Raw genomic sequence first — 144,179 nt, 5'->3', positions numbered from 1 at the left:
ACATTTCCTGCATAATATAAATATATATTACTATATATGTATATATATTTATATGTATATGAAAATTGAATATAATTATATATTATATAATTATCCCAAAAGGTTGTCGTACAAACCATACACTCACATGCATTAGAAATAAACAAGAACTAAAGTTAACATAGATTTACTCTACCGCATACTTTATGTCAAGAGTACGAAAATGCGTGTGAGGTTGCACTCTGATGGGGGTTTGCAATGATAGATGTGGCAGAGCAAGTCATGACAAAAGGGTGGTAATGGATCCAATGGAACAACACACACATAAAGCGAAGGTGGTGTAGTTCTCGAGATAATGCACATGTCTCGAGATGATGCACAAATTATAAGATAGTGTTCGTTCCTGAAAAAGTAGGGCATATATATTTAGACAACATGGCCTACCCGTTTTGGTGGCAGCGGTTCACGCATAAACAAGAATGGGTATATTGCCTGTGAAGAATGCTCAAATTTTAACAGGCAATATATGCTTAAACAAGAATCAACATTCTTAAAGACTCATTCTACATGCTCTGGTCTTTTAAACCAAATCAAGCATCTTGCCTATGAAAGCGATCATTTCCATTTATGTGATTTTTTTTAATCATGATGCATTATCGCACAACGAGGTTACCATAAACCTCCAATCCAATCATCGTAGTACTAATAGGCCATGCATGTCTGATAGTACCACTACGAAGAGAAATATATTAGTTTCTCAAAAAGAAACCAAACATTACTTAGAAATTTCAATGTCCCATGCTTTAGGCTGGGGAATATCCGAGTCATTTTGGATACCAAAAAGAAAGACCAAGCGTACATACCACCTAGGGCTATGTAATCAAATCCTTTTTGGCATATTGGTTCGAAAATAAAACTCAATTGTGAATATGCAAACACAAAACACTTATTTTGCTTTTTGAGATAGCAAACAATGCGAACTTGAAATTTTGCATATGAAATGTAACACATGCAATTTTGTTTTAGTTTTAACTTTTAAATTTAGGTTAAAACCAGTTTTATATTCAAGCAAAATTTGAGAGTCTAAGTTGATCGAGCTATGTTTTGGACTTAAGTTAGGTTCCATGAGAGGCTAAGAGGGGTCATGCCTAGCTCAGTGGGATGCTAGGTACGGTTAGTGTGGCCCACAAGGGTTCAGGGGTGACTCACGATTTTGTATCTTGGATGAGTTAGGTTCAAATCTAAACCTGAGTTTGGATCTAATGTGGATTTGGATATAATCTCAATGGATTGGACCCATAGGGTCAGATGCTCTGAATAATGTCATTATTGTTTTGACAAAAATTTTAGCCGATCGGTGGCTCACTTGTTAGATCAAAGTCAACCTCAATATTTTTATTTCGAGGGTATCGAAATCGACTATCTATACGCCCAAATTGGTGTTGATTTGAACATTTTATCATCGACTAAAGTTCATGCCTAATTGTAGGTCAAAAATTAATGTTTTTCAACACCGCTCAATTTTCTTGCCAATCTGTGTGTGTATGATTAAATCTAAGATTATCACGACGATCTATGTTTTGAGGGATATCAAATCGACTATTTAAACATCAAATTCTGATGAGTCTTTGGGTCTGTAGGCCTCGCGAAAGTTTACCATGTCACTGAAACACATGCCAGGGTAAGAAGTCCCCACCTTTATACTATAGCTTAATTAATTTTAAAATTTAATGAATTAGAGACCATAATTTATTTTCTTATTTTATTAATAAAAAAGATTAATAGATATTAACATCTTATATTAGAGGAGATTTTTGCCTAAGCCCATCTACAAATAGAGACCCTCTTAAAGAGCATTAACAAGGTTAGTTTTTCCTCCCTCTCTCATTCTCATAAGAGTTATTCTTCTTCTTCCTTAGAGTTTTTCCAGCAGCCATTGAAGTTGTGCCAAGATGATAAGATAAGAGACAAAGGTGTTGGTTCTAAAAATGCATTTCAAGTAGAAATCAACCTACACGTAGCATAGATCGATTGAAAACGCATAAACTGCGCATCTTGCCAATTCTACTAGCTGATCCATGGTGGATCAGATCTGAAATAAGTTTGAAAAAGGTTTTGAAAGTATTTTTAATTTATAATCATGCTTTAAGATAGATTTACAAAATCATTTTTGGTAAATCTATGCCCGAACGGCTAAACCGAAAAATTGGGTAACCCGAAACGAATAGTTTCGTGTTCCTACGTAATTTTAAATGGTTGAATCTTTGTTTTTAACATGAATGAAAGTATATTTGCTTTCTTGCATGTGTTTACAACATGAATCATGTCTCTGCAAATTTATTTTATGTGTTTTATGGTGTTTTCGTATGCTAGTATCTTAAACTAGTTATTTTGTGTAAAAATCATGATTTATTTTGATAGTTTAGATTTTAAAGCATGTATTATGATCATATGACATATCTTTATGATTGTAGATGATGTTAATACTGTCAATGAGTTGATGCATGATTAAAATTTGATACTCCATGTTTATGCTTGAGTTTTCTTGCTTTTCTCATTATTTATATCTTATTTTTCATGTTGTCTTGTTTTTCTTTATTAATCCATCATGGTAAAATACATCTAACTCTCAAATCAGATTATCAATGGCCAAACCCTTTTGTAAAGACCATTCAGATATCTGAGAGGTTTCCTAGAAAAATATTGGGCCTTATTGGTGTACGAAAGTGAGGGTTATGACTGCTGCAACCCAAGACAGAAATTTTGTCTTGCGTGCAGAGCAATTTTTTACAGTCGCTTTTGCAAAAAATCTAATAAATCAAAGATTTTGAGTTAATAGCTGATTTTTGTATATGTTATTCAATCATATGAATAGATCTAAAAAACATAAAATAAAAATAGTTTCAATTTTTGTAAATCTTGAAGGCTTACACAAATTATGAAAATTTCAAGATTTTACCAAAAACCTGGATCTCGAACTATCTCAGAAAGGTCTGTTCCAAAAAATCTAGAAAATTCATATGATAGAGTTTTTTGACAAACTCAGATGATTCTGAAAGCTAACAAGCATACCTTTCACTAAAAATTTTGAGAGGACAAAATCCCTCTCGGATTGGGACAAGTGACTTCTTCTTTGGAAAGCAAGATTCTGGTAGGTTCTATTAAGAACAAAAAAATTGTTTCGGGTCCGTGAATTTTCATGGGAAAACGAAATCATTTTTCTGAGATCTACTACATGGATTTGGAAGTTAATATCCTTTGATATAACTATCAATTTTTATAGTGTTATATCTATTTTTTTTATGGTTTGTCATACTCGTGAAGAACATGCAAAATTTGATATTATACAGTTCTTGATTTTAGATAATATCCTAACTTGTGAAATTATTTTTCTAAAATCATATGCTTGATTATGATATGAGATGTTAATCATGTATATGTTAATATGAAATTTGCCATGAATATGGTGTATGTATGCATGTGAATTAATTGAGCATGGTGGCATATGAGGCTGCATATTAAACATGAGAATTAAGCATGATAATTAGACCAAATGGTATGCATGATCATGCATGTATTATTCTATAAAATTTATGATTCATGCTAAATTGAAATTGAGTCTCATACATCATGGAGTGTGGTATATGTCATGTGATATTTTGTAAGTCATGTGAGGCATGTATACATGTGGCTCGAAGGCGAGTCAGGTTCGGTGGAACCAATGAGGTGCTTGTGAGTACCAGGTTTGGCTATGTTAAACATGCTCATATACATACACGCTTTAATTGAACTCTTGGTTGCTCCTTATTAGAGAGCACATGCCATGAGTTGGGTTCAAATGAACTATGTTAGGATACCTCAGTGACTATAGGGAGTGTTGGCTCTTGCCTTGTGAGGTCGTAGTTTGAGTTGCCTATAGTGGAGCTTGTGGTTGTTGAGTGTAAGACCTGCAATTTTTCAGCATAATTTCTGAATAAAATTCACGAGGCATTTACCGGTAAAAATAACATTTTCACTCAGATTGCGAAATGAGTCGAATTCTACGAACCAGTTATACTTAGGATATTCATCATTTTGCGAATATATGCTCAAACACTCTGGAAGTCATAACTTCTTACCTGGACGAAATCAAGAGATTTTCTTGAGTCAACTTTCTTAGTTACGACAATATGAAGGGAATGACATACTCAGATTTTCTCGGAAAAAATCATTGAAAAGCCAATTTTTTTGAGGGACCCACAGAAATATTCCTCAAAAAATATCTGGTGGGACCCACAAAAATATCCTATGGAATTTTTATGTGGGCCCCACACCAAGGAACCTCCTGAAATTAAAATAAAGCTAAGGGCATAAAAGGAAATGAATTTTTCTAGCTTTTTCTAGAAAAATTCATGGAGGAGGTGGGCTTGGGCTATAAATAGCCCTCCCCACTCTCTCTTCTCATAAAAATCGACCCCCCCTCTCTTGCCTTCTCTCTCTCTCTCCTAAACCTCCCCTACCTAGCCTAGCCCACCTGACTTGGCCTGAGCCTGCCTGACCTGGTCTGAGCCTACCTGATCTGGCCCTAGCTCACCTGACCTAGTCCAAACTCAGTTGACTTGACTTGAACCTGGTTTGGTTTGAAGTCAAAGTCAAGGTCCTTTTTGGTCCAGATTCTGGTTTGGTTTTGTGAACCCAAACTTAGCCTACTTATGCTGAGTTCGAACCTACTGAACCCACTTGACTTAGACCGAACCTAGTTTGGTTCAAACCCCTTGGGTTGAGCAGCTTGACCTGCTTTACCTCTTTCTCAACTAGGTCGACCTCATCTGACCAAGTTTGACCTCTCAAAGGAAGGTTCGAAGCAGAAGACGCAATTCAGAGTCGTTCTTCGCAAATAAACAAGTAAGTTCACTTCGTTGATCCATCTCTTTCAAGTATTTGCTTATTTGTATATAGCATATACTTTCTGAAGTAGTATCTGACCCTAGTTCTTGATTGAGCCCTTTGGGACACTTCGGTGTTCAATCGCTCGCCTCGTAACTATCGTCATATATATATGTTGAATACGCAGTATATGCGTTCTTAAAAATGTTATCTTACCCTATTTCTTGGTTGAGCCCTTCGGGACACTTCGGTGTTCACCTGCTCGCCTCGTAACTCTCGTTGGATGCCGAACTTTGTGTATATCATCTGGTGACTGTCGTCGCATCTTATATCGCCAAGGCTTGATAATCTACCTTTGCCGTCGCGTCGTACGATGTCAAGGCTCCCTGCTTTCTGTAATTTTTAATTACGCACTTCCGATTACGCATTTTACATTACGCCATCGCGTTGTATGATGCCAAGGCTCCCTGCTTTCTGCAATTTCCGATTATGCACTTTCGATTATGCATTTACTTAAGCCATCACGTTGAATGATGCCAAGGCTCTTGCTTTATACAATTATATATGTAAAGTATTTTGTTTGGTTAAACACTCGAAACAATAGTATATGCATTTCTTTTACGCCGCCGCCATATAAAGTACAAGATTCTGCTTATATTACATATATGGCGTGTAAATGAGCGTTCAAATGGAGATTAACTCCAAATCGCCAATGCGATTCTCTTAGCTCGTTCAAGATTCTGCTTGATGAATGAAGCCCCTATTGGAAAGGTTTCACTTTTTGGCAAAACTACTATTTATGTAAAAACTAAGTCATTTACGTATGGCCTGACTGTGGCCCAAGGTTCCAAACAACCTTAATGGATGCAAGGTATGCACAACGGTGCACATCTATTTCCCGAGTTAAGCGTAGCGATTTTCTGTTAAAGAGGAAAGATGTCACTGAAATGGATAAAAGAAACGCACACTTTCTTCGTCAAATAGAGGAAGTGCTGCTAAAATTTTTGAAGAAGCTAAGAATAGCTTAGAAAGAACGTAGCAGGATACTCTGTCATATAGCATAGTGCTATTCAGTTCTTGGAATGCTTTCTATAACGTAAAAAGGATCATCACGCCACTGTCGATAGAGCAGTAAAGGTTCTGACGAAATGGTTGGCAGAAGAGCTGTCGGGACTGGTTAAAACGGCATGATGATGTCCATTGTTGGAACAATGCCAGAATGACTCATCTCTCAAATACTTGTAAGGGCACCTTGCTCGTAAGGACCGTTGTGCCAGAGTAGTGGTTATGCCTTGACTAGGTTGTAAGCTCGTTGCGTAAAAATACGCCGAGCAACCGATCCATTGTGATCATGTCATATGCATGCTCATTGAGAGTCTGATATACAACTAGACTAGTAAGGGCCGCAGAGCCAGAGTACATTGTCCACCCGAAGGAGGTGAGATGCTCGTGATGGCCGCAATGCCGAGAGCAAAGTCAAGCATGCATATGAATAAAATGAAAAGACCCCACGGTTGATGACCATGTTAGGGGCATACTGAACGGGGTCGGGTACATACTCCTCAACGACTTTCCTATAGGCATGCATTAAGTAGCTTGTCAGACCGGCAGACCCCTTCAGAATTTCTCACCGAGGAAGACGGTGATGGTGCAACCTTGAGTGACTTATATTACCTTCGAACCTGATAGAGTTCATGATGGCCTCCGTCACTCAGAGTTATGGAGGTCGTGGTTATCCTTAAATTCTAAGGATTGAATCCAACTACTGCAGTAGCAGAATGCATTCGAATACCTAGTAAGGACTTCTTCCGGTATGATTGTACCATCCTATTAGGGGGATGGGGTCAACAGACCTCTGGGGTATCTAAAAATACATAGAATAACCAACCCCCAGATCGTCGCGTTGGTGCTCAGATATACCTCCCTTAAGCCCACAGGGAGGGGTTAATTATCAAAACAAAGCATTAGCTTAGGTTCAGCGATGCTTGAATGTATGAGTGGATAAACGTTGTTGAGTCAGTCCTGTATAACCCTTGTGAAGGTATCATGGTCGGTATACGACTGGACCAACTGAGCAAAGACCCATGTTGTATCTGCACGACTAAGCGAAGCTCGAGGAACTGTCCTTAGATGTGTGGGGTACAAATGTTCCAAGTATAAAGACTTGAGCTAGACATCCCGTTTAGACCCAGAAAAGGTCAAAGCTAAGTCGTGGAGACTTAAGCGGTTATTTAAATCACAGTCGTGAAAAGGCTTGCGCTAAGTCATGAAGACTTGAGCGGATGTTCAACTTATAGCCTTGAGGAGGCTCTTGTGATATACGCTAAGCCGTGGGGGCTTGAGTGTCATTATTACGAGCTGCGACCCTAAGTGGTCAAACATATTTGCTTGAGTTGAATGGATATGTGATTGCTTGCTCACTAGACCATCAGTGGTTCTGACCCCGTTTAATGAGGATTTTAGGTGTTGGACCTGCGTTGCGATATGCGGAGCAAGGCGGCATCGAGTTCCAGGGTTTCTTTAGGCAGAGTTGTATTGCTTCTTTTTATTGAACCTATACTACTTTTTTGAGCAGTAGTTTTCTAATAAACATGTGGTTTTCGATAAAATGGAACACTTTGGTGGTCAATGTGTTGCTTGGCCACATACCTGTAATGTGCTCGGAGTTTTTTAAAACATACAACTCATTATCGTCTGATTTCGCTACTAAAAGCTTTCTAAAGTTTCGCTGCAAAGAAAAAAAAATTCATGAAAATTTTAACTTAGCTTTGTTTTGGAAATCCGGGGCATTATAGAATTGGTATCAGAGCGATGTGTCTGAGAAACCTGGTTCAAGATCTGTCAAGTTCATGATATCACACTTTAAGTATACCTTCTTTTAAAATTACTAATTTGAGTGAATCTTTGTATAGATGGCAACTCACGACTCGCGCGGTTATTGCTATCGTTGCAAGTTCATGCACGATGAGTGGATATGCCCGTATGAGGTCCAGGACTACCAGTTTTGTGGTGAGGATGGGTATTCTGCCAATGAAATCCAAAGAAAATATACTGCCGATATGGGTGGGCGGGGATCAAAAGGTCTTAAAGATGAGACCTCACGTGTCAGTGGACTGCATCATTTAAGTATTGTGAGTAACAATACCCCAACGACTTCTAATGGATTGCCAAGACTAAGAGACTTCGATTTGAACTTCCTTGTGAAAGTCAATCACTCGCCAAACTACCACCCGACATCACATATGCCGAGCTTGCATGATCCGAATGAAAGAGGGGATTCCTTTTATTCGTCGATCATAATTTCAGACTCCCCGAGTCTTGATATTGTTGTTTGGGAGAGTGGACCGACATCCCTCATCTATCCCCAGGATTCACTTAAGAGTAAGGAAGTGCCACCCAAGCCAACTCTTGTTATGCCTAAACCAAGGCAATATGGCAACAGATGGACTTTTATGAGTTCATCTTCATTAAGAAAATCCAGATCTTAAGCGACTGGTGATGTTTTGGAGTCAATAGACTCATGTATATAGTTTCTCGTCGCCTATGTCTGCCAGTGTGACATGACACTTGTATATAAGGCGATGTTTGTGTAATAGAATATATATAAATAAATAAAGTTTTACTTCCCTATATACATCAAGAAACTAAAAACAAGTGCTTGTGTGTGAATAGATAAATGGCTTCTACGACAAGGAGAACCATGCCGAGCGAGGAGTCTCATACGCAAGGATTCCTGCTGAAGACGCTCAACAACCTGGTTACGGCCATCCGTGAGACAAGGCCAGAACAAGTCGCACCTCGTAACGAGAACTTGAGAGGAATAACCTATGAGAAGTTTCTCAAACTTGACCTGTCAGTTTTCGTCTGAAGAGCCGATCCAGAGCTTGTGGAAAGCTGGATCGAGGAGACAGAACGTGCCTTCCTGATATTGGGTGTACCAAAAGAGAAAAAGACCAACTTTGGCACGTATCGATTAAAGGATCATGCATGAAAGTGGTGGGATACCACTAAGTTGATCTAGTTCTCACAACTCAAAGTCGTCCCTTGGGAAGACTTTCGAAGAATTTTTATGGATAACTACTTTTCAGTACATTCCAGAAACAAGAAAAAGATGGAGTTTCTTGAGTTAGAACATGGCGGTATGAGTCTAATCGACTATACCACCAAATTCCAAAATCTAGAGCGCTACTACTCCCGGTTGTTCGAGACAGACCAGGAGAGAGCCGACAAGTATATCAACGGTTTGCGGGAGGGGCTGCGGTCTTGAGTTATAACAAGCATGCCCTCAACCTTTCAAGCTGCAGTAATGGCAACTTCAAAAATCCACATGGATTGGGAGCGATCTAAAGGGGTCATAGCAAAAAGGCCTGTAATCAATAGTGGGAACCATAAGAGAACGTTCCCAAGTGGCCAGGGTTCACGACAACCCTTTCAAAAGAGGATGTTCCAAGGTGGGAACGTTGCTCAGCAGGTCGTGAAACCCAGACAGAATGTGGCTCCCAACAGTCAACCGTCCAACTCCAGCTGCCCAAAGTGCCATGTGAACCACCCGGAGAGACCATGTCCTCGTGACACAGGTGATTGCTTCTATTGTGACAAAGTAGGCCACATTGCAAGGCAGTATAGAAAGAAGCTTACGGATGAGCAAATGAGGAATCCCGGATCTGCCGGACCCCCTCGACAAGTGCCATAATGCCCTCAGTTCCAACGACCCCACCTAGAGTAGAACAAGGGTATGTTGCAGGTCATGTATACGCTGTAACGACTAAATAAGTCAAAAATAGTGACGTGATTGAAGGCACCATACCTATTAATGGACATACATCTTACGTCTTGTTTGATTGTGGTGCTACTCATAGCTTTATCTCCGATGATTTCACCGAACAACTCCATGCTTCGGTGCAACCAGTTGATAAAATGATCAAAGTATACAACCCGTTGGGTTCACACACCAAATATATCCGGTATGTAAAGAACCTAAATATAGAGATAGTTGGGCAACACTTTCCTATTGATGCCATCCTAATCGATATGGTACAGTACGATATCATTCTGAGAATGAATTGGTTGGCCCAGAACAATGCCAGGATTTTGTGCCGCTAGGGCAGAGTAATTCTATCTCGACCGGGATTGCCTAAGGTGGAATACCGGTTATCAAAACCTGTCCCGCAAAAATGACTCATATTAACTCTTAAGGCACAAAAATACCTTAGGAAGGGTTGTGTAGCCTTCTTATTAAGCCTCTCAGTGGAAAATTCAAACATCCAGTCCCTTGAGAGTTTGGAAGTGGTACAGAAGTTTTTCGATGTGTTTTCTGAGGAATTGTCAGGACTTCCACCACTTCGTGAGGTTGAATTTGGAATTCAATCCTTACCTGGAACAACGCCGATATCCAAAGCCCTGTATCGAATGGTGCCAACAGAACTCAGTGAGTTGAAATGTCAGTTGGAAGAACTGATGGAACAAGGGTTCATCCGTCCGAGTGTATCACCGTGGGGAGCCCCGATGCTATTTGTAAAGAAAAATGATGAATCCCTTCAGTTATGCATCGATTACCGGATGCTTAACCAGGCAACCGTTAAGAACAAGTACCCATTGCCTTAGATTGAAGATTTATTCGATCAGCGCAGAACAACGAGAGTGTTCTCCAAGATCGACCTCAGGTATGGGTATCATCAACTCAGAGTTAAAGAGGAAGATATACCTAATACTGCCTTCAGAATGAGATATTGCCATTATGAGTTCGTAGTAATGCCTTTCGGACTCACTAATGCGCCGACTGCCTTCATGGATCTGATGAATTGAATATTCAGACCATACTTGGATAACTTTGTCATCGTCTTTATTGATGACATTCTCGTATATTCAGAGAACAAGGAGCATCACAGTGAGCACTTGAGGATCGTCTTGAAGACCCTTCAGGATAATCAACTCTATGCCAAGTTTTTGAAATGTGAATTCTAGCTAGACAAAGTGATGTTCCTTGGCCATGTAATCTCTAAGGATGGGATCACAGTAGATCCTGCGAAGGTGGAAGCTGTGATAGACTGGAAGCAGCCAGAAAATATAACTGAGGTCCGCAACTTCTTGGGGCTTGCTAGATATTACCGGAAGTTCATACAAGACTTCTCCCGAATCACCGTACCCATGACAAAATTGTTAAAAAAGGGAGTCAAGTTTGAGTGAAATGATATGTGTAAGGAGTGCTTTGAGACTCTCAAATAGAGGCTTACTACTGCCGTTGTCCTTACTCTACCTTCTGGTCAAGGAGAATTCATCGCTTACACGGATGCCTCAAGAATGAGTCTAGGTTGCGTGTTGATGCAACACGGTAAGGTGATCGCCTATGTGTCCTGACAGTTGAGAATACGTGAGAAAAACTATCCAACCCATGACCTAGAGCTTGCCGCGGTGGTGTTCACACTTAAAATCTGGCGACACTACTTGTATGGAGAGAAATTCGAGGTCATGTCGAACCATAAAAGATTAAAATACATCTTCTCTCAAAAAGAGCTCAATATGCGACAATGACTGAAATTCCTCAAAGACTATGAATTCACGCTTTTCTATCACCATAAAAAGGTGAATGTCGTAGCAGATGCCCTTAATCGCAAGACTATTGGCACTCTGACCAGTCTCGTAGGACAATGAAAGTTGATGGAGGATTTCGTCAACTAGAAGCCATTTTTTGCTGATTCTGGCAGAATCTGATTATCCTATTTGACAATCCACATTGAGATCCTTGATTGAATTATAGCCGAACAGTTCAAGGACCCCAATACTTGGAATTAAAAGCTCGTGCTGAGAAGGATGACACTTTCTTCCATTTGAAAGAAGATGGAGGAATATGGATGGAAGAAAGGGTATGGGTTCCAAATAACCCTGAGCTAATAGAACAAGTACTTTGGGAAGCTCATAGTAGCAAGTACACTATCCACTCTAGAGGTACAAAAATGTTCTGAGACTTGCAGAGAAAGTACTGGTGGAAGGGTATGAAAAGAGATGTGGCTACGTTTGTCTTGAAGTGTTTGATATGCCAGCAAGTCAAGATCGAACATTAACGACCAGGCAGAAAAATGCAATGGATCAAAATTCCAGAATGGAAATAGGAAGGCATTATGAGGGATTTCATCGTAAGACTACCTCGATTCAAGAGACAACATGACTCGATATGGGTGATCGTGGACAGACTCACCAAGTTTGCTCACTTCCTGCCAATCAACACTCGATACTCAACTGAACGATTGGCAGAAATCTACGTTCAGGAAATCGTCAGACTTCATGGAGTGCCGACATCGATCATATATGATTGTGACCCGAATTTCACCTTCCACTTCTGGGAGCAGCTATAGAGAGCTCTGGGGATGAAACTCAAGTTCAGTACCATATTTCATCTCCAAACTGATAGGCAATCAGAACGAACCATACAGACTCTTGAAGATATGTTGAGAGCTTATATGTTGGAATAAAAGGGTGATTGGGATTCTCATCTAGCATTGGCTGAATTCGCTTATAATAATAGCCACCATGCTAGCATTGGGATGGCACCGTATGAAGCCTTATACAGATGACCCTGTCGATCACCAATCCATTGGGATGAAGTGGGTGAGTGAACCTTGGACTCTCCCATTGTGTTGCAACATTATACTGAGTAGGTCCATATGATCAGAAAGAAGCTATTGACTGCTCAAAGTCGACAGAAGAGCTACACAGATCAACGGCGTAGAGAACTCACATTCATGATTTGAGACAAGGTTTTCATCAAGGTCTCCCCAACCAAGAGTGTGTTTCATTTTGAAAAGAAGGAAAAGCTCAACCCCAGTTTCGTTGGTCCCTTCGAGGTTTTGAGCCAAATCGTAGAGACTGCCTACCGAGTAGCATTGTCACCACAGTATACACAGATACACAGATACACAACGTATTCCATATGTCAATGCTTAGGAAATACGTTCATGATCCTTCTCACGTCATCCAAAATGAAGATATTGACATTCGAGAAGATATGATGGTGGAAGAGAGGCCAGTAGAGATCATGAACCGACGGGAGCAAGTGCTAAGAACGAAGGTCATCCCACTTGTTAAAGTGAGATGACAACATCATGGAATTGATGATTGCACTTGGGAACCCGAATCTGATATGCAGGATAAGTATCTTCAGCTATTCACTGTGCACTGTTAACTGAATTTTGCGGACGAAATTCCTTTAAGGGGGTAATGGTGTAAGACCTGCAATTTTTCAGCATAATTTCTGAATGAAATTCATGAGGCATTTACCAGTAAAAATAATATTTTTACTCAGAATGCGAAACGAATCGAATTCTACGAACCCGTTATACTTAAGATATTCATTATTTTGCGAATATATGCTCAAACACTCTGGAAGTCATAACTTCTTACCTGGACGAAATCAAGAGATTTTCTCGAGCCAACTTTCTTAGTTACGTCAATACGAAGGGAATGGCGTACTCAGAATTTTTCGAAAAAAAATCACCGAAAAGCCAATTTTTTTGCGGGACCCAGGGAAATATTGCTGGGACCCACAAAAATATTCCTAAAAAAATATATGGTGGGACCCACAAAAATATTCTATGAAATTTCCATGTGGGCCCCACACCAAGGAACCATCTGAAATAAAAATAAAGCTAAGGGCATAAAAGGAAATGGATTTTTCTAGCTTTTTCTAGAAAAATCCATGGAGGAGGTGGGCTTGGGCTATAAATAGCCCTCCCCACTCTCTCTCTCTTCTCATAAAAATTGACCCCCCCTCTCTCTTGCCTTATCTCTCTCTCCTAAACCTCCCCTACCTAGCCTAGCCCACCTAAGTTGGCCTGAGCCTGCCTGACCTGGTTTGAGCCTACCTGACCTGAACCTAGCTCACCTGACCTAGTCCAAACCCAGTTGACTTGACTTGAACCAGGTTTGGTTTGAAGTCAAATTCAAGGTCCTTTTTGGTCCAAATTCTGGTTTGGTTTTCTGAACCCAGACTTAGCCTACTTAGGCAGAGTTCAAACCTGCTGAACCCAGTTGACTTGATCCGAACCCAGTTTGGTTCAAACCCCTTGGGTTCAACAGCTTGACCTGCTTTACCTCTTTCTCAACTAGGTCGACCTCATCTGACCTAGTCTGACCTCTCAAAGGAAGGTTTGAAGCAGAAGACGCATTTCAGAGCCGTTCTTCGCAAATCAACAAGTAAGTTCGCTTCATTGATCAATCTCTTTCAAGTATTTGCTTGTTTGTATATAGCATATACTTTCTAAAGTAGTATTTGACCCTAGTTCTTGATTGAGCCCTTTCAGACACTTCGGTGTTCAACCGCTCGCCTCGTAACTATCGTCGGATATATATGTTGAATACACAATATATGCGTTCTTAAAAATAGTATCTTACTCTAGTTTTTTATTGAGCCCTTCAGGACACTTCGGTGTTCACCCGCTTGCATCGTAACTCTTGTTAGATGCCAAACTTCGTGTATATCATCTGGTGACTACCGTCACGTCTTATATCATCAAGGCTTTGTAATTTATCTTTGTCATCGCGTTGTACGATGCCAAGGCTCCCTGCTTTTTATAATTTCCAATTACGCACTTTTGATTACGCATTTTACATTACGCTGTCGCGTCGTATGATGCCAAGGCTCTTTGCTTTCTGTAATTTCTTATTATGCACTTTCGATTATGCATTTACTTACGTCGTTGCGTTGAATGACGCCAAGGCTCCTGCTTTCTGCAATTATATATGTAGAATATTTCGTTCGGTTAAACACCCGGAACAATAATATATGCATTTCTTTTATGCCGCCGCCATATAAAGTACAAGATTCTGCTTATATTACATATATGGCGTGTAAATGAGCGTTCAAATGAAGATTAACTCCAAATCACCAATGCGATTCTCTTACCGCTCCTCGTTCAAGATTCTGCTTGATGAATGAAGCCCCTATTGGAAAGGCTTCGTTTTTTGGCAAAACTGCTCTTTACGTAAAAACTAAGTCATTTACGTATAACCTGGTTGTGACCCAAGGTTCCAAACAACCTTAATGGATGCAAGGTATGCACAACGGTGCATATCTATTTTTCGAGTTAAGCGTAGCGATTTTCCGCCAAATAGAGAAGATGCCACTGAAATGGATAAAAGAAACACACGCTTTTTTCGTCAAAGAGATGAAGTGCTGCTAAAATTTCTGAAGAAGCTAAGAATAACTTAGAAAGAACGTAGCAGGATACTATGTCATATAGCGGAGTGCTACTCAGTTCATGAAATGCTTTCTATAACGTAAAAAGGATCGTCGCACCACTGCCGATAGAGCAGTGAAGGTGCTGACGAAATGGTTGGCAGAAGAGTTGTTGAGACTGGTTAAAACGACATGATGATGTCCATTGTTGGAACGATGTCAGAATGACTTGTCTCCCAAATACCTGTAAGGGCACCTTGCTCGTAAGGGCCGTTGTGCCAGAGTAGTGGTTGCGCCTTGACTAGGTTGTAAGCTTGTTGCGTAAAAATACGCTGAGCAACTGATCTATTGTGATCATGTCATATGCATGCTCATTGAGAAACTAATATACAACTAGACTCGTAAGGGCCGTAGAGCTAGAGTACGTTATCCACTCGAAGGAGGTAAGATGTTCGTGATGGCCGCAGTGCCGAGAGCAAAGTCAAGCATGCATATGAATAAAATGAAAAGACCCTGAGGTTGATGACTGTGTTAGGGGTATACTGAAGGGGGTCGGGTACATACTCCTCAACGACTTTCCTATAGACATGCATTAAGTAGCTTGTCAGACCGGCAGACCCCTTCAGAATTTCTCACCGAGGAAGACGGTGATGGTGCAACCTTGAGTGACTTATATTACCTTCGAACCTGATAGAGTTCATGATGGCCTCCGTCACTCAGAGTTATGGAGGTCGTGGTTATCCTTAAATTCTAAGGATTGAATCCAACTACTACAGTAGCAGAATGCATTCGAATACCTAGTAGGGACTTCTTCCGGTATGATTGTACCATCCTATTAGGGGGATGGGGTCAACAGACCTCTGGGGTATCTAAAAATACATAGAATAACCAACCCCCAGATCGTCGCGTTGGTGCTCAGATATACCTCCCTTAAGCCCACAGGGAGGGGTTAATTATCAAAATAAAGCATTAGCTTAGGTTCAGCGATGCTTGAATGTATGAGTGGATAAACGTTGTTGAGTCAGTCCTGCATAACCCTTGTGAAGGTATCATGGTCGGTATACGACTGGACCAACTGAGCAAAGACCCATGTTGTATCTGCACGACTAAGCGAAGCTCGAGGAACTGTCCTTAGATGTGTGGGGTACAAATGTTCCAAGTATAAAGACTTGAGCTAGACATCCCGTTTAGACCCAGAAAAGGTCAAAGCTAAGTCGTGGAGACTTAAGCGGTTATTTAAATCACAGTCGTGAAAAGGCTTGCGCTAAGTCATGAAGACTTGAGCGGATGTTCAACTTATAGCCTTGAGGAGGCTCTTGCGATATACACTAAGCCGTGGAGGCTTGAGTGTCGTTATTACGAACTGCGACCCTAAGTGGTCAAACATATTTGCTTGAGTTGAATGGATATGCGATTGCTTGCTTACCAGACCATCAGTGGTTCTGACCCCGTTTAATGGGGATTTTAGGTGTTGGACCTGCGTTGCGATATGCGGAGCAAGGCGACATCGAGTTCCAAGGTTTCTCTAGACAGAGTTGTATTGCTTCTTTTTATTGAACCTATACTATTTTTTTGAGCAGTAGTGTTGTAATAAACATGTGGTTTTCGATAAAATGGAACACTTTGGTGGTCAATGTGTTGCTTGGCCACATACCTGTAATGTGCTCGGAGTTTTCTAAAACATACGACTCATTATCGTCTGATTTCTCTACTAAAAGCTTTCTAAAGTTTCGCTGCAAAGAAAAAAAAAATCATGAAAATTTTAACTTAGCTTTGTTTTGGAAATCCGGGGCGTTACATTAATCCTAGTGCAAAGTGCACATAATGTATAGTTGAACCTATTGTAAATAACACCTAATAGCTCATTTTTCTATTGACCGACCTTGAAAAGGGTAGGAGGTACACTCATTGACTGACATGTTTTGAGGATATTGATACCTCTTATGCCCTCAGTCATCGGTGTAGGGGGCTGGGGATGTCAATTTATCCTAGGTAGACAGTAGGCTCTACAGAGTAAGAATCAATTCTGTAGACTACTATAAGTTTTTCTCTCGGTTAAAGACCACTTCGGTGGATATTTGGCCTGACTCTTCAAATCAATGGGTTAATTAAAATACATAGCATAATAAACTCCCACCCGATTGTTGAGTCTGGATTAGATCCTAAGTGTGTACCCTTCAGGAAAGAAAACAAAAATTATGCATTAGAATAGGTTCACAAGTGATTAAATGATTCATTGAATATTGGCATAAATTTTTATACATATCATGTAAAATTTTTAGTTCCTGCATATGTTGGCATACATGAATCCTTTTAATTATTGTTTTGACTGCTAATGATATGGCATAGGTACATTAATTGATGGTAAGATTGAATTATTGTGAAATCTTGCATTAAATTATTATTGTTATGATCTTTAAATAGGCTGAGTTTATATGCTATGACTTGCTATGATCTAATTGCATTGGGAAAGATGTATGTTTTATGAATTTGTGTTCTTTTCATGCCTGTGTGTAGGGTGTTTTCCTACTGAGCTGTAGCTAATGCTCCTACATTTTAATATTTAAGGTACCAAATAAGTTAAAAGGAGATGACAAGAGGCTCGAGGTGGCATCAAGAGAGTCATATTTCTTTAGGCTTGTTGGATGGACTAAATGTTTTTAGTTACTTTATTATTTTTCTTTAGTCCTATAAACTCTGATATTGAAAGACTAGTATTTGATTTACTATAATTTAATTAATGATTTGATTCAATTATTCTAGTCTTTTAAGTGTGTGTTGGTAACTACAACCCGCCCAAGGTTTGAACTGAATTTAAAAAGAGTTTTCGCTATGTTCTTAAAAATCATGTAAAGGGATTTAAAAGAAAAAATAAATTTCCCTAAAATTTTTAATTTAAAAAATTGGGGCATTATATACAAACTTTTAAAATTTGAGATTCGACAAGGATGTGCTAATCTAAAGTAGGCAGTAGTATGCAAAACTACATTTATTATATATGTATATAGAATACATATAGAGTAAAGCATAAGCTTGTGCACATTACAGCGCGGCAGCAAAGTAAATTGCATAAAGAAAGAGTCGATGTGTTAAACCACACATCGAGCTAAATAAATTGTGTAAGCGATGCTCGGTGTACAAAATCGTACATTAAGTTAAATAAATTACGTAAGCAGAAGCCTGTGCAGGTTATAAAGTGGCAGCAAAGTAAATGATATAAAGCAGGTCTCGATGTGTGAAACCACACATCGAGATAAATAAATTACAAAAAAAGAGGGGCATGGGCATTGGCCCCTGCCGAAAATAAAAAGAGGAACATGGGCATCTACCCTTGTCAAAAATAAAAGAGGGGCAGGGGCCGATGGCCCCTGCCGGACCAAGAAGAAAAAAAAGGGGGGGGGGGAGGGGAAAGGTCAAACCCCTTTCTCCAGCTCGTTGGGTGACAAAGGGCAGAGAGAGAGAGAGAGAGAGAGAGAGAGAGAGAGAGAGAGAGAGAGAGATGAGGGGAAAGAAGAAGGGAAAGGAGGAGACGTACCTGGGGGAGGAGGTCACCGGTGTCGGCGTCGATAGACGAGCAAGAGGGAAGGAGAGAGGAGAAAGGTGGTGCCGGCAAAGCTGCCAGAGAGGGAGGCGGTCACTGGAAAGGGGAGAAGGGAGGGCGAGAAACAGGGCGAGAGAAAGGGCGGGGGTGTGCGATGAATGAAACAGAAAGGGCGGGGGTGTGCTTGCATTAGGGTTTTACGAGAAATTTAGCAACGGATTAATGGCAGTAAAATTCCATCGCAAATGCCGTCGCAAATTTGCGACGGAGTAGCGACAAAAAAATGGTGTCGTTCATCCATTGTGAAGTTATGACAGAATGTGAGATGGAATTTTTTTGTTGCTAATCCATCGCAAATTTGCGACGGCGTTTGCGACATAATTTTTTCGTCTTTAATTCCGTAACTAATTTCAATTTTAGGGATGGATAGTTTTCTCTCGCTAATCCGTCTTAACTTTACGATGGATTATTTCCGTCGTAAATTTTTATCGCTAAATAATGTAGTGTATTATACAATTTAAGTTTGCAAATTAAACACATCAAATGCCCTTGCTCATAAGGGTAAAGTGTAAGCTTTTTATGGAAGAGGTGTGTAGTTTGAATCACACTGTTTTTAATGCAGTTTAATTTTTTTAAATAAAAAATGCTCGGCTCGAGCTGAGCCAGCCTAAGCTCGGCTCAATACACTACGAAACTTACAACACTAGTTTGGATTCCTAAGGGTGCATTTGAATACCTCAGTGATTCGAGAACCGAGAATCTCTGGCCCACTACACCCTCCCTCGCCAAATGAGAGGCCAAAGATCTGTGTTCCTCTTCAGAAATGAAACATGAATCCTCAAAAGGTGAGGATCTGAGATATTCAATTACCTCGGATCTGGGTGTGGACCCTAGACACATCAGATCCTCAGTTCCATGATCCGAGGTAATCAAATGCACCCTAAATTATAGACGTGGTGATTATGCTTCTATTCATAACCTAGTTTATGTAATAGCTTTTTAGTTTTCAAATTTAAGGCTTTGGAAGCAGCTAATTGTTCTTGTAAATGTAGCCTAACCTGTTGCGGTTCCGAGTTCAGATTAGTTATTAGTCCCGTCCTATGCTACTTGTAATCTTGTAACAGATTTTGATATAATAACAAAGGGAATGAATTGGTGGTTTGATTTCATTTATACTCAACCAATAGCTAGAACATCATTTCAACCCACAATCAGTCTTTTGATATACTAGAGCTAGTTGAAGCAACCTTCTAAGAATTAGGGGACAAATTTTACAAGTATTGAAGTTTTGGAGTAGAATTTGTACAATTTTCATGAGTTGAATATTTAGGCCATAAAATGGCGTCTAAAGTTTGGTGACAGAAGTTAGATGCTTTGGGTACTACACCTTTCTTACGCACATATTGGATGCTTTGTTATAATCATTTGCTTTGATTTTATAAAAACTGACAATTTTCTAAATTAATGGTACCGAACGCAGCACGGGTCTTGAATATCTTGTAGCAGTGTCTCTGAAGTTGGTTATGAGCTTGCGGACCAGTCTGGCTTGTTGAATTATGGTGTCCGGTGACCCTCTCTCCCTCTCTCTCCAACACCATGCTTGCTTGTAAATTGCAACACCAATGTAACAACACTCCATTTTGTTTGTGTAGCATTAGCAGCTGATTTTGATTTTGATAAATTTGTTGCTTAAGAAGTCTTGAGATTTTTTGCTCATTATGTTGGAGGGTGTTGAGCTTGTTTCCTACCTAGATATAAATCTTTAATTTTCGTAAATCCAACTTCGTGGTAAGTTTGAGGGAGGTTGCAAGAGGGGTTGCACTACAACAGAGCAGTAGATTAGCGACGACCACCTTTCGTCGCTAATCCGTCGCTAATCCGTCGCTAACCATGTTAGCGACGGATTAGCGACAACGCGGCGACAGTATGCTTACGTCGCGAATATTTCGACGCTAACTGGCGACGGAATTATTCCGTCGCCAAGTCCGTCGCTAATTGCGACGGAATAACGAGCGCTATATTCCGTCGCCAATCCGCCGGTACTAAACGGCGACCACGGCGTGGCGACGGATTTAATTCCGTCGCTAAGCCGTCGCTAGATTAATATGAATAGCGACGGAATCATCCGTCGCTAATCCGTCGCAAAAACGAAAAAAAATCAAAAAAAATTTATTTAAAAATTAATTACGGAGAACTGTACAATTTATATTTCCTGTACAATTTATATTTCCTGTAAATAAAAAACAAACCACACAAAAAAATTCATATAACAAGTATCTATAATAATTAATCGTTCCACCTTAAAACTAAGAAGTTTAATTATTTACAATTCAACAATTACAATTAGGAAAAATAAAAAAAATAGAACTTCTTCAACACAGTCCTCTAATCATCGCCAAGATTTTGTGCGTCTTCTTGTTCATTGTCTTTATCTGTCCCTTCAGCTCCACTACCCTGATTATCGCTAGCAGCCTACACAAGAAAAGAACAGTCAGTATTGATAAACAAAATATAATGAAATAAATTACACACTATATGTGATTCTATCATGTGCTCATGTGTGATCTAAGGCAATAAAAAAACTCTATATGTGATTCTATCATGCTCATATGTGTGCTAAGGCAGTCAAAAAATTGAATATGTGATTATAGCATGTTCATATGTGTTCTAAGGCATATAAAAAAACTCTATATGTGATTCTACCATGCTCAGATGTGCTTTAAGGCAAGCAAAAAACTATATATGTGATTCGATCATGCTCGTATGTGTGCTAAGGCAGTAAAAAAATTGAATATGTGAATATAGCATGCTCATATGTGCTCTAAGGCAGGCAAAGCCAAAAATTTTATATGTGATTCTATCATAAATGATATATAACATGTTCATATGTGTTCTAAGGCAGTTAAAAAACTCTATATGTTATTATAGCATGTTCATATGTGTGCTAAGGCAGTCAAAAAACAGAATATGTGATTATAATATGCTCATATGTGTTCTTAGGCAGTAAAAAAACTGAATATGTGATTATAGCATGCTTATGTGTTCTAATGCAATCAAAAAAACTTTATATGTGATTCTATCATGCTCATATGTGCTCTAAGACAGACAAAAAGTTAAATATATATATATATGTGATTCTATCATGCTCATATGTGTGCTAAGGCAGTAAAAAAATTGAATATGTGATTATAGCATGTTCATATGTGTTCTAAGGCATCTAGAAAAACTCTATATGTGATTCTACCATGCTCAGATGTGCTTTAAGATAGTCAAAAAAACTATATATGTGATTATACCTGAGAGGGACCTGGAATCGAAGATCCCCTATCCTGAACAGCGGCCTTGATCTCATTTCGGAGAAAGGGGGCGACGGTGTATTGGAAGTAGTTATTCAGTGATTCATTAATGATCTCGCGTACATCATCACCGGAAAGAATAGTCGGCTGCTTGGAGCTTATGTCGGCGCAAGAAGTTGGTGAGCCGTAACTGGAAGAACCAATAACTGGTGAAGTGTTCATATTACTCCCAAACCCGAACACGCGACCTTTTTTGGGTTCACCTGCTGCAGTCACCCATGCTGTAGGATCAAATGATGGATGCTGAGTAGCGTCTTCACCATATCGCTCTACCATTTGTTGCTCATATGCCTCCTACAAAATAATGTTTAAAGTATTCATTAATAATTAATGATAACATTATGATGACTTGCATATATATTGCAATGATTATTAATAGAATTAATACATACCGTTGTCGTTCTCGCCTTCTCTGATACGAAGACTCCCGTGGTCTTCCGTTTATGTGTTTCTACAAACACATCCTTATATGGTACACTGCCTCCTTTTTCTGCTTCCTGCGAAGTTAAATGACAAAAGATTTAGTACACAAATTTGCAACTATACTTATAAAATTAATATTATATATTGATGAGTTACCATTTTCTTTAGGTGGCTCCCAAATGTCTTAGATCCACCTGTGTGTAGATGGGCTTCGGGCATCTTCGATCGATTTTGTGAAGCCTTCGCAGAGCGATTTTTAAATGCATCTCCCGCCCACATATCGCACATTTCATCCCAGTAATCTCTCCTGATAGTAATAGGACCATGGCCCTTCCACAGTAATGGATCATCTACTACGCCAGATGCTTTTTTTGCTGCAGTCTTCATAGTGTGCAGCATGTCTGCAAATCGATTGGCAGCCACCTTCTGCCACACCTTCCTTGCATCATTTTCTTCCACCGTAGTTGCAAAGCGATTCGAAGCCTACAAATATTTTCAGAAAGTTAGTAGACATTGCTTAAATAAATTAAATATGAAACACATTAACTATGAGGAACAACTGTATACCATGAATGAGGACCACAATCTGTCTAATACCTCCTTTGGGTACTCTTTCCATTGAGCAACTGGTCCTGGTAGATGTTGAAGAAGTGAATTCCTAATCTCCCGTACTACTTCTTGTGGCTCAAACCTCGTGCTGCACATGAATTGTTACACAGTAAATATCAATATAAAATATTTAAAAGATATGCAATAATTGAAAACAAAATACTTACGGTCGATTATCGATATACACTATTCGAATGAGTCTTCTTGTGCCAGCCTGTGAAGACCCTGTTTCCTGTGTTGGCTGTTGACTTGTGCGATCAACTGGTGTAGGTGGGTCGTATACAGGCGCAACATCATCTGTAAAAAAATACACACCAAGTTCTCAGAATGTGCATTTGAACTAATCAAGCATCTAATTAGTTATATGATATACCTATCACAGGAGCCCGTGAAGATGAAGGTTGAGCCTGGCTACTACTGGATGAGCGACCACTATAACCTCCACGAACCATATTCTAACAAATAACATATGTCATACAATACATTCAAATAATTCACATCAAGTATTACAATGCATTCAAGTCATTCACATCAAGCATTGCAATGCATTCAAATAATTCAAATCATTGACATCAAGTATTGCACTAATTCAAATCATTCGTTAATTGCATAAATTATAATACATTCAGATAAATTACAATGCATTCGAATCATTCGTATCAAGTATTACAATACATTGAAATAAAATTTTTAATCATTCACACCAAGTATTGCAATACAACTCACATCAAGTATTACAATGCATTTAAATAGAGGTTTGTAGTATAAGATTTTTTTCACTAGCTTGAGAATTCTTCCTCGTCACTAGTTTGACTTTCTTCTTCTTCTTCTTCTTCTTCTTCTTCTTCTTCTTCATTGTTTGCCCATCCACTTGGTACATCATTTGGATCACATTCCTCTATGAATGTTTCATCAGCCAATGGAGATATGACATGCATATCATGCGCAACATCGTGACCATAAGCGAAGTCACAGACATCATCTGATTGATAGTAATCACTGTCTTCAGCTAACTCATCTTCTTGTAACTGATCATACTCGGGGTATAGTTTGGATTTCACCTTGCAAACTGCCCACCATTCATTTCTATCTGACTTTTTTATACTCGGATATGAAGTATAATAAACTTGTTGAGCTTGCGAGGCTAATATGAATGGTTCATATGTTCCAAACCTGGATTTATGATTCACCTCCACAATGCCTAAAGCTTTGTCGAGTCTTGTTGCAGTTGGATCAAACCAATGACACTTGAATACCGTAACCCTGTTATTCATGCCTAAGTAAGTCAACTCCATTATTTCCTCTATAACACCGTAGTAATCATGTTCATTTTCACCGTAGCTGCTACCCTTGACACACACGCCACTATTTATCGTTGATTTGTTTATACCGTAGTCTTTTGTATGGAATCGATAACCATTTACGATATACCCGTTGTAGCATTGCACAACTTTGGTCGGACCATTTTCTAAATCACATATTCCTTGATCTTTAACATCACCATGGCGAACCTACGCACAGACATAAACAATTATTGTGATCACGATCAATTAAGTAACTTAGTGTTGTTTATAAGTACAAAATTTATGTTAGCTTCTTTACCAACTGTTTCAACCACTCCACAAACTTAGTTTCACGTTCTTTTTGTACTTCTGCATTAGTGAGATGTGAAACTTTGCTTTGCAACTCCAGATCAAATCGTCTGCAAACCACAAATACTTATATTACCGAGCCATGTATCCACATATAGAACATAAAAGGATTTATAATTGAGTTGCATATACATATACTTACTCGATGTATGGGTCGATCGCTGAACAATTAAAAAGAATATAGATGTGTGCTGCATCTTGCTCTCGATCTGTCAATAGCCTTGATCGGCAACTACCAAATGCATGCCCAAGTCGTTGAAATATCGACAGCTTGTCAGCTACAGTTACTTGTTCTCCATCATCGTTACGGGGCGGGCATGTGTAACGTGTTGAAATATGAGGTTCGAAGTACATAGATGAGAAATTTGAAATCTCTTCTAAAGTGTACGCCTCACAAATAGAGCCTTCTACTCTTGCTTTATTACGAACCTTTTTTTTTAGGTCGAACATGAATCTGACAAGAATATACATTTCAAATTTTAAATATCTGTCATTAAAGAGACAAATATAAAAAAACATATACCTTTCAAATGGGTACATCCATCGATATTGCACAGGGCCACCAACCCTTAGTTCATATGGCAAATGTATGATCAAATGTTCCATAACATCGAAAAATGCTGGCGTAAATATCTTTTCTAACAGACAAACAGTGGTGATGACAGAGTCCTCGAGATTCTTTACATCTGATACAATGACCTCCGATGCGCACAATGTTCTGAAAAATCCGCTCAACTCAGACAATACCCCCCATATAGGTTTGTCTAACATATCATGGAATGCTAGGGGTATCAATCGTTGCATAAAGATATGACAATCATGGCTCTTCAACCCATATAACTGTCCATCGTCAATCTTCACAGCCCGAGCAATGTTAGAGACATATCCATCTGGAAATCTCAGTTGTCTCAACCATTGACATACATGTTTTATTTGATCAGGTCCGAGCACGTACTTCGCCTTTGGTTTCAGTACTTTGCCATTATACTCTTTGAGTTCCAATTCTGGTCTTTTACATATTAATTTTAAATCCATACGGGCCTTCGGATTATCCTTCGTTTTTCCTTTAATATTCATTACTGTATTGAACACATTATCAAACACATTTTTCTCTACATGCATCACATCCAAATTATGTCGTATCAATAGGGTCGGCCAATACGGTAGTTCCCAAAAAATAGATTTTTTCGTCCAATTGTGTTCCTTCCCAAATCCACGGAAGGGTGTAGGACTGCGGGCATCTGTTAATACATTTGGAAAGTATCGCAATCTTCTTAAAATCTCTATGCCAGACAATCTTGAGGATGGACCTTCCATTTCAGTTGTGCCTGCTGTAAATGCATTCTTTTGACGTCGGAACGGATGATCGCTGGGTAGAAATCGACGATGGCAATCAAACCAGCAAGGCTTCCTTCCATGCCTCAATCTAAAAGCTTTGGAATCCTCCATGCAGTACGGACAAGCCAACCTCCCATGTGTGCTCCAACCAGATAACATACCATATGCAGAGAAGTCACTGATTGTCCATAGAACAGCGGCCTTCATGTTGAAATTTTATTTTTTGTGGGCATCATACGTGGTAACACCGTCATCCCACAGTACTTTTAATTCATCAATCAATGGCCTTAGATATACATCAAGATTTTGGCCAGGTGAGGTCGGACCAGGGATCAACAGAGACAAGAAAAGATTTGGACGTTTCATATACAAGCTTGGTGGAAGGTTGTATGGAGTTACAAATACTGGCCAGCATGAGTATGGAGTTGATCTACCCCCAAATGGATTAAATCCATCTGTACATAGACCGAGTCTAACATTTCGCACTTCCATTGCGAAGTTCTGATGAGTACGATCAAAGTGCTTCCAAGCTTCAGCGTCAACAGGATGCGTGATCTTGTTTTCATCGTGTCGAACTTTATTTGCATGCCATCTCATGTGTTTAGCTGTCTTTGAAGACATATACAATCGCTGCAATCTAGGAGTGATAGGAAAGTAGCGGAGCGACTTGTATGAAACTTCCTTTGATCTCGTGCTACCATTGCCTCTTGTCTTTGGCTTGAACCGAGGATGTCCACATGACGGGCATGATATGTCGTTTTCCTGCTCCTTGAAATACAACATGCAGTGATTTGGACAAGCATCAATCTTTTTGTAACCCATACCTAGAGCGTTGACCATAACTTTCGCACGATAGAAATTTTGTGGCAATTTCTCATCTTTAGGCAACATACTCTTCACAATCATGCACAAACGGTCAAAACATGATTGACTCAAATTATACTCGGACTTCAAATTCATTAGTTGAAGAACTGCAGACAAGATAGTGTGACTCTCACAACCGTTCCAAAGTGGCTCATCAGCATCTTTAAGTAAATCATAAAATCTACTAGCTGCATCGTTTGGTGATTCTTCATCTACGACAGTTCTTACATCACTAGAACTCATAGCAGAACCCAGTTCTGTTCCTGCAGCATCAAATATCAAATTCGTATATGGATTATCGTGCACCACATTCACCCGTGCATCAAAATCGTTTCTAAATTCTTCTCCATGAAACGCCCAGTTCTGATAATCACTCACAAAACCCTTCCTGTATAGGTGATGTCTAACGCCATGAGGTTCTACAAATCGATTATTCTTACAAATCTTGCAGGGACACCTAATCCGACCTGTGGGATCTACCGTACTGACACTCGCCGTTGCAAATTCAATAAAACTATCGACACCATCCATATATTCATGCGATAACTCATTGTCCACTATCCTACGGTACATTCATTCACGGTTTGCAGTCATTCTGTCGTATGATGTTACGAATAGTATCCTAACAAATTAAGAAAAAAACAATCAGAATGCGACGATGAAGAAAATATCAAATTTATCATGCAATATACTATGTCAAACAATAACAAGAATTTTGATGCATGCATTGATAACTTAATATTTTCATGTGCAAACTATTAATGACATGATACAATCATTTGAAGCATGCTTTTATTATAAAATTTCACATGGAAGTCAAAATCAAATTGAAAGTAACTACATGCAAGCATGGATACAATTACATCAAACATTGCAATACATCATAATCATTCATATCAAATAAATGGCAAACATGTACCTGCAGCAAACACACTTCAATATCTCACTAACTACTACCATGCTTAGCATGGACTCCGTACTCCAAAAATAAGAACACTTCCATATTTCTACATTAAAATCATGCTCAGCATGATCTCCGAACTCCAACAAAGCAGTCCTAGATATCAACAACTAAGTGAGTGTGTGAACAATAAAGTGCTGCATTCAATAAATTAAATAACATGTGATACGTTTGCATCACTTACTCACCACGGGTATTTACCCGATTTGCATTGTTTTTGTCATTTACTTACCACAGGTGGCCGAGCACGAGTTGGTTCCGTTGAAAAATCTGCACAAAAACAAAACAAATTAAGTAACAAACTAACTAATCATGAAACAAGATGAAACACTAACTAAAAAAATCGGGTATTTCTCTCAAGGTACGGGCATTTTCTTATGTGAAACGTTTGAGAAATCGGGTAGAGGTAGGATTTCCATGCATGTTTTGATGGAAATCCATGGCGAATCAGTGGATCTACGAATCCACTATGTTATATTGATATTTTTCCTTGTTTTTCATTTTTTTTTTCAAAAAGAAATCCATGGCACGATCGATGTGGTATGGGTGTCGGCTGACAGACCAGCCGAAGTCAAGCCGTGAACCCTCGTTGTTGGCCCAGCCGAGTGATCGGCTGGGTATGATCCCTTTATTTCAAAAAAAAAAATCTTTTTATTCACGTTGGTGGCTGTTGGCTGGCTGGCAGCCAGCCGAGTAGCACTCGGCTGACTGCCAGCATGCTGGCAGGTGCGCCAGGCCCAGTACCCAGTCGGCTGGGTGCTAGGCGAGCCTATGACAGGGCCATAGCCGGCCCAGCCGACAAAAATTCTTTTCAAAACAGGGAAGGGGGTTAAACCCCCTGCCGGAAAGGCAGTTCCGGCATGGGGGGTTGACCCCCTGCCGTGCCTTTACGGCAGGGGGGTCGACCCCCCATGCGTTTCCGGCAGGGGGTCGACCCCCCATGCGTTTCCGGCAGGGGGTCGACCCCCCATGCCTTTCCGACAGGGGGTCGACCCCCCTTGCCGGAAACGCAGGGGGTCGACCCCCCCTGCCGGAAAGCACGGCAGGGGGTTAAACCCCCTCCGTTTCCGGCAGGGAAGGGGCGTACCCCCTGCGTTTAGAAGAAGAAGAAGAAGAAGAAGAAGAAGAAGAAGAAGAAGAAGAAGAACCTGCGCTTCGCCGGACGGTGGCGGGAGGTTGACGGGGAGCGGCAGCTGGCGAGCGCCGGCTGGCGAGCGGTGGACGGGGAGCGGCGGCTGGCGAGCGGCGGTGGCCGGACGGTGGCGAGGGCCGACGGGCGGCGGGAGGGTGCAGTACAGCGAAACAGGGAAAAGAGAAAGAGGGATGGGATTAGGGATTTACGCGACATTTAGCGACGGCTTAGCGACGGAAAAATTCCGTCGCGAAGCCGTCGCGAAACCCAAATACCAAAAAAGCGACAGAATATATTCTGTCGCTACTCCATCGCTAATTAGCGACGGAGTAGCGACGACAGAGTTCCCTCTCTAAATCCGTCGCTAAAATGGTGTTCTTGTAATCAAAAGTAGCGACAAAAACATGCAGTCGCTAATCCGTCGCTAAGTAGCGACAGATTAGCGATAAAAGTCGTTTCCTCGCTAATCCGTCGCAAATTAGCGACAGATTCTATCTCTAGCTAATCTGTCGCTAAGTAGCGACGGGAAAAATCCGTCGCTAATTTCCGTCGCTAATTAACAATTTTCTTGTAGTGAATTGGCTTCATGCCTGACTGTAAGGTGGGGGTTCGGGGGCGTTAGCCTGCGAGGCAATTTTTTTTAAGGATATTTTTATAATTTTATCCTAGACTTCTTGTTATTTTCAACAACACAAGTAGACTTCTTGTAAAACTCATAGACCCCTATTTAAAAAAGACTATCCTGTTCTTGTATTGAATATCAATCAATAAATTAAGAAAAGAAAGCTCCGGTCTTGTACCTAAGCAATTTTTGTCGAACCACGTAAAATCCTTGTTTTCGTGTGTGACTTTTTTTTTTCCTTTTTCGTGCTTGTTTCTTCGATCCATCCATCGGTCGGTCGAAGCATTGTTTACTTACACACGGATGTGGCAGTTCATTAGCTTCATCAATGAAAACACATGTAGCCTTGCTCAGTGCTCAGCCACCCAAAATCTGCTCAAAGAAGACTTGCCTTATTAACTCAACATGTCCAGTGTCATGAGCATATACAGAACCACTGCTTGAGTGAGCTAAACATTCTGTTATTGTTGATGAGAGCATGAGGTGCCTACGCATGCCGGCGTGTGCCTATTGATGAATGTAGCAAATCTGCCACCCTTCCTAAGCTCAACTGCTAACCGTAGGTCAGGGCTTTTGTGCCTTTAATTTGGGCTTTGCTTAATATCGTTGTTACTTGCTTTGCGGTTGTTAGCTCTAGTAGATGGTCATCGTTATATCATTTCAAAGTTTTTGGTTGGTCTGTTCTGATCTGGGGACCTGACCAATGAGTCAGGTTTTGGGTGGCTTTAGGTCCACGCCTGACCTTCAGGAAACTAGACTGAGATTTAATTGTTTGAGTCTCCACTCTCCATCTTTCAAAATTCAGATGTAATATGGGTTGCACCATGGTTCTCAGTATCCTGATGGATGATTTTAAGCTGGTACCGAGCCATGGCTGGAAGAGAGTAACAGAACAAACCTCCAATTTCTTCAAAGAATATCGTCTCTTTTAAACCCTTAGTTACAAGGCTTGTGGTCATGGATTTTTTTAGTTTTTGAACATTTTTGATATTTTAATATGTAAAATATTTTCTATTGGAATATTATTAAAAGTTATTAGGATGGTCTTGATCTAAAGCACGAATAGGTGCTTCAAACATTGCCTAGAAGGAAACATATTGTGAATTGGTCTTAGTGTGACAAATATAGCTAATATCTTAAAAATATGGTGAAATTGCCACAATGTCACGATATTATTGTTCAGATGAACGTATCATGGGATTTACTTCAATATTTATGTTTAAATCTGCACAATTCCATTAAAACATCACGCATTATATTTTTACATATTATTTAATGTTTTGTTTCTTTTTCTTATTTTTTTCATTTTTGTTATTTTATTTATTTGCCTGAGATTTTGCCATTAAAAACACAAGAAAAAAAAAGAATAATGATGCTTCCATGGTTAATAAATTGTCATTTAAGATGTGTCACTATAGTTGGTCTGTCTCATATGGAATTAAAGCAGAATTCTAGTGAATGTTCCATTTCCTTCATACATGCAAATTGTGCTGAAAAAAGAAAAAAAAAACATGCTTTGCACTTTTCGTTAATACATACCCTTGGAGTCTTGGACTTGTAAGAACCAATGTTGTCAGTATCGGTGCTTATCAACCTGTATCGGCCGATAGACCTATCTTATCGGCAGAAAAATCGATACACTTAATTCATCTCAGCTATTTTTTAATAACTATAAAAATTACTTAAATTTATTTTTTAATATCAGTTTTAATGGCTTTAACATGTGTCACATTCTGATTGACATGTAATATTTTTAAATTGTTTTTTTGGCCGATTCAGAACAATTCACTTGTTTATCGGTATTCACCTGAATCGTTGGCAAAACGATACAGGGCCTATACCGATACTGACAACATTGGTAAGAAGAACAATGAATGACCTTGTGATTGTTTGTCTGAGAAATATAAAAGCATTTTCTCATTGACACCAAAACCAGCCTTAGAAAAGAGATATTGTTGCTATATCATCATGCAACAACGAAACAAATGTGGAATTTCAAGCTGTGCAGTCTGGTTTTCCTTCTTAATTAAGATGACATTGTCCCCTCAAGTTTCCCTAGGAAGCTGGTATGCAAGAAACTGCCAATATCTGAGCTTTCTCCTGCTGCTCATTAATCTCCTCCTTCCTCTTGATGACGATTAACTTCTAACTGAACATTGTAGAACATGGACAGCAACAACATCGCAGGAACACCCATTTTAAGCTGCACAAAGTTACAAATCACGCCGCACACTAAGATCTTATTGCAATCAATTCAAGAAAAATTAACTGGTATTTTCAGACCATTAGGGGGCGTTTGAATTGCGGTCCACGCGCGTCCGCGGTATGTCCAGTGTGTGCATCTGCGCAACCAAACAAGTGCGGGACGCGCTGACACCAGCTGGGTGCATCCCGCAGACGCGAAATCGCTGTCCGCCACTGTTCCGTGCGCCCCCTCCCCCCCCCCACACACACACACACACAAAAAAAAATGGAACAGCAGAGGACGGGACACACCCAAACACTATTTTTTTTTTCAGGGCACATGAACAGAGGGCGGGACAGCATGTCCTGTCCTATCTACAGACAGTAACAGGATGCACTATCCTGTTTGCGTGCGTCCGTGAATCAAACACTCCCTTAGATTACGGACAGAAAGGCTTGAAACGACTATGGGGAACTGCCCAGCTTGAAGCAGCTGTCTGTGCATCACTCTCTCATGATTCCCTTTATAGTTATGTAGCTTTTCATTGGGCTGATGTTCCCACCTGATCATCTGATGAAATCTCCATGCAAGAGAATCCTGTTATCACTCTCTAATATTGGAATTTCATGGCACTTAGCACCAATTTAAAAATTTATTAGATGGCAATCAAGATGGCCCCTGGAAAATGGTTGGGGGGTTCCCCTTTAAGCACGGTTTGTTTTCAATGCAAATTAGGCTCAATCACTTACCCTTGGCCTAAGTTGAAAGCTCTTTTCAAGTAGTTAAACTTAGGCTAGAGTGCCCATGATTTGGCCTAATAACACTGACTCAAACACATGCAGATTCAACATAAGCCTGATATCTTTAATGAGTTAATATATGGTCGCCATGACGTCCGACTGATTTTTTTTTATTATTTATTTATTTTTTTGTTTTCCATAAACTAACCTTACAGATGTGATCTACATTGTTGGAATTAGCTTCTAGATTTATCTGTTTATGACATAGGCACTATTTGTGAGCCTTGAAAAATCAACGGCGCCCTTGAATGTGAAATTTTTCGGCTCATAAAATGTTTTTAAGTCAAAAAACACTATACCATGCTGCATCCATCTATGAGGATCAATTGGGTTGACATGACCCGCACCAATGATTTCTAGCTCATTTGATGTTCAGGCCGACATGACCAAATATTAACTCTTCTATAATATGCCCAAGGACCATCAGTTTTTTTTTTTTTTAGGATATATAACCCGAATTAGCCGCACCCAGCATTAAGACCTGGTTGATCGTCTTGCCGGCAGCATAAAACTCCAAGACTAGGACTCCCGTCTCCGGAGCTTACACTGGGTGTTGGCTTGCACAGAGAGGGGATGCCCATGAGAATGAAACCTTAATCACTTGTCCATTGGCCAGGGCCCCACCTCACTACGCCAGCCCCCCTTGGGAGCCAAGGACCATCAGCTTGCAGAAGGAACGTGGAAGGTAGATTCACACTACTACTACAACAACAACAACGCCTTCATCCCAAACAATTGGGGTCGGCGATATGAACCAAAAAGAAAATCATTTTGGGTCCTCCACATGAATCCTTCTCCTCCAATCATTTCTATCCAATGTCATGTCCTCCGTGAGGTTCAAAACATTCATATCCTTTCTTATCATCTCCATCAAAGTCTCCTTAGACCTGCCCTGACCTCTTTTAGCTAATATATTTTCCCATTTCTCCATTCTTCTAACCGGAGCATCATTAGGCCTTCACCGAATATGCCCAAACCATCGTAAACGATTCTCACTCATCTTATTTTCAATGGATGCAACGCCTACCTTCTTACGTATTTCCTCGTTCTGAATCTTATCTTTTAGTGTCTTTCCACACATCCATCGAAGCATACACATCTCAGTTACACTCATTTTTTGAAAATGATGTCTCTTGGCAGCCCAACATTCCGTACCATATAGTAAAGTGGGTCTAATTGTCGTCCTATAAAACTTTTCCTTCAACCGCAAAGGCATTCTATGATCGCACAACACTCCAGTTGCAACTTTTATACTTGGCAACTTTTGTTAAACTTGGAAGCCAGATTTTCTTTTTTGAGATTTTTTTGTAAAATGCACCTAAAATTTTGCCGATGACAGAAACACACCTAATTTTTAGATATTAAAAATGACAATGTAATTCCTTCTGTCAAGGTTTCCCTTAAATGTGATAAAATACCCTTTCACCTTCAGCAAAATGTTTTAAAGAACAGATAGCTTTTTTAATAATATTCATGAATGCAACTACCTTTTCCATTTTGTATAACACCTTATGATGGTACTGAATCTACTGATGGGATGGGGAGGAGGAGTCCTTGATGGAGGTAACTTCGACAATAGATCGAGGTTGGGCAGGTGGAAAACAAATGGTGGGTGGGAAAAAATGAATTCAATTTTAACAGGTGAAGTACTTATTTTGCTAAAGAGAAACATTTCATATAATGACTTAAAATGTGTTTGTCCTTCAGAGATCCACAACTGAAGTACACAAACATCACAATTACAAGCAGAGTGGGGTGGCCATAAGTTGTTCAACCAAGGGGAATGTTGTGGATATGAATTCCCCTTGCCCCCTTGCAAGAACATGAAGGGTAGTCCTACAGGGTAGAAAACATTTTGGTGGAATTGGTATGCCATCATCAATTGTTGGCAGGAACTTGAATTTGGCTAAGTGACAAGGAATTTGAAATTTTCCAACATTTCATTACAGACCAGCTCTGTAATTCAGAATTTCCTGCTATTAGTAGAACACCAGAAATCCAGGATACCATGGATTTTTAGCAGTATTTATTTCCTAATTTTTGCAGGTCAGACTAAAAAACACTATCAGATCTCAGTGTAATATACTTGCTTACCAATCATTGAAGAAGGACCTCTCTGCTGACAACTTGTCAACTACTCTGTCTAGCGAAAAAGTCACCATCCCGACAGGCAATGAATTGCTATGAAGGAGAGGAGTGTGCTCTGGCAGATCTGCGGAGAAGAGTAACGAATGTTGTGGCGATGAACGGCTAGAGGGAGGCGAAAAAGGTGGCGACGGAGATGGGGAAGGTGAAAAGGAGTACCTCTGGTAGCCAGGGCCAGTGCTGATGGGGAGAGGGGAAGGAGGGGTTGGGGGTGATGAACATGGAGAAGCACAGTCCGCTTTCATTGGGGAGGCGGAGGAGAACTCCATTTAGATCTAAAATCAGGGAAACTCCCTTGTTCAGGTTTTCAAAAGTACCCGGGAACTCACTTTCTTTCTTCTCCTTTCTTCCCCAAGTTTTCCCAACTAACGGTCATCTCCAACGGTCAAATGTATACACATTCTCATGGGCTATGGGCCGAGAGAGACCTACCCTCTACCTAACCAAATAACTTTTAATTCTTTACTAAGATATTGGAGATGCGAGTCTCACTTTGAGAGCTGAGAGTGGCGCCCATGCACATATCCATCAAGTGAGATGTACGGTGGGGATTGAATAGAACAGATCAAGTGATATGTAAGGTGGGGATTGAATAGAACAGGTGAATCGATTATATGCAAGATGCCCTCATCTGCGCTCTCTGTTATGAGAGGATTAGCTTGTTGTTCGTCTTGGGATAGGCTCGGTGACATGAGACATGAGCTGCTTGTGAAGGGTTGTGTCGCTGAGCTCAAACAAAGGTTGTCCCGCCTCAGCTTGGCTTGTGTGGGCTCCTTTTATATATATACACACACCATACTGGTACAAACTCTTTCTTTTGAAAGGCAAGCTAGGGTTAGGCAGACCCCCTACCAGATATCTCTTAAGCCCCATGTGGCAGAGGGATTCGAACCTGGGCCTTCAGCTTGACACAGGACCCAGCTTACCACGTGGGATACTACCTCGGTGATACAAACTTTTGTTTGCATAGATCTTGCCACTAAATCTAAGTCTAACTGTACAGGTGTGTTTAGCATGATTTATTTAATATTCTAGGTTTTATCATGTTTAATACATTATAATATTTCGTTTTTTAGATGGTGAAAATCAATGGCTCACAATTCATGAAAATAAGGGTGGTTAAAAATAGTATAAAACATTACATTTGAATCGATTTTAACACATGAAAGTAATAAATTCATATGCTAAACATGATCCAACAGTTAGATTTTATATTTCGAGCTTGGATCTATGTAAATCAAGTGTGTATCAATGATGGTACAATACAACCATAAAAGCGCCATATATATAGTCACTAGAATATGTTTACCAGAGTATGAACCGAAATTTTTGTATTGTTTTTTTTCTTAAATCTCACCATACGGATGCGATCCACATGTTCAATTTTATGGAGATTAGCTCTCTGATTGGCCAATAATGATCATAAGCAAGATCTTTTGAGGCTTGAAAATCGATGGCTCAAATTTTTTTGAAATATTTGAGCATCTAGAAATTGTATTTTTCATAAAAAATGCATGACCTGACAGTCAATTCCTAACAAATAGACCATGCCAAACACATTTGCAGGGTTAGATTCGCGAAAAAAGGCATAAAAAATATTTAATTCACACTCCAATAAACATATTTCAAGTAAAATATTCTAGTGACTCTCTCTTTCTATATATACACAAAAGTAATGTGTATCTTCTAGACTATTTGCCTGTGAAGCCATCCTAAACCCTTTTAAATAAATATTTGCATGTGTTAATTTTTTGCTTAATGGAAACCCATGGATGTGGTATCTATGTTTCATAGAGTAGAAAACATGCATTAGTTTAAATAATTTTCAAGTTTAGATGTGTTTTTAACTCAACAAAAAATCAATGGTTTTTATTGCACAAAAAATTTGATTAACTAAAAATCAAGAATTCTTGTTAAATTGATTTAATCCAAAGCATGATTTATAGTAAATAAACAATGATAAACACATATACAAGTTTGGATTGGGAAGAACACAAGCAAGTATATTTTTCAAAGAGGTTTGTGCAGACAAAAGGTCTGAAATATATATATATATATGCTAGACATAGTAGTAAATACAATTGACTTAACAAAGTGGTGGCCTCCCATCTTTTTTTTCTCACATTTAACACTATAGACGTGATCTACATATTTTATTTAATGAAAACTGGCTTTTGGATCACCAGAATCCTATCTGTATACAGGTTTTTTCAATGATTCAAAAATCAATGACTATAAATATATAGATTTCTCTATTCATGAAAACATGTTTTTTTGACACATGACCCAAGAATGGATCCCTACTAAATTGAGCATGCTGAACACATCTATGAGGCTAGATTGTGTCAAAACAACTCACATGAGATTCCAACTCGATTGTGGGTACAATCCATAGTAACACACACACACACACACACACATATATATATATATATATATATATATATATATATATATATATATATATATATATATATATATATATATATATATATGGTGCATCTAAGGTGATTCAGTCTTTATTTACATAAATCTAAGCTTCATATGCAAAAACTAACCTTGTGACCATGCTTAACATGTTCTATTTACTATTTTCATGTGTTAAAATTAACTGAAATATTATGTTTAAACCATCTTTTTTTTTATGAATTGTGAGCCATTGATTTTTATTATCTCAAAAATAGGATCTTAAGATATATTAGACATGATAAAACTTTCTTAGGAAGCAAATAAACTATGATAAATGCATCTGTATGGTTGGATCAACCATTTGGTGGCTAGATCCACACAAATAAAAGTGTGCACTGCGGTATCATGATACATTTGAATGTTATTGAACATTTGGTTGGATTGACTTGAAGATTAGTAATCTGGTGCTTGATTCCTCCCGTTATCAACTTCTAAAAAATAATATTTTCCTTTAAATGGGAGTCAATTGAGATAGCTGGACTGTTAGGTTGCGCTATCATCACCAAGTGTCTCCGGTTCGAATCCCAAATGAGTTACCTGTCAACTTATTAAAAAAGAAAAACATCATTTTCGACGCTGCCAGCATGACGACCGTAGGTATGGCAGGCTAAGCCAGTGCGACCAGGTCTTCGTGCTGAAAAAAAAAAAAGACTCATCTGTCTCATCATGCAACGTGTTTGGTCTCAGCTCCTTTCACCAGGTTGGGATGGGGTTCAACCTAAATAGGCCAAGCACCAATTGTTGGGCTTTTAAGGGATGTCATTTGGATCTGGGTTGGATATCCCACAAAATCCAAATCCATTAGCTGGATTTGGTAACGAAGATAACATACTGGTGAATAAACAAACTAGGATTCGGTCTAGAGTTCCACTTTTTTTTTTCCCTTCGTTCTTGGGAAATAGAGTTTTACACATGAATCCAAATCTGAATCCCACTAAATTTCAACTGCTTAATCATGTTCAGGTTCGGTCGTCGCTTTTCTCATCTGAACTGGGATCCGATTCAGAATCCAAACCCGTTTACATTAGGCATTTCTGTGTTTGGACGATTTGCAAGGCGCATTGTAGCCATTTAACAGTCAACGGGGTTAATTTTTTGTCCAAAACCTTCAACTATTCCACCGAACGTTCACTCTGTGCAAGTCGTACTTGGAGAAGCCTCCCGGTCTCACCCACTTGGTAGGTCAGGAAAAAAGAAAATCATAATTACAAAAATAGCCCTCAACAATGCCAAATTACCGGGCAGATTCCTGAGTCCTGACCCATCTAGGGCTCTTGTAGCTTTTAGACTTGACCAGTTGGAATTCCTCCTCTACTTGTCATGGATCCAGGCTGTTCAACCCAAGTTTGGTGTACACGACCAGATTTGGACTCGCTTGCAGGTAGGGCGCTCAATGGGTCAGATACCCAATCCATTAGGGTGCACCTGATTCTACCCATATAAATATGGTTCGGTACGGGTTGTGTTGGGTCAAGAGAATGGGGTCCTTAACCAGACTCATTAAGTTAATAGAGTTTAAAATATGCATTTACGTTTAAAATTACATATAAAATGTTCGGATAGGGTCAGATCAAGTAAGACATCCAACAAAAATCATATCTCATACCCGACTCAAATATTATTTGGGTTAACTTGAATAATATTCAAGTCTGTATTTGTATGCCCATATCCAGAAAATTGGATTTAGATTGGGTCATCTACCAAATGCAGATCTGACCCTCTGCCCACGTCTCCACTCACTCAGCCAAGCCAAAGATGTGTCCACTAATACTAATTTAAGTCTAGTAGAAATTACTTGAATCCTAAGTTCGCATGGTTCTCATAAGTAGTCAATGCCTATATTATGGTTTTTAAGACTTTGAATTTGCACATAAAGCTCGTGTTATCATATGATATCATTTGGCTCAAAATTATACCTTTTATTGAAACAAGCAAAATAACCCTCCTTGCCTACATTTTTTTAGACTGCATCTTGGAGTAAAAAAACAGACTTTATGAAAAGTGTTTAGTCTGGTTTAAAATGCATCTTGAAAGGAAAAACACTTTGAGTTTAAAATGTGGAGAGTTGGCTTAGAGGGCAAGACTTTGGACTTCAACTCGATCTAGTTTGGTCTTGGTCTTGGTTTGACTTTAACCAAAAAAAAATTTATTACTTTTTTGAACAAATTTGTACATCATAAAATCACTTAATAAGCTTTTATTTTTCTTCACATTTTTTGGTGGTTGACCAACCTAATGAAAGGTCATTTGTAACCTTACTGAAGGGCGATACTGTTTTTATTTTTATTAATGTTTTGGTGGCTCATGACCAAGGTAGTCATAGGTTATTTGTGATCTTACTAGGGGATGATACCTAGCCTTAACGGCTAGCTTTAACGTGCCCAAAGACATTGGGATGTTAGTACGTAGGGGTGTCAATCGGATGGGTTGGAGGGTCAGCATACCTCAACACGAACCTGACCTGTTTATTAAAGGGGTCGGCTGTGGCAAACACGAACCCGACCCATTTATTAAACGGGTAACCCGACATGACATGGTTAACCCGTTTAATAAACGGGTCGAGTCGGGTAAACGGGTTTGGCGGGTTAGCAGGTTGGGATCGCGTAAACGGGTTGGCGGGTCGGGTTCGGGTAAACGGGTTGACCCGCCCTCCTAACCCGTTTATTAAACGGGTCAGCCGGGTTGGCATACCCCTAACACGAACCTGACCCGTTTAATAAATGGGTTAGGTGGGTCAACCCGTTTACGACACGAACCCGTTCAAGCCAAACCCGAACCCGCCTAAGAAGCGGGTTGGCGGATCGTGTCAGATTTTGCTACCCCTAGATGTTAGGAGTAGGCAGCCCGTTGAGGCTGATTGTTTGGGCCTTTATGGGTGTAAGCTACCCCGTTTGAATCTCAATGAGTGCATCCTACCCGTTTAGGACTTAATGAGCCTTTATGGACCAATGCAAACGGTCCTCCAACCTGTTCTGCTGGGGCAATTGCCACAAGTCAGACCATTTAAGAGTTTTATTCTTTTTCTTCTCTCTCTCTCTCTCTCTAACTTTTTTTCTCTTTGGATTCTTCGTGCGAAGCTATTCAAGGGTAGGTGGTGGCGTCTCTACTCAATCAGATGTATGACTAGCATTGCACGTGAGGTGCAGGCTCGGTTGTATCTCAAAAGCGAGGTTGTGTTCAACCCTATTGCACCCAAATTCAACCCTGATATGAAAACTATCGCTTTTAATAAAGCGCCTCTGTTAATCGTAAATGAAGGGTAAATTTTCAAAAAAATGCACCTAAGGTTTTGGTGATAACAGAAAACACAACAAAGTTTAGGATATTGTTAAAAGCACCAAACATTTTCATGTTAATTAAACAGTTCAGAGTTTTCTTCTGTCAAATTTGCTGTTAAATGTATCCTCAGATTACCATCTTACATCCCAAAAGTGTTTTTAAAAAGCACCTAACTTTTTAATAAAATTAAAAGATGCACCAACCTTTTTCACTTTATGACACACCTACATGTATGAAGGCGTGCGTCCTGCACGTCGCGCGGGATACAGCGACCGATTGAATCACATTTTTTAACAAATGTGAGACGCACGGAACACAGTCCACGGCGTTCAGCTTTGAGGGTAATCCACCTCCCTATTACGAAAAGAACAGGGACGAGGAACACATTTAAAAAAAAAAAACACGCCTCAACGGGGCCACCATTTTCTTTTATATATATATATATATATATATATATATATATATATATATATATATATATATACTCTGCAGCGCTCTCTCTCGTCCACTTCGTCAGCTCATCGGCCGGAGCTACCGCAACCTCATCCACTCCGCCGACTCCATCCTTCTCATAAAGGCCTCCTCCTAGTCCATCTCTGCCAATCTCGATTGCATCGACGCTGCCATCCTCTCCCTCTCCGCTGAAGAACAGGGCAACGCCAGAGAACATTTGAGAGTTTCTTGATGAATCCATGTTCCTCGATGCCGCCAGTTGCGCCATGCCTTCTTCCGTAAAAGAGGAAGAAGAGGAACAACAAGGGAAAAAAAATGGAGATGATCGGAGAAGGGAAAGGGAGCCCTTTGCTATCTAAGGAAGGGAAGAAGGAGGAGGGAGGAGTTAGTCATTGGATGGACGATCGACGGCCTCCCGCTAGGGCATGGCTTGATGGAATCTTTTCTCAAATTGTGATTTTCTTATCTATAAAGGAGTAATTGAATTGAAAAGCTGTCTTGTTTGATATGGAGTTTTGCTTTATAAATTTCATATAGTGTAAAATCGGCATTAGAAGAAAAAAGAAGGGGGAAATATAATTGAAAAAAAAATGAACATTTTTCTCATATGCTTCATGGAATCTAGATGCTCTCAGCTTCTTAAACCAAACATGATGAAATATCTTCTGTGGTTGTGAAGTTTATATTCCTTTTGATATTGTCATCTTCATAGTTGATGGTGATGTGAAATTTCTTATCTGGCTAGGTTTATTTGTTGGTTTAAAAAATTGATCTTCACATGTCGAACGATTTGCCATTGTTTTACAAATTTCAGGCAGTCCAGAGGGATTCTTGAGATTGCCCTAGAAACCGCTCTTCCTCTCTCACTCTCTTTCTCTATCCTGTCCATCATGTCCATGTTGTCCGTGCACAACATAATATATATATATATATACAGGACTTTGGAACATAGCATCCGAGTAGGGTCGAAACAAATGTTAACTTGGTATAGTTGTTACGGAATAAACATAATCAGTGTTCTGTTCGTTCTTCTGTTCCATAATTTCACGAACAAGCCATCAAACATGCCCTAAAGGGACAGAGAGTTAGAGTTCCTACAGAAGCAACTTGGACAAGGAAGCTGGGCAGGTGGGAAACAACCATGGGTAAGAAAGAATGAATGTGAGAAACATTAACAAAGAGAAAAGATTGCCTTGAGGGTAAATCAGTATTTTTAACTATTACTCAACTTTAGTTAATGATGACCTTAATTAAATTGATGAAACTGTGATTTTTTAATTCACCAAATTTAAATTTATCAATTATGGCCTCTAATGAAAGATCGCCAGTTGAAGCTAAGACTTCATTACACCCTGCACATCCCCTATGAAGGCTCTAGAAGGTGCTGCAGATAAGGTTCATCCAAGCAAGCTGGACTCTTCCATAACTGAATTTGTTAAAGAAGAGTCTTCATGTAATGAGTTGTGATAAGAGTAGGAGTCTTATCCATATGGGTCGATCCACTCTTGATCATATATGTAGGGATTGACCCCCTCTTGTGTACTACATTATAAATAGAGGCCTCCGCACGTTGATTCGTGTGCGAGGATTTATCCGTAGACGTAGGTGTACTCACCGAACCACGTTAAATTTGGTTTGCTTGGCTCTCTCTATTTCTCTCTCTTTTTATTCTTTTATTTTTAACAATGTTCAAATCTTGCTTCTGTTTTTATTATTTCCAAAACTTTAAATGTATTTTTTATTTATTTTTTTTCAAAAGAGGGAGATTGGGCCATGAGGAATTGGCACAATTATAATTGGAGTACCGATTGGATGAGATAGAAAATCATCTAAAGATGTTCAGTCTTTCTGCCACTTGTCAAATGAAGTGGCAATTTTAAGAATTAAGAGAAAGATCAAGGAGATTTTGGGGTAAAACTTTTTATGAAATGTTGGAGAGAACCATTGGTGCTTGTTTCTTTTAAGCTTAAACTGCTTTCAAATTTATTTTTCCAACCAACTACTACTAGTTTGTCCAGCAGTTAGCTAACTAAGCTTGAATAATTGCAGATTAATTAAAAATTATATATATATATATATATATATATATATATATATATATATATATATATATATATATATATATATATATATATATATATATTTTAATGCATATGCCGCAACATAGTCTTTCATTATCATCAGTTAAATTCGAACCTGCGACCCCTTTGGTGAAGATTTATGTCACAAATATCACTGAAGATATTTTGAAAATATCGAGATTCTGTGTGACATTTTCAAATATAATACCCAAAAGATGTTAACATTTTCAAAATATTGCTTATTTTCTTATTCTACTATGTCCAATTGCAATGTGAACATGACAAAAAAAAAAGGAATTGTTGTAGTATTTTTGTATTCTAGATTTTAATTTGTGTTTATATATATTTTCATTTATATAGTTCCAACGTTTTTTTCAAGAAAACTGGAACATTGAGAATACCATGAGATTGTCTCGGGCCAGCATTTTTTGGAACGAGTTTTGCAACATTGATTAAAATAGCATGTGGTCTTCATGACCTAACAAAATCCAAGATTTTCATGGTCTACAAGAAATGACTCCTTTACTTTTCTGGCTCGCCTCTTATCTGCGTCAGTAATGAGGCACTTTTACTGGCCTAAAATATGCTTGCGCCAATAAAAAAATATGTTATACTGGTGCACCATACACTGTGTCAGTATAACACCTTTACTAGCGTGACACCAGTAAACATCTTCACTGTAGCGAAATACGATCACACCAGCAAAGGTATCCCTATACTAGAGCGAAAAAATATCGCACCAGTTAAAAAACTAGTTAGAAGAAGGTGCCAATGATGATAATAAGGGTCAAGGGATGGACATCACTGAATTTCTTGAGAATTTCACATCATCCTATGAAGTGGCATCATAATGGGGGAAACCATACGTTGTCAAGCAAGTCCTACATGAGAATTCTTATTGGCTAATCAATTCTAATGGACTTGAAAAAGTTTTATTATTAGATTAAATTCTTTTAAAATTTTTGCATGTATCTATTAAGAATATAAATTAGAAATAGAATTATGAAAATCCAAATACCCACGAAAAAGCTATTCTTAGGAAGAAAGATTGGCGATGAAGCAGAGTTACTCAAATAATGAGATTTCATAGCTAGATATATAATGTAAGACCACATAAGACTTCTTTAGGTAACCGACTCTATGAGCTTTCAGGTTAAAAATGCCGTTTGCTTAGCCTTGCTTCTCATTTCCTTTGGTTGGTCTCAAGGAATCCCTAGACACTAGCACTAGGCGGACCTCACTAGTAGCCAAACCAAATGAGGGGCAAAAAGAGCCAGATTGTGTGTCTAAAATAAGGAAAACCTTGTCATACCCCTAGGCTTGATGGTTTATGTGGAGGATGTCACCCCATCGTAGGTGAAAGTGACAATGGTTTGAGAGGAAAAAAGAGCCAAAACAACAATATGCATATAAAAGTCAGAAAGAGCCAAACGGGTCACGCTTGAGAAGAGAGGAAAAATTATGTTCACGTAGGTGAGAAAACATGAAGGTTATTGGTTGGAGAATGCCATAACAAGGTAGACTGACTTAGGGTGAACCCGAACTTATTTCCAATCTTCTTTTTTTCTAGGGGGTAAGAAAATACCCCAAGGGGCTTTCTCTGTTTGGTGATATATAGAGTTCTAGCCTCTTAAAGAACTATTATGGCAGACAATCACTACAGATACTTAACCGCAAGTCCCAATGACTAGTCTTTTTGTCTCTATTAAAATCCAATAAGGAGTGTGATTGTCAATGCAAAGCCAATCTTTCCCAACTTAGGATAATTTTGAAAGGAGGAATATTGAAATGACCAAATTTCAAAGCAAATTTGAATGAAAGTGCATTGAAGCAAGATAAATGGGGCATGCTATGCACACACGAGCTTCAAATTTTCATACAAAGTTTTCAAAATCCTAAGGCATAACAAGTTTTTTTTTTTTGAAAGATCACTCATGCAAGTTGGCATGTCACTCATTCGTGTCTAGTGTTGTTCTCCTATGTCAGAAGTCACAATCATTGAGACATTTTTCTAAGACTCCTTTCATGACTAGCGAGTTTTTAAATAATTTGTCTTGTATTCTGTATGAAAAAAAGATTTTTCAAAGAAAAGAAAGTGTCAATCCAAAAAGAAGGTTTCACTATTTTCTCAAAAATTCAAAAAAAAAGGTCAATATCTAAGTGAGAAAGACTTCTCTATGTCTTATTTTAAAAAGATATATTACCGACATTTCAAAATTGGCAAAAAAATTTACTATGGTGCCTCACTTGCTCGAGTCATGTGTCAATCTTGCCTTTGCGACTCATTCTACCTCAGCAAGGTTAGCATGACCCTCAAAAAACCAATGTTGACAGGAACACCACCAAAAATGTCAAAGCTAGCCCCCAAACTCATTTGCTCATTAATAGAAGGGGGAATGGGAGCACTATGTGGGTCAATGTCTATAGAAACAAGAGCAACTCATCAACATGATCTAGGTCAAGTGAAGTATCTAAAGCAGGAATTCATGGAAAAAGAGGTCTGAGGTATACAATTGGTACCACTCATTCTCATTCATGTAGGCATTTTATAACGACCCGACAGATTTCAACACAAAAATATTAGGATCTTTTTTTTTAAATTAACATCTTGATGATTGTTTTTCTAAAATATAATAATGCAATGATCTTACTAACGGACACGTCCCAACCGTACCAAGTACTAGACGGCCCATCTGAGTGCAAGCATGAGCGTGTCTTAGCCTCCTTGTATCAGATCAAGTACGAAACCACCGTTAACAAATCTGATTGAATCATTACATAAAAGAAATTATTAATCGAAGTCTTTCATCATTGGCATTGCCTTAACCAAAATAAGCTCTAATAAGTCAACTTGCCCATGCGTTGACGTTTAATAGCTCCGTAGAACAAAGTTCGAGAATAAACCATTCACATGACAAAATCTTTAAGTTATTACTTGTGTGAGCAAACACAACGAAAAATATTGATTTTGAAAACCAATTTAATAAACTGGATTTTTGGTTAAATATTTCGGACACATTACATTTTAAAACATTATCAATTCAGACCAATAAGAGAAATCAACTGAACATAAAATAGTGTCATTTAAATATCAAACCATTAAGGTAATTGTTTAAATAAATAGTCAATTAAATAATAAAAAAATATTGAAATTAAAATGAGACAAGTAGCACTTGGGATCATTGAAAATCATCAGTCCTTACAGCCCCCTCCAGCATCCTGCACTCGCTCCACAGATCACATAGTACCCAAAAATATTTTATTTTGAAAGCATGAGACTTTGAAAAGTCTCAGTAAAATTCATATAGCTAATGCAAGATATAATACATAAAGCTTGCATAATATACATCAATAACTAAAGAATTGCATTAACTATCAAAAAGGCAGATACATGATTTCATAAGATCTTTATGCATTCATGATTCAAGAAATAAGAACATACACAAGTATGATCTAACAATTTCAAACATCTATAGTGCTATTCCAAATGACTTTGAGACATATATTAATATGCATGAATCTCCATAATTACATAAACATAAATAAAAGTACGATAAAGTAAAGTGAACAAGTATTTTATGTTTCACTTGATTACCAAATGCCTATCAGGTATGCTTAAGATCAACACGAAACATTCTTAACTACCCAAGTGTTTATTATGCTATGTATTTTAGTTTTTCTGAGTAGCTGATGAGTTGTATCTCCTAAAAGCGGAGTCAGACCATGAGAGATAGTGGTGTGCTTCGAGAGAAATCTACCCAGGGGTGTGACTTCGTGCCACAATGATGATCATGATCACTCACTTCTGCAGAAATACTTTATGGACTTGCCCGCCTAGAATATAAGAAGCAGTCCTGGTCTCCCCTAAATTCTCTAGACTGAAAGACCGTCGAGGCATTGCCCCTCGCAGCATAAAAAGAGCAGGGTCCAGAGAGTTCATACCGTCTACCCTATCTAATGTACACCAAATCAGTCTTTCCGGTTTAGCATACCTTGATAAAGGCATACCCAAAACTATATCACAGGGTTATCTTTATCAATTAGGCTATAGGTAAATACAACTGCCATTTAGGTTAGTGCATTGCCATCTCATGGTTTCATCTTTTAGAATCATAAATTATTAATTTATCAAGTACACCAAGTGCTCATGCAACCCTATGGGATTTCCATCTCCTGCATGCATTTCACAATTACTGTATCTCAAAGCATAACATGCATTCTCATAACAAGCAATCATGTCAATATACTACTTAACAATTTATTCATGTAGTATCATAATATTTTCAATATTCAGTAATAAACATGCAATAATATCATAGATATGTATAATTCTGAAACCTTATATATAGCCAATATGCAATAAAATTAAAATGTTCATATTTATCTTTCATATACTTTGCACTTATAAACATGCTCATAATCAGTTTAGCATAAAAAATAACATAATTAAACTGTCATAATTGAATTGATTCATGAATCTCAATTACAATACGTGTAGGAGTTTTTTTCTTAAAAACGGAGCATCCATACACCATAATCATAGCAATCAAACTCACATTTATCTTCATCATAAATATTTACATCAAATCTAATATGATTCAAAATTTAATTTTGAATAATTTAAGAAAAATAACAAAGCATAATTAAAGTCATAAACCTAACTTTCCCGATAAGAGCTCTCATAAACTCTTACCGAGTAAATCGACCTGACTCCAATTAATATATTGACTTTTCAGTACTCAAATCATATTAGTCCTGATTAAAATATCTATGATAACATATAAATTAAAGAACTCACTACAACTAACCCATAACAAAAAATACATAAGTCATTTTTCTTGATCCAGACCCCATAAGCCCAAACTGAAAAGACTTATAGATTTTTAATTACGTTCAGTTGTAATCATTCTTAAACAAAATGAATACACATAACTTAATTCAGTTCATGCTGCACAAAGCTTGTAAACATCATATCTCAATAACAAACACATTTAAAAGAATCGAAATCTAAGAAAGAGCTCAAAACCCTAAATCGATTTATGGGAAATCGAGGTTTTGATTCTCTCAACCATAACTCATTAAATATTCATAAAGTCAATCATAAATTTAGATATTAAACAAGTTAAACATGTAGAACATGATCATATAAACAAAGGTACTCTCTACTAGAAACGAATAAAATAATCGATTAACATGATAATCAAGATTTTATCATCTGTATCAATTTCAACTTGCATAGAATACTATTTAGATTCTTTCTAGATGTTTAGCCTTTATTTATGATTCAATAAGTTTTATAAACACTAATAATATACAGTATATGTCAGAAATATATTAAAATCATAAGATCCAAACATGTTACTACTTGATTACAAGCATAAATCGTCAGGGGAAATTTGGATCCCTAATGACCCATTTTTATAAAATCTGTCAAGAATAACAGAACACATAAAATCACAATATTTTTACCGTGGTTGCTTGTACCTGTCTAAAATACAACCCAAAAATCGATCTCAAGAATAATAAATACAAAATTAATTAAAAAACTTTTATGAAACTCTATTCTGACAAAGTTTTAATCCAGAATCTATAAACTACAAGATTTTCATCAGATCAATGTATTTCTTAAAATTTATATAAAATATTTTTTATCAAACCCTTTTTACACAAGCTTTTATTATGTGTTAATATTCACCCAAAATTTTTATAAAATGTTTGTAGTAATTTTTCTTAGGCGTTTATATCTTTTATCATAGGTGGGTCAAAACAGTCTAGTAACCAGAGCTAGAAACTGGAGCTCTGTTAAAATGAATATTTCTTCCAATCCAAAACAAGTAAAACAAGATTCTAAATTTAAGATCAAGATTCGTAGATCATTATAGTGATTTTATTTAGATTTTGCGGACTGATATTCAAAGCGATGTTGATTTATTTCTAAAACTAGTCAGGAATAACATATCAGTCATCAAAGATTTAGATTTCCCAGAAAATGTTTTTATAAAAACTCTTTTTAAGATCATAAAACCTTTGAAATCTCATTATTTTAGATTTGATCATATTCAATATGGATTAACTTATGAGTAACACCATCAATAATCAAGATATGATTGAATCTAATATGACACAATGAAGAAACCCTATTTAGACATGTTTCTCAAAATTGTTTTTATGAAAAACTCATAATTCATCATCTTCGACTTCAATAACAATTTTTTCAATAAAAAAAAACATGTATAAAAGATCAAGACATGTAAATATACTGCTGAAAATAAAAATAATTTAGATATGCATGTTTAATACACGTAAAAAGTATCTACTACAGAAATCTTACTTAAAAATTTGATAGATCTTGAAAACAATGAGGAAATTAGGTAGTCCGATCTCTATACCACCACAACCACTGAAGTATGTATAGGTTCAATGGTTGCACAACCCTACTCCATACCTCCTAGACATTTTAGGAGAAGTGAGAAAGCAACAAGCAAAAAGGAAAAAAGAAGAAAGAGAAAAAGAGAGATTTTTCTGAGAAAGTGAGAGGGGCGTGTAAGAGGGGGTATTTATATCCCTTCTCCACAGCTCTAACCTTATGAGAAAGGACTCTCCCTCTCCAAAATTGTGTGGAGGGGGAGAGGAATCCTTTCTAGAAAATTTTCTAACTTCTAGACTCTAATTTTCTACTTATTTGATTTTTTTAAAATTTTATTTAAATAAAATAATTAGGTTTGATTATTCAGCAACCAACTCTAGCATGTTCTAGCTTATGTGAACTCTTGTAGAGGTGTGGGACATCCCACCCTCTTAATCCCTTTAATTATTGTTTTAAAAATGAGTTTAAAATTAAAATTCTTAGTTATCACCTTTTTTATTTTTATTTGATTTATTAGTATAAATTTAAAACTAACAGATATTCTAATTCATATGGACTCTTGGATCCAAATGGGGGTCCACATAGGATGTGCCCTATGAGGGTCCAATCCATAACCATTGGATCCAATTAATATTTAGTTTGGATCCAAACCAAACTGCACCCCAGATCCATCTTAGATCCAAATGGCGATTTTTGATCGAGAACCAAAGTTCAAGATCCAAACCATACCAAACTCATATAATCTTCACATTTTATCTTTTTCAATTATTCTTAAAATATTATTCATAACCTAAGACAAAGTTTCATAATTAATCGAAATCAAAAAAATCAAGAATTCACAATTATAGCCATAATTGCATCAATAATCCATCATTTATTTATTTTAATAATCCAGAAAATCTTTAGTTTTATAAGTTTTGTTTGATCTAAATTGAGTTCAAGATGGCATTAGGGTACTCATGGATTCTTGGATCTAACATGGATCCAAGCAAGTCATTGTGTGTCAAGATCCCAACAGAGCATTGTCCTTTGTGTTTTGTGTCCAGATGTATACCCAAATATGTTATTTGTTTGGATCTTTTGAGTCCAAAGTCTTGCATTACATGTATTTAGGGTTTGTCTAATAAGGTCCTTCATATGAGTTGTCATGGTCTCATGTATACACATGTGGGCACATAAAGCTACACATATCTGTCTAGCATATGCATGTGCATATCCCATGCATTCATTCATGCATGATACCCATGTGATTGCATTATGTACATCTTGGCATTTTTGCATTCTTTTGCTAACTTTTGTGTTTTGCAACAAACCTAACCGTCCCATTAGGCAAAACCTACCCAATACTATTTTTGGATCTTGTTATATAGTTGGACAATAGGTCCATATGTTGATCCACATGCATACTGATGAAGCAGTTTGAAACCATGGCAAGCGTGTCAACCATCCCATTTCCCTAAGCATTTTCGCAAACTATATTGTCATCTAGGTCAAAAGTAGATTTTATAAAAGAAAAAAAAAAGATTGTCTCTTGTGTCATTCTACTTTCAAAAAGCCAGTCTTACTATTCAAAAATTTCAATTGCATGTGCAATACTTTACGACAAGGTGCTTATTTCGTCTTTTGTTGATCATGCTAGACAAAGACCCCCACTCATCTATAGAGTTTAAGGGTGGCCCATTGAGTGAAACATGATATTAGCTTCATCTATGGCCTAGGGTTGTTCAGCCCAGACATCTCTACTCATATGGAAGGGCATCATAGAGAGACCCTCATATTAAGCAACATACATGCCTTAAACTATAGATTTGCACTTCAATCTTTGTCTTTATCGAAAATACTTTTTGAAAAAGGAATATGACTTTAGAGTCAAACTTGTCTTTTCTCAAAATTGGTATGCCTACTTCTTTGTTATCGACCAAGCTTTGCACTTTTGACAAGAAAGAGGAGCATCTGTTGACACCTCAATTTTGACCCATTTGGATCTTGGGTAAATTAGATTTTGGATTAGAATTTTTAAACGAGTTGTTTCGAGTCTAAAATTGGAAAGAATTGACTTGAAACATGATTTTGACTCACAAGATGATTTTTTTTACTTTTTCTCTTAAAATGTAAACCATTATAGGGTGTTTTACCTTCCAAACAAAGCAAATTTGGGTCAAATTGGATGCTCAGAAAAGGATTTACAGCCAAAATAGTCAAGTTTGTCTAAGATCCACCATAATTTTCAGCCAAGTCTCACTTAGAATGCATTTTTGACTGGTCAAATTATGTTTTGGTTCTTTAGTATAAAATAAAAGTTGAAGATAAATTCATTATATTTCAAATAAAAAACTCATATTAAAATGAGATATTTCGAGAGTAATGATAAAAATAAGTAGAGTTGTATAACACTTACCATTTGAGCCCATTTTGCCTAGGAAAATGTGTTTTGCCCAAACAAACTTACCCAAATCATGGATTTTTGTGATTAGGCTTTCTAAAACTTTAGGATGAGCTTAGTAATTTTGCCAAAATCCTTTTTCTACCTCCCTAAGCAAGCCCCTTAAGATAAGCTATAAAGTCTCAACCAATCAAGGCTTGCCACCTCAATTCATCAACCAATGCGAGTGTGGCTACTGCACAAGAAGATCTAGATATTTGGATCCCCGAATCCACCAATTAGGGTCCAAAATCTACCAGAAAAACTATAAATAGTGGTCCTTTTCCCATTTTTCAGCATCTATTACTTAGCATCTAGAGCCTATTATCTACCTGGAGTCTAAGAGTGGGTGATATTCATGTGAGAGTATCCAAGACCTGTGCCCTCACCTTGATGAGCCCACTAGCCATCCCCTAGGTCTAGATCCACTACCCCACTGGGTCTACTCTAACAGACCCGAATCTCTTAGAGTCTTAATCCTACGAAATCCCTACTGGATTCATTTTGCGCTCGCTGGAGTCATTAGGAGGGTCGCCTAAGCCCATGGTAAGTTCTTTTCTTTATTTTTTTTTTATTTTTTTTACTTTATTTTATTTATTGGGACTTTTTTATCTCTAATTTTTACATTCATATAATTTTTCATATTTTTTTAGTGTTGATGGTGCCTTGCACTGTCAACTTCACTTTCCTTTTTAGGCGATCAAATTAAGGTATGTCAAATCACATGCTAGGAAACATAAGACGAAAAGTTGAACCCTTGAATCAGCTCATGAGAGGAGAAAATCAAATTCTTGGGCAAAAAGTGTCACCTTATCCAACTCCATTGACACTGACAGATGAAATGCAGACTCCTAGGACAATTTCTACACACCATTTTTTTTAAATGGCAAGAATGCTCAAATCAAATCACTGTATGTTTATCCAGTCACATGGCCTATTGAAAAATCAACTCATTTGCAAGCACTTTAAAATGACCAAGAAACTGAACATATGATCTACTTTGAATAACTTTCACAAAAGAATAACATAGATAATTCTAGAATGAAGCCTGGCAGACACTAGAACCCTTTTTTGGAATCTTGTAGGCCATCTGATGATGTTAATTATGGCAAGGTTTCAAAGATGACTTTATTTGTTAATTCACATTTGGCTGAATGGTTGAAGCCTGTACATCCCAAAGATACAGGATGTAGAATCCGTATAACTAATTCCAAGTCCTTTGATATGGAGTCTATCTTTGAAATACTTTGAGCGATCCTACATGTGGATCAAGCGCCTTTGTGGAATACTCGATCAAGAGATGAATTAGCAGGGAAACAAGTGCTTTGATATAGACCAACCAAGGTAATCCTGAAGATATAGGTTTACTAGTTTTTTAGGCTTTTGGTTTCCAAAAAATGAAAAGTTAGAAACAATAAAGGAAAAAATTCATGACTATTTTTGGCAAGCCTTTAGATAGCAAATGATTAAAAAACAATTGTTTTAAAAAAGCAAACAATTTTTTTTTGGATTGTCTATCTATCCATCTGCCAAAAAGGTAACTAGGCTAATACTTTGATATAAATCAAGAGGGCTCAATTTACGAGAAAATCTATGTTATGTTACTCTTATCAAATTTATGCTACAAAAGCAAGAACAATGAGAAATCAAGAAAAACATGCATAAACTAAAAAAAACAATAATTTTCATTCATCCACTCTGAAATATCTCCCTACATAACAAGTATTTATAGAAAAAAACCCTAACCCTACGACAGATCTTGGATAGGATCTAAATATGAAAGCAACCCTCCCCCCCAAAAAAAATCAAATCATAAATACTAATTATGAATCAAATTGGATCCTGAATCGCTTATGAACCTGGCTTGCACACAGCTTTGCTCTTGCATCATTCTCCCAGGGTTGAAAAAGGAATCAACCTCAAGTTTGGTCCGCTTTTGTTTCTTTTAATTCCACTCGACTTCTAAGAACCACAAAGGTGTCATCATCTCACTACAAGAAATCTGTGAAGTAGTGACGAACGCTATTTGATGATAATCCATCACAAATCTGTCGCTAATCCATTTAAGCGATGGATTGGTGATGACTTAGCGATGGATAACATCCGTCATAATTTCCCGGTTGCTAATTAGTGACAGAACTGATTTGTTGCTACTTTCATCGCTAATTCACGATGAATTAGTGAATGCCATTATCTGTCGCTAATCCATTGCTAATTTGTCGCTAAATAAGGACTGATTTGGTTTTGCGATAGATACAGATCCATCGATAATCCATCACTAAAATTTCACAATGGATACATTTCTATCGCTAAATTTTGTCGCTCATTTAACGATGGCTTAGCGACGGATTACATTCTGTCGCAAAATATCGGTTGATTCAGTTTTTGAGACAGATTAAAATCCATCCCTAATCTCTCGCTACATTCATGATGGATATTAGAGACGAATATTATCCATCGCTAATCCGTCACAAAATTTTAAAAAAAAATTATTTAAAATATAAATATTAAGAAAAAAATTCTCGTTATACAATTTATATAACCTGTGTATAAAAAACAAAGTACACATAAAAAAGACATATACAAAGCATGTGAAACAAATTTAGCACAAGCTATAAGTGAAACAAATTTAACAACCCACTATAATCATCGTCAAGTTCTAATTAGTTACAAGTGAACATATACAAAGAGTTTCATTTGAAACAATAAGTACACGAAACAAATTCAACACATGAATCTAATCATCGCCAAGATTTGGAGCATCATCCTCTTCATTGTCTCGATCTTCCCCTTCATCCATGCCTCCATCAGCTCCTCCACGATGATCATCTTCAGCATCCTACAAGAGAATCAAAATGTTAGTATTGATAAACAAAATATAATGAAATAAATTATATGCAATGCACCTAATCTAAGGAAATCAAAGTAACATGGCTGAATGACACATAGACTAGCAATAAAGTAAAAAACATTAACAGATATCAGATATGTGTTCTAAGGCTGACAAAACAATTCATAGTGATTCAATCATGCAGATATGTGTTCTAAGGTTGTCAAAAAATGTCATAGTGATTCAAGCATGCATATATGGTTGATAAGGTTGTCAAATAAATGTGTTATGTATCACAATCATGCATATATGTGTTATAAGGTAGTAAAAAAAAATTCATAGTGATTCAATCATTAATATATGTGTTATAAGCAGTTAAAAAACTGTCATAGTGATGAAATCATGCTTATATATGTTCTAAGGTTGTCAAAAAACTATCATAGTAATTCAATCATGATATATGTGTTATAAGGCAGTAAAAAAACTTTCATAGTGATGAAATCATGCTTATATATGTATTAAGGTTGTCAAAAAACTTTCATAGTAATTCAAGCATGCATATATGTGTTATAAGGCAGTCAGAAAACTTTCATAGTGATGAAATCATGTTTATATGTGTTCTAAGGTTGTCAAAAAACTTTTATAGTAATTCAATCATGCATATATGTGTTATAAGGCAGTCAAAAAACTTTCATAGTGATGAAATCATGCTTATATGTGTTTTAAGGTTGTTAAAAAACTTTCATAGTAATTCAATCATGCATATATGTGTTATAAGGTTGTCAAAAATTTTATAGTGATTCAATCATGCATATATGTGTTCTAATGCTAGCAATAAAAATTCATAGTGATTCAATCATTCATACCTGACGGGCACCAGAGCTCATATTGAATGCAGACGAAGTTCCCCTGTCCCAAAAAAAATTGCACAACTCATTATGGACAGTTTGGGAATGACTTCATATAAAAAGTCACGCATTGTGTCCTGAAGAAGCTGGTAGACACCATCCCAAGAAACAAAATAGTCAATCAGACGGTGAGAGTTGATGCTGGCGGGAGAACTCTGAGAGCCCTAACTGTAGGAGGCAACGACTGGTGTGGTGTTTATGTTACTCCCAAACCCAAACACACGACCCTTTTTGGGTTCACCGGTTGCAGTCACCTATGTCGCAGGATCAAAAGGTGGATGCTGAGTGGAGTCATTGCCATATTGCTCTACCATCTGTTGTTCGTATGACTTCTACAAAGTAATGATTACAGTAGGAATTATTAATTAAGAATTACAATTTTTATGATAATGTAATTCATGGTAACTTGTATATTACAATATTTATTAATACAATAAATACATATTGTTGTCGCTCTCGCCTTCTCTGATACGAACTCTCTCATGCTCTTACATTTATGTATTTCAACAAACACATCCTTGTAAGACACAATGCCTCCTTTTTTGGCTTTCTGCAAGGTTAAATAATAAAAAATCAATTAGAAAGTATATAGAAATACTTATAAATTTGACAATATATATTGATGAGTTACCATTTTCTTCTGGTGGCTCCCAAAAGTCCTAGAACCACCTGTGTGTAGATGGGCATCTTCGCTCGGTTTTGTGCAACCTTTGTTGAGCGGTTTTGAAATTCATGGCTCGCCCACTTATCGCACATTGCATCCCAATAATTGGTCCTGATAGTAGAAGGACTATGTCCCTTCCACTGTAGTGGACCATCTATCCCACCAGCTGCTTTTATTGTTGTAGTTTTCATATTGTGCAGCATATCGGCAAATTGATTAACAGCCACCTTCTGCCACACTATCCTTGGGTCCTGCTCCTCCTTTGTAGTCGCAAAGTGATTCGAAGCCTACAAATAATTTCAGAAAGTTAGTGCACATGACTATAACAAAAAATTATATATGAAATACATTAGCTATAATAAACAATTGTATACCATGAATGAGGATCATAATCTTTCCAACACCTCTTTTGGGTACTTTTTTCATTGAGCGACCGGTCCTGGTAGATGCTGAACTAATGACTTCCTAATTTCTTGTATTACTTCTTGTGACTCAAACCTCGCACTGCACATAAATTGGTACACATTAACAATCGACTATCGATATACACTATTTATAAGATAAGTATTGGACAAGTGACAATGTAATACTTACGATCAACTATCGATATACACTATTTGAATGAGTCATTGTGTGTCAGACTGAAAAGACCCTGCATCCGACGTTGTCTCGTAATGTGTATGAGTAGCTGGCATAGGTGGGTCATGTGCAGACGAAACATCATCTACAGAACAATGAGTTAGAAATTTACATAATGCATATATAAACTAATCAACTGTACATTTATTTAAATGATATACCTATTGAGGGATTACGTGAAGACGAAGGTTGAGACTGACTATCACTGAGCTGGGATCCTATAAAAATGATTAACAAGTAACAATTTTTGTATCAACATATAAGCAAAATCATAATGAATTCCTATATTTAAATATAACACAAAGACATCTATCTAATGATGTCCCATGGTTTCTACTTGGTCCTCGACCACTAGGTGCTCGACCACTGTGACCTCCACAAACCATATTCTAACAAATAAAATTGTTATTTGAATCAGTTACATATCTCTTGATTTTAGCATGGACATGACATATGCATGAAATGTAAAGATTTAAAGGTCCTACATGAATTAGTTTTATAATTGTGCATGTACATGCTAAGTATGCATGGAATGTAACATGATATGCAATTCCATGAATATGGATACATAATTATTCATATCACAACAATGTCAAACATGTACCTGCAACAAACACACTCGAATATCTCGCTAACTACAACCATGACTAGCATGAACTCTGAACTATAAAAATAAGAGCATAGAAAGTGATATGACATGTATTACAAGATGTTTTTCACTAGATTGAGTATGCTTCATCATCACTTATTTGACTTTCATATTCTTCCTCCTCCTCTTCATCATCTTCATCTTCTTCTTCATTGGGGGCCCATCCACTTGGTATATCATTTGGATCACATTCTTCTATACGTGTGTCATCGGACAATAGAGATGTGCCATGCAAACCATGCGTGACATCGTGACCATAAAAGAAGTCATACATATTATCTGATTGATAGTAATCACCCTCTTCATCAATCTTGTCTTCCTGTAACAGATCATACTCGGGGTATAGTTTAGACTTCATCTTGCAAACCACCCACCATTTATTTCTATCTGACTTCCTTGTATTTGGATATGAAGTATAGTAAACTTGTTGAACTTGCGAGGCTAATATGAATGGTTCATATGTTCCAAACCTTGATTTATGATTCACCTCCACAATGCCTGAGTTTTTATCGACTCTTATTGTTGTGGGATCAAACCAATGATACTTGAATAAAATTACCATGTTATTTATGCCTAAGTAAGTCAACTCTATTATTTCTTCAATAACACCATAGTACTCAAGTGTATTTTTACCATAACTGCTACCCTTGACACACACTCCACTATTCATCGTTGACTTATTTACATCGTAGTCTTTTATATGAAATCGATAACCATTTACGATATACCCGTTGTAATATTGCATAACTTTGGTCAGACCATTTTGTAAATCACATATTTCTTGATCATTAACATCACCATGGCGGACCTATAAGCATAAACAATGACTGTAATCACGACCAATTAAGTAACATATTGTTGTTTACACGAAAAGAATGCATGTCATCATCCTTACCAACTCTTTGAACCATGTCTCAAACTTATTTTCACGTTCTTTCTGTACTTCTGAATTAGTGAGATGTGGAAGTTCTCTTCGCAACTCTAGATCAAATCGTCTGCACTTAACAAATATTTATATTACCGAACCATATACGCACGTATAGAACTTAGTGTTACATATTAAGTATACTTACTCGATGTAGGGGTCGATCGCTGAGCAATTAAAAAGGATATAGATTTGTGATGTGTCTTGCTCTCGATCTTTCAAGAGTCTTGACTGACAACTGCCAAAGGCATGCCCAAGTGGTTTAAATATCGATAGTTTGTCAGCCATAGTAAATTGTTCTCCATCATCATTACGAGGTGGGCAAGTGTAACATGTTGGAATGTGAGGTTCAAAGTACATAAATGAGAAATTTGAAATCTCTTCTAAAGTGTATGCCTCACAAATTGAACCCTCCACTCTTGCTTTATTCTGAACCATTTTTTTTTAGGTCAGACATGCATCTGTCAACATTATACATCTCATAATACAATAAATTCCCAATAGCATTAGAGAGAAAAGTATAAATAACAATATACCTTTCAAATGGGTACATCCACCAATATTGCACAGGACCACCAACCCTAAGTTCATATGGCAAATGTATGATCACATGTTCCATAACATCGAAAAATGTTAACGAAAATATCTTCTCTAGCTGACAAATAGTAGTGACAACAAAATCCTCGAGATTTTTTACCTCAGTTACTACAACTTCTAATGCACACAATGTTCTAAAAAATCTACTTAACTCGGATAATACCCCCCATATAGGTTTGTCTAAAATATCATGGAATGCTAGGGGAATCAACCGTTGCATAATGACATGACAATCATGGCTCTTCAACCCATATAATTGTCTATCGTCTATCTTCATAGACCGAGCAATGTTAGAGACATATCCATATAGAAATCTCAACTATCTCAACCACTGACATACCTGTTTTACTTGATCTGGTCTAAGCATGAACCTTGCCTTTGGTTTCAGTACTTTGTCATTGTACTCTTGAAGTTCCAATTATGGTCTTTTATATATCACTTTTAAATTCATATGTGCCTTCAAATTATCCTTTGTTTTCCTTTTGACATTCATTACTGTATTGAACACATTATCAAACACATTTTTCTCTACATGCATCACATCCAAATTATGTCGTATCAATAAGGTCGGCCAATATAGTAGTTTCTAAAATATAGATTTCTTTGTCCAATTGTGATCCTTCCCAAATCCAAGGAAGGGCGTCAGACTATAAGTATCTATCAATCCATATGGAAAGTATCATAATCATCTTAAAGTTTTTATGCGAGACAACCGTGTAGGTGGATCTTCTATTTCAGTTGTGCCTGCTCGAAACATATTCTTTTGTCATCAGAACGGATGGTCGCTAGGTAGAAATCGATGGTGATAATCAAACCAACACGGCTTTCTTCCATACGTCAAATCTGCCATGCAGTACGGACATGCCAACCTCCCATGTGTGCTCCAACCAGATAACATACCATACACAGGGAAGTCACTAATTGTCCATAGAACAACAACCTTCATATTGAAGTTTTGTTTTTCATGGGCATCGTATGTGAGAACACTATCATCTCACAGTATTTTCAGTTTATCAATCAATGGCCTTAAATATACATCAAGATTTTCGCCCAGAGAGGTCAAACCAAAAATCAATAGAGACAAGAAAAGATTTTGACGCTTCATACACAAGCTTGGAGGAAGGTTGTATGGGGTGACAAATACTTGCCAACATGAGTATGGGGTTGATCTACCCCCAAATGGATTAAATTCATCTGTACATAAACCTAACCTAACATTTCTCACTTCCATTGCGAAGGTCTGATGAGTATGATCAAAGTACTTCTAAGTTTTCACGTCAACAGGATGCGTGATCTTGTCTTCATCATGTTAACTTTATTTGCATGTCATCTCATGTGTGTAGCTATTCTAGAAGACATATACAATCGTTGTAATCTAGGGGTGAAAGGGAAGTAGCAGAGTGATTTGTATGTCACTTCTTTTGACCTCGTGCTAGCATTGTCTCTTGTCTTTGGCTTGAACCGAGGATGCTCACATGATGAACATGATCTGCCATTTTCTTGATCTTTGAAATACAACATGCAGTGATTTGAACAATCATCTATCTTTTGATACCCCATACCTAGAGCGTTGACTATAACCTTCGCATGGTAAAAATTTTATGGCAATTTCTCATCTTTGGGCAACATAGTCTTCATAATAGAGCACAGACGGTCAAAACATGATTGACTCAAATTATACACTGACTTCAAATTCAGTTGTTGAAGAACTGCAAATAAGATAGTGTAACTCTCGCAATCATTCTACAGTGGCTCATTAGTATCTCTAAGTAAGTCATAAAATCTACTAGCTGCATCGTTTGTTGCTTCTTCCTCTACCCTAATTAGTACATCACTAGGACCCATAGCAGAACCCAGTTCTGGTTCTGCGACATCAAATATCAAATCCATATATGGATTATCGTGCACCACATCCACCCATACATCAAAATTGTTTCAAAATTCTTCACCATGAAGCATCCAATTCTGATAACCACTCACAAAACCTTTCCTGTATAGGTGATGTCTAACGTCATGAGGTTCTACAAATCGATTGTTCTTACACATCGTGCAGGGGCACCTGATTCGATCGATGGGATCCACTGTACTGACACTTGCCGTTGCAAATTCAATAAAACTGTCAACACCATCCAAATATTCAAGCGACACCTCATTATCAACTATCTTACGATACATCCATTCACAGTTTGTAGCCATTTTAACCTATAATGTTACAGATATTATCTTTACCAGTTAAAAGATAATCATAATAATGCATTGATGAAAAAAATATCAAATTTATCATGCATTGTTGGTGGATATAATGATTTGATATATATATATATATATATATATATATATATATATATATATATATATATATATATATATATATATATCACAAAGATATTCAGAAAGATGAAATCGCATTCATAAAGGTGATACATTCAATTTAAGCATGTTTTCATAATACAATTTCACATGGAGGGCATAATAAATTCGAAAATAACTTCATGCAAGCATGGATAAAGTCATGTCAAACATTGCAATATATTCAGTCATTCATATCACAATAATGTCAAACATGTATCTGTAACAAACACACTCTAATATTCCGCTAACTAGTACCATGACTAGCATGGACTCCGAACTACAAAAGTAAGAGCACTTCTATTTACATACATTCAAATCATGCTCAACATGATCTCCGAACTCTAACAAAGCAGTCATAGATATCCACAACTAAGTGAGTGTTTGAACAGGAAAGTGTTGCATCCAAGAAAGTAAATAACATGTGATGCACTTGCATCACTTACTCACCACGGGTATTTACCCGATTTGCATGCTTTTGCCTTTGCATTTTTTTCTTATTTATTTTTACATTGCATTTTAGTCGCATGTGATGCTTAGCACTAAGCATCGCACAATTAGCTCAGCTACGTACCTGCAAAGCACAAATATATAAAACAATGTAATACAAAATAATCTACTCGTCCCTCTCACAAGGAGAGAATGCTACAACTGCACACACATACAATGACCAACTTATCGTCACTCAAACACACCTTCATGATTGGCAGATACAAGTCAGAGGCCTGGCGAGATGGATGGAGCTTGACTGGTACACGATCGCTCGTTGCTATTCCTGCACGAACTAGGGCAGAAAAGAAAAAGAAGAAAAACACAACGAAAGGCCAATAGGGAATCTGGTACCGGCCGATAAGAACCGCAATAGTGAAGGGCCTCTGGGTTGGCACTTGTCAGGGAGACGAAGTGTGTCCCGACGACAGTGGTGGTGCAGGGTGGAGAAAAGAAAGGAGGGGGAGAAAAGAGGGGATGGGAGGTCGGCGATGGCGGTGACGATGGTCGGCTTGTGACAGATTGGGCGGGACTCGGGGAGGGGGAGGAAGAAGAGGAGGTCAGCGATGGCGCCGCTCCGGCAGCCTGCAGATGGGAAAGGTAGAAGGTGAGGAGAGGACTCGGGGAGGGGGAGGAAGAAGAGGAGGTCGGCACATGGCGGTGGTCAGCAGTGGCACACGACGGTGAGAGAGATGAAGTGAGGGAAGAAGGAGGAGGTGATGGTGAGAAATCGAGCGACGGGCGGTGGGCGACGATGGCACACAACGGTGGTCAGCGGTGGCACACGGCGGCGAGAGAGATGGAGTGAGAGAAGAAGGAGGAGGTGATGGAGAAAAATCGGGCGATGGGTGGCAGGCGACGAGTGACATGCGAGGGATGAAACAGAAAGGAAAAGTAAACAAGCTTGCATTAGGGTTTTGTGGGGAAAATTAGCGACGAAAAAAATCCATCTTAAAATCCGTCACCAATTAGAGATGAAGTAGCGACAAAAAAATTTTGTCGCTCATCCATCACGAAGTTGCGATGGAGTTTGAGACATAATTTTTCTGTCGCTAATTAGCGATGGATTTTGAGACAGAATTATTCCATCGCTAATTCCGCAACTAATTTTAATTTTAGGGATGACTTATTTTATCTAGCTAATCCGTTGCAAATTTACGATGAATTATTTCTGTTGCAAACTTTCATTGCTAATTAACGTTTTTCTTATAGTGTCTCTAATGGGTGTAGATTGATGCACTGATCCAGAAAAACTGACAACAACAAGATTCATGTTGCCAATGATCTAAATAGAGAGAGTATATGGACCTTGTTGCTCCTTGTTGGATGGTGCAACATAATAGTAAATAGATCCACTTGTAATATTTCAAACTAGGTAGAGAGGTCCAACTATAAAGGCTTCTGGATCCAAATATAATTGATCGTATTCAAAATAGTTTTACCTAAGTCAAAAGGTACTTCAAGGGGTGTTTAGGTAGTGGATAAGTGTGCATGACTATTAGTGGGCATTGGATATCATTTTGGTTGGTGTAGGTCTATTTAAGATATTGAGTTGAGTTTGGTTAATTTTGACTTAGTTTGGCTCTGGTTGGATCATGACTGGATCAGTAACACAATGATATGTCAAACACATAATGGATTGGGTCGAATACTGGATCGAAGTTTGAGGGAGATGGGTTTGGTTTAACTCTGATTCAGATCCAAAATATCTTTGAGTCTGGTCTTGACCCAATCTAGTTTGGAACTGGAGCTCCATCCAGGTTCAATTAGATCTGCTTTGGGTTTGGGTATTTATATTAGGACCAAAAACATATGGTGGGGCCCAACCAGATGGACCTGGATACTAAACATGGTTCACCTAACATGAAATTTATGGCTCAATGCTTGGAACCAATAGATTTTGGGTTAGACTCTGGCCCAGAACACATGAAACCAGGTTCTAGGCCTAAGAACCGGCCTAGAACCTAGTTATGGGGTCAAACCAGTTCAAAGAACCGGTTTCCCCAAAGGGGACGTTGGTTGGGACTCTACTTAATCTGAAAAACCCTGGATGGAGTTCCCCACCTATCTGGGAAGGGGGAAAATCCCCTCCCGCCAGCGATGACAAAGTTCCAAGAAACCTCGTCGACCCATGTCGCCCGATGGTGAGGGTGACTGACTGACAAGCCACCTGTCTCCCACTTAGTAGGGTTGGAAAGGGTTCACCCGCCCCCTCACCGTCGGTGGCAAGGGTGGTGCCATCGGTGGGAAGGTACCCCATGGCCCTTTCTTGGTTGAGGTGGGTCGAAGAAGACCCCTCCCCTACGTTGCCCTATTTAAAGAAGGTTGGAGGGGTGAGGGCTCAAGCCTCCCCGTTGATGATTTTTGCATGGGAGAGAGGCTCCGACCGACTTCCACTGATCACTTGAAATGACTAGGCATGCAGGCTCATCAATGATGATGGTGGGTGGCTTGTGCGAACCTGATCCAAGAGTGTTGATCCATCCTCATTGATATGGTTTTCTTTTCAAATCTGTTTTCTGCGATCATTATCATTTTCCCCTTTATTCGAGCATTGCATGAACACTTTAAACATCTTTTCTAGTCGATAAAACTAATGATCAATTTTAGAGAATCATTGATTAAACACTGCAAGCTTCTCATTTGCATCCACCATAGTCATTCTCAGGCTTTGCAGGTCAACCTTTACATTAGTCATCTTTGCAAGAAGATCTATCATCTAATCCTTCGCTTCAACCATGATTTATGTCATGTTCTCCTTCTGGATGCCTCTTGACATCGTCACAATATCAAAGTCTTGCTCTGATATTAAATTAATGTAAATCGAGAGGGTTCAATTATGAGAAAATGCTACGTTACGCTACTCCTATCGAATTTATGCTATGAAACATAAAGAATGAGAAATCAAGAAAAGTAATGCATAAATTCAAGAAAAACAATAATTTTCATTCATCCACTCTAAACTCCCTCCCTACATAACAAGTATTTATAGAAAATAAAACCCTAAACCTACATTGGAACTTGAATAAGATCTGAATATGAAAGCAAAACCAAAATACAAATCCAAATCCTAAATACTAACTACGGATGCAATTGGATCCTAGATCGCTTATGAACCCGACTTGCACACAGCTCCACTCCTGCATCATACCTCCATGCAAAAATGGTACCAAAGGAAACTTCTAATTTGTTGGCAAGAAAGCATTGATTTTTCTATTGTTAAGGAGAGGCAAAGCCAACTACTTTATCCAACTCCATTGAAACTGACTGATGAAATGCACTCCTAGGACAATTTTTATACACCAAAATTTTTTGTAAATGGCAAAAATGCTCAGATCAGATCATAATATGTTTTTACAGTCACAAAGCTTGTTGAGAATTCAATTCATTGTCAAGCACTAAAGATGATCTAAAAACTGAACATATGGGCTACTCTAAAGAACTTTCACTGAAGAATAACATAGGTAGTTTTATAATGAAGCTTGGTAGAGATTGAAATCCTGTTTTGGAATCTCATGGGTCATTTGATGATGTTAATGATGACAAGGTTTTAAAGAAAATTTTATCATTTAATTCAAGTTTGGCTAAATCATTGAAAACAATATATCCCAAAGAAGTAGGGATGCAAGAAGTAGAAATTGTATAGCTAATTTCAATTGCAGCCAGCCAAGGTAATCTTGAGATGTAGGTTGTGTAATGCCCCAAGATTTTTAGCCCTTGAAAAATGCATGAATTTAAAACTTTTCTTTTTTTTTTAAATAAACAGCGAAAGCATTTTTGAAATTGGGGTTTAAAACCTTAGGCATGTTACGTTCTAGAAACCACGGTATACAAATTAGAGTATGAAACTGAATTATGCATTATATACACAAAATCCTTCACAAAATATTCAGATAGTCAAACACTTAGGATTTAAAAACAAAAATCCTAATATCTGCCAGGATCCTGAAAGTTTTGTTCCATGAATTTGCTCTTATCTAGCATCAATTATCGTGCAATGTGTTATGTACTTGAACCTGCATTTTCTCATAACACAGGATCAGACTTGTGACTGATAAGTAAATACCAATTCTAGGTAACTTAAAATATCAAAACATATTCAAAGAACATAAATTAACCCTACTTGTCCAATTTAGATTCAGACTATATCCAACTTATCATTTGATGCTAGGTATCATACTACAAAAATAAGTACAAAGATCTACTAATATAATTTCAGCATTGCTTATTCATGCATTTAACAAATGACCACTCATGTATTCAATATGATATAAATATCCACTCAAGCTTGTAGATAATCACTCATGCATTTAATAACAATGCCATTGTCCACTTTTTTTCAAGTAATTATTCAAACATAAGAGCTTTTGTTTTGATGTTTATTTTTTCTATAGGTACTCACAGAGCCACTAGTCATCGTACAACCGAGACTGTTTAAGGGTTTATTATGACATGTATATTTTAATTACCCTAAATGACTAGTTGAATGGATCCCAAGGAGAACAATTTGTAACTGAGAGAAAAAATTCTCTAAAGGCCACTATGCACTGATTCATATGCATCCTAAACTTACTGCAGAAGCTGAGAGGAATCTCTCACCCCGGTCTCCAAAACCTCCGATTGACTAGAGACCATAGGATGCCTTACTCCAAAAAATATTCATATGTCACTCAAGGCTTGTACCACCTACCCTTTTCAAGGTAAGTCTACTATGAATGAGTATAAGGGTTGTCTTTTTTATAGAATTAATCATTTCATGTGTCTCTATAAAGTAACAATCACAGTCATGCATACTCAACCCATTCAATGTTGCTCTAACACTTCGCCTGTGAAGGCGAAAAACCAATTTAAGTTTGTATAAGCATGATTCATTTAACAACTGATGCCCTTTTTGTACCTCATGATTTAAGTAACTCAAATTGGTATATAAGAAATTTTTCAACATAATGATACTTTTCAACAATAATCACATGCTACACATTCATCAACAAGCCCCACGACAACAAAGGTTGCTTGAACCTTGGTCATAACCTAACCATAATAATTCATTTCATAGACAACAATTTCAGGCATTTTTATTCAAAGCCTACGGGGTTTCATTAACCCCTAATTTGATTATTGAACAACAATCTTTATAACAAGCATTCAAGCATAATAACTTGAATCAATATATGCAAACATAAATTAATGTATGTAAACATGGTTCAAAGTATGCGAACATGGATTAGGGTATGCAACTATTCATACTAACATAAATTCACATCTATAATTCTAATGCAAGTATCCAAAATATATTTAATATTATAAATTACAAGTTTTTAATATAATAACTTACCTTGATCTTTATGTGATCTGATAAAATATGATTCCTCTGAGGACTCACAAATCGAGGTAAAGCAAAGTGATCATGATTTAGGGTGCTTGAAAAATTCTAATAGAGATCAAATTATTGTGTTGTTACAAAAATTCAATTAGCATTTAACCTAGTTTAAAATCTAATATTTCAAATTTTATTTAGAATATTAAATAACATCTATGTTGTCTCTATGTAATAAAACCCATAAGTTTTTTGAGATTTTGAGCATTACTTGCATCATTTCTTTTTAAAAAACCCATAAATTGTTTCAGAAGTTTTGATAGAATCTGTCCTATTTTAACATAGAAATTTTGAGAATTATTTTAGAAATTTTAACAGAACTTCTGTCATTTTAGTATGCAAATCTCAAAAATACTTTTAAAATTTTTGCCAGAACCTCCCGTATACGAGGGCATAAATGGACTGAGATTTTGACAAAATCATCATATTTCAGTCCATAAGAGAAATCCTAAGGATTTAGGAAAGGGATATGAAGTCCTACGAGTACACGCTAGGGTTTAGATGAAGAATACAAACACTTACCTTATTTATAGAAATTTGGGCAACACTTCCATGGTATGTTTCAAAATTTCTGCCAAATTGAACAGAACCTCCTCTAATCGAACTCAAAAGTTGATTTTGGACTGCCAACACTCCTTTAAGAAATCGAAGACCGTAGTTGGATAGAAGAAAGGGGTGCAGGAATTTCTATCAGAATAAAGTCAAAAATTAATGAGGGTTATTAAAGCCAACTTTTACCCCAACTTATACAAGTCATGCAAGTTGAAATGGGGTTTTAATCTTTTAGTGCAAGTCATGCAAGTTAGTTAAATTGAGAATTTTTCCACAACTTGCATAGGTCGTGCAAGTGGGGTGAATATTCAAAACTTGCATAGTCAAGTCATAGTTGAAGGAGAGGGTTTTACCTCTTTACTGTAACTTGCATATAAAATAGGTTTTACTCCAACTTGCACAAATTTGCAAGTGAGGCAATGGTTATATATAGGTGCAAGTATTTACCTCAAATTGCAAGTATGGTAAGTGAGTTAAAATTATAAATTTACCTTAATTTGTACATGTTATGCAAGTGAGGCTTGGGTTGCATTTATCTCAACTTGTAAGCATGTAATGCAAGCTAAAACTATAATTTTACTGTAACTTGCATATGTTATGCAAATGAGGTTTTAATTTAAATATTACTTATTTCTTTACTTTATTAATTTTTTATCATGTATAAGTTTGGTAAATTTATTTTTTATATACTTGCACATATGTTTATGATGATATTTAATTTAATTATCATCATCTTTTAATTTTATTATTATTATTTTTTGCAAACAACTTGCAATATCCAAAATTTTCTAATGTTAAATAAATTCTGAAAAACCAAGCCTTTATGAATCCTGAACCAATCTAGATATGATTCGAAGTCTAAAAATTCTGATTTGAATAATTATTAGATCCAAACACTGATCTGAACTTGTATCTGAATTTTTGACAGATTCAAATATTATCCAAATAAATATTTTTTAGCAGATCTGGATATTTATCTAGGTTCATATTTTAGGGATATATTAGTAAATAATTAAATTATCAAGGATAAAATGGTAATTTGTCACCTAATGGCATATTCAGGTAAATTTTCAAACCATAAAGGGGTAAAAATTTAATTTGCATATTAAGGGTATTTCAAGAATTAATAAAATTATCTAGGTAAAATAAAAATTTGTCACCCAAGGGCATATTTAGTGACCTACTTGAACCACTGAAGGATGAAATAGTAATTTTATACTCAAGTGGCAATTTGGTTATATGAGATCTGATTAAGAGCAATTTCGGTATTAAAGTATGATTTAATATATTTTTTATTTTTTAGAGAATAGAACATAATTTTATGAAAACCATGGGAGAACATGGTTTTTTAAAACCATATTCTCTAGGTGTCAAAAATCTAGAGAGAGGGTGTTACTCTCCCTCTCTCTCTTGCTAACACTTGACAAGGGAGAGGGTGAGTCAACCCCCCCTTCCCCCCACTCCCTAAAAATGGACATAAGGGGGGGGGGGGGCAACCCACCCCCTTCTCTTATAAATATCCTCTTCCTCTCTCTTTCCAACACATCCCTCCCTCCCTCCCTCTCTCTCTCTCTCTCTAACTCATTTCTCCCCTTTCTCTTTCTCTCTCTAACTCCTCTCTTCCTTCTCTCTCCTATTCCCTCTTTCTCTCTCTAACCCCAGCCCACCATGCTATGCAAGATAGGTAAAAGTAAAAGATCTTTATCTTGCTTGTGCAATAAGGAATCTATTGCTTACTCTAACTCTTAATTAGCCACCCATGTTGTAGCTGGTTCCTATAAAATAGGGATGCATGGAGTGGCGGAGGCGGTTCATGCCCGGTGGCAACCATCCAACCAAAATAACACTCATGATGAAAGTTATTGCATCATGAGATGCTAAACTTAAAGAAGACGCCTCTACAAATCTATAAAAAGGAGAAAGTTGATAATTTCAAGAGAATCATAAAGTGCAAGTTAGTATGGATTCCCAAAATTTTTAACAACAAAAACAAGGTTTTTCACTGAAAAGTTTTTAGAAAGGGTCATAAATCTGGATCCGAACTTTAGAAATTGAAGGGTCTTTTCTTTAAGGCTGTGCACATTTTCTCCTTCGTTGAGCAGGGACCAGCTAAATTAGGAGTTTCAGATCTTCGTTATGGGGAGGTGGCTTGCGAGTGTACATACTTCAAATGCGGATCCTAAAAAAAAGTAGGCTCGATGGTAGGAGCCTGTAAAACTCAGGAAAAACACAAAAGCAAGAAAATATATGAATGTTAGGGCTTCCAACACTTATAAAAATATAACAAATAAACCAAATAAATAAAAGAAATGAAATGAATCTCACCTTGGGCTAAAGTAGTCCTTCCTACATTGTTGATGAGCATAATAGAGCATCAACAATACTTCAGCTAGGCGCGTGCTCTAAAATAGGGTGAGATAAGGGATATTGATCGTAGGCTAGGCTAGGTTAGGCATGCTAAAATTTTTGTAGAGTAGGGATATGAGCACCAAATGGATACCAGATGAGAAATAGGAGGTAGTGACCCTCTATTTATAGTTTTTTGGCAGATCCAGATTTGTTTCTCACATATTCGAGATTCATTTTTTGGATCCAGTCTAGATTGAGATAGACGGTTTCTACTAGGCAGTTTTTGAATGGACGATTGAGATTCATCTAAGGCATGCTGCCTTAGATAGAGTTTTAACTTTATAAAAGGGTTTCATAATTGAATGTGAATTGAATGTCCTATTTCGAGTTTGGAAGGACAAATTATGTTAGGCTGATTCCAAGGGCAAACGTCTTTGAAACAATCAAAAAATGTTGACGACAATACTTGCTAATGATAAATTGGATTTATCATCAGTGACTGACGCTAACGATAATTCTTGGAATGACTTTCTCTTTAATGACAAATGGATGTGTCGTTAGAGGATATTGACATCACTTTCAAGAAAGAGTTTGACCACTGACGATAATGTTTTGTTATAACTTTTGATTATGATGTCAGATTGACATAATTTTTACCTCATTGGAAAATTGAAAGTCTCCTTTTTAATTCTTCTTTTTGTCAAAACTTAAAAGAAGTCATTTTAAAAGCAAAAAATCATATTGAAGTTAACCTTACTTTAGATTAGGCTGAAAGACATGAACTTTTAGTATAAAAAGTATCTAGATAAAAAATAAGGTGTCTATAGATATCCCTCTTTGTTACCGAGTGTGTAAAGCTCGATTAGTAACAAAGAAATAGACATACCTACTTTGAAAAGAGCAGAAGGTTGCTTTTGACAAAGTATTTTTAAAAAGACATCTTATACAAGACAAAGACAATGGTATTAGTTAAAGACATGTACATAGTCTAATATGAGGGTCTCTCTCTCTGATACCTCATATAGGCAAAGAGGTCTAAGCAAATGACGTCGAACAGTAAACTAAGCTAGTACCTTGTCATACACTAGGGCTTTTCTTTAAATTCAAACTCGATGATTGTGAGCAGGAAGTCTTGCTGATTGAGGTCAGACAAAGCCAAATCATGTCTTGTTGCTTGGGATCATACAAAAGATGACTAGTGTTTTTGACAATGACAAAGACAAAGACAAAGACTTTCTTTTGAAAAGACAAAGACATAAAAACACTTTTGGGGGCAAAAGCATAAAAAAGACTGAGTCATTTAAAATGGTTTTCACGCTCTCACCAGTTTTTTCTCCTAGGATAACATGTTCATTGGGATTTTGGGTTTCTATGATTTCATTCCCCTCTCATCTTCCTAAAAGAAAAAACTTTTACAAGGCAAAAAAGCATTTTTACAATTCTTTTTTTTTTAAAGTTATCCAATCTAATAGTAAAACTTTTTCAAATACATTGATTGAATTAGATAATTCAACTCCATCAAAATTGATTAACTTGTATAAGTTTTTAAGTGGGACTTGTTTGACAACGTAAAATCCTTTCCAATTTAGGCACCATTTTCCCAAAGAATGTGGTCCCAAATGAATTTCGGGAGCATTTCGTTGACTTAAAATCAAAAGAAATTTGCACGTGCTAAGAGTAAAGAGGTCTTAAAAAAGTTGGGAACCAGCAAAATTGGATATCAGGTGGATTTGAAAATTTGAGGGGCATTCGGAGAAACACGTCAAATTTGTTGTACACTACAATCATTTTTCATATATATATATATATATTATGGTTTAAATTTGAGTTCGAATTTAACCCAATCCAAATATGTTTAGTTGGATTTGGTAGAGCAGAAAGCATCTAATAGACATCAGGAATGGGATATAGAATGGTGCTTTACATTTGAATCTGAATCTAAATTTGGCAGGTATCAAAATCTGATCATGCGTAGGTATATGATTAGCTATTTTAAGCTAGCTGATCTGGATTCAATATCATCTTTTTTTTTACCTAATCCAACTTCACATCCAATTAGGTTAGATTCATTAGAAGCCTGCATCGAACCGAATCTAAGAATGTAAACAGTTCGGATTCAGGTTGAATTTAGCCAATATCAAATCCCACAAATCAGATATTGGCTAATCGGATTCAGTTTCAGTTTCAGATTCGGGTGGAAAAAGGCTAATACCAAATACCAAAACTAAAAGAAATACATGTAATCGGATTTAGATCTGTTAAAATCAGATATCCATCGGATTGGGTCATTAATTCCAATTACTAATCGGATTCAGTTTTCTTAATCGAATCCGAGTAATTGTATTTGGAATTGGGCCCGTCTAGTCCATCATCCAAATTCCAAACAAGAGAGAGGAAAAGGATGTCGTCTCTCCTTCTCCCTCTAGTCCCCAGTCCCCACCATCCTTTGGTCTCATTTCTAGAGTGTTTTCCCTTTGTGTTGGAAAACAGAAAAGGAGCAGCAGCAGCCGAAAGAGATGGTGAGGAAAGGCGGGGTGAAATTCGATGAAGGGCCTCCCGATGACTTCGATCCCAACAACCCATACGCCGATCCCGTGGCGTTCCTGGAGCAGCGGGAGTACCTCGTCAGGGAGAAGTGGATCCACATCGAGACCGCCAAGATCATCAGGGAGAAGCTCAAGTGGTGCTATCGCATCGAAGGCGTCAACCACCTGCAGAAGTGTCGCCATCTCGTCCAGCAGTACCTCGACGCCACGCGCGGCGTCGGCTGGAACAAGGACGCCCGCCCCCTCGAACTCCATGGTAGACCTGTTTTTCAATTTTCTCTTCGGCACCCAATTGCCCATTTCGTTCAGATTTAACTTAATGCAAGAATTGGTTTGGTTGGTGTTTCGCTTTTTTGCTTTCTGCTGATGGGTTTTTTGTTTGTTGGTTTTGGTGGTTTTTAGGTCCCAAGGTCTTGGAATGATCGATCGGAGTCTGTCGTTTGGAGGTATCTGCTTTTTGAGGATTACCATCTTAGTTTTGATTGGATTTGGTGTTTGTGTGTGTTTTTTGTAGATTGCTGAAATTTGATGGTTGATTTGTGAGACGGAACAGTTTTCCTTCTTCTTTTGCTGTATGTGGCCTTGAATTTGATTGATTATTTCAATGCTCTCTTTATCTGTTCTTGGTGTTCTGAGACTGTTTCGGGAGTGCCATGACTTTGAATAGTCCTTTTCTTTTAACGTTAGAAATATAGCATTGTTTAAACGTCTGTGTCACTTAACCGCCACATTTATTGAGTTTAGTAATTCGAGTGAATGATTGTACTATATGTATTTAGTAATGGACTTCTCTCTCTCTCTCTCTCTTCGATGGAATTATGTGCTTGTTACATTGGCGCTGTTTTCTGCCTGTGCAGCCTTTTTGGTTTTCATCTCTCTGCTTGAAGATGCCCTACTTGGTTGCATGCCATCATAGCTGCTGTGAAAGGATTCATTATCTCATTCTTCTTTTAATATGCTCATGAGAAAATGTACCACGGTTCTCTTCTCAAGGTCGTATTCTCTATAGGCTATTAGTTTTCCTTAATCGGTTGATTGTGTTTTTGTTACCTAAGATGTGTCTTCCATTCTTACTCTTTTTCTTTTTTTGCTTTTGCCGATTCCAGTAGCGAGGCCTTCTCTTGGAATAAATTTTGATCAATAGAGGCTTTTCTCGGTAACAAAAGGTTCTAAAACCAATTTTCTCATCCTTAAAAATCACAAATTTAAGAACCTTTTACTTTTGATAAACTTCAATCATCTAGCATCAGTATTGATATCAGAGTTACTAGAAATGTCACCCCCTTAGTTGGAAGTGCAATGTGCATCAGTTCTGAACTTCAATGGGAGGCATGCTTCCCTTCTCATAGCAAGTTTGTAGGAAGGACATGTTCCAAGCATGGGATTGTGCTTCCTATCATGTTTTTAATTCTCCAACAACAACAAACAACAACAACACCACCTTTTAATTCTCCATTGTAACATTTTGTCCAAGTAGTGTTCTTCCCAAACACCTCCCATGTTTAAGAAGTACACTTCCCAAAAGCTGCCTCATTTGCTTATTGGTTTGTTTCCTATCTCATGCTTCACGTGGACTTAAACAATTCTCAATTCCTGCTTCTGCTTCCTTCGTTGCTTCACAATTCTGGTTCTTTTTTTGCTGACCTTGAGTATTTCTTAGTTTCTGGTTATTATTATTTGAACTCAGTCTTTGGTTGTCACATGGGTACTCCATTTTGACTCCCGTTTTGTATCCCCTTATAAACTAGTCACATTGAAAACTTCATAAAAAAGGCCGGATCCCCATATCCATGTGACATAGTTCTTTGAAAATATGTGCTAGTTGTCTTTACCATTGTTTTGCGATGCATTCTTCTATGTACCATCAACTATTCTTTGCTGCTGCCTCGGCACAGAACCCAGCCTCAACATAGGAATGGATTAAGGCCAAGAAACATGATGATGAGGAGCAAAAGACTCATAGGACACAAAACGAGACAAACATACAGAAGGTCTAGAACTTTTACGTACCTGAGAAGATGTGGAAGAAGAAGTAGATGGTAACTCTGAGTTTTGCTGTTGTTGTCCTGGATCAGCTGTTGTAGGAATGAAATCAAGATTGGCCTCTTCACTTTTCAGCTCTTCTACTTGATCAAAAAATGTAATTTCAATTACACCTTCACATCTCTTTGAGTAGGTATGATCAAACCTATCTTCTCTAGTTAGAACTTGCTCCCCTTGACTCTCTATTCTCTCTCTCTCCTACCTTCCCTTTATTCAAAGGGAATAAAAAAGGAAAAGTCAGTTTCATTTTCTAACTTTTCTTTATACTGACTAAACTATAGCACATTCTCCTGAAAAAACATGCCTGGACACCCAGTCTCTCTTTCCAACTGGATCGTGGTACTTGTATCCCTTTTGACCCTCAACAAAACCAAGAAATCAACATTTGTCAACTTTAGAAGATAACTTGTCTCTGTATTTGTCAGCTAGCAAAATAAAACATACACAACCAAACACCCTCAACATATCATAGTTTGAAACCTTTTCATACAATTTTTGAAAGGGTGATATGCCTTTAAGTACTCCAGAAGGCATGCAATTTATCTGATAAATGCTCAGCTGAATTGCATCTACCCAAAGCACTTTGGGTACTTCTCCACCAAACAGAAGATCTCTTGTTGTTTTCAAGATATGCTTGCTTTTTCTCTCAACTTTACCATTTTGCTCAGGAGTGTAAGAACAAGATTTTTGATGAACCACACCTCTCTCTTGCAGAAATTTTTTAAACACATAGCTAATATATTCACCACCAAAGTTCGTACGTAGAGTTTTAATCTTGGTTGCGAATTGATTTTCAACCATGGCACAAAAGCTCTTAAAAATTTCAAAAAAATCACTTCTATTTTTCATAAAATATATCCATGTAAACCATGTACAATCATCTATAAAAGTCATAAAATAGGATGATCTTTCTTTTGACACAACAAGAAAAGACACCATACATCTGAATGTACTAGTCAAAAGGACTTTTTGATTCCCTATCACTAAACTTGAATGACAAGGCTTGACTTTTGGCTAGTCTACAACACACACAATCTTTAACATGATTTGACAAAACTGGCTTGGATTTTCCAAAACTTTCTGAGGACACTAAACTTTGCAATCTAGAGCTGAGAATATGCCCCAGTCTTTGGTGCCTTAAAATAGACTGATCCAAAACTGAAGCTCTATATCCAGTTCTAATTTCCTTCTGCTCTCTCTTATCAATTCAATCCAGATAAAACAAATCTCTTCTTCTATAGCCAATCCCAAACTTTTTTCCTGACAACTGATCCTGCACAAAACAACCAATTGATGAGAAAATAGCATTATAGTTAAGTTTGGTGAGTTGATCCATAAAAATAAGATTCATAACAAAGGACGAAACATGATAAACTTGAGAAAAAATGAATTTACTACAAGAAAAGGAATTACAAGTAATTGAACCTACTTTGAAAACAAACATAGACGAACCATCTACAGTGCGAAAGATGCCACTGTTGGGATGACAGTTAACAAGGACAGACTCATGAGGTGTCATATGGCATGAAGCACCAGAGCCTATCAACCAATCAGAGGAAAGACCTGAGATACCTCAGAGAGCAGAACTAGAAGAGAATGCAGTAGTAGAGAAAGAAGGGCCAATGGTTGACTGAGCAAGAAGTTGCAATTGCTGGATCTGATGATTAATCTCTTGCTGAACATGTTCTAATCTTTGAAGCTGCCTACTACCCATCACTTCACCACCAACTGAGAACCAACTGACTGCTCATCCTTGGGCATTATGCCATGGCCCTCAGTGGAAACAACATATGCACTAACTCTCTTTTTCTTGATAATGGGATAATAATTTTTCATATGACCAAAACCCTTGCAATAGTGACACTGAACAGAACTAAGGTCACCTCTTACACCAAATCCCATCTCTCCTCATCCTCTAGACCCTCCACCTCTTCCATTCAACTTCACTGGAATAATTTGAATTCCCTCTTTCTCTATAGTTCACACAACCCCTAAACTACAAATATTTACTGCACACAAAGACAACAAGCAAGATGCACTTCCTGCACAAAGATTGAACAAGCAAGATGCAGTTGCAATAGAGCACAAGACTGTTACTCTATCACACTACACACTGCAATCAACAAGAAAGAGGGAACGACACTAACATCAGCCAAAGTATACACCACACAAACACAAAGCAATTCCACTTAGACTGCCAGAATACTTATACCCTATGTCACATGGGTGCGGGTGAGACACGGGTGCCGCACAATTTTAAAATTTTTGGACACGGGGACTCGGCAAAAAAAAAAAAAAATATATATATATATATATAATTTTATTTTATTTTTAAAATGCCACAGCACAGTCCGTGTGACTGTGCACAGTCACATGACTGTGCACAGTCACATGACTGTGCACAGTCACATGACTGTGCACACTGCACAGACTGTGCACTGTGCACACTGCACAGTGTGCACAGACTGTGCACAGTCTGTGACTGCAGCACTGTCACTCTTTTTATATATATATTTTTAAATAAAAAATATAAAAAATTGGTTTTTTAGGGACATTTTTGGACTCGGTCAAAGTTGACCGAGTCCAAAATGTGGACGGACTCGACCTGGACTCGTTGACCGAGTCCGACTCGGCGTTGACCGAGTCCGGGCCAAGTCCGAAGCCGCACCCGAGTCCGCACCCGTGTCAGGGCGTGTCGACTCGGGTGCGGCACCTCCTTAGCCGAGTCCGTGTGACATAGCTTATACCACATTTCACATCAATACTTCTTCATTTAACAGACTGTCAATACTCCAACTATAAACATATGATATGAGAAATATAACTTAAGTCCAACACACAAAGAGACAAAAACAATTGCAAGAATCACTACTATGCTGACCCAACACCAAAACAACAATTATCAGGCCACTACACAGCAGAAAATAGGATCGATAGGCACAAAACTCACAAACTGCAGATGACGTCAATAGTAGCTCCACTACATACAACGATAAAACTCACAAATCTTTGCACAAAACCCTCCAAGCAAGTTTTCACAACCTTTATATACCAAATAGGTCTGTTCACACTCCCAAAATGAAACAACAGAGGTACCACACTAACTCAGCCTACCCGATGTCCAAAATATGCTTAGAAGGACAGAAAATAGGCTACCCCAGGCTGTGAACACCCTAAATTTCATCAAAACTCAGTATAAAACCAAAAACTGAGCACAACATTGATATAGAAGCATTCCCAACTCAAAAACCACCTAAGTAGAAGCAATCCAAACCCTTAATAACAAAAAATCAGGACAAATTAAGGGTTTTCTCAAAACTGATCTGGGATTTCTAAGAAACTCAAAAAATCTTGAAAAATCCAATACAACTCCAAATCCAATAGGGTTTGATTTTTAGAACTTCTAAAATCAAACCCTAGCAAGCTCCAAACTCAAACTAACCAAACCTGACCAGACTGGACTAGGCGTTCCTCAATGGATGACATCAACACAGGTAAGTCCCAATCTGAGTTTTTCTTCAAGCTTCTCCTCTCCAACAACCAGCTGCTTCTCTTCAATGCATTCCCTCGCTCTAATACCATGTACAAATTTAGTGTGGTTAGGGTTTTAGCTATGTCACATAGGTGCGGGTGCGGGTAGGGGTGCGGATGCAGCGATGCGGCACTTTAAAAAAACTTGGGTGCAGGGGTGCGGGGAGGATATATATATATATATATATATATATATATATATATATATATATATATATATATAATTTTTAACAGTTTTAAGTTAACACTATGTGTATTTGTGTGCATTTATGTATTTATATATATAGTATAGATAAAAATGGACTTGATTAAGGTTAACTGAATCCACTTTTGGATAGAAATGGACCTCAGTGTGGTTGACTTCACCTAACACAAAGGAAGCTGTGTCCAAGTGTCGCACCCACCTGGGTGCAGGTGCGGTGCCCTGTTAGAAGAGTCCGTGTGACATAGGGTTTTAGCAAGAAGCACAAAATAGACGAGTTCACATATGTCATTCTCTTATCTTTTTTGAGAACATATTAAAAAGGGTCGACCCTCTTTAGAGTACATCAAAAGAAAGGTAAAAGACAAGTATACCCCCTTCACTATAGGTATGCACGGAATAACTTTATAAACTTACTTTACACATGTTTATATTACTTTATATTATATATACTTTCAACATCTACCAGACTAAATGTCTCGTCATAATCCAAAACATATTCTTGTGTATACCCCTTTACATCTTTCTATGTTGCCATCAAATTTATATTTGATCATGTAAATCCACTTGGATCCGACTTCATTCTTATCTGATGGGCGATCGACTATTTTCCATGTACCACACTTAACCTGCAATTTCTTCATTCATAGCATCAACCCAACGTGGGTTATCTTTAGCTTCTCTGTAGAAATGTGGCTCATGGGAGTTTATCATGGAACTAATAAAACTTTGGAATTCAATTGAAAAGCTTTCATAACTTACAAACCGGGTTGTGAAATTCTTGTTGATCTCCTGACCTGTGTTATAGGCTGAACCTCTGTAATTTCATGATATGATTCTGATGCAGTTTTGCCACAAACATGTCTCTGTGGATTATTCAAATTATCCTCTTCTTGATGGCCAACACTTATATCTTCATCATGAGATGGCAGTTCTGCTGTGTTTGTCCCCACTCTTCTGCATTGATAGACCTGTGGTGGTTCAGTCCACCTTGTATTACTCATAGGAGTGGATGCAGCAACTTGTGTATTTAATTCAATATTGCTGCCACAAATATTGCTGGTTGCATGGATTGTAGGAAAAAAATCTGCTTCATCACTAACATTGCCTCTATGAATACCTTGTCCTATAGAATTTAAGGTTGGTTCTTTAGCATGTGCAAGACCAAACTGGTCTGAATAAAAATTCGCAGTTGTGGTATGAGATACTTCATTACTTTTCACTTCAAACTTTGTTTCATCAAACACCACATGCCTGAAAATCAAAATTTTCTTGGTACGAGGACAATAGTAACGATAAACCCTATAATGGTCATCGTTGTAATGAAAAAGGGCGGAAGCACCAATAAAGCAAACCACTCTTGAAGAGTGATGCCAAGAGCCAAGAACACAAACACTAAAAGTGTATACAAAACCCACTAAAGGGAAAAATGACTAAAAGTCATAAGTTGAATATTATTGAAGAAATAAAGAAGAGGGTGAAAAACCCATTGCTAATACAAGAGAAAGCCTCCTCTATTTATAGAGGAGGAAACTAAAGAGGAGGGACCACAAGGGGGGCTCCCATCTAGTCGTTGGGAGCCCCAACGGTCATAAATATGACCGTTGGGGCCCCAATGACTAGATGAGTGGGCCCCCTTGTAGTCTTACAATATGTAAAACAAAAAAAGAAAAAAGAAAAAGAAAAGGTAAAAAAAGAGAGAAGCAAAAATACAAAAAGAAAAAGATTACATGGGGATTTACCAAAATACCCCTATCGGGTTTTTGGGGTACAAGAAAACAAAAAAGGAAATATGTATATATATACATATATGCTAAGTCACACAGACTCGGCTAAGGAGGCGCCGCACCTGAGTCGACACGCCCCGACACGGACTCGGCTAAGTCAACGAGTCAAGGCCGAGTCCGTCTATTTTGATTTTTAAAATACGTTTTGGATCCGGGTCGGGTCGGGTCCGGACCCGACCCAGATCCAAATTTCATCTGCAGTCGAACCCTAAAAGGGGTTTATCGACAGGGGGAGGGGCTTACCCTCTCGATTTTGCCTCTCCCCCTCAGCCCCTGCAGCTTTCTCCTACACCCACGCCGGCGATCCAGACTTCGGCGACGATACACACAGGTGCCAGCCACCGTCTCCCCCTCCGTCAGCACTCAACAGGTATGTCAACCCTCCTGCACCCTCTGCTCGCGACCTCCCTCCTTGCACCCTCTACTCGCATAAGAGGGGCTTGACCCCTCTCTGTGCCTCCTATTCACAAAGGAGGGGCTTGGCCCCTCCTCGTTTCGCTTATGTCAGGCAGTTCCCCCCCCCCACTGCACCCTCTGCTCGCAGAAGAGGGGCTCGCCCCCCCTCCTTGCACCCTCTGCTCGCAGAAGAGGGCTCGATCCCTCCCTGTGCCTCCGATTCACAGAGGGGGGGCTAAACCCCTCCTCGTTTCCCTTTTATCGCAGGGGTAAGAAGTAGGAGTGGGGGAAGGAGGGGGCTTGGCTGACAGGCCGAGCCTTGCCACGCCGGACAAAAGGGAAACGAGGAGGGGCCGAGCCCCTCTTCTGTGAATCGAAGGCAAAGGGAGGGGCCGAGCCCCTCTTCTGCGAGCAGAGGGTGCAGGGAGGGCGGGAGGGGCTGCCGGAAAATAAGAACGAGGCAGGCCGAGTCCCCTCCTTCCCCCCCTCCTTCTTACCCCTGCCGAACAAAAGGGAAATGAGGAGGGGCTCGGCCCCTCCTTGTTTCCCCTGCTGCCTTTGGCAAGGGCGAAGCCCTGCCACTGATAAGGTTCAGCAGGGGCTTGCCCTGCCCCTCCTTTTTGCGTCAGATAGGGGGTAGGCCCCCTATCTCGAATCTGGTTTGCAGAGGAGGGCTTGGTTTGAACCTGATTTACACAGGGGGAACGAACCTGGAGCTCCTATTACTATTATTTTGAAGTGTTTATTAACTTTATTTTATTTACTTATTTTCTTTTTGGTTTTCACTTTTCAGATATAATGGCAAGTTCTAGCGGTAGTGTTAATACATTTGGTTCAAGTTCTAACCCTGAATTAAAAGTTTCTCAACCACTTTGAAGGCTTGTGACAAAAGGGGTAAAAGCTAGTAGTGGTGGTGGTGGGAATGTGCAGTTTCATTGTAATCTATGTAAGACTGTTTTCATAGGTTCTTATACGTGTGTAAAAGCACATATTTTGCATATTCGTGGTCTAGGAATTAAGGCATGTTCTGGGGTTGGCAAAGACATGTTAAAGCAATTAAAAAAAGAACAAGAGGAAGTTGAAAAGAAAAAAATTGCAGAGATGAGAAGCGATTCGATTAATTTGTCTTTTCCTATTGCTAGTGATATACAAGAAGAACTTTTAAAGAAAAGAAAGATGGAAAGCAATAAAACAATACAAGCGTCATTCAAAAACATGGCAAGAGCATAAATTGATAAAAAGATTGGTCGATTCTTTTACTCAAGCTCAATTCCTTTTAATGTAGCTAGAAGTCCATACTGGAAAGATATGATTACATCTTTGTCTAATTGTAATTTGAGTGGTTATGTGCCTCCTAGTTCAGAAAAACTAAGAACAGTCATTCTTACAGAGGAAGAAAATAGAATTGAAGACTTGTTAGAGACCCAAAAATTTGCATGGAAACGACATGGAGTGTCGATTGTTTCTGATGGGTGAACTGATATACAAAGGCGACCACTGATAAACTCCATTGCTTACTCACTTAATGGACCAATCTTTTTGAAGTCTGTTGATGTATCGGGAGAGTATAAAGATGCTGAATATTTAAAGAGATTATTTGTCGAAGTGATAAAAGAAGTGGGTGAAGAAAGTGTGGTGAAATCATTACGGACAATGCTCCAGTTTGCAGTCGTGCAAGAATGAATTTGGCAAGTGAAGATACATATTCACATATTTTTTGGACTCCTTGCGCAGCACACAGTTTAAATTTGGCACTTAAGAGTACATGCAATCCATCAAAAGATGATACACATGCACGTGAAATGTGTTTATGGATTGAGAAAATAGAGCATGATGTTCGAAATATTAGAAATTTTGTTGTAAACCATCATCATGCTCTTTCTATATTTAATAGGCATTCTGATCTCAAGTTACTGAAAGTTGCTGAAACTCGTTTTGCTTTTCTCATTGTTATGATGAAAAGAATTAAGCAACTCAAGAATGCATTGATGATGATGGTGGCTGATCAAGATTGAGATTCTTATCGTACTGAAGATGATATCAAGAATCAAGCTATAAAAAAATGCATTTGTGATGATTTTTGGTGGGATAAAATTACATATTTTGTTGAATTTACAGAGCCTATTTGGGAAATATTGAGAGAAGTTGACAGAGATGTACTTATGCTTCATAGAATTTATGAAATGTGAGACAATATGATTGAAAAAGTTCAAAGTATCATTTTTAAACATGAGAAGAAAGATATTGCACTTGATGATTCAAAATTTTACAATCATGTACATTCGGTTTTAGTGAGAAGATGGGATAAAAGCAATACACCTTTGCATTGCATGTCACACTCTCTCAATCCAAAATACTATGCAAAAAAATGGTTGACTGCAAGTGTTGGTCGTGTTTCTCCAAATGAAGATCCTGAGATATCAAGAAATAGAATGATATGTTTGGGAAGACTTTTTAATGATCCTCACATGTTTAAGGTTGTAAATAGTGAGTTTGACAAGTTTTCTACTGGGAGATTTAATTCTTTAGCAGCACTCGTGGCAAGGGACGAGGAAGATTCCCTTAATTGGTGGACAACATATGGATCAGAGACACCAAATCTGCAACGTCTTGCAATGAAATTGTTATCCCAACCTGCTACATCATCTTGTTGTGAAAGAAATTGGAATACATATGCTCAAATTCACAACATTAAAAGAAACAAATTCACTAGTAAAAGAGTAGAGGATTTGGTTTATGTTCACTCAAATCTACGATTAATTTCTCGCCATACCAAAGAAGAATATAGGTACTTATTTTTCTTTGTATTCAAAGTTTGTATTTAAATATTTATATTCAAAGTTTTAAGTTAGATACTAATATAGTCATTTTTTGATGCAATTGTGGACCATCAAAGAATTGAGATGTAAATCTAGAAGATTTTGACTTAGAGGGAGAACATAATTTGCATACTCTCAACATGGACTACCTCAATCCTGTTCTTCCCTCTAATTCAGACGATGAGGCAGATTTATGATAAGTTTTGTTGTTTATCACACTCACAAGCTTCTTTATGTGTTATATTTTGGTAAGTTTGTGTTGTTAAGAATTGCTTTTTTATTTTTGCTTTAAAATTTACAATCTTTATGTGTTAATTTATTGTTATATATATAATTATATATATTTAAAAAAAAATATATTTTTTAATATATATATATATATATATATATATATATATATATATATAGCCGAGTCCCTGTGTCCAAATTTTTTGGAATTGCGCCGCACCCGTGTCGCACCTGCACCCGCACCCGCACCCATGTGACATAGCATATATGTATATATATACTTGTATATACGTATGTATATATATATATAAGTATATGTATAAATATATATTTATATATACATAATTTAACACGCCTCCTCAAACTTTACGGGGAGAAGACCGAAAGTTTGCTAAGAATAAACATAAATCGTGGAGTTGGAAGCGCTTTAGTGAAGAAGTCAACCAATTGATATTCTGAAGTAACATATGGTAATGTGATAGTTCCTCTCAGATATTCGTCTTAAACGTAATGGCAATCCATTTCGATATGCTTTGTCCGCTCGTGAAAAGTATGATTTCTTGCAATGTAGGTCACACTTTTGTTATCACAACAGAGCTTGGTGGAGGAGGAAATGAGGACGCCCATGTCACCAAGGAGACTTCTAAGCCATACGATTTCCATAGTTGTCATTGTCATGACCCGATATTCAGCTTCAGTGGATGATAGTGAGATCTTTTGCTGCTTCTTGCATCTCCACGAAATGAGAGATTCACCTAAAAAAATGCAAAGACCAGTAGTTGAGATACAATCATTGGGATTTCCTCTCCAGTCAGCATCAGTAAAAACAGTTAATTCAAGAGATAAGGAAGAGGATAAGAAAAGCCCTTTGGAGATGGTATTTTTGATGTATCGCACAATTCGCATCACGACCGCCATGTGAAAAGAAGTAGGTGCATGCCGAAACTGGCTTGCAGAATGAACCACATGAGCTATATCTGGACGGGTGATGGATAAATAGGTAAGAGATCCAATTAATTGACGATAGGGGGTTGGATCCTCAAGTAGAACACCATCCTCAAGTCTCAGTTTTGCATTGATAACTTCAGGAGTCTCAACTTTCTTTTCATCAGATACTCCTGACTTGGTACAAATGTCTGCTGCTAATTTCATTTGAGATACAATGTATCCTCGGGAGGAGTAAGCCACTTCAATACCTAAAAAATATCTCAAAAATCCAAGGTCAGACATATCAAAAGTTTTCTTTAACATGGACTTAACATCATTTACCCCATTTTTGTCACTCCTAGTGATGATCATATCATCAACATATAACAGTAGAATAACAATGAAATCACCTGTTTTCTTAACAAAAAGAACAGTGTCAGTATAACAAGAAGTAAATCCCAAATTGATTAATACATTACTAAACTTGTCATGCCAAGCTTTAGGAGCTTGCTTAAGTCCATATTAAGCCTTTTTTAATTTTAAAATGTTACCATTTAAATTCATACCCGGAGGTGGTTCCATATAAACTTCTTCACTCAAATTTTCATTTAAAAAGACATTTTTAACATCAAGTTGAAAAATTGGCCATTTTTTAATAGAGGCTATTGTAATAAGAGCTCGAACACTAGTCATTCGAGCAACTGGGGAAAAAGTTTAATCATAATCCACCCCATATTCTTGGGCATATCCTTTGGCTACTAACCTAGCCTTATATCTTTCTAAAGAGCTATCACTCTTAGTTTTTACTTTAAAAACCCATCTACATCCAATGAGTTTCTTGCCATTAGGTGGATCAATAATTTCCCAAGTTTGTGCCCTTTTAAGTGCATTAAGTTTAAGTTCTATTGCTTCATTCCAATGAGCATATTGTTTAGCATCATTATAATGAGATGGTTCATGGAATGAGCGAAGGGCTAGCAAACATGCTCGAAAATTTGGAGAAAAAGAATCATAAGATACAAATCTATTTGGTATTTTAGAAATACGATTTGATCTTCTTTGAGAAGCTTCTTCAATCGACTCGTTTTGAGAGAATTTTTCAAGGACACAAGGAGGATTACTTTCATTTCTTCTAGAGTAAACTTGTGTTTGACTTGGTATATTTTCTTCTAAATTTTCATGTTGGTCATGTTGCCCATCATTTGGAGGTTCAAAATGATCCTCTACGAGAGTTTCACTAGATTTAACATGATCATCTATAACCTTTTCTTGAGGTAACAAGTCAAATAAAAAGGAGTAATCAATATTTTCATTTAGTTGATGCGAAAAACCATTTTCTTCTTCTAAGAATGTGACATCTTTTGAGATATAAAGTTTGTTTTTTAATATGTCAAAACATCGATAGCCTTTTTGTTTTTCGCCATATCCTAAGAAAATACATTCAATTGCCCTTGAAGAAAGTTTATCATTTTTGTGAGTTAGAACAAAACATTTACACCCGAAAATTCTTAGTCTTTTATAATCGGGAGACATATTGTAAAGTTTTTCAAATGGAAAAAGATTTTTCAAAGAAGATGAAGGGGTTCTATTGATAAGATATGTTGAGGTTAGAACCGCTTCGGCCCATAAGGATTTTGGAATGTTCTTTGAAATTAATAAAGTTCTTGTGGTTTCTATTATGTGTCTATGCTTTCTTTCCGCAATACCATTTTGTTGCGGAGTGTTTGGGCAAGAACGTTGATGACAAATACCATTTTCTTTCAAATAGATTTGAAATTCATTGGACATATATTCGCCTCCCGAATTGGATCTAAGAATGGATAGGTTTCCTAAAAATTGTTTTTTAACCATTGCATGAAATTCTTTAAAGGAGAAAACTTCGGATTTGCGACTTAAGAAGTAAATCCATGTAAATCGAGTGAAATCATCAATAAAGACCACATAGTGCGAAAAACCTCCTTTGGATAAAATAGGGGAAGGTCCCCATACATCGGAATGAACAAGTTCAAAAGGCCGAGTGGTGACATAATTTCTTTGAGGAAATAAAATAGCTTTAGATTTCCCAAAAATGCAATATTTACAAGTCATGTGTTTGTCTTTACAAGTATTGTTCAAAAAAGGAAAAAGAGACATCTTTACAAAATTTGGATGACCAAGTCTCTCAGGCCAAATACCAATACTTTTGTCCTTTGTAAGATTACAAAATGACTTTGATGGAAGAGTCAAAAAGTCCATAAAATAAAGATCACGCCTTCTATGGCCTTGCCCAATCAGCTTCCCTGACTGGAGATCCTTCACGGTGTAATCTTTAGGTGAGAAAGAGACTTGGCATCCATGATCGGTGATTTGGGAAACGGAAAAAAGATTTAGATTAATTTTTGGAACGACTCTTACTTTAGGAACGAAAAAGTTTTGAGAAGTTTTAAAATCAAGTGTTCCAATACTTTCAATTTTTAAAGATGTCCCATCGGCCGTTGAAACATAAGAAGATATGGGTTCGGAAAAAACATTAGAAAGAGAGTTTTTATGAGACGTCATATGAAAAGAAGCACCGAAGTCTAGTATCCACATACCTGGAAGTGATGAAGAATAGGCGATGGCGGCTCCTGATGTTGAAGATGAAGAAGTCTTGAGAAGATGTTTGAGAACTTCGAAGATATGGTTAAGAGTTTCTTTGATATCTCCTTCTTTGACACTTTCTTCTTCCTTCTTTGGGGAATTTTCTCCAACCGCGACCACTTTTCCTTTAAGCTTTAGGCAAACCGTCTTGATATGTCCCGATTCATTACAATAGTGACAAATCACTCCCTTTCTATATCCATTATTTTTGTTAAAGTGGAGAGGTCTATATGCTTTTTACATTTGATCCGGGCCTAGTAACAGCCAAAATTTCATCACTCTTAATACTTATGCCAAGACGAGTTTCTTCTTGGCATACTTCGGCAAGAGCGTCTTCAATGGGTAAAGATTTACTTCTATGGAAAATGGATGCCCTAACTTGTTCAAATTTCGGCCGAAGACCATGGAGGAATTGGAAAAAATGATCATTTTCAATTTGTTCTCTTCTTAACTCATATCTTCCGGAGCCACCCATTTGGGCTCAAGAAGAACAAGCTCGTCCCAAAGAGGGGTTAAAGAACTAAAGTAATCACGAACACTCATATCTGCTTGTCTAGTAGAACGGATTTTTTCTTGACAAAAAAATTGTCTAGCTAGATCCTTTTGGGTATATATACCCTTAAGAAAGAACCATGCCTCATTGGCTCTTCTAAACTTAGCAATGTTGGCACAATTTTTGAGGTCAACATTGTTCATAAACCATGCCAAGATTTTGGCATGGTTACTTTCCCAATCCTCAACTTTGGATTGATGGTCATTGATAGCTTTGATGCGCTCATCGTCATCTAAAGCTTTTTCAATCACACTTTCAATTTTAGTGAGAATAAGAGAGGGTTCGGGAGTAGTTCCCATAACAAAACCCCAAAGTTTCTTACCTTTTAGATGATTTTTCATAGCGGAGGCGCACATAAGGTAATTGGATCCATTGAGCTTAAAAGAGAGCTCTACTTTAGATTCGTGCTCCATAGGTACCGAATAGCCTTCCTTTCTTCAAAAGTTTGAGAGGCACACGTCCCAAGACACCAAAAAAGAAGAGAAGCCCGATCACCAACCTCGCTCTGATACCATGTAATGAAAAAGGGCGGAAGCACCAATAAAGCAAACCACTCTTGAAGAGTGATGCCAAGAGCCAAGAACACAAACACTAAAAGTGTATACAAAACCCACTAAAGGGAAAAATGACTAAAAGTCATAAGTTGAATATTATTGAAGAAATAAAGAGGGTGAAAAACCCATTGCTAATACAAGAGAAAGCCTCTTCTATTTATAGAGGAGGAAACTAAAGAGGGACCACAAGGGGGGCTCCCATCTAGTCATTGGGAGCCCCAACGGTCATAAATATGACCGTTGGGGCCCCAATGACTAGATGAGTGGGGCCCCTTGTAGTCTTACAATATGTAAAACAAAAAAAGAAAAAAGAAAAAGAAAAGGTAAAAAAAGAGAGAAGCAAAAATACAAAAAGAAAAAGATTACATGGGGATTTATCAAAATACCCCTATCAGGTTTTTGGGGTACAAGAAAACAAAAAAGGAAATATGTATATATATACATATATGTATATATATATTTATATATATATATACGTATGTATATATATAAGTATATGTATAAATATATATTTATATATACATAATTTAACACATCATATCCCACAAATCTGCAAACTTCAGCATGCTGAGAAAATTTATTTCTCATTGAACTGTCTGTATAGACGTAGCACATTCAAAGATTCTCAAATAAGAATATTCTGTTTTTTTGTCAAACAAAACTTGAAAGGGTATTTTCCCACCAAGAGTTTTCAAGGGCATACGATTAATGAGAAACACAACTGTATGGAAAGCCTTTGATGATAAATAATTTTCCAAACCACTGGCACATAAAAGAGTAAGGGCAGTCTCGACAATGTGTCTGTGCTTTATCTCAGATATTCCATTTTGTTATGGAGTATATGGGCACGATATCTCATGATTAATTCCATTATCTAGGATATATTGTTTAAAGGCAATAGAGGTATATTCGCCACCTCCATCACTTTTGAAGTTTTTAATACATGTCCCGAATTGATTCTCAACATAGGATTTAGATTTTTTAAATATTGAAAACACATCAGACTTCTGTTTTAGGAAGAATATCTAAGTTATCTCAAAAAATCGTTAATAACATAATACTTGGATTTTGATAAAGAATCACATGGATCTGGACCCCATACATCAGAATGCAGTGTAAAAGGGAAAAAAGGCTCTTTCATTAATTTTTTTGAAAGGCAAACGGTATCCTTTACATACTTGACTACTTTCACAAAGACTTGCATTGAAATCTTTATCATCAAGGAAAGACAACCAAACTTACGAAGTGTAGACAATGACTCACTATGACATTGATCGGATACAAAAATGCCACAATTTATTTGACTCTTTTTCTTGACCATGAACAAGGAGACTAACACACTTGACAAAGGACGATTTTCAACTGGAGCCTCTTTCAGAACATAAAGGTTGCCTCGATGTTCACCTCTAGCAAGCACTTGATTCGATTGTGGATCCTTCAAAAGAACAGAAGATCAAGAAAAAACAACACGAGAATTCAACTTATGAAGAAGCTGAGATACAAAAACAAGATTATGCTTGATTTAAGGAACATCGAAGGTATTAGAAAGACTCAAGGACCCATTTGTCAGGGAAATATGAGCATGACCTATGTGAGAAATTAGGTACATTATTGGTAGGTAGCAGTCGACAACCCGCTAAATTGAATGGAGCATTGGAACCACGACCAGCACCATACCTCCTTCTCCCTCTTCCTCGATTTTCTCTGCCATGACCTCGACCGAGTGTAGAGGTAAAAAATACATTCAACACTTCTTGCGAAGAATCCTTGTTCGCACTTTGTTTCAAGGGAGTATTCAAAAACATAGCTTCATATTGCAGCAATACAGGTAGCAGCTGATCGAAAGTTAATGGAGGATCACGTGTTATGAGCGAAGTCACGATACTTTTGTTAAATTATGTATATATAAATATATATATACATATACTTATATATATATATACATTAGTATATATATATATATAAGTATATATACGTATATATGTATATATACATAATTATATAGCTTTTTCCTGTTTTGTATAAACCAAAAACCCGATAGGGGTGTTTTGGTAATTCCATATGTAATTTTTGTTTTTTACTTTTCTTTCTTTTTTTCCCCTTTTTCTTTTTCTTTTTTTATTTCTGTTTGTTGCTTTTTGGAACCATAAAGGGGCCCCACCCATCTAGTCGTTGGGGCCCCAACCGTCATATTTATGACCGTTGGGGCTCCCAACGACTAGAAGGGAGCCCCCTTTATGGTCCCTCTAAAGTGCTCTCCTCCTCTATAAAAGGAGGAGGTTCCCCCTTGTAATTGTATGGGTTTTTCAAACCCCTCTCTTCCTTTCTTCAATAAATCCAACTTATGACTTTAAGTCATTTTCTATATTCTTGAGTTTTGTGTATGCACATTTGGTATTTGTGTTCTTGGCTCTTGTAGTCACTCTTAAAGAGTGACTTTTGCCCTATTGGTGCTTCCGCCTCTTTTTATTACATGGTATCAGAGCTCGGTTGGTGATTGGGCTTCTCTTTTGTCATCTTGGAAAGCGTGTCTCTCAAAGTTTTGAAGAAAGGAAGTATATTTGGTGCCGATGGAACGTGACTCTAAAGTGAAGCTCTCTTTCAAGCTAAATGGGTCCAACTATCTCATGTGGGCCTCCGCTATGGAAAATCATCTAAGAGGTAAGAAACTTTGGGGCTTTGTTATGGGAACTACTCCCGAACCCTCTCTTGTTCTTACCAAAATTGAAAATGATATTGAAAAGGCTTTAGATGGCGATGAGCGCATCAAAGCCATTAATGAACATCAATCCAAAATCGAGGATTGAGAAAGTAACCATGCCAAAATTTTGGCATGGTTTATGAACAATGTAGATCTTAAAAATTGTGCTAATATTGCCAAGTTTAGAAGGGCCAATGAGGCTTGGCTTTTCCTTAAGGGTTTGTATACCCAAAAGGATCTTGCTCGGCAATTCTTTTGTCAAGAAAAAATTCGTTCCACCAAACAAATGGATATGAGTGTCCGGGACTATTTTAGCTCTCTAACCCCTCTTTGGGATGAGCTTGCCCTTCTTGAGCCCAAATGGGTTGCTCCACAAGATATTGAACTTAGAAGAGAACAAATTGAAAAGGAGCACTTTTTTCAATTCCTTCATGGACTTCGCCCGGAATTTGAACAAGTGAGGGCATCTCTTCTCCATAGAAGCAAAGCCCTACCTATTGAAGATGCTCTTGTCGAGGTATGTCAAGAAGAAACTCGACTTGGCTTGAGCATTAGGAATGATGAGGTTTTGGCCGTTAATAGGCCCGGATCAAATGTTAAAGCATATAGACCTCCCCACTTTAACAAAAATATCAATGGGCCTAGAAAGGGAATCATATGCCACTATTGTAATGAACCGGGGCACATTAGACCGATGTGTCCAAAGCTTAAAGGAAAGGTTGCCGCGGTTGGAGAAAATTCTCCAAAGAAGGAAGAAAGTACCAAAGAAGGAGATATCAAAGAAACTCTTAATCATATCTCCGAAGTGCTCCAACACCTTCTCAAGTCTTCTCCTTCAACATCCAGAGCCGCCATCGCCTACTCTTCATCACCTCCAGGTATGTGGATACTAGATTCTGGTGCTTCTTTTCATATGACATCTCATAAAAACTCTCTTTCAAATGTTTTTTCCGAACCCATGTCCTCCTATGTTTCAACGGCCGATGGAACGTCATTAAAAATTGAAAGTATTGGAACGCTTGACTTCAAAAATTCTCAAAACTTTTTTGTTCCTAAAGTAAGAGTTGTTCCAAAAATTAATTTAAATCGCTTTTCCGTTTCCCAAATCACCGACCATGGATGCCAAGTCTCTTTCTCACCTAAAGATTGCATCGTGCAGGATCTCCAGTCAGGGAAGCTGATTGGGCAAGGCCATAGAAGGGGTGATCTCTATTTTATGGACTTTTTGACGCTTCCATCTAAGTCATCTTGCAATCTTGTTAAAGACAAAAGTATTGGAATTTGGCATGAGAGACTTGGTCATCCAAATTTTGTAAAAATGTCTCTCTTCCCTTTTTTGAACAATACTTGTAAAGACAATCACATGACTTGTAAAGATTGCATTTTTGGGAAATCTAAAGCTACTCCGTTTCCTCAAAGAAGTTATTTTACCACTCGGCCATTTGAGCTTGTTCATTCCGATGTGTGGGGGCCTTTCCCAATTTTATCTAAAGGAGGTTTTTCGTATTATGTGGTCTTTATTGATGACTTCACTAGATTTACGTGGATATACTTCCTAAGTCGCAAATCTGAAGTTTTCTCTTCCTTTAAAGAATTTCATGCAATGGTTAAAAATCAATTTTTGGGAAATCTATCTATTCTTAGGTTAGATTCGGGAGGTGAATATATGTCTAATGATTTTCAAAATTACTTAAAAGAAAATGGAATTTGTCATCAACGTTCTTGTCCCAACACTCCGCAACAAAATGGTCTTGCGGAAAGAAAGCATAGGCACATAATAGAAACTACAAGAATATTATTGATTTCAAAAAATATCCCAAAATCCTTTTGGGCCGAAGCGGTTCTAACTTCAACATATCTCATCAATAGAATCCCTTCATCCTCTTTAAAAAATCTTTCTCCATTTGAAAAACTTTACAATATGTCTCCCGATTATAAAAGATTAAGAATTTTTGGATGTAAATGTTTTGTCTTAACTCGCAAAAATGATAAACTTTCTCCTAGGGCTATTGAATGCATTTTTTTGGGATATGGCGAAAAACAAAAAGGATATCGATGTTTTGACATAATTAAGAATAAACTTTATATCTCAAAAGATGTCACATTCCTCGAAGAAGAAAATGGTTTTTTGCATCAACCAAATGAAAATATTGACTATTCCTTTTTATTTGACTTGTTACCTCAAGAAAACATCATAGATGATCATATTGATCCTAATGAACCTCTTAATGAAGATCTTGTTGAACATCCAAATAATGACTAAAACTTAGAAGAAAATGCTTCAAGACAAATACAAGTCTACTCTAGAAGGAATGAAAGAAATCCTCCTTGTGCCCTTGAAAGATTTTCTCAAAGTGAGTCGATAGAAGAAACCTCTCAAAGAAGATCAAATCGCGTTCCTAAGATTCCAAATAGATTTGTTTCTTATGACTCTTTTTCCCCCAATTATCGAGCATGTCTTCTTGCTCTTCACTCCTTTCATGAACCATCTCATTACAATGATGCTAAACAATATGCTCATTGGAATGAAGCTATGGAGCTTGAACTTAATGCCCTTAAAAAATGCACAAACTTGGGAAATCATTGATCCTCCCAATGGCAAGAAACCCATTGGATGTAGATGGGTGTTTAAAGTAAAAACTAAGAGTGATGGTTCATTAGAAAGATATAAGGCTAGGTTGGTAGCCAAAGGTTATGCCCAAGAGTATGGGGTAGACTATGATGAAACTTTTGCCCCAGTTGCTCGAATGACTAGTGTTCGAGCCCTTATTGCTATAGCTTCTGTTAAAAAATGACTCATCTTTCAACTTGATGTTAAAAATGCCTTCTTGAATGGTAATTTAAATGAAGATGTTTATATGGAACCACCTCCAGGTATGAATTTAAATAGAAAAGTTTTAAAATTAAAAAAGGCTTTATATGGACTTAATCAAGCTCCTAAAGCTTGGTATGACAGGTTTAGTAATGTATTAATCAATTTAGGTTTTTCTTCTTGTTATACTGACACTACTCTTTTTGTCAAAAGGAAAGACGACTCCATTATTATGCTTCTGCTGTATGTTGATGATATGATCATCATTGGGAATGATAAAAAAGGAGTAAATGATGTTAAGTCTCTGTTAAAAGATACTTTTGATATGTCTGACCTTGGTTATTTGAGATATTTTTTAGGAATTGAAGTGGCTTATTCAGCGCGTGGGTACATCTTATCTCAAATGAAGTTAGCTGCCGAAATTTGTACCAAATCAGAAATATCTGATGAAAAGAAAGTGGAGACTCCTGAAGTTATCAATGCGAAACTAAGACTTGAAGATGGTGTTCTTCTTGAAGATCCAACCCCCTACCGTCAATTAATTGGATCTCTCACCTATCTATCCATCACACGTCCAGACATAGCTCATGCGATTCATGCAGCGAGTCAATTTCAGCACGCTCCTACTACAGTTCATATGGCGGCCGTAATGAGAATTGTGCGATATATCAAAAATACCATCTCCAAGGGACTCTTCTTATCCTCTTCCTCATCTCTTGAATTGACTGCTTTTACTGATGCTGACTGGGGAGGAAATCCCAATGATCGGATCTCAATTACGGGTCTTTGCATTTTTTTAGGTGAATCTCTCATCTCGTGGAGATGCAAGAAGCAGCAGAAGGTCTCCTTATCATCTACTGAAGCTGAATATCGGGCTATGGCGATGACAACTATAGAGATTGTGTGGCTCAGAAGTCTTCTTGGTGACATGGGCGTTTCCATTTCCACTCCCACCAAGCTCTGTTGTGATAACAAGAGTGCGATATACATTGCCAGCAATCACACCTTTCATGAGCGGACCAAGCATATCGAAATGGATTGCCATTATGTTCGAGACGAATATCTCAAAGGGACCATCACATTGCCATATGTCACTTCAGAGTATCAACTAGCTGACTTCTTCACCAAGGCGCTCCCAACTCCACGATTCATGTTTCTTCTTGGCAAACTTTCGGTCTTTTCCCCGTAAAGTTTGAGGGGGCATGTTAAATTATGTATATATAAATATATATATACATATACTTATATATATATATACATTAGTATATATATATAAGTATATATACGTATATATACATAATTATATAGCTTTTTCCTGTTTTGTATAAACCAAAAACCCGATAGGGGTGTTTTGGTAATTGCATATGTAATTTTTGTTTTTTACTTTTCTTTCTTTTTTTCCCCTTTTTCTTTTTTTTTTTTATTTTTGTTTGTTGCTTTTTGGAACCATAAAGGGGCCCCACCCTTCTAGTCGTTGGGGCCCCAACAGTCATATTTATGACCGTTGGGGCTCCCAACGACTAGAAGGGAGCCCCCTTTATGGTCCCTCTAAAGTGCTCTCCTCCTCTATAAAAGGAGGAGGTTCCCCCTTGTAATTGTATGGGTTTTTCAAACCCCTCTCTTCCTTTCTTCAATAAATCCAACTTATGACTTTAAGTCATTTTCTATATTCTTGAGTTTTGTGTATGCACATTTGGTATTTGTGTTCTTGGCTCTTGTAGTCACTCTTAAAGAGTGACTTTTGCCCTATTGGTGCTTCCGCCTCTTTTCATTACAACTTTGATACTCATCATCCAATCCATTAAGAACAATACAGACAAGGTCCTTGTCAGAAGCTGGGTGATTAATGGCAACCAATTGATTTGAAACTACACGAATTTTGCCAAAGAAATCTTCAATACTTTCTCCGTCTCTCTTAGTACTTTGCAAAGATGATTTCAAGTGCATCAGGCGGGAGCTAGAAACTTGAGGATACGTTTTGTGCAAATGATTCTACAGCTCAACCACAGTGCAGTCAGAAGGTGCTTGTAAAAGAACTCTACGGGACAAAGTAGATCTGCTATAAGGAACAAGTTGTTGGTCTCTTGTCTGCCAAACAACATATTCTGGGTTTCAAATAGTGGTTTCACAAGATGTTCCCTTCTCATCCGTTTTGGTTTGAACTAGATATTCCAAGGGGTGTGGATCAGTCCCATTGATATGACCCATGGGATTATGTCCTTATATAAAAGGAACAATTTGTTTCTTCCATACCAGAAAATTGCTGGAATCCAATTTTTTCTGGGACAAGTTGGGTCAAGAACCATTAAAGGAAGAGGATGACATATTATTGTTGTTGGTCATGAGCATACTATTATTGTTGTAAACCATCAAGTACTGTATTCACAATCCAAAGTTGATATATGTGATCCAATTAAAGACCCCCTTTATTCCCTTTTTTTCATATCTGCAACCCAAACTTGATCCAGGGCCGATCCAAATAAAGATCTTTTGGTATTATATCAGTGATCTAAACTTGATCCAAAACTGATCTGGACAAAGGTCTTTTAGCACTATATCCGATTCGGATAAAGGTTTTTCAACACTATATCCTAGATCCAAATCTGATCCAAAACCAATCTGGATAATGACCTTTCGTTACTATATCCAAGATCCAAACTTGACCCAAACCAATCCAGATAAAGACCTTTTGATACTATATCCGCGATCCAAACTTGATCCATATAAAGACCTTTTGGCACTATATCTGAGATCCAAATTTGATCCAGATCAGATCCGAATAAAGACCTTTCGGCACTATATCCATGATCTAAAGATCCAAGATCCCATAATACAAATGTTTAGATGATTAGGATTCTCAAAATAGAAACCAAATGAATTTCTGCTGATTTTTTTTTTCCTTTTTTTTTGCTGCAGGATAGAGATATAAGTGATGTCAGCAAGGCTGGAGGTCTAATTAGATCTTATTCTTAATCAGATCTGCTTTCAGATCTTAAGGAGAAAGAAGAAAAAGAATAGAAAGAAGAAAAAAAAATAAAGAAAAAAGGAAAGATAAATGAGATTAGAGAGAGAGGAGTTTAGGACCGTTAACCTAGATCTTAAAGAGAAAAGAGAAGAAATGAAAAAGAGAAATAAAAGAAGGGGAGAATAGAAAAGAGAGGGATTTAGAGCGGATCAGATTTATTAGATCTGATTTATGGTCAGGTCTGGTGCAAAAATAGAAAGGAGCAGATGAAATAGAAAAACAGGACAACTTGGACTTAAAGTACCAAAACCTTTGCTTTGTCAAGCCTTATCTGAAGAGATCTACTATTTGATTTTCTGAGCTAATGAAACTTGCTTAAGTTCTCCATCTTCAATTTTGCTTCTGATGAAGTGTTGATCTAGGATATTCAAGGAGATTTTGATGGAACTCTAATTGTCACAAAATATAACTGATCTAGGGACTATTTTATCTAGTTCATGTAATAAACTCTTTACCCATGTCAACTATGAGGCAGTTGCTGCCATAACTCGTGTATTTCAGTACTTGACCTAGGTACAACTCTCTGTATATGACTTGACTAAGAAATTAAATTAGCCCCAACAAATATACAATAACTGTTAAAGTTGTATATATATACAACTATATATATGTTCAATATATATAGTTATATATACATTTATATGTTACATTACAAAACCTGCCCAAAAATTAAGAAGAATTGAATAAACAAGCAAACAATTGCCAATATCAACAAAAGCTACGCAATTTGAACATAATATGAATTCTTAAAATAAAGTTAATCAACATATGCTTAAGTAGAAGAAGAAGAGGCAGAGGAAGGGGGAGAGTAGAAGAGGCAGGAGAAGGGGGGGGGGGGAGGGAGTGACAAATATAGAGAGAGAAAAATACGAAGAAGAATAAGAGGCGAAGGAAGGAGGAAAGAAGAAGAAGAGGTAGAGGAAGGGGGAGAGAGAGAAGAAGAAGAAGAAGAGGCGGAGGAAGGGGGAGAGAAGAAAAAGAGACAGAGAAAGAGGAGAAGAGGAAGAGGCGAAGGAAGGGAGAAAGAAGAAGAAGAAGAAGAAGAAGAAGAAGAACGGGGTGAGAGAAGAAGAAGAAGAAGGGGGGGGGGGGGAGGGGGTAGAGAGACATAGAGAGATGAGAAGAAGAGGCAAATGAAAGGGGGGAGATAAAGAGAGAAGAAGAAAAGGCGAAGGAAGGAGGAGAGAAGAAGAGGCAGAGGAAGGGGAGAGAGACAAAGATAGAAGAAGAAGAGGCGAAGGAGGGAGGAGAGAAAAAGAAGAAGGGAAGGAAGGAGGAGAGACAGAGAAAGATAAGAAAAAGCAGAGCAAGGGTGAGAGAAGAAGAAGAGGGGAAGGAAGGGGGAGAGAAGAAGATGTAGAGGAAGGGGGTGAGAGAGAGACAAAGAGAGAGAAGAAGAAGAAGAAGAAGAGGCGAAGGAAGGGGGAGAGAAGAAGAAGAGGCAGAGGAAGGGAGAGAGAGAGAAAGACATAGAGAGATGAGAAGAAGAGGTGAAGGAAGAAGAAGATGCAAAGGAAGGGGGAGAGAGAAAGAGAGACAAAGAGAGAAGAATAAGAAGAGGTGGAGGAAGGGGGAGAGAAGAAGAAGAAGAGGCAGAGGAAGGGGGAGAGAAGGCGTACCTAGAGGCAGAGGGCCACGACAACGAGTTAGGCTTGAGAGAGAGAGAGAGGTTTATAATCCCCCTGTGTTATCGTATAAAAAAAAGAAGTTATTGCCCTTGAACCTAGGTGAGTGCAGGTTAGGCGACGACTAGGGCACCTAGTCAACAAAAAGGTACCTTTTTTTTTTGGAAAATTAGGAATATGATCGATTCCTAGTTTTCCTAATGCCTAGCCCAACTAGGTGCCTAGTTGGCGTCTTTGACTGCATAGCCCATAAGCTCGTAAAGAATCATAAGCATGATGCTTTTCAAATAGGGCATAATAAAGAGACTTGTAATTCAAAATCTTCATGGGCAACATATTTATAATGTGAACAACTAAGTGAAAAACCTTTGTTCAAAGACAAAAAGGAGTCTTTCCGGCATTTAACATTGTTAGGGCACTTTTAACAATATGACAATACTTTCTTTCTGCAAGCCCATTTTGTTGGGGTGTTTAAGGACAAGATACTCTTCTGTTGATTCCATTATTTTAAAGATAAGTAATGAATTCCTTCGAAGAGTACTCGCCTCCACCATCACACTGAAAATTAAGGGTAGGCATAGAGAATTGATTTTTTACTAACATGAAATTTCATGAATATATTGAGCACTTCATATTTATGCTTCATAAAATATATCCACATATAATGAGGCATTTTGTCAATAAATAAAACATAATAACGACTACCAGAAGAAGCACTAGGTGTTGGCCCCCATACATGAGAATGCATAATTTCAAAAGGTTTTGAAGCTCTTTCATTCAAAGAATTAAAAAGAACATGACTCTTCTCAATTTGACAACTTGGACAGATAACACTAAACCAACACTCTAAACTAGATTCGAGAATAAGCTTATTAGAGACCAATCTTTCACTAAACCTATGACTATGAGCAAGACGATTGTGCCAAACATTAGTTTTATTTGAAACAGGAGAACTAAACAAGGCAGATGGACTGAATGACTGTATACTAAGCTTCAAAACAGGATTAACCGATTTGGATGTAGGATCTTCCTTGAAGATGTACGTATTTCCTGACCTTTTCCTTTCATCAAATGTCCTCTTCATGTAAAGATCCTTGACATAAACAAAGGACAAAGTAAATACCATACATGAATTGGTATTATCAACAAGCTTAGAAACTAAAATGAGATTCTTCTTAATGTTGGCAACAAAAAGGACATTAGACCGATTTAGGGATCTGGACGTAGACAATGGGATAAACACATTTTTAGTGTGTGTGATGGGGTGACGAGTCTCATCTTCAGTAATAATACTATGCTTACCATTATAAGGAATCAATGTTAAGAACTTACCTTCAACTCTAATATGGTTTGCAACTCCAGAATCAAGATACCACACCCCTTGATCATTTTGCTTTAAATTGAGTCCTGCAAGAGCAACAAGTAGTAATTGCTTGTTCATTGGAAGTTGACCCCCCTCCACTTTTTGTATGCTACTCTGACCTCCAAATTTCGGCCTTGATTTTTGTTCTGTTACAATTCATTTTGATATGACATGATAAACAATCTTTTTTATTTTGTTTGTGGTCAGATACAAACTGTTGATCCCAACTTCTATATGCTACAGAATTTCTCTAGTTTTGTGTTGCCACATGTTTTTATGAATGTATTGGAGCACTCTTCATTTGTGCAGTTAATGATGTTACCCTCTTTATATCATTTTTAAACCACACGAAAGATTATAAAAAACACAGAATTAATTTGTTTTGGGAAATGGAGAAACTGAAATGTAAAGGAAATCAAAATTCTGTGGTTAATATCGTAAAAACTTATCAGTAGTCTAAGCCCATTTCTGCTTCTCTTTGCAGGTGAATCACGCTGGCAGACAACGATGAGACAGATTAACTTGACTTTTTCTTATGATCGTTCAGAGTCCAGCATTTTGTTCTTTTCTGGAGTCTTGAAATTGGCTTTTCTGTTTATGATAACTTGGAGAAGTTAGAATTATCTTTAAAGCTTGGCATTGTCAATACATGGCTGCAGCTTATGAAATAAACTTGTCAAACCTGATTGAGAAACGTTATTTTCCTCTTCCCCGTTCTCAAATTTGTTTTAAAGTATATTGGCCAATTTCACTATTGGGTTTTGTGGATTTTCCAAACCAATGTTTGAGATCAGAGGATTCAGTATGCATTCGTAGGCCTGAATCCAAGTTTATTCCCATGTCCGTTAGTGACAGCTTTTGGGTTGCACAGACACAGGAAGATTTAGATTTGGTGAAGAAATTCACATTTTAAGGTTAGTATTTTGTATATCATGCCTCATTTGTTGAGAAGCTTATTATTGCAACTTGGGCTGGGTGGTCAAAGACTGCGGTTGAGCATCACTCATCTAATTTTTTCATTCTTATGGTCTTTCTTGGAGCAGCTTCCAAGTCACGCTTGCATTTCTCATGCAATGTTATCAAATGAAGGCCTATTGCATGTGTAAGGGGACTTATTTCATGACTGAAATCTTTTAACTAGCCAAGCAAAGAAAGAAATTCAAGGGTTAGTTGCTGATATGGGTTCTCATACAAGGATTGGCTTAACTTATTGAAAACGTTTAATTTTTGGTGTGTGCATGAACCGAGTGACCTAGTTAACTCCAAAAGAGAGTTTCGGTCTTGTGATAGTGAGGTACTGCAGAGAATTGGCAATGCTTTTGTATAGTGTAGGGTCTTCCAAATCTTGATCACTCTCCCTATTCACCTATCTCTTGAAAACCACGGGCTTCATGCATTTTTGCACGTTCCAAAATCTCTTTAGCATATTTGGTTTGGCACATAAACAGACCATCTTTGGTATAAATGACTTTGATGCTTAGGAAGTAATGAAGCTTGCCAAGATCTTTGACAAGAAATTCTTTTTGCAATTCATCAAAAAATTTGTCGATAAGGGTATTGTTGTTTTTAGTTAAAATCATATCATTGACATAGACCAATAAAATCACGATATTCTGCTTGAAATGAAAGGTAAACATAGATGAGGTTGACACGCAACTGGAAAAACCATAGGAGAACAAGAAAATTTTCAATTGTTCAAACCAAGCGCGAGAAGCTTAGCGCAACCCATATAAAGCCTTTTTGAGTTTACAAACAAGATATTTTTCATCTTCAAATATCCTAAACTCCTCTATCTAATCTCATTTATCTTTTCTTTTTTCTCTCTTTGTTTTTTTTTGTTCTTTCTATTCGTTTTTTTTCTTCTTTTTCCTCAGGACCAGATCTGATCAAGAATAAGATCTAATCAAACCTTTAGCCTTGCTGATGTCACTTATATCTCTATCCTGCATCAGAAAAAGGAAAAAAATCAACTGAAAATCATTTGGTTTCTATTTTAAGAATCCTAATCATCTAAACATTTGTATTCTGGGATCTTGGATCTTTAGAATATAGTGCCAAAAGGTCTTTATTTGGATCTCAGATATAGGGCCGAAAGGTCTTTATATGGATCAAGTTTGGATCGCGGATATAGTATCGAAAGATCTTTAACTGGATCAGTTTGGGTCAAGTTTGGATCTTGGATATAGTCCCGAAAGGTCTTTATCCAGATTGGTTTTGGATCAGATTTGGATATAGGATATAGTGTTGAAAAGCCTTTATCCGGATAAGTTTGGATCAAGTTTGGAATTCGGATATAGTGCTAAAAGGCTTTTATCTAGATCGATTTTGGATCATGTTTAGATGGCTGATATAATACCAAAAGATCTTTATTTTGGATCGGCCCTGGATCAAGTTTGGGTTGCAGATATGAAAAAAATGGAATAAAGGGGGTCTTTAATTGGATCACATATATCAACTTTGGATTGTGAATACAGTACTTGATGGTTTACAACAATAATGGTATGCTCATGACCAACAACAATAATATGCCATCCTCTTCCTTTAATGGTTCTTGACCCAACTTGTCCCAGAAAAAAATTGGATTCCACGAATTTTTTTGGTATGAAGAAACAAATTGTTCCTTTTATATAAGAACATAATCCCATGGTTCATATCAATGGGACTGATCCACGCCCCTTGGAATATCTAGTTCAAACCAAAACGAATGAGAAGGGAACTTCTTGTGAAACCACTATTTGAAACCCAGAATATGTTGTTTGGCAGACAAGAGACCACCAACTTGTTGCTTATATCTGCACTGTGGTTGAGCTGTAGAATCATTTGCACAAAACTTATTCTCAAGTTTCTAGCTCCAGCCTGATGCACTTGAAATCATCTTTGCAAAGTACTAAGAGAGACGGAGAAAGTATTGAAGATTTCTTTTGCAAAATTCGTGTAGTTTCAAATCAATTGGTTGCCAGCTAACCATGTGCGGTGTCACGAGTATGGTTCGACTCATCCATTTTAATCAGTATTGGCAGTTCAATAGTATTTGGAACGATGGTTCTTTGATCGGAACACTCATTGCTATTAAGGAGGGGTTGCTCAATGCTTGTCTCCTCACTGTCACCATTAGGTCCTTGACTATAAAAAAAACCTATATATTCTCAGGAGATTGATCATAACAGGTAACACCCGTAGGGCTTCAGTACTCTCAAGAGATTTGGAATTACTATCGCTCTCTCTGTTTTCAAAAAAACCTTTGTGATTCCAATCTTCACTAACAGAAAAGTCTCCTGAAATATTCTCATCTTTATATAATGAGGTCGGGTCCTTTTAAGGCATATTATACTCATCAAAGACTATATATATATATATATATATATATATATATATATATATATATATATATATATATATATATACACACACGCCCAGTAGCAGGGTGAAGACACTTGTATCCCTTATGTTGCATGCTATATCCCAGAAAAACACAAGAGATTTATGATCAAATTTACTTTTCTCATAGTCTATCAAATAGGAGAAGCATCAAACAGACGAAAATAAGGAGAATTCATGTTTAAATTGAAAGAAGGAAAATGATTGAGGCGTTCAACATATTTATGAAAGTGAACAAAACTTTCAAACAAATTTGACTTTCGTTTAAAAGGATATATCCATGTGAACCTTGTGTGATCATCGATAAAAACAACATAATAGAGATACTTATCGCTAGACAAGATGGGAGCTGGTCCCCAAATATTAGAATGCACATTTTTAAAAGGTTCGAGAGTTCTATTATCAAAATCCAAAAACGGTAGGCGACAAGCCTTAATTATCAAGCTAACAACTAGCACATATGGTGCTTTTTATTATTGAGAATAATATCGATAAGTTTGTTTTTATTCAAATATCTCACGATACTCATTTGAGGTGTCAAAGCCGCTCAGGCCATTTTTCTTCTGAAACTTTTCTGAATCGTGTAGAGAAAAACACCTCTAGACTTCCACCAAGAGTATAGAGACCTCCTCTTCTACTTCCCTTGGCCACTATTCTCTTCATTTTTCTATTTTTTATAATGCATTCAGATGAATAAAATTAAAAAATATATGGCAAGTCTCTTGTTAGCTGGCTGACGAACACAAGATATTTCTTGAGAGAATGAATATATAAGATATCTTATAAAGGAATTGAATACTAACACTTTCGGTGTGAGTAATAGGCATTTTTTCTCCATTCCCCACCATCACAAGGTCATTGCCAGTATATGGTTTCATATTATGAAATTTACCTGAGTTTCTACACATGTGTGTCGTAGCTCTAGTGTCGACAAACCATTCATCATCTTGACTTCCGACAATCGTCATAGCGGCCAGAGCTTGAGGCACATCCTCAGGTTGAAAAGTATGATTGGATCGATTGAAACACTTCAATAGAAAGTGATTTTTCTTGTTGCAAATATGATAAATAACACCTGCTTTCTTTCATTTCTTTTTGTCATTTTGCATTTGAGATTCTCCATTTTTCTTATAATCATTGGGACTTTTGTTTTGAAAAGAATGTCCATTTGAGTTAAACTTGTAATTGTTATTTCCATGTCCTTTTTCCTTATTCAATGCATGTTGCTCATAAAAAGTCATTTATGGATGGTTGGACTCATGCATATTATTTCTTTCTTTGTGACTTTGCAAGAGGGGAATAAATTTTTTATATGAAGGAACAATTGGTTTCAACATGGTTGTTACAAAGGATTCATATTTAAGACCAAGACCTTGTAACAATAAAAACACCTTTTTATCGTCTTCAACGGGTTTGCCAATGATAGCAATATCATCGCAAATAGATTTGATTTTTTTAATATAAGAGTCGATGGTGTCTGTACCTTTTTTTATAATAGTCATCATATGGATGAGATGAAACTCCCTTTCTTGAGATTCCTGAGCAAAAGTGTCGACCAGGGTCATCCATATTTTTTTCGATGTCTTCAATCCAGCAACAAGTCTGAGAACACTTTCGGACCAGGTTCCAGTGATCCATCATTTCAAAAGACGATCTGATTTTTTTCAGGCTGAATACTGAGGATTAAGAGCCTCCTTCAATTCGAAATTAGCATTAGTGCTAATATGAATAATGATAGGCGGTATAGGTGTCTCATTTGTAAGAAACCCCTGCATGTCTTGGCTTTCGATTAAAGTCATGATTTGGATTCTTCACAAGAAGAAATTGGAGTGAGAAAGCTTCAAGGAGAAGAAATTCGACACATTTATTATCGCAGGATATGGGTAGATCAATGGCAGAGACACAGTTGAAGCCATGAAAATGAGATGAGCAAAATCACCTCGATGGCTTTGATACTATAAAGAGAAGATAGAGAGAGAGTGAAGGAACAAGACACAAGATGTACGTGGTTCGGATATGAGAATCATATGTCCACGACAAGAGAAAACACGCTTCTTATTTTGATAAGGGGCAAACATACACTTAAATACAAGTTGGCAAAAAATGGCAAAACAAAAAATGAGGAATCAAAGGTGAGATCATAAATCCAATTGATCCAACCTTATCTGACTAACCGACTCCTTCATTTGAGGTCTCTTGCTATTGTCGATAACAATAACCAACTCCTTTATTTGAGGTCTCTTGATATCAATAACAGACTCCATCATTTGAGGTCACTTGATAATATCAATAACCAACTCCTTCATTTGAAGTCTTTTGCTATTATCGATACCAATAACCGGCTCCATCATTTGATGTATCGTTTATTGATCTCCATCTTCAATCTGACGTTTTTTATCCACTAAAGTAACCACAAATGCAGTGTTATCCCCTCTATCCAATGGTTTGTTGGATTTAGGATTATCAAAAATGCTTTTATTAGGGACTAAAATAAACCAAATAATAGATAAAGCAAGTGTATAAGTACAATAATGATGGTAACAATGGCCACAATATAATACATAAAGGAATGAAAATAATAACTAACAATGATGAAAATGATGCTGATGATGAGGGGAAGATACAAATGGTAATGAAAATACCCAATCGAATACAAGAAGGTAATAGCCAAGAGTGACTAGTATGACGTGATGAGTGAAGGGCAGGGCATCACTTCCATCATTTCTTCATGCACTTCTTGACTTCCAGTATAACAGAACACAGCCCCAAAACAGCAAGAGCAATCCCTAGATAGACATTCCACGACTTGGATTCTCTTCCCACTTGGATCCCATAGAAGATGTTCACCACACCAATCACAACTGCAATTCTTCCCACCCAATGGTGATACCAATTCCAGTACCTCCTTATCTTTGACTTCTTGTCTGGCCGAATCAGCAGTGCAGTGATCTAAAATCCCATATATAAGAAATCAAAAAATAGTAGAGAGAGAGAGAGAGAGGTGCAACTCCCATATAAACTGGTATTTTTCAAGTTTTTTCTTTTTGTATCTTTGACTATATGCATGTGATTTACATGCTTGATTTCATAGAGATGTGCTCTTGGATCGTCCTTTTTTGACATGTGGATACGTTTTTATAAGGGGCTAGGGTTTCAAAATCAACAGCTTAACATTTTTATAAATATTCAAGCCTCAAAAAATTCATATTTTTTTTCATCAGAAAAAACATGATCCAAGTGTTGATTTACAATTTCCTAGGCTTTGATATTCTCTTGGTACCAGCTATAAGTAGTAGTTTGAGGAAGATGAAAATGAGGAGGTTAATAAAGGGAATAATTTTAATTAAAAAGGAAATTCTAGATTTTAGTGGCATTCGAGAGGCCCTTGGAGTTCATATCTGTGGATTTTTGCAGCATCCAGATGGACCCTTGCATAGTTTGCGTCTTTATGAATGCATGGCTCCCCTGAATTCCATAGTGGCAATTGCAACAAGCAGTTTGGCATGATCCACTAGCTAGTGCTGTTGCTTCCTAATGCTTATTTATGATCCACTAGCTAGTGCTATTGATTATCTATAGATGTTAGCTAATGCTTGTTAATGATATCTTATTACTTGGAGTATGATGGTGAAACATAATTACGACAAAGCTTTAGATATGCATACCTGAGCGCAGGCAAGGCCCAGGGCCACAAATCCAAGAAGCTTATGTTCATAAGCTTCGAGACCGAATTCGTTCTCGAGGCTTATCCCTGTGAGTATTCCGGCTATCGCCAGACCAAACCCAGTCATTTGCAGAGACAGATGAGTATAGAACCAAGTTGGATCCAAATGCTTGTAGTATCTAGCTGCCATGATACCAAGTGGTAGAATTATGCCCCATGCAACTATATTGAGCAGTCCATGAGTTGCCTTCGATGTCAAAAATGCTGAATCTCCTCCAGAGATTACTCTGCTCCTGGATCCGCCGGTCTCATCATCGGATTCCCCGGCACCTCCTGAACTTGGTGAGCCTTGTCCTATACAGCCATCAAAGGCCATCATTAGAGTGCTGCATGCAAATGCTAGTCATACATGAACGCTAGAAATTTTGCATTATTCGCTTGGCTTTGGATCAATTAGCCAAGCAGATCCAGTGTTTCAGGTTCTGCCCAACACTAGTGGCTTCCCTGCCCTCATATTAAAGAGGGGGCTTGTTTGGACTTTGGACATCCTATAAAAATGGTAATTTAGTGGGACCCACGTTTTGCTTGTTTGGGTTGAAACGAAAAAAAAATGAGCTTTCATTAATTTCTCAAAAGCTAGGCAAGTTTAAGCTTTTCTAATGTGTTACAGAGTTACAAGAGGTGGCAATTTGATTAGGGTCTAATGAGATAGCTGGATGGTTAGGTCCCACTTTCACTTCCAACCCCACAATGGTTATTCCTCCAGAAAAGAAGAAGAAGAAGAAGAAGAAGAAGAAGAAGAAGAAGAAGAAGAAGAGAGGTGGCAATTTGATTTCTTGGAAATCGCGAAGCCACATTACACGGCAATTATCATGTCCTACATTTCTATGAACTCTCATTAGCAAGAATTCCTTTTACTGTCATGTTCTCTCTAACCCAATTGCATCCTAAGTTTTAGAGTCATTTGGGAAAGAGACAGGTCCAGTTGGATCCATCTCCAATATTGGATTATGTCAATACTGATGATAAACCACTCAAAATATTATACCCAGCCCAACCCAACAGGTCAAGAAGTTAGGCAAGTTGGACCCAATTGCATGCGTTTGATTGCGCATCCGGTGCCTCACGCACCCACTATCAAACAGTGGACGCACGTCCGTGGGACCTGCAGAACACTTTATTTTGTACCGACCCCCCCTTGGATCGGTTGGATGGTACAATTTTTAAAAAACAAAAAGATAAAAAAAAAACCTGTCCTGAACAAACTGAACAGTGTGTTCTGGACAGAAACAGTCCTGTTCGTCCTGTCCTAACCTGGACAGGGAATCAAACACCCCATTGGGTTGCCGGTTTATCTTGGCATTTTCAACAAAGTAAATCTAATAGAACAATTAGAAGGCTCTTCTTCTCTTACTATATTGGTCCCAGATTAGGACTTGCCTTCTTAACCAATGCACAACCTTAACTATGATATAATACAGGAAAACATAAAATATCTAATCTTGTAAGTAATAATTCTCACCCGAAATTTTTTAAAATATGTGGCCTGTTCCTATCCAAAAAAACGAAGGTGAAGTATGTTAACAAACAAAAACTGCACGCAAGGTTTTATATTAAATTGACAAGATTGATAGGAGCTAGCCCACAGATTTAATTTTTTTAAAATGCATTCTTAGTCAAAAGGCATGACAACCTTCTTATTCTTCTTCCTTTTTTTTCCGTAGGATAAGTTAGTGGGGGTTGACCTCTCAAGGATTGAACCCCAACCAATGAGTTAAGCTAGTATATTTCTATGAATTCAACTATCATATTCCACTTAAAAAGGAAAAAAAAAACGAGAAAAAAAACTCAAATATGTGAAAAAGAGGGCACCCTGAACTTGCTTGATAGACCTGATGCATATAACTGAACCCAATTCTAGACAGACTTGGACCCATGCGGCTCTCTGAAACAAGAAAGCATGGCTAATTGAACGAAATGAAACCCGTGTCATGAAACACGAATGATGAAGCAACTTCATACAGACCATGGAAATCTTGCCGAGCCTGTGTATAGATGCACGGGGCTGCGGCCGAGTCTATATTAGCACCGGACCCGACCCGCCAAACCCAAGTCTTAGATTTGAGTTTAAGGCTTTAGACCTTCAATCTTTTTGGTTCGTGCAACATGACATAAGCTATATAGGAAAATGCATGCATGCACACAAAGACAAGAATAAGAGGACACACCTGTGGAGAAGTCCAAACTTGTTGAGACATAGGATGTGTGAGTGGCAAGAAGACCATCAGAACCTGGTATAGCATCTCGTGGGCCCACCCCATAAATGAGTGAGGATTGAGGTGTGGCCACCTTAAGTTGGAAAGCTAGGTACAGTGTGGAGGACTTGGACAGAAAGGTTGGGTTCACCAAGTTTAGGTTCCCTTGGTCTGGCTGCACTGACTTCCTGCTATATCCACCCAAGTAGTAATGTTTGATCACTCCGGCACCATTTCCGGTCGGCCATCCTATGACAGCACTAGTCCCGAACATTCTTCCGTTACTTGAAAACCCGATTCCGAACCACGAGTTCGTGTCCGGCTTCGATAACACGATGCTCCATAGGCCTGGTGAGGTCTGATTATACTACATATATATAGAGATAATTGTGTTAGATTGTCGCAAGGAGCCATTGTGAAGATGGTCATCCATGCAAGTATTGGGATGGGGATTACTTACTCTGAGGATGAAGTTCTCGGAGCTCCAGACTGATTGGCAATTGAAAGACGTGGTATTGAATGAGACTAACTGGGTCAGGGCCAGGTTGGTGCTACAAGTATCTGTTTGTGAGTTCACAGAAAGGAAGAGCAAGAGGAATGACAATAGGAAGAGAGCATTTCCCATCTCTCTCTCTCTCTGATTACCTGGTTATGTGAATATCTGTGTCTCTATCTCTCACGTAACCATTGGAATGTCTCTCTGCCTCTTAAAAGAGTTTCAGCTGGAGACATAAGGGAATAAATGTTAGGTAAAACTAGAGAATCAATGTGTGTGAATAAGGTAAGAGCAGTTCTCTCTCTCTCTCTCTCTCTCTCTCTCTCTCTCTCTCTCTCTTAACCTCAAAGTTGAGTGGGTGGAACCTAATCACTCATTAGAATGGGAACAGGTTGACTGACCTTAAAGGTGGGCCCATCAGAGTAGAGATATGTCCCTAGTTGACTTGCATGCCCTACACAAGACAAATTACCAGTTAATTGCATAGAACCAGAAAAGGGGTATAAATGGGTCTTTCCAGGTGGGTTCAGGTCCATATGTGACCCTGAATGAACCTTGCTGTGGGTCCAGCTATTTTTGGCACCGGGCATTCGCCCATGTTTGATTGGGTATGATAGCAAATCAGTTTTACTCATCCCCTATATATGGCATCCCTATCTTCATACCCGGATTTCATTCATCCAAGTTGTTTTGATCAAATCGGACTCCATGGTTGTGATCTACATCATTCATTCAGTGAAGATTGATATTTAAATCCAAATTGTGTGCAGGATTTTTTGGCGATTAAAAATCGACAGTTGACAAAACACAAAATTTTATGTTTAAAAATAGTATTTTTCTTGTCAAAAAAATACTATTCAAAGGTCGATTCTTATTAAATTGACCATGCTAAATCGATTTATAAAGTCAGATTTGATCAAAACAGATTGCATAATAAGATTTAAGAAGGGTGATGACATATATAGGGTGGAACCGAGCTGATAAAAGAAACAATTCCCAAAAAACCATGATATTTTCGATTTGTGACATAGATTATTAAGGACTTGGGTAGGGTGCTGAATCTAGTTCTGTTCCTCAGTTTGATTCAGATGTGGATCCTGTCTTTGGATCCGACAAATCTATGAGAGTGACTTGGTGGATATAGGATCATGTCCTGTCAATTGTCATTAAGGCTGGATCGGGCTTGAGCTAAGCTAAGATTTGAACCACTGACGCCCCAACAAATAGCCATAATCCCAATAAATTAACAGAACTCTAGGTAGGCCCACTAAACGATGTTAAGTCCACATCCAAAATTTTATAACATCATATGTTTTTTTACTCCAAATGAAGGATTGGGGGGTACTCCGAATCAACCCATTGGCAGCCAAATTACATATTATATGCTTTTGAAACTTGACTATGTAGGCAGTATTATAATAGGAGTTTGGATCAGGTCCAACACTCTATAGACTAAGTTGCGACATCATCTTGAAGCTCGAATCCACATCATCTTCTAAAATTTTGGTGGTAATAAGTTGTGACAAGGGTATTCACTACCCTCTCTCTTATTTGTAGTGACTATGGAGGCATTCTCATGTTTGTGGCCAAAGGCAACATCTATGAATGTCATCAAACAATTTGTTCGTACTTGAATCGGCTCTTTCATCCCATATGGTATATGCTGATGACTTGTTGGTTTTCAAGGAGCCTAATTCTACTTATAATGGGCTTTGCTAAGTGAGAATACTGGTGAGTAAAACCCAAAAATAGAAAATTCCTAAGAGATTCTAATACAAGAGTAAGAAATCGATGAAATCTTTGTTTGTGAGCTTTTAAACACTTGAAAGCTTTGAATCTTGATCTTCTTGAGGATGCACTTGATTTTTCTCTATTCTACAATGGTGCGCCACCTTGTTTTTATACTAAGAGAAGATTTAGATCTGTTGGAAAACTTATGGGTACAAAAAAGTATAACATCTAACATCATTATGACTGTTAGAATCCTTCTTTTGAACGCAAAAATAGACTTTGAACATACAAGGGTAAACTCTTCTACCTAAGGGTCGACTCTTCTTTTTTAGATTCAAACTCTCTTATTTGTAACAAACCAAAATAGTTGACTCTACTTAGGAGTCAACTATTTTCACCCTAAGAGTCGACTCTTGATTTTGAGGGTCAATTCATAATTGCTCAATCAATGTTTATGCATTTGGTTGCCTGAGAGTCGATTGTTCTTTAAGAGGGTCGATTGATCATTTTGGTGAATGATGTTCAACTCTCTTCAGGAGTCGACTCTTTTTACTGAGTGTCGATTGTTAGAGCAAAGTATGTTATTATGCTTCACAGAGAGTCAACTCTTTATCCTTGATGGTCAACTCTTTATTCTGATGGTCAACTCTTTATTTTAAGGTTCGACTCTTTTATGCTTTGAGCCTTGATATGTCCAGTTCTTCAAGGGTCGACTCTTCAGTGCCTATATATGATGCTTTCGTAGTTGATTCTGAATATATTCAGGGGTTGACTCTTGATTTTCAAGGGTCATCATCTCTTCTTCATTATGATCATGTAAATATTTCTAAAAAACCGTCATTGTAATGGTGTAATCTTTTAGAACTTCTAGGAAGATATTTACAACTAAAATATAATATTTAGCAGAGCATTTTAATCAAATTTAAATTCCTACACACTTGGGGTTAAATGATTAGTTCTTGAAGAGTTTTGTAATCTTTGAACTCAATCTAAGAGTTTCACATGGTATAACTTTTATATCTAAAGCACAATATCATATCGCGCCAACCGAGTTAGTAGAGCTAAAGAAGCGGTTGGAGGAGTTGTTGGAGCAAGGTTTCATCCAGTTGAGTGTTTCATCGTGGGGTGATCATGTTCTTTTTGTCAAGAAGAAATATAGATTTTTGTGATTGTGCATTGACTATAGGATACTCAATTAAGTGACGATTAAGAAAAAATATTCATTGTCGATGATCGAAGATTTGTTCGACCAGCTTAAGACAACTACGATGTTCTAGAAGATAAATTTAAGAATTGGTTATCATCAATTGAAGATCAAAGCAAAGGACATGCCAAAGATAACATTTCATACTCGATATGGCCATTATGAGCTCCAAGTGATGTTGTTCAGGTTGACAAATGCTCCTGCAATTTTTATAGATCTGATGAATCATGTTTTTCATCAATATCTAGATTAGATTGTGATCGTGTTCATAGACAATATTTTGGTATATTTTGATGAGGAGGAGCAATATAGGGTTCATCTTCATATTGTCTTGGAGACGCTGCGAGAACATATGCTTTATGTTAAGTTCTTAAAGTGTGAGTTTTGGCTTGGCCATATGATGTTTTTGGGTCATGTCATTTTCAAGAATGGTATCGAGGTAGATCCAGCGAAGGTTGAAGATGTGTTGGCTTGAAAGCAGACAAAAAGTATTATCGAAGTTCACAACTTCTTAAGCTTAGCAGGCTACTATAGGTGATTCATTCATGACTTTCCCAAAATAACAACCTTGATGGTGAAACTATTGAGGAAGAGAGTCAAGTATGTGTGGATTTCACAGTGTGATGAGAGCTTCATGAGGATTCTCAGAGAGAAGCTTACTTCAGCCTCAGTGTTAGCCTTACCTAGTGGTTTTGAAGGCTTCATTGTTTATAACGATGCCTCGGGTATTGGCTTAGGCCATGTTTTGATGCAACATAGTAGGGTGATCACTTATGCCTTGAGATAGTTTAGGACTCATGAGAATAATTACCTTATACATAGTGACCTGGTTTACCATAAATATAGCAGAAAACCAAAATTTTCCTTTTAACAAACTTGAATTTTTTATTCTTGTTCCTAAGTCTAGGTTTGAACTTTGTTTTGAGTTCAACCATGTTTACCTTAGCATAAACTTCTTTTATTTCATCTTTTTTATTTTGAGATCTCATTCCCTCTGCAATTCTAAGATGTTGAAGAAGTTGTTCTAAGGTAAACTCTTCATTTCTATGTTTTAATTTATTTCAATAATCTTCCCAAGATGGGGGCAATCTACCAATGATTGCAGCTACCTAAAAAGATTCGTCAAGGTTCATATCCTCAAACTTGATTTGATTAGCCAAGATTTACATTTTATGGAGTTGTAGTAACTGTGACTTATCATCAAAGAATTTGAAATCCATATACTTATTAACCAAAAACTTATGATTTCTTGCATCCACCATTTTGTACATGCTTTGAAAAGCTTCTCAAAGCTTCTTTGACCTATTGACTTCTGAGTAAAGGTTGAACAAGGTATCAACGAGTGCATTTAGTCTGTGTTCATGATACACAAAGTCATCTTGCTTCCACTTTCGTCTCTTGCAGTTTTCAGTAATGGTTCCATCCTCCTGTTCTTTAGGATAGACCTCTATGAGCACATACACCATATTTGCAATCATGAGGAAGATAAAACTGGGACAACTTGGGCAGCTCCTAGTTTCCAACCTTCATAGTCACCATATGCAGAACTATCACTTGAAAATTGTTGAAAATTTTGCTTAACTTAGTGAGTCAGGCAGGCATGTTTGGAGGCACGTGTATACACACTGTCTTTTAAGTGATAGTTGCCCCACCTAGAATAAAGTCTTTGGTGCAATAGGTACTCGTGAAACTATGCTCTCAAGATACAATTGAGCTTTCGCCTACTCGCAAAAATTGGTCTATGCCCACCACTGGGTGAGACTGATAACCTCGACATGAACCACCTTTAATGGCCTCTTGATTAGGATAGAAAGATCTAGACTCAAATTGGGTATGGATCTTGGGTTCAAATATGAGTATGGATCCAGACTGCAAGTGGGTATTGTAACGCCCCCAAAATTTTAACCCAAAAATACAAGATTTTTTTCTAATATGTAATAATATGATGACTTTATCCATGGATAAATTTCAACCATATCAAGCACTAGACGGCTCGCCTGAGCACAAGCGTGAGCATGTCTTAGCTTTCTAGTACCATATCTAGTATGGAACCACCATTACCAAAGTGATCAAATATATTATATAAAATAATCATTAACTTAAATGACTCATCAATGGCATTGCTTTAACCAAATTAAATTCTAAAGAGTTAGCCTGCATATGCACTGGCTTTTAATAGCTTCATAGAATAAAGTTCAAGAAAAGGCATCCAATTGACAAAAACCCACTTTTAATTATGTTGAAAAATATAATAAAAATTACTAATTTAAAGTCTGTTAAACATTTTGGATTTTTGGTTAAACATCTCGGGTGAGTTACAATTAGTAAACACATCACACTCAACCATTAATATAAAATTAATCTAAATGTTAAATGGTTTCGCATAAAATATAAAGCATTCAGGTATTGTGTCTTAATCTTTAGAATTTAAACAATCAATTAAAATGTTTAAATAAAAGTCTAAGCAGATGTCCCCAATCGAGATCTAACAACTAGTTTCACATAACACCCATGCAACATCCGACATCCACTCAAACTTGATCATTTATTACCTAAAAAATTTTATTTAAAAAGCAAGTGCGAGACTTTAAAGAGTCTCAGTAAAATCCACACAAGCATTGTATATATACAAAACACTAAGTTTGCATAATCATGCATCGATCACATTGCATAAGGTATATCTTTGAACATTCAACTGAATAACTATATAGTTAAATTTAAGAATACATATCATCAGAATATTTCATAATTAACCATATATCATCTCAAGCATATATGAGATACATGTGTGAACAAATATATAAATGCATAAAAGTAAAGTGAATAATTATTTTATTATTTTTCTTTTTGCCAAACTCTAACGGGTATATGTAGGGATCATAAAATAGATTACATTACTCAAGTGTTTATTATTCTATGAGATTTTATTTTCTGAAAGACTGATTGAGTTGCACCTACCAAGAGCGGTCTCAGACCGAAAGAAAGCTCTCCTAGTGGCTTGGATACAAGCCAAATAGGATCGATCATAACTTCTGCAGAAGACATGAACATACCCCCTAAGATTAAAATTGGTAGTCTGACCCCCTAATTCCTCTAGACCTGGGGACCAACAAAGCTATTGTCACTCAAAGCATTTTTATAGTTAAAGAGTCCAGAGAGTTTATACTATCTACCCTCTCTAAGGTAAACATGGGTCATTCTAGTTCAACACACCTTAGTAAGGCATACCCAGAATCTCGCAATAGGATTATATTTATTAGGCCATGAGTCAATATAGCTACCATATAGGAATAAGCCATTGTAATAATTAGATTATGGTTCTCTTTTAGAACCCTAGATTAACATGTAAATTCTTTTGAACACCCATGTTCACGTAACTTTATGGGTATCTATTATCATGTATGCATTTTATACTAAATTACTGCATGGCATAACATTACATACATTTATCATAATACATGCATAACATATTCATGCTATTCATAAATTAAACACGTAGTATAACATAAAAATATGCTAAATACAATATATCAAAGCATGCATAATCATCACACGCATATAATTCACATATGCAAAACTTTTCAAAATTGTTTCCTTAAAACACCCTCAATTGTAAGATTTTCAAGCTAACAACGAGGCATCCATGCATCATGGCAATCCATTACAGATATGAAATTTTTTATACATTCACATGCATATATCTGGAATCATGTCACATAATTTCATGTTTTTAGGAAACATGGATTAGGATAAACAATTAAGGTTTTTTTGGGTCACACGACTAAAATAGCCCGAAACCGCATCAAGTTTCATAAACAAGCCAATATGTTTATCAAATCAAATTCTAGATTCATAATCATATCAGAAAAAATATGAAAACACATCTAATAATAGTTTAAACATTAAATATAATCAATTCATGATGTCATAATTAGATTCAATAATCAAAATAAATCCAAATTCGCGTAGGAGCCCATTTTCAAGAAAATGGACCTCCGTACACCTAATTCGTTGATCACAAGCTAGAATTTATTTTTGATTTCATCTCATTCATGTACACTTGTATCATATCGGATATGAAACATAAGTTGAGTTTATAAAAATTGAAAAAAAAAAACTAACACATAAATGAAGGCCACATGAACTGATTTTTCTGAAAAAGGCTTCCATATACCCTAATCAAGCTAGTCCACATGAATCAACTTATGTATTAGGTTTCAGCCATGTCAAATCACTTCAGACTCAATATAAACATTAATGAACTTAGGTTGAACAAACAAAATTTTTAAAAAAATATAAATAAAAACACATAAGTCAATTTACCAAAAAAGGCTCCCATAAACCTTAGTCTGGAGACCTATATGATTATACTTATATTTTCAGTTTCAGCCATACTTATACAAAGTAAATTCACATGAAATATCTTAGTGTATGTTGTATATAAACCTCAAAAATAATACATAACAATATATGCACCATAAATTAACTTTTTTTAAAAAGAGACTCCAAAACCCTAAATCATTTTTTGGAAAATTAGGGTTTGTTTCCTTTTTGACAAACCATTCTATTTTCACCTCATATAACTCAGTATTTACATGCTTAACAAGCACAATGTTCTGATCATAAGCATCCCATACTGTAATTAAATTTATGAAATCAATAAATATTAATTTACACAAGAAAATAATAGAATTGATGGTATTTTTCCAAAAGAGACTTCAAAAACCTTAAAAATGAATTTACAAATCTAGGGTTTACCTTTCTCAATCAGTTAGGTAATTAATCTAACATGATTATAATGCATAACATGTTGTTCATAAACATTTAAAATAACAATTAGGGCATTAAAATCATCTAACATAGACACTACAAGAAAAATGCTACTTAGCGACAAAAATTTGCGATGGATTTTTTCCGTCGCCAATTTGCGACGGATTAGCGAGTGAAAACTATTTGTCGCTAACGTTTGAAATATTTGCAAAATTAGCGACGAAAATATCTCCGTCGCTAAAGCCGTCGCTAATTAGCGAGGGATTAGCGACAACATTTTTTCGTCGCCAAAAACACTACAAAAAAGGCTAATTAGCGACGAAATTAGCGACATAGATATTTTTCCGTCCCTAATCCGTCGCTAAGTAGCGATGGATTAGAGACAAAAAAATTCCCTCGCTAATTCCGTCGCTAATTTTCGTCCCACCTGAGGCACAAAATTTTTCCTCCCTCCGTTCAAAATTTTTCTTCCATTTTGTTTTTCCCTCCCGTTCGATTTAAGCCATCCCCACTTGACGACACACACAAAGAGTCGATCCCCACCTATGGAGAAGTCGCAGATGGAGCCGCCGTGGCTTCGCCAGAGCCGAGATGTCAAGGGGGAGACAAAGAGGAGGCTGTTGTTGGGGAGCCACTGGAGCCTGCAGGAGTCGAAGAGAGTGGTGACAAAGAGGAGGCTGCTATTGGGGAGCCACTGGAGCCTGCCAGAGTCGCGAAGATCCGCGCGGAGTCGCGAAGCGCCTGTCGGAGTCGCGAAGAGCCTGCCGGAGTCGCGAAGGTGCCGTACTCGTTGCTCCTCCCCCTGCAGCTCGCAAAGATCCGCGCGGAGTCACAGCTGAAGCTGAGCGCCCCCACCGTGAAGCTCTTTGGCTGGTTCTCGTGGCAGACCTAGAACTTGAAGAGGAGCTCCCCCCGGAACGCGCCTCCGCTGTGAAGCTCTTTGGCTGGTTCTCGTGGCAGACCTGGAACTTGAAGATGAGCTCCCCCGGATCCGCGCGGAGTCGCAGCCTGCCGGAACGTGCCGGTTCTGTGAAAAAAAATATGCTCCTTGCCGGAGAACGCGCCGACAGCGAGCAAATTTTTTTTTTAGTTTTTTTTTTAAATTTAACGACGGATTAGCCACAGATATTATCCATCGCTAATTTAAAATAGCGAAGGACTCGCGATGGATCATATTCGTCGCTAATCCATCGCAAATTAGCGACGGATAAGTTCTGGCACTACTTAGCGTCGAAAAATTCGCGATGAAAGTTTTTCGTCGCTAAACTGTTTAGCGACAGATTAGGGATGGATTAGCGGCAAATTTAGGTCGTCGCTAATCCACAAGTTTCTTGTAGTGAGATTTCAATATAAAAACAAGCTTTATAAGGGTTTTTCCCAAAACTGATTTTTGTAAAAACCCTTACAAGGCTTTACAAAAATATTAGACCATATATTATCAATTCTAACATAGTTTAGGGGTTGATTTAAAACCCAAATAACATATAAAATCAAACTAAATACATTTAGCATGATTTACTTTCAAAACATGTTTTTTTTTTTTAGTTTTCTCAAAACATTATTTATAAAAATATATTTCAAGGTTTTATAAACTTCAAAACTTTATGCTATCAAATTCAGAAAGGTTTATGAACTGATTTTATAAAGTAAAATATATAAGAACCATCTTTAATCAGATCTAACATGTTTTCCCAAACAAAACCCTTTTATGAGGTTTTCTCTAAAATTGATTTTTTGTAAAAACCTTAATAGGTCTTTATAAAATTTTTAGATCATATGAGGTCAGACTCAACATAATTTGGGGCTCATTTATATGTGAATATATATATTTGAAAAGTACTTCAACATGTATATACACACTTGGTGCATATATAATGCAAAAACCCACATAAATTTTACCACAAACGCAATCGGTTGTAAAAGAATGAAGGACCATTAGATGTAGGCTACACACCACCTTGTTGCCACTCTAATTCTAGCTACCTAAATCTCCTCCTTGCTGAACTATGGTAGACCTAACAGCCTAGTTTGAAAATCAAGAAATTCAAGAATTGCATTGAAGTCATAGATTCACGTAATTTTATCTTTATTAATTATAATTTCAAAGAAAAAACCGCAAGTATTATCATTATTGATTTGAACAACAACTAAATTTAAAACTGAACAACAACCAGATCTGAATCTCAAGATTAAATTCGAACAGTAACTAAATCTGGTTTCAAACTGCAATCAGATCTGAATCTCAAGAATAGATCCAAACTCAAACCTCAAAAACTAATAGAGTAGAGGGAGAGCAAAGCTCATGAAGAGGAGAAGAGAAAGCACTGAAGAGACAAAAGAGAGGAGAGTGGTGAGGGATGAGAGAAATAAAAGAGGATTGGGGTTTAGGCCCCAACTTCCGGCCACAATATAATTCACTAAAGCATGAAACTCTTGATGTCCTTCAACTTGAATGCTTCAAACAGATCCACCTAACCATGTTTGCGAGAGCTTTTGTGTATACCCTCCGGTAATACAGAAAAATGTAACTTGATGTAAGAAAATCCTTTCAGCTAGTGAAAGAAAAGGCCACCATACATCTTAATATTTTTTATTGTACCTATGTTAGCATTAATTATATCATAAGTTACGTAAGGAAATATATGGTGAACACGCAATGGTCGACATAAAGAAACCTAACAGCGTGTGGTTAGCACACAGGTTGCACAAACCTCTCTCTCTCTCTCTCTCTTGTACAGAGAAAACACGTATAATTTAGAGTGGTTTTGGTGCTTTCTCTGTCCAACAAAAAAACCAACCTGTTTGGCATCCACAGTTTTGCGCCCTTTCAGTTATTTTAATACTTTGCATGTTTTATGTTTTTTTTTATTTGCCTTTATGGTCAAGTATTTCAACTCATTATTTTAGTCCCCTTTAGCTTTTAGCTTCTAGGGAAGGTGATGCCTAGAAGGCCCACACTTGACGTCTGCCTATTAACTATGCACCGGTGCTTCTCAAATCAACCATCTAATACAAAACCAGTCCCCATTCATTTAGTTAATTTGCTTAAATTATGGTTAACAGTAATTAGCCACGATTAAAAAAGTAATGGCTTGTTAGACCTCACGTGAGAGAGAGAGAGAGAGAGCTTGAATCACGAAAAATTCTGTCATCATCCTCATCAGGCACAGTAAACAAGTAACATAACAGCATCGTAAACGTCACGGCGAAGAAAAAAAAATGCAGTGATTTTTCATTAGTGTTGTATGCAAATAAATAAGATATTTGAGGTAATGTTTCTCAAATATCTTTATATACGATGTCATGATTAATAATATTTTTACCTAGTTAACATTGTTTTTCTTACGACTCATTTTCATAAAATGTGGCAAAGGTTCCGCAGCTAATTGCGATAGACGCAAATCCTCTTCCTTTATATCTAAGCCTGGGCCAAAAATATCATTACTAGTAGAGTCTTTTGAATGAGATTAAAGATGACCTCATCTAGTTTCAATGAGGCTTGATGACACTACAACAAAATAGACTTTTAGTGACAGACTTTTTCATTGCTAAAGGCTTCAAGATCTGTCACTAAAAGCTACAAGAGCTGTCACTAAATGTTTTACCGACTGGTCAAACCATCACTAAATAAAATCCAATTAATTCCATTGCTAGAGATACATCTATAGTGTCAGTTTTGGCTGTTGATATAGGTCTTGCTGTGAAAACAACACTTTACCAATAGAGACTCAGTAGTCACTTCATATGTTGATTGCACAGCTACTGCCACAGTTTTTACTGCAACATTTATAGCTCAATAACAATAATCCAATTTACAAATACAAAACCATGCACAAACAACTATCTACAATAACCAAAAGCTTACAGGAAAACAATTACCGTCATGGGCAAAAAAGACAATAGAAAAACATATGTATTGGACAAAATTCATCAAGTTCATTAAGGTTTATGACCATTGACATGCAATTAGAGCAAGATTAAGAAATTGAAACATCCACGACATTGCTGGACTGAGGTAAAACCCAAGATTGATAACTGCTCATCAAACTTTATGCCAAAGAAAAACTGTTACTGATTGCACCTTGGTTCCATCGCGTCAAACTCAGATCCACCCTAGGCCCCACCGCCCAGCTGGAGTCCTGCCCAACTGGGACTTGCGCAGATGAGAGAGAAGAGTCTCATTCACACCAGGACCCTCTCAAGGTGGGACACCCCTCCCTACAGTATCATCCATAGAGGGATTGTGTACAACTTATCTTAGTTAGGCCTTTTATTCTGTAAATTCATGTCTACATTTCATTATTTTTTCAATGAAATTTATTGAGAATCTTTCTCTGAATCATTCAAGGTTCTGTATTTGTGTTATGAGGGAGACTCTTCTTCCTCCTGTGTGCATCTTCAGCATCCACCCATCGGTCAGTTGGGGACATGTTACCTCCTTCCTGCCGCACCCTCGCTTTTGCGATCCCTGTGCCCACTAGGTTAGAACCATATCTCTCTCCCATCATTTCCTTGGTCGTCCTACCTGAACACACTCATCCCCTTCCTGTGGTTGTGTGACCATGTCCGCAGCCTGAGACACAGCCATGCTGCACACCTAGGCACAACCCCCTTATCACCATGTCCTCTGCCTTGGACACAGCTCCCTCTGAGCTTGTTGCTCGTCTCGTGCCAGCCGGTCAAGCACCCTGAAAAGCGTTCTTCCTGCATGCCTAGCTTGACCCGCTGCTACTCAGAGTGTGTCCGCCTGCGTTGGACACACCACTCAACCTATTTAGTGAATGCAAGCTAAATCTATTTTTTTCTCTTATATGTGATTTAGATTTTAAGTGTTTTGCATTTAAATTCTTAATTTTGTAATATATTTAGTGAATGCATGTTAAATCTATTTAAGATTTTTTTTCTCATGTATACTTTAGATTTTAGGGATTTTGTATTTTAATTGTTAATTTAAAAATATATTAAGTGAATGAATGCTTGAATGTCTATTTTTTTTTATATTTGATTTAGATTTTAAGGGTTTTGCATTTTAATTCTTAATTATGTAATTTATTCAGTGAATGCATGTTAAATCTGTTATCATATATAACTTAGAATTTAAGGGTTTTATATTTTATTATTAATTTTGTTATTTATTTAGTTAATGCATGATAAATATGATTTTTTTCTTATATATCATTTAGATTTTAACTTATTATTCAATTTTCAATAAATAAAAAATCTTAGACTAGTATCATCACAAGCATCAATGCAGAAATCTAAAACGCCTGCTGAGTCATTAGGTATTTGTTATGTTATATTGACAATGCAGTGTTATTCATGGTAACTAACAAATTATCGATGCATGTCTGTTCAATGTAGTAGGTAGAAGGATAAGAGGGTGTACACATGTTTTGGCTGTTGTAGACCTTTGCCCAAGATAAAAGCATTCAATTGTCATTAATAAGTATGCACAACATGTAGAGCAAGAGACACAATACCCTGCGAGTTTTATATGAACCATCACACGAGATCTATTCTAGACACCTTAGCGTGCATTACCGACTTTTCACAAGGAGGATGCTTGAGCTTTAGCTCTAGTATGTATATTCTAAATATAGATATTTTATAATTGATTTGATCTTTAGAATTTATCCCTTCAACAATAGGTAGGATACATATATTGTTAATGTAGGAAAAATATGAAATTCTAAAGATGATGAAGGGATGAGTGCTTAAAGAATGTGCTAGAGCTTGGAGAAACTTCAGGTTTGAGCTTATGATGATCTACAAGCATCATAGTATTCTTGAGAAGCACATCATTACACATCCATCTTACATCCCCAACCATCAGTGGGAATGTTTGATGTGTCATTTTGATTCTCGTTCATCAAAGGTTTGCATTTTTCATTATATATTAATGTTGTATACATTCATCATATCTAATTGTAATAGTGTATATATATCTCACTTATATGTCTTTGTAAGTGCATACACTGAATACAACAAATTGTGCCCCAAAAAAAAATGCACACTATGGACACGAAGATTTTTACATGATTTCAAGGAGAAAATGTGTGTATCATATTTTGCGTAGTTGTCATTCATGTATAGGATGTTATACTTTTTAATCAAATTCTATTTATTCGTAGGTTGGTGATAATGAGGCAGAGCCTTCTCGAGGGCAAATGTTTTGCATGACCCATATTAGCAAAAGACTTGGAGTTGTCAGTGCAAAAACAAATTAAGCGATGATAAGACATGATAAGACCTATTTACTTCATTAGGGTTCATTGTTATTCATAAAAAATATATATATGAAAACAAAATATATAATTCTTATTGAATTAATACATTGTTTTGCAAACGAAGATCAGAAACAAGATAGCACAATTGTCTCAGATGTTGAATGCATTTTTAGATGGCCCATCATGAAGAGATGTCCTCTCTCAGGTTTTGGGACTAGACAAATATGAACATTTATAGATGTTTGGCATTGAGGTGTCCAACATGAAATTACTCAATGCAGTTCCAAGCCGAGCAGAACTCTTTCATCAAAACAATGTGTATCCCAAGAAGATAGATGCAATGCAATTTGCGGTCATGGGATTGAAGGAGCTATTGTTGAGAATGATGGATACCAATAATTCAAGTTCCTCTTAAGCTCCCTAGGTAAGTTGATATAACTAAAGATTCTGAATTTGTATTTGGTTATATATATATATATATATATATATATATATATATATATATATATATATATATATATATATATATATATATATATATATATATATATATACAAGTATTACACTCATTCTGCCCCATTTTCATGTTTTGTCCCATTAGGCCTCTTCAAAAATCATAGTTTTTGATATTTTTCCTCACATCTAACACCATAGATGTGATCTGTAGGTTTTGTTTAGTGAGAACGGACTTTTGGATTATCAAAATCCAGCCTACATATAGGTTTTTTTGGTGATCCAAACTCAATGGCTATGAAGGCATCCATTTTTTTTAGCTCATAAAAAAATATTTTTCATCAAAAAGCATGATCCAAGAGTCGATTCCCACTAAATTAAGCATGCTAAATATATCTAACAATTAAGATCTATAATAAAATACTTCAAACTATGGGGCCTAATGGGGCAGAACGAGAAAAGAGGGCCTAATGTGTTCAGTTATATATGTGTGTGTGTGTGTACACCACAACAAAGTAGTAGATTAGCGACGACCACATTACGTCGCTATTCCGTCGCTAACAGGCGTAGCGACGGATTAGCAACGACGAGGCGACGATATGCTTACGTCGCAAATTTTTCGACGCTAACTGGCGACAGAATAAATTCGTCACCAGGTCCGTCGCTAATTGCGACAGACTAACGAGCGCTTTATTCCGTCGCCAATCCGCCAGTACTAAACAACGACCTCGACTTGGCGACGGATTTACGTCTGTCGCTAAGACGTCGCTAGATATATATACATACCGACGAATGTTTTCGTCGCTAATCCGTCGCAAAAACGAAAAAAAATAAAAAAAAATTATTTGAAAATTAAATACCGAGAATGGTACAATTTATATTTCCTGTAAATAAAAAACAAACTACACTAAAAAATTCCATATAAAAGGAATCTACAACAATTAATCATTCCACTTTAAAATTAACAAGTTTAATTATTTACAATTCAACAATTATAATTAGGAAACATAAAAAAATAGAACTTCTTCAACACAGTTCTCTAATCATTGCCAAGATTTTGTGTGTCTTCTTGTTCATTGCCTTTATCTGTCCCTTCAGCTCCGCTACGCTGATTATCGCTAGCAGCCTACACAAGAAAAGAACAGTCAGTATTGATAAACAAAATATAATGAAATAAATTACACACTATATGTGATTCTATCATGTGCTCATGTGTGTTCTAAGGCAATAAAAAAACTCTATATGTGATTCTATCATGCTATATGTGCTCTAAGGCAGGCAAAAAGTTATATATGTGATTCTATCATGCTCATATATGTGCTAAGGCAGTCAAAAAATTGAATATGTGATTATAGCATGTTCATATGTGTTCTAAGGCAGCTAGAAAAACTCTATATGTGATTCTACCATGCTCAGATGTGCTTTAAGGCAGGCAAAAAGCTATATATGTGATTCGATCATGCTCGTATGTGTGCTAAGGCAGTCAAAAAATTGAATATGTGATTATAGCATGCTTATATGTGCTCTAAGGCAGACAAAGCAAAAAAAATTATATGTGATTCTATCATAAATGATATATGTTCTAAGCCAGTAATAAATTTATATGGAATCGATAACCATTTACGGTATACCCGTTGTAGCATTGCACAACTTTGGTCGGACCATTTTCTAAATCACATATTCCTTGATCTTTAACATCACCATGGCGGACCTACGCACAGACATAAACAATGATTGTGATAACGATCAATTAAGTCACTTAGTGTTGTTTATAAGTAAAAAATTTATGTTAGCTTCTTTATCAACTGTTTCAACCACTCCACAAACTTAGTTTCACGTTCTTTTTGTACTTCTGCATCAGTGAGATGTGAAACTTCTCTTTGCAACTCCAGATCAAATCGTCTACAAACCACAAATACTTATATTACTGAGCCATGTATCCACATATAAAACATAAAAGGATTTATAATTGTGTTGCATCTACATATACTTACTCGATGTATGGGTCGATCACTGAGCAATTAAAAAGAATATAGATGTGTGATGCGTCTTGCTCTCGATCTGTCAATAGCCATGATCGACAACTACCAAATGCATGCCCAAGTGGTTAAAATATCGACAGCTTGTCAGCTACAGTTACTTCTTCTCCATCATCATTACGGGGCGGACATGTGTAACGTGTTGGAATATGAGGTTTGAAGTACATAAATGAGAAATTTGAAATCTCTTCTAAAGTGTACGCCTCACAAATAGAGCCTTCTACTCTTGCTTTATTATGAACCTTTTTTTTAGGTCAAACATGCATCTGACAAGAATATACATTTCAAATTTTAAATATCTGTTATTAAAAAGACAAATATAAAAAAAATATATACCTTTCAAATGGGTACATCCATCGATATTGCACAGGGCCACCAACCCTTAGTTCATATGGCAGATGTATGATCAAATGTTCCATAACATCGAAAAATGCTGGCAGAAATATCTTTTCTAGCAGACAAACAGTGGTGATGACAGAGTCCTCGAGATTCTTTACATCTGATACTACGACCTCCGATGCGCACAATGTTCTAAAAAATCCAATTAACTCAGACAATACCCCCAAATAGGTTTGTCTAACATATCATGAAATGCTAGGGGTATCAATCGTTGCATAAAGATATGACAATCATGGCTCTTCAACCCATATAACTGTTCATCGTCAATCTTCACAGCCCAAGCAATGTTAGAGACATATCCATCTAAAAATCTCAGTTGTCTCAACCATTGATATACATGTTTTATTTGATCAGGTCCGAGCACGTACTTTGCCTTTGGTTTCAGTACTTTGCCATTATACTCTTTGAGTTCTAATTGTGGTCTTTACATATTAATTTTAAATCCATACGGACCTTCAAATTATCCTTCGTTTTTCCTTTAACATTCATTACTGTATTGAACACATTATCAAACACATTTTTTTCCACATGCATCACATCCAAATTAGAATGCGTTTAAAGCGGGCACAACTGAAACGGATGGTCCATCCTCAAGATTGTCTGGCATAGAGATTCTAAGAAGATTGCAATATTTTCCAGATGTATTAACAGATGCCCGATGTCCTACACCCTTCCGTGGATTTGGGAAGGATCACAATTGGACGAAAAAATCTATTTTTTGGGAACTACCGTATTGGCTTGAACCGAGGATGCCCACATGACGGGCATGATATGTTGTTTTCCTGCTCCTTGAAATACAACATGCAGTGATTTGGACAAGCATCAATCTTTTTGTAACCCATACCTAGAGCGTTGACCATAACTTTCGCACGATAGAAATTTTGTGGCAATTTCTCATCTTTGGGCAACATACACTTCACAATCATGTACAAACGGTCAAAACATGATTGACTCAAATTATACTCGGACTTCAAATTCATTAGTTGAAGAACTGCAGACAAGATAGTGTGACTCTCACAACCGTTCCAAAGTGGCTCATCAGCATCTCTAAGTAAATCATAAAATCTACTAGCTGCATTGTTTGGTGATTCTTCATCTACGGCAGTTCTTACATCACTAGAACTCATAGCCGAACCCAGTTCTGTTCCTGCAACATCAAATATCAAATCCGTATATGGATTATCGTGCACCACATTCACCCGTGCATCAAAATCGTTTCTAAATTCTTCTCCATGAAATGTCCAGTTCTGATAATCACTCACAAAACCCTTCCTATATAGATGATGTCTAACGTTATGAGGTTCTACAAATCGATTATTCTTACAAATCTTGCAGAGATACCTAATCTGACCTGTGGGATCCACTGTACTGACACTTGCCGTTGCAAATTCAATAAAACTGTCAACACCATCCATATATTCATGCGATAACTCATTGTCCACTATTCTACGATACATCCATTCACGGTTTGCAGTCATTTTTTTATGATGTTACAAATAATAGCCTAAGGAATTAAAAGAGAATAATCAGAATGCTACGATGAAGAACATATCAAATTTATCATGCAATATATGATGTCATACAATAACAAGAATTTTGATGCATGCATTGATAACTTAATATTTTCATGTGCAAACTATTAATGACACGATACAATCATTTGAAACATGCTTTCATTATACAATTTCACATGGAAGTCATAATCAAATTGAAAGTTACATGCAAGCATGGATACAATTACATCAAACATTGCAATACATTGTAATCATTCATATCAAACAAATATCAAACATGTACCTGCAGCAAACACACTTCAATATCTCACTAACTACTACCATGCCTAGCATGGACTCCGTACTCCAAAAATAAGAACACTTCAATATTCATACATTAAAATCATGCTCAGCATGATCTCCGAACTCCAATGAAGCAACCCTAAATATCAACAACTAAGTGAGTGTGTGAACAATAAAGTGTTACATCTAATAAATTAAATAACATGTGATACACTTGCATCACTTACTCACCACAGGTATTTACCCGATTTGCATTATTTTTGACACTTACTTACCACAGGTGGCTGAGCACGAGCTGGTTCCGTTGAAAAATCTGCACAAAAAAATACTGTTTTAAAATAAAGTCACCACGAAAAAAAAAACTGTTCTGGCAAGGGGTCGACTCCCCTGCTGTTCCGGGAGGGGGTCGACTCCCTTACGAAACATAGGGGGTTAACCCCCTTACGAAACGTAGGGAGTTAACTGACCCCCTGTTTGGGCAGGGGGTCGACCCCTAGCCTTTCTGCCAGTGAGTCGACCCCCTGCCAGAATAGCAGGGGTCGCCCCCCTGCCTGAGCAGGAAAGGCTTGACCCCCTGCCTGTTACGACAGGTGGTTAAACCCCCTACCGGAAAGGCAGGGGGTTAACCCCCTGCCGAAAAACGCAGGGGGTTAACCCCCTGTCAGAAACACAGGGGGTTAACCCCCTCCATTTTCCGGCAGGGGGGTCGACCCCCGGTCGGAACAAAAAGGGGTTACCCCCCTGACTTTCTGGCAGAGGGTCGACCCCCTGCCAGAAAACGCGCGGGGGGGGGGGGGGGGGTCCTTTACCTTTCTCTGGGCGGCTGGGCCGGCAGATGGGGGGACTGACGGATGGTGGGACCGACGAACTGCGGGAGCGGCGAAAGAAGAAAAGGAAAAGTTGGCTGGGATTGGGGTTATTCGAAACTTAGCGATGACTTAGCGACGGATTTAATCCATCGCTAAGCCCACGTAAATCAAATTTACGAAACCAGCAACGAACGATACGCCGTCGCCAAGTCCGTCGCTACTTAGCGAGAGACTAAAGTTTGTCGCAAGAGTCATCGGTAAATCGTGCGGACGTAACGACAAAATAGTATGTCGCAAAATCCGTCGCAAAATAGCGACGGACTGGGCGACAGACTATATTTTGTCGCTGGTTTCGTATGCTTCATAGATTATAGCGACGAATGTTTTTCGCTCGTTAATCCGTCGCTAACTAGCAGCGGAAATATTCTGTCGCTAACTAGCTGTGGAAATATTCCGTCGCTACCATCCGTCGCTAACAATGTGTTTTCTTGTAGTGATAATTCTTTCATCTATATTTATTCACAAGTCTCGTATACAAGCGCAATGTACCTCTGGTTCTGAGACTGTCTCTTTTTTATGTAATTCTTGAACTTTCAAACTATATGTATAAATTTGAAATAAAACTTACTTTTTTTTTATTAGTATGAACTTTTATTGGTTTGAATATATGGGTGAACTTTTAAACTATCTCCTCTTTATGCATGATTTTTTTTATTGAAGGTTGAATATGTATATGATGAACTTATAGAGTGTTGGAGTTATGTATGTATATATGTGAATGTTGGAGTTATGAATACTAGAATTATGAAGGGTTGAAGGAAGAAATATATATACTTGTGTGTGTATATGCTTTAAATGTTGTATTTATTGCATAGCTTTAAATGTGAATGTTGGAGTTACAAATGTTGGAGTTATGGAGGTTCATTATGAGGGTTAGAGATATGGAGGTTGGAGTTATGAAAGTTGGAGTTATAGAGGGTTAAAGGAATAAATAAATATAGTTATGTGTGTATGTATATTTTAAATATTGTATTTTTTGCAAGTTTTTAAATGTGAATGTTAGAGTTATGGAGGGTTGAAACAAGAAATCTATATAGTTGTGTATATGTATATATACTTCAAATGTTTCATTTTTTACAGGGCTTAAAAAGTGAATATTGAATTTACGAAGGTTAGAGTTATAGAGGATTGAAGAAAGAAATATATATAGTTGTGTGTATATATACTTTAAATATTGTATTTTTTGCAGATTCTTAAATATAAATGTTGGAGTTATGGACGGTTGAACAAAGAAATATATATAGTTGTGTGCATCTATAATTTAAATGTTGTGTTTCTTGCAAGGCTTCAAATGTGAACATTGGAGTTATGAGGGTTAAAGTTATGGAGGTTGGAGTTACAGAGGGTTGAAGAAAAAAATATATAGTTGTGTATATGTATATTTTAAATGTTATATTTTTTGCAGGTTTTTAAATATGAATGTTGGAGCTATGGAAGGTTGAACAAAGAAATATATATAGTTGTGTGTATCTATGATTTAAATGTTGTGTTTCTTGCATGACTTTAAATATAAATGTTAGAGTTATGGGGGTTAAAGTTATGGAGGTTGAAGATATAAAGGTTTGAGCTATGGAGGGTTGAAAGAAGAAATATATATAGTTGTGTATATGTATGCTTTAAATATTATATTTCTTATAATTTCTTAAATATGAATGTTTGAGTTATGGAGGGTTGAACAAAGAAATGTATATACTTATGTGTATCTATGATTTAAATGTTGTGCTTATCGCAGTACTTCAAATGTGAATGTTGAAGTTATGGGGGTTAAAGTTATGACGGTTGGAGATATGAAGGTTGGAGTTATGGAAGGCTGAAGAAAGAAATATATATAGTTGTGTGTATGCTTTAAATATATTTTTTGTATATTTATTATTGAATGAATGAAAGAATGTACGTAAAAGTATATTCAAATTTGAATTAATGATTAAATGTACGCATGAGCATGTTCAATTTTTAATGAATGTATATATAAGTATGTTCATTTGGTGACAAATGAATGAATGAATGATTGTAAGAGTTTATTCATATTGAATGCAAAAAATAACTGTATGTATGAACAAGTTCATTATGAATTGATGAAATGAATGAATAAGTTCTTTTCGAATGAATGTATGTATCAACAGATTCATTTTTTAATATATATGTATAAGTGTGTTCATTTGATGATGAATGAATTAATTAATGTAAAAGTTGATTCATATTGAATGCAAAAAAAAAATGTATGTATAAGAATGTTCATCCATGAATAAATGAGCAGATTTATTTTAAATGAATAAAATAAATGTATGTATGTGCATGTTCATTTTAAAATGAATGTATGTATAAGCATATTCATTTGGTCATTAATGAATGAACAATGGTAAGAGTTGGTTTATATTGAATGTAAAAAATGAATGTATGTATGAGCAGGTTCATTTATGAATGAAAGAAACAAATGAGAGATTTATTTCGAATAAATAAAATGAATATACTTATAAGTTTATTTTAGAATAAATGAATGTCTAAGTAGGTTCATTATTGAATGAATGCATGAGAAAGTTATATGAGACAAAATTAAATTAACAAAAAAAATACTTTTCTGGTGTTAAAAATGTGCCAAAAAATAGACCTTTTATGATGCTAAAATAGCATCGAAAAAATGTTCAAAAACTCATAAAAATGTCAAAAAAAATACCTCTTCTGATGCTAGAAAACCGTGTCAATAAAAGCTTTAATGGCAACACCATATATATTGGTGCCACACTAGTTTTTCTGGCGAGACCTTTACTCGCACAAATTTAATGCCACTAAAGGTCAATTTTCCTGTAGTGTGTAGTGCCAAATAAGGACAAAGATCATGTCCTAATTGGGCCAGTTCTCAATCATCTGAAGACTCAAAAGAACCAAACATGGGGTTTTCTTATCTTCGGGCTGTGAAAAGTGAACCTAGATGAGACTTATTTTTAAAAAACTAAAAACCTAGATGAGACTATAGTCATCCTGGACCCAACCAGGTCACAATCAGCTAGACTCAGATCACCCAATCAACGCAAACCTAGATACAGACCAGGGTTAAGCTCTGAAATTAACCCAATTTTACCCAGTGCACTTTAATTGACTTCAATGAGTTCGATGTGTGACAGTTACCTATAAGCTTGGGATACTAAATCAGATCATATTGCATATTTCAAATCTTCTGTTATATTCAATCCCCACCACACATCTCACTTGCCAAGCGTGAGAATGGGGCCCACACATATCTCCATCAAATGAGATGCGCGTTGGAGATTAAATATCTCAGATCGATTTAGGAAAGGAACTCTCAGTTCTTCAAGGATAAGCGATAGAATGTGGGTATTGTTCATAGGCAAATCCTTTTGGACATCTTGTGCATGGTGGGAAGTAGATGGGTGGGGTTCCAGTACGTCTTTGGATTGGCTTTCCCGCTTGTTTAGATGTAACCAGCCTATGGTAAGATCCTTCCGGGTTGATCTCTCTTCAACCCGTACAAATGTATACGTTGTTTGGTGATAACTAAATGTTTTTTCATCCTTAAAAAAAAATGAAAAAGAAAAACTGAGGGATTGATTTTATAACATATGACCTAGCCTGATCTGCTGCTGGATCATATACCAATGGGACTTAATCCATTAATCTAAATTTTGGTTTAAATCAAAGTCACAAAACTCGGTATCAGGATTTTCTGGGCAAGGGAAATCTTGTGATAAATTGATTAAGAAAAGGTTTCTCAAAAAAAATCTTAAAAGTAATGCATGTATATAAGATTAAAAATTCAAAAAATATTAAAAAAAACATAAAAACCCCATTGTGATGTTATCAAGTTTGTTTTATCAATTTGTGAACATAATTTGATAAGATAGTGATATTATAAGATACAGCAAACACTTGTGACTATGGCTTCATGTCAAAGAATTCTGATGGCTGAGGAAGCAAAGATTTTATATAAACATTGTGTATCCATTTATTTAAAAAAGTAGGACAACTTGGGAAAATGCAACTTGCTCTAGAACACAATTTCCCAACCTAATCCTACTTTTCAGCAGAAACGAATTGCTGTACACTCTGAGCAACTATTTGGCAGACCTCAAAAGGTCACCCACATGGTCTTGGGCTTGTGTGGATATAGAGGTCTTCCCTTGCCCCAAGTCCGAATCCTTGATATGAGCACCTTATTCCGGAGGCTCCCTAAAGTTAGAGGGGGTGCCCACGGAGTTTTGCACTACTGAGAAACCGAAAAAAAAAATAGGAAAACAAAAAGGACTATTTGGCATGGTGGGAGCAGAAAGCCATTGAAACTTCACTTTCAAATGGATTGCCTTTATCCAACAGTTTCATCAAAATTCTTGTGTTTTCCAAAATGAAATAATAGGATATGTATCACAATGATTTGACTGCCACATTACTATTTTATGAGGGAAGATACCAAATCATGATCCTAATAAATGTAATGCAAATAAGTTTGAACTGGCAACTGGCTGTGAATTTCCTGCGATACCTTCCTAATTTTCATTTTTATTGAGCTTTTTACATTAAAGTTCAGAAAATATAGACAAATTTAAAAAAAATTAAATAACAAAGGGAATATATTTAAAAAATGGCAAAACATTACACATATATCTCATAATATTTTCAAAAACATCATATTATATCACACTTGAGCAATAAATATCACAGTTGAGCAGCTAGCAGACTACTACCCAACTTGGCTAGCGTACATTTAATTGATTTATGTGATAAGAATAGAGCCATGAAGCTATATAGTTGCAGAATTATGGTGCCCCAGTCATACTGTTTTTAAGACGCTGGTACCCTTCTTGTCAGTTGTGCGGAAGATGCATCTCATGTCCCAAATACATATCAATAAGATATCGCAGAAGTGCTTTTGTATGCATTGACCACAAAATCCTCGAGTCCAGATTCTATTATGTCCGGAACTTTATATTTTTTTTTCTTTGCATTGGAAGCAAGAAAAACTATTGAGAAAGAAAATTTTACCTATGACATGATAATTTTTTTAATATGAATATTTTTCACTTGTTTGGGTAGCATGAGAAAAGTAAAATGAAAAGTCTTTAAAAAATAAGAGAGGAAGGGGTGGTGGTGGAGCTTCTTAGGCATGGTTTTCTGGGAGGTGGGTGGTAGTGATGATAGTGGTGGTGAACAGGGGCGTAGCTAGGATTCATGCGAAGGGGGGGGGGGGGGGCAAACAGGGGTGTAGGAAAAAAAATTGTGTGATAGTCGGGGGTTCGGGGGAAGCGCCCCCGAAAAAATGTTTTTTTGAGATAAAATAAAAAATGGCTACAATTATTAATAAAAATCTATTTCATATGGACAAATCAAACTATTTGCTGCAGTCAGTGCTGGGCTAAAAAATGGATAAAAATCTATTTCATATGGAATCAGGGCTGGGCTAGGACTGGGCTTTTAAAAAAAAATTAACTGTTTCGGGAGGGCTGGTGGTGAAGCTTCTCCGACGTCATTTTCTGGGATGTGGGTGATGGTGGTGAAGAGGACGGTTTTTCGGGGGGTGGGTGTTGGAGCTTCTTCGGCACGGGTTTTTGGGAGGTGGGTGGTAGTGATGATAGTGGTGGTGAAGCTTCTCCGACATCATTTTCTGGGATGTGGGTGATGGTGGTGAAGAGGACGGTTTTTCGGGAGGTGGGTGGTGTTGAAATAGATGGTGAGACTGTGGTTAGATGGGTGGTGGAGAGTGAACATCATTTTCTTTTGTTAGGAAACATTCTTCCACCTCCCCGCATGGTGTGGGGAGAAATGTTTTTTATCAAAAGGTATACTTTTTAGGAAAACTCATTTAGAGAATTTTTCCGGGTCAAAAAACTGTACAGATTATCTTGTATTACTTTTCTTACATCTTTCCTACCTCTAAAGGCAATAAGGAAAAACTCTCTCATGAGTGATTGCACATTGGCAGGCTTCGTGTAGTTTAAACCCTCAAGGTTCCTCTGCCCACCGAGGGCTATCCCCAGCTTCCACCTTATAGCAAGAGATTCCTCTTACAATTTTCAAATTCATGACATCCCGCCAATTTGTTAACTTTATTACAAATCACTCCCACCAGATGAGCAGAGCCCTTGCCGCAACTTGGGTCTCTGAAATTTTATACTTAAAACTGAAATTCTATTATTTTTCTATCGTGCAGTGTTTTGAAATCAGTAGCAAATCTCATTATCAGAATCATCCTGAAAAAAAAACTACAATTTTAAAAATGCCAGAAAAATAATAAATGATATCAGAATTAAATAGATAACGTTTGAATATGTAGCAAACTTATCAAGAATTTTACAAACTGCAAATTCTGTTGTTAAAATTAAGGTTAAATTTTGTGGTTTTTTTTTTATAGTTCATTTTATTTTTTGTTGTTAAAAATTTTCAAGATTTTGTTGATAAATTATTTATTTTTTATTTTTCAAAAATTTTGCGGATAAGAACCTAAGAAAAATAAAAAAGTTAAAAATCTACCAGAAATCACATAAAATGTGATTTTGAATATACATTTTAAACATTTTTTAGTTTTTAGATCCAATATGAGATTTTAGATTTTAAAGATCTTTTTTTATGTAAAATGGTGGGTGGATCGAGTCATACAATCCAAAACTAAGTAATCTGACCCATTATCCATGATTGTCTAAGTTGTCCGGACATCATCATCAAACAACAGACATTTGGAACATAGCATTCGAGTATGATTCAAACAAACATTGAACTTGGTACAATTGTTAGAACATAACCAGTGTTCTGTCCCATCTTTTTTATTCATTTTGTCCAATCCCGGACAAGTCATCAAACATACCCTGAGGGTCCTATGATATTTTCTGTTGTTCCATTATATACGCCACTAAACTGGGTTTAGGTTGAACGTCCAGCTAAGACAAACTTACTTAATGTCTTTTTTATCACAGCTCATATCTCGGATCCGAAAAGACAAATCCAATATTATAGGATTCAAAAACTTTTTTATCACCTCATATCTGAAAAGATCCAAATTCCATTGGACCTGTTTATATGTAAAGGTTGAACCACTAAAGTTGAGTAGCAATCGGATTCTGCAGATCCAACAAAGAAGCTTGCAATCAAATCTAGATCCAAACCCAGATTGACGATGCTACACCAATTATAATGAATTTAAATATTATTTGTGTATGAACCGAATCTGTTCAATTTAGGTTCGTACTTGCCATTGCTGCTGGTCGGTAGGCGGAACAATTTAGATGAGACGGGATCAGGTCAGAGTCAGAGCTGGCGATATTCTATCAGAGCACTTCTGGATGCCGTTGATCTCAAGATGAATGACATAAAAAAACCTGTACGAATGAGATGTGTCCATCACCTGGATGACCCACACTTTTTTTCTATGTCGCTCATACTTGGGATGAACGGCATTGGTATGATTTCAAATGAATGGCTCACAATGAGCTTTTTCACTGTTTTGATGTGTGTCGTTCATTTTTAAGATGAACGACGTCCAAGGCACCTCTGACGATGTTAGGATAGCAAATTAGCAAAAAGGTAAACACCAAATCAAGCAAGTCACAATCTCATGAGATTTTGGGATATTGTGGGTCATTGATCTTTGAAGTTCTTGGAAAACCAACTTACATTCTGCAAAAACGTGATTCAAAATTGCGTTTTTACTAAAGAAATTGTGAATAAATCATATTTATATGGTTGTTTTTTTTTTTTAAATATATTAAGTTTTTTTTTTGTTTGTTGTTAGATTAATTATGTTCAAACGAGTGTAGCTGATTTATAATGAGATGGCAGACCACCGCACACCAAGCTATTTTTTATCATGTTGCACTACTGCACAAGGCCCACAAGAAGCGTGTACAGCCTGCATACCTACCCTTTAATCAATTTCCTTGTCAAAGGCTCGTGCCCAGCACAGGCAGGTTCGCTTTTCCCACACTTCACATCACATCATATGCAGACCGTGGCACCAACCCCTCACTTCTGGGCATAATACTGTGTGCGCTAGTAGGTCCTACCCGGGGAAGTGTTGTCTGTTTGTATGTACTGATGTTACTGCAGACCGTTGGATGCCAAGATGAATGACATGGACCTTTGTATCTCACAAAAAAGTCCTTTATTGATGCTATTCCAAAACATATGGTCCATGGGATTATCAATTCCCACACTCCAACACTATTCTCAGATGGTACTTGTCATTACTCCTCCTACACGTTATTTGTTGAGAACTGAGAACAAGATGGTCATGTCTTCTCTTTCATCCCCCTTCCCCATTTCTTTCTCTCTTTCTCTCTCTCGAAGTCTCTCTCATGTTTTCTAATCACTTTGTAATTAGAGATCTCCCATCGCCCTCTTCCTATCTTGGATTCTTATGTCCAATGTGTTATTGGGTCTCTCTCTCTCTCTCACACACACACACACACACATATATATATATATATATATATATATATATATATATATATATATATATATATATATATATAATGACAAATTATCAGGAGAGTAATCTAATTTAATAGAAGCTTTAGATCGTCAAATTTCTTAACTTTTTAATTAGTTGATTTAGTAGAAAACAAATTTTAAATCATGTGATTATAGCATATATATGTATGTTTTTTAAAACCTTTAAAAATCTACGGCTCACAATGTATCAAAATTTCATGATTTAAAAAATATTACTTTTTATGTCCAACATGATTCCTATCAAATAAACTATGTTGATAAAGTTTAATTGAAAAGATACAACCTACATCCATGGTTTCTAGCTTATATATATGGGCTGTCTTCTCGTGTTTTAAATTATAAATTTTATTGGTAAACACACCATCTTGACCTTACATGCCGCAACGTAGTCTGCTTTTTCTTTCCTTCTACACTCTGCTCATTTTTATATAGTTAAAATGAAAATGTGGTAGGCTCATGCCTGTCGGTCAATTAAAAAGATAAGAACAAGAAAATTGATCATATATGAATAACCAAATGCTGAATGTGTCATCGTGTTTAGCTGTTTTTTGTTTTTAAATTTCACAACCCCAAAGTTCAAACCTATCTTCTTTATGTTGAGAAGACGAAAGATCAAAAGTCACAACGATCAGAAAAACAGGCTAGCAAAATGGTAAGGCGGAAAGAAGCTTCTGCTTAGTCGGAGGGAATATTTAAGAGAAAGATTAGGTGAATTTTCATAGAAGTTGAATTCGGTGGAAGGTTGAAAAGCAAGGCAGCAGATTAAAAATAAAAAGAATACAAAAATTACGTTTAAAGAAAGGTGGGGGTGGGGGGGAGTCAACCACCCCCAACTAATGCAAGCATACAAGGCAGTAAGGCACACGAACCATCCCCACCAAAGCATTCCCTCCTCTTCTCAAAACTCATTGCCGTCCAACCCTTTATATATTTCCCTCCTTCCCCAACAACCCCTTAAGAGAGAGAGAGAGAGAGAGAGAGAGAGAGAGAGAGAGAGAGAGAGAGAGAGAGAGATGAGGAACCTTCTTTTCCTACTGCCATTGATCTTTTCCATCCTTCCTGTGCACTCACAAGACAGTTGCAGCTCCAACCTGGCTCTCCCCGAATTGTCCACCTTCAACATCACCTCTCTCAGTTGCATCTCTGCATGGGACAGTCAAAACTTCATCCTCAGAGTAAGCCATCCACCTCCACTCCAAACCATTGTCCTTAGTGCGTGCGTGTTTGGATACCTTAGTAAGCAGAATGGGCATAAAAAATCTGGCTAGATCCGGATTTTCGAATACCATATATCTAACCAGCAGATATTCCTTGCCCTTCCCTCATTTGGAAAGAGGGTAACTGGAATTACTTTTCCAAGGCCTACTTCCAAACACCATCCATTAATGTTGCATTGCATTATAGCTATTCTTGGCTTGACTGGCTTAGATCTAACTCAATTATGTATCTGCAGTACAAAAACACCACACCGGGCCTATGGACCTTTGTGCTATCAACCCCTGATTCGAACTCGTGGGTCGGGATCGGGTTCTCAAAGAACCGCAGAATGGGTGGAGCTAGTGCGATCATCGGTTGGCCGGCCACAAGTGGTGGGGGAGGGGGAGTGATCAAGCAGTACTTATTGAGCGGGTACAGCACTGACGCGGTCCTACCGGACCAAGGAAGCCTGAGCCTTGGCAAAACAACCATAGTGTCCAAGTCATCTAGGCTCTATCTGGCGTTCCAGTTGAAGGTGGACACGCCCGTGCCAGGAGTCATATACGCAGTGGGCCCAAGTGATGCAATACCATCATCCAATGGCCTTATACAAGAGCACGTAGCCTACAGGTCCGCCAGTCTTGACTACACTACAGGTTGGTGTCATTTTGCCATACCCTTAGCACCATTAGATTAATCTTAGCATGAATTATTTCCAATAATTACCTAGATATTAAACTTGACATTGTTTACGGTTTTGTAGGGCAAAGTTCTGGAGGTGGATCATCTTCACCACTGACGACAAGCCATGGAATAATCAATTTGCTTGCATGGTGCATAATTTTGCCATTGGGGATCATAGCAGCAAGATACTGCAAGCACTGGGACCCATCCTGGTTCTACACCCACCTTGCTCTCCAAATAACCGGTTTTAGTCTTGCAATAGCCGGAGTTGTAACCGGGATTAGTCTTGAAGATCAGGTCGGTCAAGATGTTGATGCACACAAAGCTCTTGGATTCACACTGCTTGCTATGGCATGCCTGCAGGTATGCATGATTATACATATATATCACACCATTTAAACCTTAACCTAGATTATGCTTTTAATTCCCCACAACAGGCCTGCTCATACAGTTATGACAATACATTATTGTTCTTTCTCTTTCCGACATCCCACGATCAAGTTCATACGTGCACACCTATGTTTCTTTTCTTTTCTTTTTATGACGAAAAACCCTTGCCGAGAATTGGGTCACTTAATGGGTCTGACCCTCCAAGGTAAATCCCCTGGGTGAGGTCACTGACACCCAAGCCTTTATGGAGCCCACCAGTTACAGGCACTCACACACCGGATCGGAGTCAAACATGGGATGAAAGGGTCAGCACCTTCTCCCCTGGCCCTGATCTGCCACTCGGGTGACCCGGCTGGGTGTCATGTTAAAGCATTGAAAAAAATAATTGTAGTGGGTGAGCCATCTAAGCGTTTTACTACCCAATTAGAGGGTCAGTACATTTGGTTTCTAAACCATCTGGAATAGTGTCATACCCTGAATAGGTTTTCTCATTATTAAAAAACAAAACAGAAAAGGAAGAAGATATTCAATCATACTTTTTAAGTGTTAAAAGGCTCCTCTATTTAACAACTTGAGCAGATCACTACTTGTTTTGAAGTTGGTCTTGCAGCTAGGATTATTTCTAAATCTCAGTATATTATTTTGTAGGCAACTGCACTATTGGCTCGACCAGATAAATCTTCAAAAGTCAGGAAATACTGGAACTGGTATCACCACTGGATTGGGAGGCTTGCAATTGCGATTGCCATTGGAAACACCTTCTATGGGATCTCATTGGGAGGTGCAGGAATCTCATGGAATGTAGGCCTTGGGGTTGCCCTTGCCATTTTAGGGTTAACTTCTGTGATCTTGGAAGTCAGGATGTGCATGAGAAACTGATGGTGATGCATTCATTTCAGCTCTACCACAGTCATTATGTTCACTTTCATCACATTTGGCTGACTTTTTTTTTGTTAGACCATTATTCCCATTAATGTTGTACTTTAGTTACTTGAGCTTCAGTCATTATTTTATATAATATTATATACTGGTTTGGTCTTTTTTTATTTGGAAGAAGACATCACAAGGCGCGAAGCGTTGGATTATCGAGAGATGCTTTGCTTGACAATGTCATCCATTCACGTGCATGCTTAGGTACCAAGACAAATAGCACACGAAATTAAGAATGTAGCTTGGCGTGTGGGGCTCTCAACCCTAGCACAAAAACAACATATAAGCACTTTCCCGTAAACCATGACCAATAGGGATGGCAGTGGACCGGGGGAAAGGGAGGGCCCGCCCCGCCTCGCCCCATTTGGATCGGGGATGGAGGGCATGAAACGGGGATGGAGGCAGGGATGAAGGTTAAAATTCATCCCCGTGCGGGGATGGAGGCGGGGATGGACCGACACTTTCCCCCACCCCGTCCCCGTTTGAATCCACTTTTGGATCGAGATTTTATCGATAGGTTCAGATCCAGAACGCACAGTCTGGCTTGATCCGAAGGAGAATGGAGGGTAGCCGGTCCATTGAATCCTGGTGGGACTGACGGTTTCAATTGAATCAAGAGGTGGGGAGTTGGTTCGAAGAGAGGAAGGGGAATCAAAAGCTTTTGGAGACTTCTTGACATGTGTCAAGGTAAGGTCGACTGCTGGATGTCTCTTTCTGTCACGTTCAATGACCGTATGGTCAGTTTCCCGCCCATTGTGGCGACTCAGCGAAACATTGCAAGTCCGAGTCTCATTGTCTTGGATAATCGGATCTCCTTCTATCGCTTCGACGGTCCTCTTCTCCTGCTTATTCTGCAACCTCCTTCCTACGGTGGGTTGGATCAGCTCCCTCGTATCCTGTTGATGTTGCAGTGATCTCGATGGAGCCTCCGCCACCGCCAGAACCCCAAGAACCATCCACCTCATCGCCTCTTTCCCGCCAGCCACTACCTCCACCACCACCGCCGCCCATCCTCCCGCCACCATAAGACCGGAATCCACCACCAAGGCGACCGTACTCCTCGTCCGCAGATCTTTCCTTTGGCCCGGTCGAGAGGCAGAGCATCTCCTCGTGGGTGAGGCCCTTAGACTCAAAAGCGAGATCCCGCCGGCTCCCCGCACCGCGGAATTCCTCAAGGGTCAAGGTAAGACTTGCTTCTTCTTCTTCAGCTGCTTCACGGCGGCCGCCTCCTTGAGGCTGGGGAAGCTCTGGCACCCCCACTGAGCTGAGAGATCGCGACCTGTTGGTTCTTGCTCTCCTAGCGTTCGATGTCCGCCGCCCACGACGGGGACGGGGCGGGGACGGGACGGGGATTAGTATTTTGAGACGGGGTGGGGGTGGAGGTCCAAAGTCTCCCCCGCCATGGGGGTGGACCAGGGATGAAGGTTAAATTTTAGAGATGGGGCGGGGGTGGAGACCTTGTCCCCCGCCCCGATCCACTTCCATCCCTAATGACCAATTTCCAACTTCATGAACTCAAAAAGAGAGAGTGTCTAGGGCTTTCAATGTATCGGGTTTGTCTTGGATGCTCGACCCACCCGATTTTTTATTAGCGGGTTCGGCAAAAAATATAAAAACCCGCCCGGTTTAAATTTTATCGGGTTTGGGTATTCCTTTTAAGAACCGATCAGATCCAGATCTAGAGATGGCTTCTATTGTTAAAGTGTCAGATCGTATACCCTATCAGATGAAAGAAACAACCAATCAAGTAAGACAAATATGAGAACTCGAAATGGGAGGATTAGCGTGTAGGTCGCATAGCTATAAGAGAACTCAAAATAGTAGTTATATGGTCGGGTATGGGTTCTTTCATGTTTGACCCAATAATCACCCGAACCAGGATCTAGTTATCACTTATATGGGAAGATTAGGGTCGACCCTGATCTGACCTGTCTCCGGCCCTACTTGAATCCAATAGTTTGTGCCATATGTGCATTTTCCAACTTTTGAAACCAAGGATTTTGGGATATTTTAGATCCTACTTTGCAAGAAGGCCAAGAAAGAGAGAGAGAGATATGTTGAATCCAATAGTTTGCATTATTAAAGGATCCTATTCTCCAACATATAATGTCAAAGAATTTATATTGTAATTCTTCATTGTGCAAAGCTTGATCGATAACAAAAAAATAGACACACTAGCTTTGAAAAGAGCAAAAAGTTGACTTTGACAAAGTATTTTCGATTTTTTTTTTTGACAAAGACAAAGACATAAACAACTTACGATGACATTAGCACAAGGGTCCAAACGGTCCAAACTTAACACAAGGGTCTCTATGTGATGCTTATTTATATAGGCAAAGAAGTCTTGCCAAACAAGGTTGGTATACAAATTAAGCTGGTACCTTGTCTCACACGAGGGCTTTCTTTTAAACTTGATGACTATGAGCGAGAAGTCTTGCTAAATGAGGTCATACTAAGATGAAACAAGTATCTTGTCACTTAAAATCGCATAAAAGATGGTTGATGATTTTGATAAAAACAAAGACAGAGACAAGCTTTTAGTTTGGTTTGGTTTGGTTTGTCTTGGCTTGACTTGACTTTGACCTTTTTTTAGTACTTAGAATGGATTTAATCCTCATGTCTAAAACCAACTTTGACCAACCCATTTCTAGACTTTGACTTTGCATTAAATCTTCTTCGAATCTTTTTGGATCTTATTCAGATCTATTTAAACATTTTTGCATGAGCATTAAAGGTCCAAACGGTCCAGAAACTATCCCTTATCCTTGACAGGTTTGACCTTTGACTCTTGACCCAATCTTAGTTGAACTTAACCCTTCTAAAGTTATTTCATACCCTTTTTGGCGTCTCTCTATCTATAATTGTTTGGGCCTTTATAGCTGATCATTTTGGCCAGCCATGGCCCATAATGGTTGATTGTTTTGGGCCTCTTAAAGGCTTTTTATGACCTTTATTATTGCTAGGGATTTGAGGCCTCTATAAACCCCAGTCCTTTCCCATTTCTCTCATCCCTCCTTATAACACCTGCAAATTTTGTTTATTTTAACTTTTAAATTCGAGCAAAACTCTGGTAAAAATTAAGTTAAATTCAAGCAAAATTCATGAGTCTAAGTTGAACTAGGACTCTAGTTAGCTCCATTACGAGCCATAGATCTCATAGGAGAATAGATTTCATGATTTCGGTTATGATTTGGTTAAAAAAATATAATTTTTAAAATTGACCAACCTTAATTTTAAATTTTTTAACTTGGATAAGGTTCAAAATTTGGTTGTTTAAAATTGATTAGATTGTATTTTGGATCCAACCCCGGTTCGGTTGTATATAATCCATGGCATTTGGATCAATTTAGTGATGGATTAGATTGGATATAACTCAGGGTATTTGGATCTAATATGATTGGATTGGACTCATAGGGTGAGATGCTTCAAAAAATGTCAATATTGTTTCAACAAAAACTCTAACCGATCT

At 37.4% G+C, this 144,179-nt stretch overlaps 2 protein-coding genes and 1 pseudogene across 3 annotated transcripts; 2 read left to right on the top strand and 1 right to left on the bottom strand.

Moving 5' to 3' along the window:
* Positions 1 to 72,466: 72,466 nt before the first annotated feature.
* On the top strand, positions 72,467 to 100,522 carry LOC149811835 (NADH dehydrogenase [ubiquinone] 1 beta subcomplex subunit 10-A-like). The gene is made up of 3 exons (XM_089993133.1): positions 72,467 to 72,845; positions 72,992 to 73,035; positions 100,259 to 100,522. Exons 1-2 carry the CDS (start codon positions 72,560 to 72,562, stop codon positions 73,009 to 73,011), a joined length of 306 nt encoding a protein of 101 aa, XP_089849259.1. The 5' UTR covers positions 72,467 to 72,559; the 3' UTR covers positions 73,012 to 73,035; positions 100,259 to 100,522.
* A 5,121-nt stretch (positions 100,523 to 105,643) lies between these two features.
* LOC149811834 (cytochrome b561 and DOMON domain-containing protein At3g07570 pseudogene) lies at positions 105,644 to 109,345 on the bottom strand (annotated as a pseudogene). The gene is made up of 3 exons (XR_016428492.1): positions 109,045 to 109,345; positions 106,818 to 107,170; positions 105,644 to 106,101 (listed from the first exon to the last, which is right to left on the bottom strand). The product of XR_016428492.1 is annotated as a cytochrome b561 and DOMON domain-containing protein At3g07570 pseudogene (transcript).
* A 193-nt stretch (positions 109,346 to 109,538) lies between these two features.
* On the top strand, positions 109,539 to 140,810 carry LOC149811833 (cytochrome b561 and DOMON domain-containing protein At3g07570-like). The gene is made up of 7 exons (XM_089992931.1): positions 109,539 to 109,628; positions 117,775 to 118,145; positions 134,521 to 134,844; positions 138,588 to 138,684; positions 138,963 to 139,362; positions 139,470 to 139,753; positions 140,429 to 140,810. The coding sequence occupies exons 1-7, from the start codon at positions 109,539 to 109,541 to the stop codon at positions 140,657 to 140,659; spliced, it is 1,797 nt and encodes a 598-aa protein (XP_089849057.1). The 3' UTR covers positions 140,660 to 140,810.
* Positions 140,811 to 144,179: the final 3,369 nt, after the last annotated feature.

This window comes from Nuphar pumila, chromosome 17, assembly GCF_984573655.1.
Source record: "Nuphar pumila chromosome 17, dmNupPumi1.hap1.1, whole genome shotgun sequence".
In the NCBI taxonomy this organism is placed as follows: domain Eukaryota; kingdom Viridiplantae; phylum Streptophyta; class Magnoliopsida; order Nymphaeales; family Nymphaeaceae; genus Nuphar; species Nuphar pumila.
This window is presented reverse-complemented; position numbering and strand designations above follow the sequence as displayed.

Coding starts and splice junctions, on each gene's coding strand:
- LOC149811835 (XM_089993133.1), top strand. CDS start 72,560: ATGGTGAGGAAAGGCGGGGTGAAATTCGATGAAGGGCCTCCCGATGAC. Junction 72,846..72,991: donor CCGCCCCCTCGAACTCCATG/GTAGACCTGTTT, acceptor GGTGGTTTTTAG/GTCCCAAGGTCTTGGAATGA.
- LOC149811833 (XM_089992931.1), top strand. CDS start 109,539: ATGAAGTTCTCGGAGCTCCAGACTGATTGGCAATTGAAAGACGTGGTA. Junction 118,146..134,520: donor ACCGTGAAGCTCTTTGGCTG/GTTCTCGTGGCA, acceptor CTGGTGGTGAAG/CTTCTCCGACGTCATTTTCT. Junction 139,363..139,469: donor CAGTCTTGACTACACTACAG/GTTGGTGTCATT, acceptor ACGGTTTTGTAG/GGCAAAGTTCTGGAGGTGGA.